Genomic DNA, 137,680 nt, shown 5'->3' on the forward strand with positions numbered 1-137,680 from the left:
CGACGATACTTGTACCTGAATTAGAGGCTTTAAATAACATTTTTATTTGTACCGTCGTCAAGCATCGTCAAGTCCCTTTATCAACATTCATACTGTATTTGTATCAAAGCATTTGTTCTCTCTTTGTTTGCATGGGAGACACGTTTGATCCGCTTCTTGTTCAGACCACAGGAAACATCAACACACTGTTGACTAAACGTTACCAGGCAGGTCAGGTGTAGTAGTAACAGCCCATCAATAGTCGGCTTGTCTGTGCACCGAAACTAAGCTGCCTGACAAGAGACAAACAATGCAAACTCTCTCTCTATATAAGTGTGTTTTAAATAAATATATTTAAAGTAATGTTGTTTAAAAAAAAACTGATAAAAGACTGAATATATAAAGTTTCTCAGCTAATATTCATCAGCATTTGAAGGAAACAAAACAATTTTGATTACAAATCCCCACAGAAAATGTACAAAGTAAAGCAGTAGCATTGCTTCGCTCAACCAGCTGAACGTACCAGTTGATTGTGGATGAGAATAACTGGTACAGTATTTCCCTGAGAAAGTACTTCACCAACCATCGAAACCTGGAGCTCAATGTCCAGGGTGACGTAGCTTTATGGCCTGTGGGACCTACTTTTCTCCCTATTAATTATCAAGATCTCACAACCTTTGCTGTCGTAATTTCGGTCATGGACTGAAGCTACGTTCATGTGTTAACTCATGAGTGTTTACGGTTTGAGCTACGCAAGACAAGCTTTGACAAAGTTTCCTGATAAAACATCAGAAACCGAAGAGAAAGTCCAAACTCAGTCTCGGTCAATAAAACTGATAACGTCTCACCGTTTGTCTTAAAGGGACACCACACTGAAAAACCCAAGTGTGTGATTTGATATATAGGTTCTTTCCCCGTGTCATCCCAGATAGACGATTCCCAAATAGATGATTCCCAGATAGACGATTCCCAGACAGACGATTCCCAGTTAGACGACTTAATATAATAAGTGAACTACATGTAACATGTCAGTGACCTAGGATGAATAGTAAAGTATTTTTACACATAAAGACACAGTTTAAAATTGCGGTGGCAGAAGAATAAGAAAAAGAAGGTCGGACTAAAAACAATTAGACGACTTAATATAATAAGTGAATTATTTGTAATATTTTAGTGACTTAGGATACAAATAATACATTTATTATATCAAATCGTGTAAAGATTTTTAATCCTTGGTCACTGAAATGCTACAAGTAATTCACTTATAAGTCATCTCACTGGGAATCGTCTAACTGGGATGAAACCTCTTTCCCAGTGTCTCGAAATGCCTGAATGCAGCCTTTTTAATGTTTGGATAGTATGTCCTCTGAAGTTATCTATATCATGCATAATTACATTTTCTAAAGTTTTGTTGGAGGGATTGCTCTCTATTTAAAACTGCATATAACCTAAATTTATCCAGGATTTTAATTTGAGCCCAAATCAAAGAGAAAAATAACCTTTCATTTCACAAAGTCCAACACAACACCACTATATAAAGTAATAAAGTTTTAGTAAAAAACATCATTACTTGTTTTGCATCCATTACAAGTTTGAAATGGAGCAAATCTATTGGCATTCTTAGTTAAAAAGAAGATTCCACATTGTAATAATGACCGTCATGTATTCATCTCATATGTAAAAAACTATAACATGCAAACATTTGCCTGACAATAAAATAAATAAATAAATGGAGTGTTCCTTTAACTATCTGGTCATTGTTTGTGTCATTTTTATTTGTTTTTTTTTGAACAATAAAAACAATTTTCAACAAACTAGCAAACACAGAATTTGTGTTTCGCACATGAAAACCTGTCAATGAGCAAAGTACAACAGCTGTGATCTTATTTCAGGAACGAACTTGAAGAGGGCTGGGACTGAGAGGGAGGGAAGTACAGTGTGTGTGTGTGTGTGTGTGTGTGTGTGTGTGTGTGTGTGTGTGTGTGTGTGTGTGTGTGTGTGTGTGTGTGTGTGTGTGTGTGTGTGTGTGTGTGTGTGTGCGTGCGTGCGTGTGTGTTTTAGGAGAGAAGAATGTGATTCAACAGGCCTACTGGCAGTGAATCCCATTCAACACGTCATTGATGAGTCATCCTGTATGAGCAGTAGTCATGGCAACGGGAGAGCTAGACATTAGATAGATAGATAGATAGATAGATTTTTAATTGAAAAGTATGAACTCATTTTAACTAAAGTTTTTCAAACTATTTCACGAAAGAGGGACAATCATTCAGAATCATTTTACATAATTGGTCAAGAGGACTGAGGAATCACAACCCTCCTGATTTTAAAGAATAAATAAATGTACAGTGAAATTAATAAATGATACAAATACAATAATAATCTGGTTTCAGTAGGGTCCTCCTGCACTTTCAGTGGTCGGACCCTAAAAATACAGAATCAGAGAGGACAAAGGTGAAATTAACACAAAAGGATACAAAATAAATATAAAATGGAGAAACAACCACAAATCCTTTTTTCATGGTGTGTCCTTGGTAGGATGACTTGTGGCGTGACACAGAGTCTGTATATTCTTTTAAATTATATGTGTGAGGAGAAAGAATAATTTTGAATGATTTTTCTTCATAACCACATTTAAAATCATTGCTATAATTTCAAACTATGAAGGTTATCAGACAAAACCAGTGATCGGTGGCCGGCTGCAGATTCGTGGTACATCAGACCGTCTTCATCTGCCAATTTTACGAAACTTAACTGCCCGTCTGTGTGGGTGCAGAAAAAAAAAGACTGGCACTGATCTATATCAATGTCCTTAAAAATTCCACATGTCCAGTACTCACTTCTATATCAACAGTTTCAAGGTAAATCAGCCCGAAATGCAGTGTCAGCGTCTCACATGCAAACCCAGTCTGCATCAGAATGTCAGTAAATGCAAATAAAATGCATTTGTAACAAACTGCACTGAGTAGTCTTTTTACATTTACAAGTATCACATCCAGACTATCGTCTGCATTTCCTTTGTCTCCTTTGTTTCTTCAGTTGCAAAGAAGGCACAGTTATCACATGCAGCTTCCAGGGATGAGTGACTACAGAATATTTCTTACAGCCCTCTCAGGTTCTTGTTGCAGACCTGCAACCAGGTCTTTGTGCTGTATTATTGTATCTGACAATAAACAGAAATTCAACCTTAATCATTTGGTTTTGTGAAGGGGGTGTTAAAGAGTGTAATGCAAGAAACAGTGTCAGCAACATGTAAAATGATTCATGTGTTTTTTAGGAATCAAACTGGTTTAAGGTGCTTTGAGTGTGTAATGAAGTAAAATTATGAAGATCATACAGATTGCTTCATATATTCAATACACATTTTTGTTATGAGTTGGGATCCAATAAGCACATTTGCATTCACATGAAAAAGTAGTTCTGGTTGAAAAAATGCCCTGTAAAAGTTTGTTTTGCTCCAAATGAGCCCAAAGGAAGTAACCTCACTTAATATATTCATATTGTCAAACTTTAATAATGTATAAATATGACATAAGCATAACCAAAGAACTTTCAATGATATCTAATATAATGTATTGCAATAATCTTTTATATGGAAAAAAAATAGTTGTATATGTATGAAGTTAGTTTACTGTGCTACTTTTAAGTCTTAAAATGGGAAAATCCCTAAGTGAGCCGAGAACCTTATTCACAAGTTAGAAGCCTAAGAAACAGTATTTGTACAAGCCAGTCGGTTAAACAAGACGTATCGTCTTCAAACCGTGTGGGATTCATGCCAGCTAGTGAAAACTAAATACCTTGAAACTTAAAACTTTTATGGGAGAGGGAAAAAACGAGGGATTTAAAATAAAAATAAAAAAAAAGGAAAAGGGGAACACAGATTATTTCAAGAGGGACAATAATTGCTGCGGCACCGCACCGGTAGGCGTCACGTGAACATCCGGGTCACTCCTGGAAAGTCTGATGCAAGTTCCAATTGTGTCGTGTCAATCGGGTTCCGCCCTCAGAACAAATAGTTCCAGTCCAAATAAAACTAACACAACTTTCAACCTATTTTTCAGAATACATTCTAATCATATTCATTCGTCTGTGTTAATAAACAAAAAAAACGAATTTTTTACGCCAGTCCCATCCTGCCCAAATAGTTTAAAAATATTTCCTCTTAAGTTTTCTGTTGTGATACTTTATTCACCGCTCCAACACTCATACCCTACATTTAATTCTGAAACGTACTGGAAATTTTTGCTTTAATCAATTTCAATTGAATACATTTTTTATTCGCTTTTTAACTTATTTATATATTATATTTATATGGTCAACTCGCAGATCAATGCTGTGTTAAACTGTGCTCTTGTGCCATCTAGTGGCAAGAAAGTGCAACAGGCCAAAGACAGATTTAAAACATTTATTTACAAAGACAGGACAACAAATTTGTTTTGTAATTCAAGAGCTCAGCAGTGGTTTACATGGTGGTCCAGTGGTTCGTCGTCTGGTCCCACACAGGAATTCACAGTTTCTAAGTTTGGGGTTATTTCAGTGCAGAACTTGCATTTGAATTTCTTTCCTTTCTTTGTTCAAGATCCTGCCTTCAAGGTTAACGCATGACTTTACAAATGGCTGTAGATGTGCACGAGTGCGAGTTTGCACTGTAGTTTAAGGAGCTAAATCCAGGTCAAAAGGTTTGTTCATTTGAAAAGAAGAAAAAAAAAGTGATTGACATTTTTGTTTGTTTGAAACTTATCTTGAATTTCAAAACTAAAAATTGTTTATATACACTTTTCAACTCTGAAATATATTTATTTGTACATTTTAGGTGATATTTTTTTCAGTTGCAGGTTTAATATTTTCAAATTGGGATGTTTTCTTTTTTCATTGCCTTTGTTCACGTTCACATGATTGATACGAAAAAAAACAAAAAAACAGACAATTTTAAAATCAGGTGCAAATGTTTTTAATTTTTTGTTTCCCCAGTGCATAAATCTGCACAAACACATGATACAAATATTTGTGGAATCAAAAACAAATCTGTAACAGAGGAATTTGCACTCTGGAAATACCGTATTTTCCACACTAATAAGGCGCACCTAAATACCTCAAATTTTCTCAAAAGGTGCCGGTGCGCCTTATATATGGAAGAATTGCTCTACTTGAGACTGCTATTTGACAGCTGAACAACCAGAAGCTTTTATTTTGACAACTCTGACTTCACAATCAGATCTTCAGAGCGAACGACACTCCACACAACACATTCATCACTCATGGTTGCAAACCAACATTCTAACAAACCAAAATAAACTAGATGAAATAATTACTCCCTAAACTGGGGAACAAAAACACAGCATAAACACAATCAACACAACACCAAGCCCAACAATAACCCACAATAACCTCCAACAACACAAAACATGAATTTGTCGCTGCAAGGCATGATGGGACATCATGCCTTGCAGCAACAAATTCATCCTGAGCTCCTCAGTGCAGCCGATAGAAACTCCCATAATTCATTGCAGCTGTTTGTGGTGTTTTAAATGCAATTATTGGGGGTTAGATTTGGTTTGTGGTGTTGGTAATAATTGTGTTGTGTTGTGTTTTTGTTGCTTAGTTCATGTAGTTTAGTTTATTACCGGTAGTTGTAAATTATGTCAATCAATGTAGGTGTGCCTTATAATCTGGTGCGCCTTATAGTGCTTGAAAAAAAACGAGTGCTTTCACATGCACCTCGTTTAAGTTTCTTCATGTAAAACAACACATTATGAAAACGAAATTGCACGCAAAACTTAAAATGGTATATAAATTATTGCATCCTTTCATAGACGTCAAGTATTTACAATCACAGCACGCTGTGAGAGAACAAACTGCATGAGTTTTATAATTGCTTCGTATTGAATCTGCCATTACAGGTCGTTTTGTGCCTGAGGCTTCACACCCCTTAACTCGAGAACGTCATTGAATGTAAAGGCATTTGGTAGCTTTGTCTCGGTTTAAAGTGCAGCTATTGGTCCAAGTGGACAGTCTGCAGAAGTGGTCAGGAAACACAGAGCTGTAAAAAAAAACAGCAGCCGGACGCCACTCCTGCTGAGTAAAGTGGTTGCATCTACAAAAGCTGTAAAACTTTAAAAAAAAAAAAAAAAAAAAAAAAAAATCACCTTTTTCAATGACATCTTAAAAAAACAACAACCTAAACATACAAAAATAAACAACTTCGATTCATTTTGGTCTCACCCTTTGGGCCTAACGTGAGGCGAATGCTACAAATCTCACCTGTTAACTTCTGCTTTTTTTTTTTTTTTTTTACACCAGGAAATATGTTTCCTGTTCTTTTCCAGGCTCGTGTGCATTTTAATCGTTGTGATGAAATATAAGACCCAAACATATGAAAGAGGGTAAAGTTTTTGTTGCGTATATACCATCATGTAAACATTTGCTTCCGTACATAAAATTAGATTATAGTGATAAAATTGTTGTTTTGAGGAGCAGACTGTTCATAAAAATGAAGTATAGAGGTGCCTATAGAAAACAGACCTAAAAATATAAACTACATCGATACCTCTTTGCTCAAACTATCATAAAAAGTGACAGTCCTGAGCTTCATGTGAAAACGTTTGGTCTTTAAAGTTGCACGTCTGCTCAGCCTTTCATTACGACGAGAACAACAACAACAACAACAACAACAACAAAAAGTGCTGTTCACGGAGACCAAAGTGTCCCACGTCCTTCGATTTCACAGTAGAAGACAACAATTGATTGTCCAGGTCCCGTGATGTCAAAAGTGCAGTGTCTTCACTCCCGTTGTCTTAAAAACTGCACGTTTAACGTGCAGTTTTTAAGACAACGGGAGTGAAGAACTGCACTTTTGACGTCTTAAAAACTGCACGTTCGTCTGCGACGGCGGGACGTTGATTTCTGAATTCCCAGAAATCAAGCGAAAAGGACACTTCTCTGGTTGTTTCTCATCCACACCTGTTCTGCCGCTGGTTCGTCTTTAAGTGATGATCTGCGAGGCGACGGAGTCGCTCCTCTTGCGGTCTGCGCCGGCGGCCCTCTCCTCCTCCGTCTCCGCCCACGGCTGGACCTCGCCGCTGCCCAGGAGGGTGTAGAAGACGGCCCCGCTGGCGTTGATCCCGGCGGCGACCCAGAACACCTTCTTCCAGCCTGCCAGCGTGTGCTGGCGACACAGGGGGGGGGGGGGGGGGGGGGGGGGGGGGGCACATCAGCGGGGGGGGGAGGATCCATCACGCCGACGGTTTACGATGAGCGGAGGTGACCTCAGTTCTCGTGTGTGCACTTTTGAATTTTACGTAATTTCTACTCCAACTTGCTACTTTTTACAATCACGACACGACGTGTTAATTCATCTTATAGTTTGTCTTAAAAAAAATCTTATACGGGTAAATTCAATCAGCTCGCTGAGGCAGTAAATGCCTTTCAAAGATAAGTCGTATCATGAGTCGTCTGGTACTTTAAGCAGCGTAACCTTCTTTCTCCTCTTCTTCTGTTCAGCTTTCCTCGCCTGCTCTTTGTCCCTGAACGATCTCAAAGCTGGACATCGACTCACTTCCAGACTCGTTTCCTTGCAGTTCGACTTCCTTCACCTGAACGGAATTCAGAGAATTCCTCACGAGGTACTCACGTCTTCGGTGAAGTAGCCGGTGGCGATCGGAGCCACGACGCCGGGGATCGTCCCGAACGTGTTGGTGATTCCCAGCAGGAATCCGGCATATCTGCCCAGGAAGAGAGAAGACAGAATCAAAACTCTACGCTACTTCTACAATCAAAAACACTCTACAGCTTTTTTTGCTACGACTTTTATCAGATCTTTAATGGCGTCTTTTCAAATTAAGAGACCGTGCTGGCGGCGGCACGCACCGAGGGGCGATGTCCATCTGGTTGATGAAGACTCCGGAGGCGCTCACGCCTCCCGTGGTGGTGGAGAGCGTGAGGAACGTGACGGCGAGGATGGGATTGCAGCCCGAGCAACTCACGGCCGCCAGGAAGACGGAAGGCAGCAGCAGCCCTGTGGCAAGGGGCGGGGACAAAAAGGAATTTTGAGTCATATCTATTTCAAATTCAATAGAAGAATCTTAGAAGACGCCGCAAGGAAAAAGCGCTCAAATTCTAGGCATTGCACACGTACATGTCTGGAAATGAACCGTAGAATGTAAAAACGTCATGCTGCCATTTACACACAACTGAGGACGCGAGAGCAAAGAACGCCGCTTCACCTATGAGCGTGAAGAGTTTGCGTACGGCGGTGACGCTGAGGACCTTCTTCTCGATGAGGCTGTCGGCCACGACGCCCGACGCGACGGCGAACACCCAGGCGCCGAGGTACGGCAGCGCAGACAGGAACCCGTTCTGACGGGAAGCACAGAGGCGGGGAGGAGGAGGAGGAGGAGAGAGGATTGTTACATTTTTTTACAACAATAAAGCTGCAGAGTGAAATGGTCAATATGTGTAAAAGGACGCGCCGGCTCCTCACCGACTTCAGGTCAAAGTGCAGGATGTTGTCCATGTACGTGGGCAGCGAGGTGAGCAGGGCGTAGTACGCCCAGTTGGAACACATCTGGGTGATGATGATGGCCCACAGGGGGACGGACAGCAGCATGGACAGCAGGGGCAAGGACCAGCCGTGACCCATACCCTGCAGGAGGAGCAGCAGGTCAGTGAGGAGGGTCTTTACCTCCTCAAGACAAACTCACCGAGCAACACAAGGGGAAATGAAGAAGGAAGCCCCGGAGGCATAGAAACGACCAACGACAAACACAAACATGAGAAAACTGTGAAGAAATGAAAAACAGAAGTGCGATAAAGGAAACGAGGATTTCAAACGGTGGGTGGACTTTTTGAAACCTTGAGAACAAGATGACGTCATTGCATTTTATGATCACGATTAAAGCTCAGAGAAATTATTGAATGTTGATTTTTCTGTCCAGTAAAGCACAATATGAGGGGCTGAGGTTCGGGTTCTTTTTTTTACGCGACAAAGTGATGATTTTGAACAGTTTCTGGCGTTAAATGCTTTTATCTGGGATATTTATTGTGATATAATGTTCAACTGCCAAAGGTTCTTTCCTCATGGTTTGGCACTTAAGCTTTTTTAAAGTTGAATAATTAGCATTTTAATCACATTACCCTCAAATTTTTACATTTTTATCATAACTTCTTCATCCCCGTGATGTCCACGTTGTTTTGTATTTCTGAAATATCTGCGATGTAGAGAGACACACTGAGAAAACACCAAAGTCTTTCAACGTCTTGTTTGCGTCTCAGGCGTACCTGCGGTCCGAGCGACTTTACGATGTAGTCTCTCTCCTCTTTGCTGATCCGACGATGCGTCCGAGGATCATCCGACACCAAAACAAACCAAAACACGGCCCAGAGGCAACCGGCGCCACCTGAAACAGTCACAGTCTCGTTTACTGACACGAATGAGCAAACATGAAAGAAGGAAACAGGAAAGAGAAGATTTAAACGTACACATTTTAATGGGATTTTTATCACAGTGACGAAAACATATCATCCAGTTTTACACCTTTTAAATGGGCTAAAATAAGCCTTCATTGAAAATGTAGATCAAAGTGAGTATGAAATCACAAATTATATGTAAATCTCTCCCCCAGTCACCGTTTCGTCCCACATGGAGGCTCAGACTTTTGCAGCCGCGTGTCTAAATGGACGTTTGCTTAGTTTCTCGCTCACCACAGAGGTAGAAGACGGCGGGCCAGCCCAGCATCTCGCAGATGTACCCGGTGAGCGGCAGGGCCAGGAAGGCGCCGAAGCTGGCCCCGGACGCCGAGAGGGTCATGAGGCGGGACCGCTCCAGAGGGGGGGCCCAGCGGGCCCATATGGCCATCATGGCGGGGAACGTCACACCCTGCGGGGACACAGAGGGTTTTTTTTTTTCTGTGTGATTGGTGTTGCGGGCGTTGCGGGCGTCCCCCCCCCCCCCCCCCCCCACCTACCTCTCCGAAGCCCTCCAGAGCTCGCAGGGCGAACAGCCAGTAGGATCCCCAGGAAGCAGCCAGCGGGGTGAGCAGGGTGAGGCCGGCCGTTCCCAGGATGCCCAGGCCCAGAAAGACTTTCCCGCCGTAGTGGCCGGCCATGTACCCCCCCGGGATCTGGGTGCACAGGTAGCCGAAGAAGAAGGCGCCCAGGAGCCAGCCCTGAGTCTCCGAGTCCCACGGGTACTGGGGGACCTGCGGGAGAGGTGGATCGGCTCGTCACGGCAATATTTACTAGTCAATTATAAATAGTGTGACAGTTTACATACCAGAGCTACACAATCATGGAGAAAAGTTCACTTTTGATGCATCAAAACGACTCAACACATCTCCGACTACAGATTAAGATTCTGTTTATCGTCTTTGAGATGATTTAAAAATCTGTGCATTAAAGGCCTGTAGTGGAAATATTCTTTCATAGTCAGGAAATATTAAAAAAATTATAATAAATAGTATATCTGGGGTGAAGTGCAGTGAAAATATCTCCTGTTTCGCCTTCAGAGATTGCATGTATGCAACTGTGTGTCTATAAAGTTGGCGTTCACCGGCCCAGTGATCGGCGGAGGCTGCGTCCAGCCTTTGTCTTTACAAAATCAGCCGGAATGGCGTCCCGGCTGTCGTCCGCCGCGGACCACCCGGGTGGTCACGGCCCTCAACACCTTCAAAAGTCAAGAGAAGCGTCTCACCCCGTCCGGCTGCTGCATAACGTCGCTGGTGTTCTCCGCCCCCGACGGCGGCGGACAGGCGTGGACGACGGAGCTGTTCTTGGACGGCTCGGCGTCGGTGGCGTTCGCCATGGCAACCATGGCCACGCTGAGGTTGACGCGGAGACCGTAGACCACGGAGAAGCCGAGGAACATGAGGACGGCCAGGTTGAGGCGACTCGAGCAGCACTGAGGGGGAACTGGAACCACAAATCACATTTTTTCATTAGTCGACTGAAAATACACTTTTTTTTTTCTTCTTTTTAAAAAAAAAATCAAAGCTGAAAACCAATTTTTTTTAGGTTGGCTTTTAACTCTGTCTAGGTCAGTGTATTTATTCTGTATGCTTTTTTTTAATGAATTTCTGGAAGGCTTCATCAACCTGCAGCACCGCCGCACCTCCCACAGTCAGCGCCTGTGTTTTATGTATTGTTTTTATGTATTATTCTTGTATTTGTTTCTTAATGTATTGTTTTTATAGCTTTGTTGTAAAAAGCACTTTGGGTACCACTGGGTTACTGTAAAGGGCTATACAAATAAAATTTGATTGATTGATTGATTGATTGAAATGCACGGCCAAGAAAATGAAAACGATCACTGAGGATCTTCCAGGAAAAATCCTATGAGATTGATCCGACCATCTTTAGACTTTGATCCTTCTGCTGTATTTGAACTGTTGCATCTCTCATTGAAAAGCAAACTGGCGTCACCCGTGTTCTTTGGTGAGCTTCTTTGGCGTCTCCGCTGCACTTCCACCCTCTTTGTTTCAGTTTCATGGGACTCCAGTTAACCGGCAGGTGGTCAGGTACCTCTTACATACAGTAAGTCGCTCCCTATTGAAACACGTTTCAAACTTACCTGCGTCGTTCTCGATGAGCGGCTCGCTGTCCTCCATGTCGTCCGAAGCGGCGGCGTTGATGGAGTGGCCATCGGGCAGCGGCATGGCAGACATTTAAAAAAAACCGGGAAGATGTTGAGTCGATGGAGCGACGTCAGTGAGCCATGGAGTCCTGGAGATGTCGTCCGAGCCGCGAGCAACAAGGAATGAATACCAGCGCACGTGAAAGAGGATGTGAGACAAACGTGACAGATAAGACGAGAGGTCAGGTGACGGAGCTCATCAGCAGATTTACATTGAAATAGTTAAAGCCAACTACTTTCTTTGGAGCATGCTGACACGTAAATACTGAGACTTCCTGATTTCCACAGAGGCGTCAACCCATCTGAACACTGCTCAACAAAGAGACTCGGGATGGTGGCAATGACCTCTTGAGGAAACATTACAAACAGGTTGGATCAGTTGCTGAAGGGTAAAATGTTCTCAGCAATATGTAAATATTTAAGTAGAAAGACAATTTATTCTCAAAGGGAAAATATGTGGCTTTTGTTTTGTTGCCAATCAACCTCATATACAGTTTTATAACTTGTGGGAGAGAAGAAAATACAAGAGAAAGACTGAAGCTGAGGCTCCAGAGCCACTCGCTTTTCATTTTTACTATCGGTTGAAAGACTTTTGATGAAAATAACTCAAATCACTTGATTGCGTGTCATGTCACCTTCCTTATAAAAACACAACTTCTCAATATCATGTAGCCATGAAATATCAACTGATGTTTGAAAGAATTGTCCCTCTTTCTCATCAGCCCAGCTTTACTTCTCCACTACGTTTGTTTGTGAAGGAAGTAAAGAAACGAGAAAAGCTAGCTGAGTTAAATATAAACTTGAAGCTTGAATGCACTTAACTCCATTTTTTAATATGTCGACCTTCTGTTTGAACCAGTTATTACTATTTTTAAAGATTTGCGTAATATTTTGACTTGACATCATCGTCAACAATAAGGTAAAAAACATGTCTGCTGAAAGTATTCAAATAAGAATACTATCCTAAAATTACGGTAGCAAAATATAGTATAGAAATGATATACCAAAATTAAAATGCAGTCACTTATATTTGATTTTGAAGGTTATTGGAGCAAAGGCAGAGTGGCAAACTGTATGACATACTAATGTATAATATCAGTTATTGCCTGACCGCCTGTATTTAATCTTTTAACTGCTTTGTGTTCATTACAAAGCACGTTTACTATTTGGCAACACCACGCGACACAGGTCTGCATGTCTGTGCAAGAAAATGAGAGAATCATGAGAGCCCCTGGACTCATTTCGCTTCTCTGGGACAATTACTGCGTTATTGAACTGCCCATTTATGCTCTGAATCAATCTTACTGATAAAAAAGTGGATATTGACATGTAGAGATGAGATAATCTGACAGTGTCTCTTTGTTTGTTCTGTGACAAAGTAGTAACCTGCCCGGGCTGGACAATGTCGCTGTCAGGAGACGGATGGATGGAAACTTATCTTGTTTTCAACGACTTGCATAACGAGCGCCAACAAAAGGAAACAACACACAACAATGTAATGACCAAGACCTTTAAGCACACTTAAAAAAAGAAGAAAGCCCTTTCAACGTTAATAAAAGGATGATAAAGTTGATAAAGCATGTGTATTGTCACAGTTATTTACAATAAACCATAGCCGGTTACTTAACTATTCCTAATGCGTTACTCTTTAAATGAAATTTGTATAGATCATCTGGTCACGGCTTACCTTATTATTGACTGGGAACGGAAGACGCTGAAAGTACAACTACATTCAACCGGTCAAATCTATTGGCACAACACCGGCACAACAACAAAAAACCTGCTTCTGTTTTTTTTTCCCACCACAACCGGAGAAAAACAGTCACATGAGCGTCGCACTTTACATGCAACGATCTAAAAACACCTGGATGGGCCACGCCTCCTTTTGAGCTAGACCAGTAAAGCCCACGCTTATGTTATAGAGCTCCGTTATCCGGTGTCAACCGGAAATCACATGACAAAGTTTCGTTTCTCTTTCGTTGCCAGGTTTAGTAAAAATTACGGAAACTGTCATAGCACATTTCAATATGACCACTGACACGTGCAGCTTATATTTATAAATATAGATATATGTTTATTTGAAATAATAACCACCCATATAATGCATTTACGTCATATTTAAAATTGTAAGCAAATATTGGGCGTAAACGACAATGTTGTTGTCATCCACATTTGGCAACAACGCCACTTCCTCAAGTGAGCCTGGAACTCGCCGGTTGCTGTTGGTTCGTCATTGGATTGCTGAGAAAATGCGCATTTAAAGCTTCCAGCTTTTGAGACGACTCCGCATTAATGATTTTGTTCTTATTAACTTCACTTTGAAAAAAAAAAAAAATCCTCTTCCGTGTTTCTTCAGCCGCTTTCCTGTGTTGTTATGGCAACGGATTTATGTCTCGTGCGGGTCGAACCGTGCCAGCAGCTGTAGATTTGAGTTGATTAGCCAACACCTGACAGCCTTACAGCTGCCATGGCACATTACAGGGTAAGTACTTTTCGCACACTCGTCCCGCAGCCTTTTTGTCATTGTTATATTTTACTCTTCAAACACTTCGTAGTTAGACTTTCGACGCGCGTGCTAACGAACTAGCGTCGTTCCATTGTGGCTCGTTTACTTGGTGCCCGGGCCGTGAACGCACCACAAGCCGTCTCATTGATAACGTTATCCGTTTAAAAGTCACATTTCCAACTATTGGCACATATAGTTTTCAATTTGGCGTGTCTGCGCTGATAATTCACACATTGTCAACTGTGTGTGTGTTGCAGGCAACGGAGTCGAAGCGAGAACAATTCAGACGGTATCTTGAGAAGTCTGGAGTCCTTGCGACTTTAACCAGCGGTGAGTGGAGCCACGTTTTATCACCACGTTGTGCCTGTTAATGTTAATGTTTCCAGGGAAACCAGGGCTGTTTCGTTTCATAACTCGTTTTCTTTTTCTTTCAGTGTTGATGGCGCTCTATGAAGAGAACGACAAACCCAACGATGCCCTGGAGTATCCTCTCTTGATGCAAAAACCTTTTTAACATAGGAGTCACTTTATGCAAAATAAAAAAAATAAAAAAATGGATGAGCTAAAAAGTCACAGGAGAAACTTGACGCCCTGCACGACACAGTCCATCTATTACATCCCTGAGTTGCAGCGGGTGTGAAAATGCAGATTGGGCTCAGCTGGTCCTGATTCATTAAAATTAGAAAGGAATCAAATCTGGCTTTGAATGTCAAATTGGGTTAGTTTTTATGTTTCACAATCCAGAAAAGCTGGGAGCTGTAATTAAATTGTGAGGAGAGAAAACTATAACGTCAGAAAATAAGGCCTGTGGCAGGATAAATGGTTTCTTACCATTGACAGTCCTGTTAGGCATGAATGGTGAGCACAGTTTATTGTAACCTTTCTTTAGCTTTCGCCTCCAAAAATTTACTAAGATTGACTCCTGACCACGACCACAGCTTTATAAAGCTTCACCTGGGAGCTGCTGATATGGAGTCGGCAAACACCGAGGCGCTTCGTGTCGAGGTGGCCGACCTGAGGGAAAAGTGCAATCTGCTGATGGAAGAGAACAAGGAGCTGAGGAACAGGGTGAGACGGAGATCATGGACACACAACGTAGGAGCTGAGATGTATTGAGCAAAGCTTTTTGCATAAAGTGTGGGGAAAAATAGCCGCACGTGAAATGAAGTAATAATTATGCTGAAAAGTACAAACCATCTCTTTATTGTAATGTTTCAGCTGATGCAGTACGAACCGACGCCCGAGGAGGAGGCTGGAGAGTAGACTTTCTTTTCCTGTTTTTTGTTTGAAGTGAAGAAAGACACAGCTTAGTATGTAAATGTTTATTACATAATTATGGATGTACAGTGAGAAATCACTTGACTTTTGTTACAAAACAAGAAATGTTTGCTTGCTCAAATAAATCATTTTTTTTTCCTGATTAATAACGTGCTCCTTTTGGCGTATTATTAATTCTTAGTTCTTCAGTAACATTGGTTTGATATAAACTTCATGCCCGACTGTAAAATTAAAAAAAAAAAATCTATACAACACAGATTCAGAAGCTGCCGTTCACATGCCGAGGAGGCTGCAGTTGCATTTGAGGAAATGTTTATGTTCAGAGTGGGAATTGGATTTATCCAGACAGCATTAGTGATTCAGAAGTGGATGATTACATAACGGCGTGTAGCTGTCTGAAATGGCGTTATGGATCTGCGTTTTCCATTCCGCTTTGATCATTGAGTTGTTGCAGTGTGGAAAATCATTACAGGTTAAAGGATCCACGTGATTTAATCTGGAAATATGAGAAAAACAAAGTTCGGATTCGGCAGCAGGTTGTTTTTCACGTCACATTCTCACAACTCTAGTTCCAAAAGCAATAATCTCAACAGCATTCGATATCAAAGGCCTTTTGTGAGCTTTTGTCTGTTTGGATATATTTCAACAGTGTGATTTAGGAGACGTTCCACACAATTGTGGAAAAGAAATTGTGACAGAAATCTGACCTCCTTGAAGCAGAGCTTCCTTTTTTTGAGTGTTGTATTCTATATATTTTTTTTGCCATTTCATTTAAGACATTGGGCAGATCCGAGTATTGGTGAAAATACAACCGTTACTACTGCATTGTGGCTTCATTCAGTCCAGTTTTGTTGAGGACTAACACAGCAGCTGTGCAGAATGTGTATTTGACATGAGACGACTGACGCAGGATGTTACAGATTTGAAATTCCTGAGTCTTTAATTTTGAAAGACTCGGCATATTTTTTGAAAAAATATTTGGATTTTTCCAAGATTTAGCATCTACTGTACAAGTCGTCAGAAGTGCGAGTCTGAACGGTCAGTTTTTTATATCTGTAAGTCAGTGGGAGCTCGTCTGCTGCTGCCGCTGCTGGCAGCCGACACCCTGCGGTTTGGCGACGGGGTGGTGGGGCTGTTGCTCTCCCGGCTGTGTCGGGACGCGGAGCTCAGCTCGCCCACGGAGTCAGGGCTCTGCGATCTGCTCGACCTCTTGGTGTCCGATTTGGAGAGGACCCGGGCCCTGGGGCCCCCGCAGCCGCGGAGCTTCATGCTGCTGCTGCCGCGGTACGATTCCCCGCTGTCCGAGCCGGTCGACTCCATCACCGTGGAGCAGTTCCACGGCGGACTGATCCTCCGCGACTTCCTGGCGATGGCCGACAGCGTGGAGCACGAGGAGGCGTCCGCCACGGGCAGGGTGGGGTACTCGGAGATCACGCGCTCCAGGTCGTCGGGGTGCGGCGACGACGCCTCCCCGGGGTCGTCCTGCTTGTCCACGGGAGGCGAGCGAGTCTCGCTGCTGGTGTTGTTGGAGTTGCTGTTTTGCTCCGTGGGACTCGGCACGCCCTCCTTGCCGTCCTGGTGGCCGTCCGGCTTTGGGCCAGGACCTCCTTGAATCGGCACGAAGGCCGAGGAGGCGTTCAGGAGGGGGTAGTTGGGTCCGTTGCCCTGCTTCTCCAGCAGTAGCGTGTAGCCGCTCGGCGCCGTTGGAATCGTATTCTTGCGTCCGACTGACGTTCCGATGCAAACCTGATGCACAACCGAGTTCTTTTTTGACTTGTTGACATAATAGTCGTCCGCGTCGTCCTTGAGATGTGGCCAGTAGCCCAGAATGCACTTTTTGATCTTCTTGTAAGCCAGATGCATGATCTCCAGCAGGCTGAGGAAGAGGGAGAGGCAGGCGATCACCTGCATGAACATCATGAACACCGACTTCTCCGTGGGCCTGGACACGAAGCAGTCCACCACGTTGGGACACGGTTCCCTTTCACACTTGTACAGCGTGTTCAGGCGGTGTCCATACAGGACGTACTGTCCCATCATGAAGCTGACCTCCACCACTGAGCGGGTGACGATGTGGGCCACGTACGTGCACAGCAGGGAGCCTCTGAGCGGCGCCTTGTTGAGCTTCCCCTGCTCCAGCTGCCTCATCTCCTTCTCGATCCGCCTCTTCGCCTCCACCAGCTCCACGTCCACCGCCTCCATCTCCCGGCGCAGGGCCACCTTCTTGCAGTGGCGCTCCTTCTCCAGGGCGCGCAGCTGGTAGATGGCGTGGCCCATGTAGACCAGCGAGGGCGACGACACGAAGATGACCTGCAGCACCCAGTAGCGGATGAGGGAGATGGGGAAGGCCTGGTCGTAGCAGACGTTGCGGCAGCCGGGCTGCTCGGTGTTGCAGACGAAGTCCGACTGCTCGTCGTTCCACACGTCCTCCGCGGCGACGCCCAACACCAGCATCCGGAAGATGAACAGGATGGTCAGCCAGATCTTGCCCACCATGGTGGAGTGGATGTGGACCTCCTCCAAGATCCCGCCCAGGAAGTTCCAGTCTCCCATTTCTCACAGGGGGCGTGCTGCAACGGAGATCACGTTTTGTAATTGGCGCAAATTCTGTATTCAAAAAATACCCAATAAAACTTTAAGACATAAGTCAGGATGCAGGAAAACCTTTTCAAAGACATTTTGCTGGAGATTGAAACAATTTTTTTGTCTCATTTATAAAATCTTTTCCTGAAAACGGAAGCGACTGCACTGCAATCTGAGCTACAAAACCTCAGAATGACTGAGACTCTAAATAAGTTGAATATTTATTAGATATTTTAAGAAATGTTTTCTCTGTGCATGCAGGGATGTTTATTTTTTCTTGGCTAATCCGGCTTCGTGCTCCAATCCAAAGCTGCTGTTCGGGTAATTGGTGACTCTAAACTGCACATACATGTCAGTGCATGTGTGTGTTACTGTGTGTCTGTGTTGCCCCGTGCCCGACTGGTGACCCGTCCACCATGTACTTTGCTATTGACCTATTGTCAGCTCGGAATGCCTCCAGCTCCCCACGAGCGGAAAAAAAAATAAAAAAGAGGATGCTGGTGAGGTGGGCCGTCCTGGAACGGCTCCAGTACACTGTAATCAATGGTCTGCTGTCAGGATTCCTGCAGAGCTGGATGATAAAACTTCACCAGATTCAGGTGCAGTTTTATTGTGTTTCCATCAAGCTGGAGCAGAAAGGCTGATAATAAACCAGTCATCATCGCAGTCCAGTGTCCTGAAGCAGCTCAGATCTAAAAACAGGTTGTCCAGGACAATAGAACCACCTCTGGTTTACCGCTGTGAAGGTTTTTTTTTTTTTTTTTTAAATTCACAATGTGACTCAAAACATGTACAACAATCTTATTTCATTACAGTGGGCAGCTTTAAAAAAAAAAAATGCAAATAATGGAGAAATATCTGCTTTCATTCATGGAAAAGCTTTCAAACCAGTGTTAAAGTCTGAATTTATCCAACTTCCAGGTTAATTGGTGCAAATGTAATGAAATATAGGATTAACAGCAGATGAGAAAGTTTGAACTGTTGTTACTTGAGGAAATAGTTTTTAGAATACTGACCTGTTGTAATCATTTAGCAGCGCTGTACTCAAATACCGGGGAAAACACATGAAATCATTCTAATGTACAGTTTTGTTCAAGGAAAGTGCAAACGTTGCATCGCAGACGTATTTTACAACACTTGGCCTCACCTCTCATGGTGGATATGAAACGTAACGGTGGGAGGCCCTGGAGCACCAACGACGCCGCTTCCTGCCGTCCTACAGGCCCATCTTTGATCCACTAAAGATGAAAGGGAAACAACAAAGGAATCTCCACGCGGGCAGACATCTCCTCCTCCGCCGTATATAAAAGACAGGACATCACGAATGAGCCGTCCCTCGTCTGGCTGTCCCGTGGGTTATAGGCTGCGGGACGCCACCAGGGATCGATGTCCTCTGCTGCCACTTGCGTCCAGCAGTGAGTGGACGGCCCGTCCCCCGCCCGTCATTAAGGGTTTTAAATGTGCCGCTGGTTGAACCTACAGGACCCTGAACTCATCTGATCCTGTGACATGACGCTTGCAAAGCAGGACGCGGCTGCGCTGTGGGAGGCGGCGTCACGGACGTGATGGACGTCCTTCATCCTGGACCGGTGACCCGTTCAGGGCGTCTCCTGCTCTGGAGACTAAAGCTCATCAGTCTGTCGTACAGAACGTGGATGATGGTTTAGTTGCACCGTGTTCCTCCACATACTACAGATGTGTGCAAACAGGCATATTTACACCTATTAGTATTTTTATATATATTAGAGTCTATATTGAGACTCATTAATTTTACCGTTTGATGGACTAGTACCGAGCTGGATGAAGGATCTGATCTCACAAACCCTCCAGACGTCTCGGGTCATCTCGATTATTTTTGTGTTCCAGTTTTATGAACTAACTCAAACTCTTTCAGTTTTCATTTCATCATTTAGAAGAAGCTTCAGGACCGCTTTACATTTGAATCGTTTCTAATCGAAGATTTTTTCTTCTTTTGACAAACTCTTTTTTTCCATCTCAAATGTATTTTACTCTTAATATTCTTTTGTAAACAGTTTAGTTCCATTGCCTCTCTTCTAGTTGCTGCTGTGAAGCACTGAGCTCTCACGTTGCAATGCAGCAGACCCGGTTCGTGTCGCCGCCGTCTCGTATCATCTCATCCAGTCAATAAGCTTGAGAACCGAATCTACATATTATAGAAACATCAGAGTGGAACTATGTATTTCTGTTGGTTGGAATTGAGGGTTTGTGGCGTTGCCGCCTCTAGTTTGGGGGACAGATTTCGACGTGGCGATCAATGGGGCACGTCCGATTTCACGCTTGGCCGCTTCTTTGCCGAGTCTAATTTCGAGCCACTGTTCCATTAAAAGGAAATCAATGAATCTGAACTGACAGACTCTGCTGCTGTTCGGACACACAGAGCCACATCTGGAGGAGGTCTCAGTGAAGTTAAGCAACACGAAATCACTTCCACTGTTATCCCTTTATTATTCAAAATAACAGTTTCTTCCTACTAAAGACGGCTTCGACTAAAACATGCAGTGACACGACTCAATCTGAAAAACCATCAACAGTCGAATAAACACCGACGAGAAACGCCTGGTTTCTCCTCAGAACTGACATGAGAAATGGTGAATAAAATGCCTCTTTGAAAGAGTGAACTCTCAAGAATAAGAAAGGAACAAAATAATACACGTCACAAATACCACCCAAAAACAAGAAAAAGCACTTTTGAGGACCACGGCGTCTTTTCTATGTATTTTAGCAACTTGGTACGTGACAAAACTGCCGCCTCGTGTCCACGGCAGCTCCGGTTTTAGAAAATCCAGTTTAGAGTGATTTGAAAGAAAATCACCACGTGGAGTTTTCCATGGTGAGGTGCTGTTTGTAGGATTACTCGCTTCGACTGGATCATCAAGACACGCTTTTAAATAGATTGCAGAGACATTAGGAGACAGAAGCCGTGTGGTAAACCAGCAGCAGTGCAGTCGGACGTACGTGGTTCATTTTAAATGTGCTAAAACACAAAGAAACACCGACGGACCGGTTTCCCTCTGAAATACTGAACACGTGGAATTCGTTTTTGCAAAATATATGCATAGGGTTTGGAAACTCAGTAACTGTATGTATAAAAAAAAACATTCCGTTCAACCAAATATAGAAACCACCGTTTCTACTGGGAATTATTACCAAATCAATTTTACAAAACGGAGCCACAAAATAAAAGCTTTCTACAAGGAGATCAGTGGACGTTACATTCAGGTCAAACAAACGGTTTTTCTCAACAAAAGACCAAAGCTGGTCCATCTGACTTAACGGGGGTTAAAAGGAGAGGCCAGAGGGGCTGCTGCTTAGCGTCCTCCAGACTTGTGTCCGGCCCAGGACCGGGACCGGGACCGGGAGTGCGACCTGGATACGGACCGGGACCTGGAGGGGGACTGCGCCCCCCGGACTTCTTCCTCCACGTAGTGAGACGTCGACGCCGGGTTGATTTCCCCCCGCGGAGACCTGGAGCGGGAGCGGGAGCGGGAGCGCTCCCTGGACTCCCTCCGAGGCCGCTGCTTGTACCTGGAGACACACAGAGAAGGTCAGACGCTCCTCTGACCGCTGCCGCCATTACCACGCCGCACGCCTGTCAAGACGAAGGCTCACCTTTCATCCTCGCGGCTCCTGCTCCTCCCCCGCCCATAGACACGCCCACGGGACCTAAACCAATGAAGAAGAAGCAAAAACAAGGTATTTTATCAGTCAGTTTGAGGAAACAAAACGCCCTAAACGACTTGGTGTGAACAAGCAGGCGAGACACTCACTCGCGAGGACTCTCAGACCGTCTGCGGCGGCGGTCGTACGACGGGCTGCGCGACCGGTATCGTTCGTAGCTGCGGCTGCGCGACCGCCTGCGTCGGTGGTCGCGATCGTGGTCGTCATACCGAGAAGACCTGCCTGGGGAGTGCCTCTCCTTCGCTTTCATCTGGTTTGGTGCTGTCGCATTAAAGACATTTTTACTCGCCACTTGTGCAGGGTGGATATTTTTATATGTACAAAACCACGGGCATTCCAGGGAGAGTCAGAGAGTTTGGCGTAAATGGCTAAATAAGAGTCGGGCACTCACTTTTCCTGTCCCCCTGGGCAAACTGGATTTCAATCTGCCGTCCAAAAACCCACTTCCTGTCCAGGCTGTGGAGAGCATCCTCTGCATCGCGCACATCTTCAAACATGCTGCGTGGTTAAGGGTTTTGTTTGCTCCTTTCTGACTTGGCCTCACAAAATGTAAATACATTTTCTTTCTCACAAATGACTGAAGTCAACAAGGGAATTTGGTTTGCCCTCACAGAGGAAGAAACAAAAATAGTTGTCAGGTTTCACCAAGTGTGTTTGAGCGAGTCTCATCGAATCAGATGTTCAAACGGTTTTCAAGGCCTGGATTGTAGAGTAAAGCATATAAAAGATACTGCAAACAAGTGAGAAGACAACAGAAACATTAACGCTCAGTAGATTTTTTGTCAGATATAAAATATGAAGTGAACTCTTCAAATACATTCATTGTTTGTTGGATCAGGACAGTAAACAAACCAAACACATGAAGACTTGATTAAATTGTTTTGCTCAAAATCAAAATGTCATTAATGCCACATGGAAAGCTGATTTGGGTGTCGTGTCAAATTTGTGGATTTGTCTTGGGAGGATACAAAATAAATCAGACTTGTTACCTTTGCCCATGCTTGACTTTGAACTTCATCTTGATCTTTACACTCTTTAATCGACTCCCAGAGAGACTCGGGGGTTTTGCTGCTTGCTTTTTCCTCTTAAACCTCTTTTCCCCATTCTTTGCCGCCATTTCCAAGCTTTGTCTCCGTTCCCTTTTCCTCTTCATGCTTTACTTTCTCTTTTCAATCTTTTCCCTCCCTCTGATCCTGAAGGTCTGTGTGTCACTTGTCTTTACAGCTATTCTACACGGGTCTTTGTTACTCTTTGTGGCCGGTTCCACAACTGGATGCTTTTACATTTTCTGAAGCAATAACAGAGAAATATGTGTGTTAGATAGTCAATCAAATTAGGTGCAAAAAAAAACACAAACAAACAAACAAACAAAAAAACTAACAAAAAAGCACATCTCTGTTGAAAGAAAACCATTTGTTAGCAGAATCACAAAACGTTCAGTCTTATTGAGAAAGGATATTGAATGTATGCAAATCCTCTTGATTGACGCGTATAGAAGTCAAGTGGGATGTAGACATCTACTATCGGCCCATAGCGGCCAAACTCACGCCGCAAATCCTCAGGCCTGAACACCGTAAATACAAGTATGACTCAACTGACAGTCATGGGCAACTCTACACCTACATCATCAGCCAAGAACAGCAGCTGCTGAATCACATGAAGGGACAGTTCACCAGGAAACAGAGCGCCGCAGCTCTTACCTGCAGATCCAGCCGCTAACCAAACCAAAGAATCTGTTTGCTGCAGAGTTACAAACTGTTAAGAGGAGCTAGTGTTTGGTCTATCTTTAAAATGTGCAGTGAGAAAAGAGCAGCACGTGAAGTAAAAGCTGATGATCCGATATCCGCTCACATTTAAAGTAAAACTTCGGAGTTCCTTTAGTCACGAGGACAAACTGTTCCGACAATTTCATTTTGCCACTTAAATTAAAAAACTTGCTGATGACTCCTCGCAGTTTGCAACTCTTTAGGTCAACTGTTCCCTTAATGTATACGCAACTTTTTACATGCAATTCAGAGAAGTGCCACTTTAAGGCGGGAAACAGAAACATGACTGTTGCTTCATTCAAGGTTCATCACAACATCAAATGAAAGTGTACACTTTAATATACAATCAACAGGAGGCAGAAACACAAAGATTAAAGATTTAATTCCACTTCAAACCTTTAGGCAGAACTGTACTGTAGGATCAGATTAGATTCAACAACTGTCAACTGATTTTTAAAATTCTACATTATATGAGAGAGGAAGACTTCATGTAATATAAATCTACTAGGTGACGTGTTTCAAATTGAACTGGTAAAAATATAATTATTTGATATTATGACCTGATGCATTTTCTAGTCCGTCTTCCTACTGAAAGAATCAAAGTTTACTATGAAAAGTAAAAACAGCCATTATCAACAGGTTTTTTGGGCCTTATATTAATGCACAAGTAAATCAAAAGGATCAAACGTAGTTATATTTTGGGGTAATAATCCACATCTAGACAGTTTTTATGGCAATTCTTGTTTTCTCTCCACTGCACCTAAATTCACTTAAATTTACAGTTTAAGCGAACTTGTGTGCATTTCTTTTTTTTTTTTTTTAAACAAACTGGTTTGTTCATAACAGACGGATTTATTAAGCAACCCTGTTATTTGTTGGGTTTTTTAAATATTGTATTCGACATTAACGAGCAACATGTTTATCTGCAGCGTTTACTTTCATTGACGGGACTGGAACAGGTTTCAGCAAAGACGTTATAATGCTTAACCGAAAAAAACGTTTTAATCGTAGACCTGAAGTGGAGAATTACACACATTTGTTGCAGCTAATCCTTGAAAACACTGAACTCTCTCCAGTGTTGTTGTGTACGACGGGACGTTGGCTTGAAAACGTGCAAAAGCCTGAACAAAACCTAGTTACAACTCTCAGACGAGTTAAGTTCTGATAGTTCGAGGTGGAAGTACTTTAAATTACTGCCACATTGGTCGCAGCTGCAGCTTTAACACAACTTGAGGCTCCTCGAGGAGGCTAACGCTAGCGGCTAGGCTAACGTGAGGGGAGTGAGTTACTGAGCGATGAGCGGCGCGGTTGAAAGACTCACCGGGACTCATCCGAGATGTTCCTGACAAACAAAGACGCATTTGGGGGCCTCATGTATCTGGACATAGACTTTCACACCCTCCGGAGAAGAAATGTGTTTTAATCGAAACAGTGGAGGGGGGAAAAAAAATAATAATGCCCCGCGCATGCGCACTTGAAAGGCGCCTTTTCCTTCTTCGCACGACGAGCCAAGAAGACAGGGAAGAACCACAAGCGCCCCCTGCAGGTCAGAGTCAGAAAACCCGTTTGCGTTTCAAGGAATTCGGTTTGTTCACGTTTCAACATGGAAAATGATCAGAAACACCACGTGCTTTCACTGGAGGACAGTTGATAAAGCAGGGATGAGTTCAACCCAACAAAACATAAGGAGTCCGTCAGGACCACCCTGCATACAACATTAAAATAAGATTTTATTGTATTGCAGCATGGCTTCGCAGTGACACAGTGGTTAGTGTTCTCACCTCACAGTTTAAAGGCCTGTGGACAAATACCAGCTGGACCTTTCTGTGTAGACTTTGCATGTGCTCCCTCCATGTGCATGTGATTCTTCCAGATACTCCTAATACTAATAAGAGAACACAAATTTACAGCTATGTTTTGAGTGTGTGTGCAGGAGTCTGTTTCTGTGTTTGCATTGTTAGAGTGCATCCTGCCCTCACCCATGGCTCACTGGGATCGGTTCCAGCATCCTGCAACCCGAAAAAGGATAAATAGAATATTTATATAGAGGATTTCTGAATAGAAGATGGATGGATGAATAAATATACGTCAAAAACATTAAACACTTTAGGAAAAAATCTGAAATCTTGGCGTATTATTTTAAACAGTCATGGTAGATTTCTATTTTCTTTTTCTTTAAAAAACATCAGGGATTTCTGATGCAACAACAAAGATCTTTGTTGTTGTTGTTATCTTTAGTCTCAGTAAATCCATTTTGATGTTTGATGGATGTAGGATAAATGTTACAGTCTGCATGCATAAATTCTTAATGCTCTTTACAGCATTTATTCTCTGTTCCATGCCAGCAGTGGATGGAAGTAAAGCTGAGGTCTCCTGACCAGATCTGCAGACTGAAATGCTGTAACATTGTGTATTGATTAACTATATTCCTGCATAAATAACAATACTGGAAGAAACGCCACAGAAACACCAATTATCAGTAAATAAATCAAGCACATTCATTTTTAAAATGCATTTATTTATTTATTTTAAATGTTGTATGATAGTGTTATTTCTTGTATGGTTCCTTGCTTCCGGATGAAGAGGTGTGAGATTGATTATCAGACTCGTTTACTTTTACTGATGAACGTCACAGAGCCACAAGTGATGGTCTGGAAAAAAGACAAAGAGCGAAACATGACTCACAAACAAACAACAGTCACATTCTGTTCAGGTCAGAATTAACTCATTTTGACACTTGAGAGCAGTTAAAATACCCTAATTGTAATGATTTTCATCAATAGAATTTAAAAAAGGTTTTTTTAAGTGACCAAAAATACAAAATACGTTGTTTTGTTCAGGTGCTGCCAATGTTTTGTGCTCCGTTCTGGTTCAAATCTGACAATCTGCTTCGTGTTTAGATTTCCTAAAAACAGATGTTATATGATAACAGATATTATTCTGCAGAAACAAGTGATATGAAACCTAAAAACACACACTGACCTGACTTTCTAAAACATGATGTCAGACTGTTAATCAATCTATGTTGGGTTTCTACTCTGGTGAAATTTCTGTCCTGTATCTGAATTGACACGCGATGAAAACAAGACATATGAACAGTATTTTGATTGTTGTTTTTTTTTTTATCCCCGAGCCATTTAAAGCCACAGACCTCAATCATTTCCTCTCCTTGTATCTCCCGGACACAGGTGAACTTCTCCGTCACTGAAATCAGCTTCCCACCTTCCTCTCTGACGGTGCACTGTGCAAAAAGAAACAACATTTCTCAACCGAGAGATTAAATTATTTCTCCAAGAATTGAATACATTTTTTAAAATAAAGGAAAACAATTGATATCTGCCAGAGAGCCATCTTACACACAAACAAACCCCGTCGTTTATATTGATATCTTTGATATTAAATGCCCATATTGGATCTTTCTGTCTGCAGTCCAGTTACCTTGAACTTCCTGCCACCGGGGATGGTGATTTCGGTCTCCTTTCCCAGGGTGAACGACTGGGTCTGAGAGCAGGCGGCAGACTTCATTATGAAGGTGAAATCATCTCCTTTCTGCTCAATCACCATCACAGGTCTTTCCTCACTTTGACGCATTTTGAGAATCATTTCAGGGGCACCTTAAAGGTGAATTCAAAAAAAAAAAATAGTTACACGCACACATATGCACATCGACGCTCTCTTTTATGACATTCTTACCCATTGCTTTGAGAAAGTCCTCCAGGTTTTCCTGAGAATGAACTTTCCAGGTGCCAGAGAAGTCCATGTCTGCTGGTCGTGGTGGTTTGTTGGATGTGAGCTCACCTCTTGACGCCTCACACTGCTGGTCGTTATGACGGGGACGTTCAAACTCCCTGTTATTCTCTGTTTGTCCTGGAAAGACGCTCAGACAACTCCCAGCAGACACACATGTAAAAGTCTGTGACGTCCAGGCCAAAAAACCCCAAACAAAACACTATTAAAGGCTGTTTTGTGCCTTTAAGTGCGTTATTTCATGATTATGTGATACTTCATTTGGAGTTTTGTTGTTCTTTTTTTCCACCCAATGAATTTCTGCTCATGTAAATCTCATGATGTGTTTCTTAATATACCTTCTTTGCTCAGGGTCAGAGCCCACCAGGCCTGTTAAGTACTCCGTCCATTTATAGTTGTAAAATATTTAAAAAGGTACAACCCGTTTACATGCATTATTTTGGTCATCCCGTCAACAAGCCCTGTCACGAGTTCAAGACAAATGCTTACAACTTTGACACATTCTTTATTTTGCAAAATATAAAAATAGACACGATAAGCCAAACATTTTAAGGCAAACATGTGCAGGCAGTAAAAGATTAGGCAGTCAAGTGCTGTGAAGTGCAGACATAAAGACACTAGAATCTCTCCATTAGTCATCTCGGCATGCTCAGTTAGCACGAATGCATTTGAGATAAAGCTTTTTGTTGTCTTTTTTAAATCTCCATAATACTGACATATAACAACTTGGTTACTTTGAAAAAGTAAAAAAAACAAAACAAACAACTGAAGCGTGAATACATTAGTCCCATTATGAAGCGTCTGTTTCAGTCCCTGAGAACAAAAAAAACCAAATGATAAATCATGCAGGTTTAAACACAGTGACAAGCTTATTCACAGAAGTCGGTCAAACAATGTCTGCCTTGTCTTCTTCTTTCCCAAACAGTTTTAATAACAGATTTTATTATTATTATTTTTCTAAAGAGATTACATTGGCTGATAGCTTTCCTTCACTTAACTAATAATAGGCGACATGCCCCGTCGGGGGTGTTGTAAACATGACAGGAATAATTCTTTACCTTTTCCATTCATATTTAAATAACTTAGTTAGTTCTGTTTTTTAAATATACTGTCAATCTAAAGCCAACATGTTGCTTTGGGTCACTGATACCAATATAATCCTCATTACAAAGGTCTCTCTGAAACAAAGCATCTGGATACCATGAAATTACGAAAGAAAACTTCTCAGCAATACTTTACATTTTGGTAGCGACGGCATCGGGAAGACTGTTTTTACACGACACACCGCCAGGTTTTGGTTTGTGACTTTGCGTTTCACGACGTAATCTCACTAAGTGTTGATCTTGAATGTCAGCGATGTGGGTTCAAGTCCCGTCTTTGTGCTCAGGGGCAGACTCCGCCCATACGTTGATATACAAAACACCTTTTAGGCTGTCAAAGAAGCCAGATATTATGAGTAAACATTCCATTGTGCAGGCTTTGGTAATACTGAATGGCACATGATAATACAAATGTATGAAACTTGTGAAAACTGTTAAAAGAAAAAAAACAAACAACTCGCATTATCACACGTAACAGACACAACATTTTAAATGACAAACATTAAGCTCTGCTCAGGTTTCAAGTACTATAAATGTGCTCGGTCCCGGTGGGACTTCATCCGCTGCGCTCCTCCTCCTCGCTGTTCGGGCCGGGGTCGCTAAGGAAACGCATCATCCTCAGCTGCTCCTCCTCCTCCTGGTCGTCCGGCTCGGCGACCCTCGGCGCCGAGTCGCTCTCTAGTCGCACCGAGTCGCTCTGGTTGGGCCTCGGAGGCGACGGGATCAGCGGGCGGAGGGCAGCGGGGGGGCTGGGAGCTGTGGGACCCCGGGGGCTCTCGCTGTCATCGTAAGTGTAGACCTTGTGCTCTGGAGCCGAGAAGCAACACAGACTCATTCATTTATATATATATATATATATATATATCAACATAATTTTTTCCTCAAAGCTTTTTCATTGCCAACTTCGTCTCCCACCATGTGTTTTTTTTAAGGATATTAATATATGTTGATGTACATAATCAATAAAAAAAAGATGGTTTCCAACCTAATTAGAGGCTTTTCATTTAAAATGTCAGGTGAGTCTTTCTATATAGTCTGAAATTTTTATGACTGTTAAGACTCTGAGTTTTGCACCAAAGCTTTTTAAAGCATGAAAATATGTCTCTCTTACACTCACAATAGGTTCATTTGTAAAGAAGCAATTAATCTCCGCTGAAGTTCTTTCTATATATATTATTTCCTTTTTGTTTTAAAAGGTGGTTTTCCTGCCCCCCCCCCCCCACCCCCCAAACACACACAAAGTTCCTCCACCCGCATAGCGAAGGCCTGTTAAAACCTCCACCAGACAGTCATTCTACACAAGACGGTTTTCTCGTTAAACCAACAGGACGGTCAACACACACCTGTTTGAAACCCCACTTTCCTGACGGGCGGCGTCTCCTGGCGGTTGGCGGGCACTGTGACGTAGTGACTCATCTGTCGGTGAGACACAAGCAGACAAGTTGTCTCGAGCATCAGAGCTTTAAAAACATGTGGCTTCCTGTTTTGGTCGGCCTGCTGCCGAAACCCACCCTCCTCTCCATCTCCACCCGCTGCTTCCTGAAGCGGACCTCGCTCACGTCGTCCTCGAACGGGTCGACCATCAGGTCGTGTCGGCTGTACGAGCGCAGCTGAGGGGAGAAAACCACAGTCAGACCGGACGCCCCCCCCCCCCCCCCCCCGACAGGTTTCGGCAAAGCTGAAAACGCTCGCCGACCACAGACGCCACTCCGCTCACCCTCTGCCGCGTGTTCTGCAGGTTTGCTCGCAGCATCTTCCTGATCTCCTCTTCACGGCCCTTTGAGATGCTCGGTATCACACGGCGTCGCACCGGCTCTTTGGGCTGAATGTTTCTGTTGGGAAAAGCACCGAAATCACTCCACGCGGGAAAAGCAGAATCGTAACTCAAGCACAAGAGGATTAAATCTCGGTTCCACAGTTTGTAGGATTGTGACGCGTCAGGAGGCACAAAGCAATAAGCCATCCATTCATCCCTCCATCTTTTATATGGCTTTAACCGATTCAGGCTCACTGGATTCATATTCATAGGTATTTCAGAGCAAACAGGCAGATTTTTCTACCTTATTCTTCATTTCCAAATCAACTAAAGTGTGAAACTTCAAAACGTAACAACGGAACGCCACAAACTTATAAGGATTGCTGTAACTTTTTTTTTTTTTCAAACAAGAAGAAAGTGGAAGGTTTAACTAAAATGTCAAGTCAAGCTTTCAGAGCGGCGCGGCACTCACTGCATGGAGACGAGCGACTGCAGCTTGGCGGAGCTCCCGCTCTCCACCAGCATCATGGCCTGTTTCATCTCCATCTTGTTGTAGAAGGAGATGAGCTGCGGCTCGGTGGAGCGCTCGCCGGCGATCAGCCACTTCTTCAGGTACGTCTTGTTGAAGCGATTCAGCCTGAATGGTCCAGAATGTTTGAGAGTGGTTTTTAATGACGTTACATGAAAGGATGGAATCCCAGATTACAGTGATCGGAGAAACTCCGACAGCGTTCGTGAAATTAGGTATTTACATTTTTCTGTGCTTTTGACTTTGAAGACCTTTAAGACACTTAAAATACTGAATCGTCAAAAGACAAAAGGAGGAAATGCGTCGTTAAAATCGTACTTGTCCTTCCAGTGATGATGTCCATAATGACCACAGATGTCTTCAATTCCAGTCAGCAGATGATCCAGAAACTAGGAGCAGGTAACGAGTTTCACAGGATAGAAGAACAGAAATGTTTTTTTTTTTAATTATAAGTCTCATACGGACCAGATAATATCTGCACTTCTCACCTGTGTGTGAATCTCCTCATTTATCGATCCTTTGCTCTCCTTCTTCTTCTTCACAGCGAGAAGCTCCACCAGAGGCTTGATGGTCATCCCCTGACAGCACAAACAGGAAAAAACACAAGATACAAAACGAGCCAGGACGAAAAGCAACTTCTTCTCTGTTATAAAACTAACAAAAAAGTTATTCACTTTTTTGTTAGTTTTATGACGTTTCTATTTGAATAGTTTTTATTTCAAACACAGGAAAGAAAACGTCAAAAACAAAAAGAAAGAAGAGAAACCTGCAACAAGTGAACAAAAAACGGACTTCAAACAAAGTCGTCACCTGCACAAACACGGTGAAGAAGATGACGGTGATGATGGCCGTCAGGAACATGGTTCTCATCTGATTGTCTTTCAGCAGGAAGCCCAGCGAGAAGGCGATTGCCCCTCGCAGGCCACCGTAGGCCACGATGAACTGGTCCTTCTTGGTTAATTTCACGATGCGGAACTTATTGATGACGTACGTCAGACCGATGACTCCTGAAACACACAACAAAATGTCTGAAATGTTAGAAATTCTATTAATGCTGCACGAGCACATTCAGTCAAAAATAACCAACAGATTCCCAAATGATGCCTTTTTATACTATTAATGTTTAATGACAATAATATACTCAATTTAAACTTTACATTAATTGAAAAATTAAACTCACTCGTCAATTTAGAGAATTCGCCAATTTCTCTGGTGATTCGTGTTTGTTTCACCACTAAACTAACATTTATATCATTTCATTACTGAACATCTGATAAATAGCTTGACAAACAGTTAACAAGCTAAATGTATGCTATAATTTATATTACATTAAAAGTGTTTGATGATAATAACAATAATAATAATAATAATAATAATAATAATAATAGAAAGATACTACTACAGCTAGCAAAAAAATATACTTAGTTTGAGAAAATTGAGCAATAATCACTGGCTAAAATATATGAATTATAATTTGGGATTGACTCATGAAATTATTAATTATGGCAGTTTTTAATTAAAATAAAAAAACTATATTATAGCACCAAAAAAATATGTCATCTTTAGCTTGCGAGAGTTAAACAACAAAGGTTAACATTAAACTGCAGCAACTACATCTAATTCAGTAGAATACGTGTTGTTTTTAATCATAAAAGTGAAAGATTTGAGTTTTGATGAAGCCAAATTAGAAAGCAAGAGTGAGCTGAAAGCTTTAAGGACTTTAAATGCTTGATGAAACTAAAATATCTAATAGACGACTAATTATAAAATGAGAAATAGAAATAAAATGAAAGTCAATTAAATCCTTCCATCTTGTGAACTGCTTCATCCTGTCGTCGATCCTAACTTCTTTTTAAAAAAAAATTAATTTTTCATGTGAATTGTTTGCGGTACCGACCCAACACTCTGGACACCAGGCAGAGGAACACGGTGAAGATGACGAAGGTCCAGTTCCAGACGTGCGGCCCGGCCACGGTGGAAACTCCCAGGAAGATGAAGATGAGCGTCTCGCTCACGCTGCTCCACATCTTCATGAAGTACTTGACGGTGGTGTACGACTTGTGGGAGATGTTGGCCTCGACGTACGGCCTCATAACCACGCCGCACGCGATCAACCTGGACAGGAAACAGAGTTAAAAACAAAACCACGTGAACCACCAAGAGGTGAGATTTTATCAACGTTACTTTAAAGTTTTGCATTTCGTTCATATAATCTGAACCGTTCAGGCTTAAACCATCAACCACCATTTGATTTAAATTGTGTTTATAAATGATCATTCTAAAGAGACAATGGCAGAATTCATGCTTGACTGTTATAAGTGCTTTTAGTTTTATATGATGATGTGTGATTTAGATTAAATTTGATTTTACTTGTTGCATTGAAAATAAAGATATTTTATTCCACCTGTCTGACAGCAGGGCCGAGAAATCGAGCAAAGCTTGGCAACATAAAATAAATACAATTAAAGATCACTTCTTTCACCAATATAAACATCTATTTAATCTACAAATGTATAATTGACAATGTTTTCCAAGTCCACATTTCTGAGCTGCCAGGAATCAACAGAAGCTTTTTTTTTTATACGACTCACGACATGATCCCGGACAGGTGGAAGACCTCGGCCGACAGGTACGCCATGTAGCTGTAGAGGAAGACGAACAGCGGCTCGATGACGCGGGTGTGCGAGGTGAAGCGGGAGGTGAAGGCTCCCAGGACGCCGTAGATGACGCCCACCAGGATGCCGCCCAACGAGACCACGAAGAAGCAGACCACGCCGAGGAGGGCGTCCGCCACCGTCACCGTGCCCTCGTGGGAAAACTCCTCGAACAGATGATACAGGACCTGAGGAGGGAAGCGGGAGTTCGCGCTTTAGACGTGTTGTCTGGTATATTAACTCCAATACAAAAAAAATAAAAAATTGTGCTCACAACTATCAGCCTGTTTGTCATAAAGAAATACCCCACAAGTAAGGAAATAAAGCTTAGCAGCCATTCGTGTTGCACAATACATCTCAAATTCATCATGATGACGATGCCAGTATACTTAAAAAACTGTAAAAGAATAGTTTTCACAACAGAATTTCAAAAATAATAGAAAAGTGTGAGGAAAGTCAAAATTATGCGATTGACTAATCAAATTATTTTAATCGACTGAAAGCTGTAATTATTTCATACCTGGTGGCCACAGGGCAAAAGGCAGAAAAACACACCACACATATAAAAAATAAATAAATAAAACTGCAGATGCAAAAACACAAACAAACGTCGTTTTGCAGAAGAACAAATCTCGGAGCTCAAGTTGAATTTATCTGAGGAAAAACAGACAAAAGCGCCACTCATGGTATATTTCATGACACGTGTATGGAAGTATATCTGTGCCATTAGAGTTTGAATTAGAATTTCCAACTCTGATTTTTTTTTTTAACCATCAAAATCAGACTTTCAAATTTCAAGCAAATATTTAAAAAAAAAGTTTTGTATTTATTTTTCTCAATTTTGAAATAAATTCTGTGTAAACATATTGAAAGTCTCCACTCCCGCCGGGCCCTGGTGAGTAAAAGAGCGCGCTGCAGTAGTCACTGTCTGTATTGCACTTGAATTTTTAGAAATCACATTTTTTTAGATGTTGGTAAAAAAAAAAACCAATTAAAAGCCCCAAAAAATTCAGTTAGAAATTCGAATTCAGACTCTGATGGCACAGACAAATCTCCCTACAAGTGCACATGTTTGTAAGCCTGCATGTATGTTCGATTAAATGAATGTAGCGGCATTACTTCTCTACATTTAAACCGTTTTAATTCGTGGTTAACCTGAACTCCCCGTCCCCGGGAGTGACGGGTCGCCCAAACCTGCAGCCATTAAAAAAAACGTGGATTCCTCACCACGGTGACGGCGTCGTTCAGCAGCGACTCCCCGAACACCAGGATGTGCAGCAGCTCGTTGATGTGGATCTCCTCGAACACGGCCAGGACGGCCACCGGGTCCACGGCCGAGATGATGGAGCCGAACAGCAGGCAGGACAGCAGGTCCACGCCGCCCAGCTGGGCCGCCTCGATCTGGCACACGCCGTACATCATCCCGCCGATGAAGAAGGCGTTCCACAGCGTGCCCACCACCGCGAACACCAGGATGGTGCCCAGGTTCTCCATGAAGGCGCGGATGGGCAGGAAGTAGCCGGCGTCCAGGATGATGGGGGGCAGCAGGTAGAGGAAGAAGAGCTTGGTGTCGAGGACGGGGGCCGTGGACTCCGACGAGTCGGGCGTCTTCTCGTCCAGGGCCTTGATGACGCCGCCCACCAGCAGGCCGACCACGATGAGCAGGCAGCTCTCTGGGACGATGTGCGACACTCTGGGGATGATGTGGAACCCTGCAGGGACGACGCGGACGAGCGGGGTTAGAGGCAAGGCGGGAACTTCAAACTCACGGTGGAACCAGTCAGTTAAACCAGCGTTTTTCAACCACGGTGCCGCGGCACACTGGTGTTTCCGCGAGATCTCGTCAGGTGTGCCGTGGGAAATTATCCAATTTCAAATTTTTTTCTAAAAAAACATTTGCTCTCATAGTTATTGTCAGCTGTGAGAGCACTGTGTTGCAGAGTAATCATGTATAAATACTCTTCGCCAATAGATGGCAGCACAGAACTTTGCCGGTGAAATCGAAACTGAAAGACGTCAGTCTGGTTAATCGGCTAAAAAGTTTTTGAAAAGGAAGGATTTGAACTCCGAACTGGACAAGTTCGTGTTTGTCTGTCTTCTATTCCTGTCAGGATCTCAGCTCTTCATCCATCAGGTCCAGGTTTCACACTGAGTGAGTCAAAATAAAAAAAGAAATTGGGAAATACTTTTTTTTCTGTATTTACTTGATTCCTGTTGATAAAATTTTGATGAGAAAGACTTTATATTGTTAATATAGGCTACAGAGTTTAAAATTTTCGGATTGGTGGTGTGGCTTGAGATTTTTCCAAAGAAAAAAGTGTGCCTTGGCTCAAAAAAGGTTGAAAAACACTGAGTTAAACAATAAGCAAACACCCGAATGTCTCATAATACGATAAATACCGTCATGTCTTGGACCTGCGCTTTGGAAATATGCTTCACTTTCAGTTATTGAACTTTTTGAAGTATAAAATGTAGAAAACGTACATAGTTTCCGGTTTTAAAATATCAAGACACTTTAAATTCCAAAGTATTTCAGAGCTCTTAGAAAAATGATAAATGTCATATTGGGTTTGATCTCATGAGAACATTTCTTCCTCGAGTCCAGAGTTTAGTTCAATTGTTTTCTCACATTCTCTCCGCCGGAGTACAACAACAACAAAAAAAAAAGAGAATGACTGTCAAACTCATGTACATGAAAACTAATTGCTCCAAAACCCAGTCGCTCACAGAGCCAATCACACGGAAATGAGAACATTTTCATCCAAACTCCCTGCAGGACATTAATATTTCATTAATCAATCTTTTATGTTGCTGCCGTTTGCGTCACAGCAGCAGTTTTTACGACCACGGCTTTAAAAACACTCCACTGTAATGCACTCAGTAAATATCAAACAGGTTGCTGTGGTGTTTGGATCGATCGACAAAAAAAAAAAAAAGAAAAAAAATGCAGGGGTAAAAGAAGAATTTCATGTGAACTCAGTGGAAATGAGACTAAAATGGCCTCATTGATTTGACTTTTAAAACAGGCGCCGCTGCAGAATCTGGCAGTTTCTGTCATCATTCCTGAACTCGACCTTGACATTTGACCTCTGGATCACGTGACCGAAGTCCAGAAGTAGTTTTTTTTTTATTTTCTCTCTCTCTCTGTGGCCTCGCGTGAAGCCGCCCTCGCCTCCTCCTCCCCGACTCTGCACACTGAGATCTTTGTTATCGAGCAGTGCATTAGGACAGGAAGCCGGGCCGGCCCTCCGAGACACCGGCTGGACACACAGATAAGAAGGTCAGAGACGCTCACAGCCAATGGGAAACTACGACAGAGGGACCCCAGCAGCCAACCGGGGGGCTCGGATTGACGCTCTGGCACACGGTGAGTCGTCAAAAACCCTGAACAGACGCTGCGGCCAAGTTCATTGTGACGGAGGCCTGAAGCTTCGCCGAGCCTCAAACACCCTGAATCCAGTTATTGTAAACATGAATCCAACACAACGTGATAAATATTCACAACTACGCCTCAACAAAATGGTAAAAAAAAAATTAATGCATGAAAATAAGAGTAAACACACGAAGCTTATCAAGCAGAGTGTGAATCGATAAATTCTGATTATTACAGTATTTAATTAATTATAGATACCTAAGCCCCTTAACCTACGGTACAATATCATAAATCCCTATTCAATACAACAGTTTTCATTAATGTTTACACTTTTTGACCTTCATTCTTACGTCTAATAACTTTATTGTTTTAACTGCTTTACATTCGTGTGTAAAACAGTGACGCTTTATTCACTTTGTCTGATAGTTGTGCTTTGAATTCTTTCTACAAACAAACCGAGTTGTAGGTTTGACAATGGTATTCAAAAGTAACTAATACTCTTGAGTAGTTTTCCAGAGGAGTACATTGTACTTTAATCCGAGTACGTACCTTTAACCACAATATGTTTATAACCCTGAATGTCGTCGAAGCATGGGAACAAATTTTCAAAGCAAAATAAGCAGGAAAGAAATCTTTGTTTTGTTTTTCAATGTCTTTTGAAATTTGATAATTAATGTAACATGATTATGTTTAAAAATAAAAGCTTCAAATTAAGCTAAATGGCCTTTTTTCCAGTTAAAAAAAAGTGTTTTAATGTTGTGTGTGGTCGTATGATTAATGTTTTTCAGGAATCCAAACAATCAGACCCATAAGAATTAACTAAATATTAATAAGAGCTCAGCTTTCTTACACAGCGTCGCTCCAGAGCTTCACAACCTGCAGGTTTGCAGGAACATTTTATATATATAAGCTGAATTTAAATATTCCTAATATGACAACCGAGTTTATGAGGATCAGTTAATGAAAAAAAAAACCAGTACAAACTATAGTTATTCTCACACAAACAATAATTAATCCAAGTGGTAGAACACAGCATCTGAGAGCAGCTGTATAAAACATGAAAGACACTGCAAGAGATAAATTACAATAAACCCTCAAAGTGTCATCCATGTAGTTAGTCTGAATATGAACTCCAACAGCCCGTCAACATTTGCAGTCAACAGATGCTCCTTCCTCCAGGCCGAAAATAGCCAAGGCCGTCTGTGGAAACTCTATTAGCCGATAAATATTCAGGGAATATTGTCCCTGTGAAGCTCTCAGGTTTCTCCCTGACGACGCGGCAGCTGCATCTTCCAGGAGGAATAATCTCCAGATTAACTGCTCAGGGAAAACACAATAAATACAATTTTACATGAAAGGTCACGGAGGAAAAACTGTCATATGGAAAGTGCATGACGTCATCCCAGTAATTATGGCTGATGAGGGGCAGCAAAACACTCTGAAGAGCCACATTTAAACAATATGAAATATGAAAAAGAAGGATGTCCTGTGGGTTTAGAAGGTATGTTGTATGTCTACACTGTCTGGAGAGGCAACAACTTTGAAAACACAACTTGTTTTTTTTTTTTTTGGGGGGGGGGGGGGTGAAAAAAAAACACATGCAAAGAGTGAGAAAGTTGCAAACAGCACGATAGAGTTTTGTCATAGATTCACTGTGAAGCCAGATTAGAGGACAAGGTACCAAACCAGCACGAGATGCTGCAGGAGGAACACATTAACGTCATTTATGCGTCATCAAAAGAGTTGTCACGTTCACCCGAGCATCAGATTGGGGGGATGAAACCATGAACCTGATGACTGGAGGACAGCCCACGCGACCCACGCCTCACATCCATGCGGTTAAGTTTGACATCCCAGTGTAACTTTTAAAAAACAATCTCCACAGAGCCGTGGAGTGAGAGGACCGGAGGACCGGGGGACCGGGGGGGGGGGGGGGGGGTCCGGGGGCTCTTCTTGTCATCTTGTTGACACTCACCAAGTTTCATGAGCAGCGCCAGGAGGATCCACATCGAGATCTCAAAGGGCTTCCTGACGTGGTCGAAGTTGAAGGAGAGCACCGGGAAAGCCTTCTTGTGCCCCGCGGACTCGTTGCCGTGGAGACGCGGCTCCTCCTGCGCACCGGACCGAGCTGGGTTTTCCCACGACCCGTCGATCCCCGCAGCAGCGTCGTCACGACCCGCGGCGGGAGACACGGACCCGACGAGGACCAGCAGCAGCAGCAGCAGCTGGGCGCAGACGGAGGCGGAGAGCCTCGGCGAGGGACGGAGCGCAGCCATCGGTCGGGAGGCTCTGGGGGCGCCGCGAGGCTCTACGCCCGAGGAAGGTGACGAGGAGGAGAGGAGGGGAAGCGGCGCGCGGCACAGCGCGCACTTTTACGCACGGACTCTCCGGGCGCGAGGCAATTACGCATCGCTGGTCGACAGACGGGGGCTTCCGCTGCAAAGACCAACAAACAAACACACGGTGACGCGTCACGTGGGAGAATCTAGGTTCACGGAGACGTCACGCTGCTGTGACGGCTTGACTTCTGCAGTCTGATTTTAAACGTGACTCCGTGACTCCCGTCTAACACGCACACACACACACACAAAGTCTCTCTGGCGTTAACAGGCCGTCTGCGTTACAGTGACCCCTACTGGAGGGGAGGAGCGAATTACAGCAGGCACTGACAACAGTAAATCTTTTGTTCTATATTTTGTAAATAACTCCATCCATCCCAACTTTTCTTCTATACCGCGTGTCTACGTGCCCTGGAGCAAGGCAGCTGAACCACATATTTAATATATATATATTTGTCCGATTTGGACATATTACACTTGATCAAGTGGTTTACTCTTCCATCTGTTCCGGTTGACGCTTGAGACTGATTTATTAATGTTATATAGGAAAGAACAAAACCCAGAATGCCTCTCAATTTTACACTGAACTTAATAACATAGTTACACACTTCAAAAACCAATCCAGTAAATTCTAGGTGTGTGAAAACTCCCCAAAAGTACAGTAACATAGTATTTGCACACCTATTGATGTGAAAGAATGTGGCACGTCATTCATTCATTCTCTCCCGGTGTCTCATTCATGCAGCAGAGCTTCACAGTAAAAATCTGTCCCCCTGTGGGAGTTTCATTCACATGAATTGCTCCATACAGAGTGTGCAGTGGCCCGACAGCGTGATTTTCCCACACTGATAAAACCTGAGAACCAGAGTCCGCTTTAAAAACATCCCTCTGCACACAGACACTGGAAACGTCATAATATTTATTTCAAGAACATTCTCGACTTGCACATCTTTGTCAAAACAAGGCTAATATTTCAATTGGACATTTTACATTCACAGACATGTCCTGGAGTGACTTTAAACAAGAAGTACATTTTATGAAATAAAGCTTATCTTCTAGATGCTTCTAGATAAAGTGTCACAGAGAGGCTGCTACGTGGGGATTGATGATTTAAAAAAAGAAAATCCTTGTGCATCAAGCCAAACAGCACGAGTCTGAAGTGAAATCAGTGTCATATGGAAAATGTCCCACTAAATGATTGTGTATTGCTGGTGAAACAATCATTATTGAAAAGTGATTATTTTATTGAAATGCATCCCCTGATGACCTGCGCTGCTCTTCTCTCATCATACTACAGGCTCACACATTCTTCCGGTGACGCTGAAACAATGACTCACACTTTTCCTTCTGGAACACTTTGATTTTCCTTCCAGCGACGCCACAAACACGCTAAACCTCCTCTTCCGTCACAAACCTCCTCTGACGCTCACAAGCACACATTCTGTCACACAGTCGCTTTGCCTCGTCTCTCAGGCCTGCGGCTGTTTCAGCTGGACCCTCTCGGCCATCTGCCTGGTGCTGTACACCGACACCCCCAGCCCCACGGCGGCCATCGTGATGGCGAGGGGGTCAATGAGGCTCCCCGGCGGCTGCATCCGGACCTCACCTGACACCTGCCTCTGCAGACGGGACAGAAACACGGGTTTGTAGACGGACCGTCAACATCGATGACCTCTTCATCACACCGGCCTGAGAAAGACACTAATACTGATACAAGTATGAGTCCAGCCACTAAAAAAGTTCTTTTGTTTTCTCACGCATTAATGTAATTTCTATTAATGACCCAGTGGTCACATCCAGGCCTGAAATGTTTAACAACCTACAGACCAAACGACTGCAGGAATCACAAAATATCACTTTTTTTTTTTTTTTTAAGAGTTTACATGTTGTCCCTTTGCATGTGGGGGCTTCCCCAGACCCCCTGCTGCCTTCCCACAGTCCGAAAACATGGCTTGGAGGTGCAAATTCCCTGTTGGTGTGGCTGTGGGTTAAAGGGCCAGAAGCTGAATGATTAAATACACATTTCTCCCTTTTGAAAATAAAAAATAAAAACTCGTGGGCCACTTTATCGATTATGAACACTGAAGCGGTAAAGCAGAACATAAATGGACGGGTGGACGGATGTAAATAACATAATAAACGTGATGAACGTGATAAACAAGCTGCATAGTTTTTCTGTTGTTTTCATTTCTTGTTGTCTGAGGTTTCAAAGCTCACTTGGATTATTTACAAAGATTGAAAACAAGATGATTAACCGGCATTTATAAATGAAGGTTTCAATAGAAAAAAATAAGTTATTTGAATCGATAAGATAATTCTTAAAAGATCCCAAACTTTGGTTCAAACGTTGGGTTTGTCTCCATGAAATACAAAAACTGTGTGATTTATTTTAGTAACTCCCAAAATGACTTGTGTTATTTCTGTATTTTAATTTGATCATTTTCTAGTGATATAAGAATAATTAGATATTGACATCTTTGGGTTGCATATTGTATACAGGAACATGGATAACGAAACAAAAAAAACAAAAATCAGGATAACAATGTGCCTGTGAACATATTCATTGCTAATCCTCCCAACTAAAGTACATCAGGCTTCTCTAACTTTAAAAAGAGTTGAAATAACAACATGATTTGAAATAAATCAGCAAGTATCTGATCTGCTGATGTAATGAGTTCAAGAAATGGCACAAAGATCAACAGCAAACACGTTTCTTCAAAAGAAATGAAGAAAATGTTATTTTAATCTAATATAACCGGTCACATTCCTGCATGTTCCTGTACGTGCAGCACTCAGGTTACATAACATAACCCTCCTGAGACAAGCACCACCTCTCTCTCAATTATTAAACATGCATTTTTAGCATGAAGGATTTAAAAAATAGTGGGTTTTTTTTGTTTTTCTTAAGTCTTCAATGAAACAATGAGTGGATATTTGTTTACTCTGCATCAGTGATAAGGACAGCACATGGCATCTCTATGAACACATCTAGTTGAATAAAAACATGGACATGATGTGATAAAGAGACGGCGGCGGCCCTCAGTCAGAAAGAGACACTGACCTGGAGGAGACGAAAGTATCCCGGCGTCAGTCGGCCCAGTCGGATCATCATTTTCTTACCGCTGGAGCTTTTCACACGACGACAGCGGGTTTCTGAGGGAGAGGAAATCTTCATCCAGGGAACATTGTGAACGTTTATGTCAGTTCTGAACTGAAGAATGTTTTGCTCAAGGGGTTGGAGGCTGACGCCTTCATGCAGTCTCAGCTGTTGTCTTTAAAGGATATGTGTTAAATTCTACGATTGACAAAAGCCCGAAGAACATAAACTGGAAAAAAATAAATAAATAAAGGTGATTTGGTGCAACAATGAGTGACTTCATCAAAATATGTCATTATATAATCAGACTGGACCAGAGTGTTTGGGAACAATCAAAGAGGATTAAGCTAAATGCTAAAACTGATTGCTTTGATCCTCCTTAAATGACATTTTAAACTTACTAGTGAAAAAAAAAAAATAATACACTGAAAAAATTAATTCAACTATTGACATAATTCAGATGAATGTTTCCTCTCATGCATGCAGAGAAGTTAGTATATTCATATAAATAATATATAAACATTGAATTGTTTGCATGCAGAACAATAAAATGTGTTTGAAGTCCAATTCGTTTAGCAACACTGGAACAACGCAAGGAGATCTTCTACACTTAAACACTTGCAAACACGTATTAATAGACTATAACTATATTATAATCAAACACAATCATCCTCACAGTTTGCAGGCTCTCCAGAGAGTCGACGGACACCCAGCGCTGGTCACCCACTCGCCCCCTCATCCACGGCGGCGGCCGTCCGGCAGTCCGGCGCCCTGCGACAGGCTGGGAGTGTGAGCAGCCCCGGCACTGGCTGAACAAACAGACTGAACATGCAGACTGGAGGAGGCTCCTGTGGGTGACGCCGGCTCTTTTGTACGGCGTGAGCGTCCCCGGGGGAGTGACGGGCGGCCTCACTGCAGGAAGAAGCTCTGGCGTGTCAGGGGTGATCTGGCCAGTGAAGAGGGTGTGAGGGAGAGACTGGCTCTGTGCAGCATGATGCACGCTTCAGGGAACATGTGTGTTAATGTGCTGCAGTGACTTATGTAACTGAAAAAGAAAAGAAAATGCTTTTAAAGGACTGGCCTGACTTCAACTCAAAACAAGGGGCCGAACAACCTCCTCAGAAATACTTTGTCCCTCCATTGAGTGTTAACTGTTACTGAGATATATTCTTTTGTTTGCAGTTACTTTAAAGTTATGTAAGGCTTTTGTTTCCATGATGCTGCTGCATTGATTGTTCGGGGTCTGATGTCGCTGCTCTGCTTGATTACATAAATATGTGCCAGAGAAAGAATCCAAAGAAACACATCTATAGGTTGCATGTAGCAGTTTAATGAATATAGAACATAGTGGGGAAAGATGTACAAATATTGTTTGTTTATTTTTTCCAACTAGCAGCAGCTTTAAATACAACCGTAAATATTCTTTTACTTCCTGCTAGTTTTAAAGTCACAATACATAAGAAGAGTTTATCATTGGAGAGGAGGGAGAGGAGAGGAGAGGAGAGGAGGTTTTCCATTCCTACAGTCATCCCTTCACTTATGTCCAGGTCTCTTGCCGCGGCTTCTTGTCTTGATTTCTAGTTCATCACCGTCTTGCAGTCTCCCTCCTTTCTAAGCTTCGTCTCCACTGCTTTTGGTTTGTTTTAAAAATCTATCGTCAGCTGAATTCTGGGAGTTTCAGGCTGGTGAACGAAGCGTCGGGTTCTAATCTCCCGTGTTGTTCACCTCCGGAAGTCTTTTAAGTCTGTCATGAATATTTGACACGGTATTGAAAACAATAAAGCAGCATCACGTCTGTGTAAACGTCTTGTTTTGAAGCGTTTTCCTCGGCAGAATCAGTTCTCCACAGATACGGTGCTGAAGTACTCCGGGTCTTGTGCCGCTGGCTCCTCTTGGTTCTGACCTGCCGACCCGACTGGAGCTCCTGCAGGCCCCTGGTCACCTGTTCTCTCCACACGCCCGGAAAAATCCTGGAAAATGCAGCGAAACGCAAAGTGTGGAAGTAGTGACGGCAGCCTGCTGCACCGCGGTATTCCTTAACATGAGACACTTGTCAATGCAGACTTGTTTATTTAAAAAAAAATGTTTTTACATCAGTTCTCTTTCCTGCTGCAACTATAAGTCAAACTGATCCAAACTATTTCTTCTACCAGTTTCTAGGAATAATTAGACAACTGTGCTATTTTCTTTTCCTGAAAAATGTTTGAATTTCTTAGAAAATGTATTTCAACCGTCTTTAATTTTCCATCCCTTCACCCATCTTCTTACCCTGTTGTTAAATTCTTCCAACAGACAGTCACACACAAATATACTCAGACCTACAGGCCAGTTTGAGGTTTCAAACACACGTTTATGAAATGTGTCCAAAATCCAAGCGGGGGATATTCTCACTGTGAAACAACCACAGGTTTAATCTGATGTGTCTGAATCCTTCATTGGAACATCGGCTGTGAACGTTGCCGGCAGACCTCTGTGGGATGAATGACAGCCTCCTTGTGCTCCACTTTACTTCTGGGTGACTCAGTGTACTTTTCCCTCTGTGCTTTTACTTCCTGTTCACACACACACACACAACCCAATATTAACATTTCAATTACTCAACATTAAAACATTTCTACTCTCGAGGGGATCTGTCGTCACACAACCTTCAGGATCTCGTAGTTGGAAGTTCTGGACACGTAGTCGTCCCAGGATTTTGCTTTCAGCTCTCGTTGTTTCCAGTGAGACTTAATCTGTGAATTGAAACGCCACATAAAATGAGTTTAAACAAAAGCATACTCTATTCAGGCAGGTTGAACCGTCAGCACCTCGGTGTACAGGAGCTCGTTCTCGCTGGCGTCCTCCTTCTGCTGCTGCTCCAGAAAGCTGCTCTGCTCCGTGGAGATCCTCGTCGCCGTGTCCTCCGCGATGCTGCAGATGGAGGCCAGAGCCTCCTGGTCCGGGCTGATGGGACGGACGCCGTCCAGACTCAGTTCCCTCCTGATCTCGTCCCACACTTCGCCGACCTGCAGCACCGTCACACAAACCACACCGTGTTTCTACGGCTGAATCCTAAATCTGAAATCCAGCAGTACAAAACAAACCAGACTGGGCACCTTCCAGTGTTCCTCCAGTCGCAGGCGAGACGAGGCACATTTATTTATGAAGTGCATTTTAGCTCAAAGGCTAAAAGTTTGTTTTTTTAATTTTAAATAAAACAAATTTCATAAAAAAAGGGAAAAAATAGAAAAGAAAGAAAGAAAAAAAGGGAGCAAAAAGAGAAAAGAGAAAAAAAGAGAAAAAGAAAGAAAGAAAGAAAGAAAGGAAAAAAGAAAAAAGAAGAAGGAAAAATCTATTATTTCAATTGTCATTTACATTTTAACACAGCTATTTTAGAATCCCATTAGAAATCAAGTGTAGTTCAGCTGGGTGACTTTAATCTGCACAACAGTAATAAAAGGAATTATAACAATAATAATAATGATGATGATGATGATGATGATGATGATGATGATGATGATGATGATGATGATGATGATGATGATGATGATGATGATGATGATGATAATAATAATAATAATAATAATAATAATAAACAAACACCATGATGTCAGTTGTTTTTGATAAAAACAGTTAAAGTGTCAGGGAGGTCTAATTTTGGCCAGTCATGAATAGGATAAAATGCAAAATATCAACAACAAACAATTTCAACATCTGCATTCCACTAAATGTGCTCTATAAATGTTTAATATTTTCAAGTCAAGCAGTCCTGTGTGTGTAAATCTCGAATAGAAATCTCAGGTTTCTCAGTGAAAATGAGTCGTCTAAACTTCAGTGAGACACTGACAAAAGGGGAGATTTCTTCTTCTTCTTTTTCATTGTTGTTGAAATGACTGACCAAGAGCTGAAGATACCAATTCGAACTCGAACTGATGGTTAAAATCTACCTCCTCTGCACTTCGACCAGAATATTTGTTAAAATCTCATAACAGAAGAGCAGCAGTTCATCGCAGTAAGACGTTCATCCACAAACTCTCGCGCAGGAGTCGCCAAAGAAAAACTCCAATGTCATGAGAGCAGCACGGAAAATCAATACTATTCAAGGTTTTCTTTAATTTATATGAAGAAATATTCCTTTTTCTTACCTTAAAGTCCAAATACCTCCTGATGATGCTGACAGTCACATAATCTTTAGGCGACAACCCAGGAAGCTCCTGGAAACCTGGGAACAACACAAGTTTTCACAGAATACAAACTTTATCTAAACTGCATGGCTCCTCGGCGATTTCAGAGGCGATGGTGACCGGAGGGAAATTAAAACACAAAGATATTAACAATACTGGATCAAGCATCTTCAAAAATCAGATGTGAAAACAGATTTCTTTGGTTGACGTTCTACCAAGTTTGCAGAAGATGAAGTAGATCTTTGCCCGCAGGTTTTCCGACACCTCCAGCACAGCGGCGCTTGGCGCGCTCGCCGGAAACGACAGCTGGATGTCGTCGGCGTGGAAGTAACTGAGGACGGGCCTTTTCGGATCTTCAAGACAAAGGTGGGCAAAACATTGAAAAAATACATGAAAATATAGTTAAAAACAAAAAAAAAACAGTTTCTGAGCCAGAGTCAAAAATCTATATTGTGCCATGTTGATAATAGTAGATGTTGGTTGCTGAACATGTGGCTCTTTGGCAGTCAGACCTGTGATTCCTCCATGTGGGTCTCGCTGGATGCCGAGCCGCTCCTCCTCCTCCCTCCACAGCTGCAGCAGGAGCCCCGGAGCCGTCCGGCCGTCGACGCTCCTCCAGTCCAGGATGTGGGGCAACGTGTTGGGGTTGTCAATCAACTCCAGCAGGGTGGCGAGGATGGTACCGTACACATACTTGGGACCCAACTGAGAAAAACAATACATATCACATCTTTCTCTCCGTGACAGGAACCCGAGGGTAAAGTCACTTACGCTGAGTAAGTCCAGCAGAAGAGACGCTCCCCCTTTAGCCAGAAAGTAGTCTTCTGTGGTGTAGCAGCCAACGATACAGGACCTGGAGGGAAGTGAACTAGGACGTCAACTGATAAGGATAATAATAGAGATACATGTGGACTTCAAGCGGTATAAGAAGTATATTACAATTATAAAGCCTCACCACACAAGCATGCTCAGCTGTGTGGAAATATGTGTCTCTACACCTTCTGCACAAACAACAAGTCCATTTCTCGGTACCAGCATATTCTGCAGATATTGAGGAGTCCTTTATTTGTATCACAAGGTGTTCATGTCACACTCACCACACGCAGATGATGGTCGAGAGGATGAGCTTGTTGTGTCCCAGGCCGCTGTGGAACTTGTCGGAACCTTTTTTCAGGAAATGAAGAGTCGACTCGACCCCCTCTGAGCCAAAAAGTTCCTGCAACACAATGTTACGGCGGCGTTCACATTCTGAAAATGAATGACTCCCTCATTTTGTCCGAAAATGGATGATATCTGCATTGGTTTTCTCTTCTTTATTATGATTTTGTGAAAGATGCAAAAAAAAAACCAACCCCCAAAGCTACAGTTTCACATTGATCTTCATAGGAAAGAATACAGCTCAAAGAGTCTCTCGGCCTTACTTTTCTATGCATGTCGGGATCACACAACGCCGAAAGTACGAGCTGAATATCTGCTTTGACCTCCAGAAAGAGCAAATCATCTTCATCCGGGTTTGCTTCCATCTGGGTCAGGATCCCTGCCAAGAAGCACCACACATTTAACTCCACCGGGGTTTATTTACCCGAGCGTTTTTGCTCACGGTGGACGGTGTGCAGTTACCCAGAAGGTGGCCGATGACGCCCTGGTCACACAGGTCCTGGTTCACACACTCTTCGCCCAGCAAGGTGACGGACCTCAACAGCCGGACGCAGTGTCGCATGTGAGCCTTCTTGGTGCCTCGGCCTCCGGTGCTGTGAAAACTGTGACCCTGACCAAAGTAGGCGTCTGACGGGCAGAAGAAAAGACATCTCTGACTCTGGTTTCTGCAAAGGTTTCTCCCTGTTGGGGGGAGTTTTTCCTTTCCACAGTCGCAAACACACCTGCTTGCTCATGTGGATATGTTGGGCTTTTCTATTTTCTCTATAAAAGCAAATTGGAATGACTGTAATGTATTTAAAAATGTCTTTCTCTTTTCTTAATTAAAAAAAAAAAAAGACGTCTCACAGTGAAACGACACCTCATTCACTTCACTTCATTAGCCTTTATTTATTCAGAAGAGACACGCTGAGATTAATAATCTCCTTTGCAAGTGTGTCCTGGTGGAGGAACGTCAAATAAATGTACAGTGTCAGTAATACTGAAATGTTCTTAAAAACACATAAATAGCAAAAAGACGAGTACATGAAATACAATAAAAGTACAGACACAGAGAGCATATGAAACATTAAAAAAAAAACATAAAATATTTTAAAACAAGTTGTTTCCAACTGCTGTAAAAGGGCCCTAAACGCCCCCGCTTGGAATTGTGAGTGAAAATAAGTCTTTAGACCGCAGACTATAGTTATTTCTGAGTTTATAACCGCATAGGTACGGAGGCAAAGCTTCATTATCATGAGAGGAAAAACAAACAAAAAAAGATAAACTAATAAAAATAATGTCTTCACATTTCTGGCAGTGGAAAGGAAACATGGTGTGATTTGACTCTCCTTTATGCTCCTTTGGTTTTTTGTTTTTTTTTCCTGCGTCCTCACCTGGTCCCACACACCAGCCCAGCAGCATCAGCAGACAGGCGTTGCCCTGATACGCCATGTACTCGTCCAGCATGAGCGGCGCGACGGTGTTGAGGGTGGCCAGCGCCTGCAGCTGCAGCTCCTCGCGCTGGGCGACGGACCAGTGGCGTGAACCCGAGCGGCGCTCGGACGAGGCGGCGGGCGGCTTCACCAGGGTCAGGAGGGCCAGCATGACTCGCTCTTCCTTAAAGAGCTGACCAAAAAAATATACAAAAATCCTTATATTTATGAGGATAATAATGTAAGAACTGATTGGAAGAGTGAACATGACGAACCTCCAGGGCAGCGAAGTCACGAGACATTAACACCAAGAGGTTTAACAACATCTTCTTCATTTTCAGGTCTTCATTGTTGAAGGTGAGCTTGAGGTCGTCGACAAAAAGGTCACGACTTTTCACTGAAACAACACTTTCGCTTACTTAAAATACGCAAATGTGTAAAAGCAAAACAAATAACTGAGTTTATATCGACGAAAAAGTGATCTCACCCTCTGGAAGTGTGGCAAAAACCACAAGATGTCTTGCAAATAAACTCTCCTGCAAATCAGAAACATGCCGTTCAGAAGAACATTTCCCACGATTTATAGAGATGAGAGAAAAATCTTTAACTTTGTTTTCCGGTCAATCGCCCCGGGACTCACAATGAGCAGGGCGTTTGGATTTTCAGCGACGAGAGTCGTGATCACAAGGAGATCGTTCCTGAGTTGCCAGTCGACATTTCGAGGGCCAATCAGCTGCTTTAAAAACACCTCCTTCAGAGATCTAAGACAAAAAAAACCAAAAAGAAAATAAGATAACTAGATTAAAAAAAAAAAAACAACAACAACTAACAAAACAAAAGCTTATGTATCATAAGCTTTTGTTTTTATCTGCAATAACTATCAAACTCTGGACATTTGAGGGACGTGACCTTGAAGCACATGCTGTTCAGCCACAATGTGATAACGTCAGAATATTTGGGGGGAAACGTACACGACACACTCCAAGCTGCTGAGCTGAGCAGTGACTTCCTCCTTGTTGCCTCTTTCCAGGAGGTTCCAGAGGATTTCAGTGGACTGGAAGAGGATCTGACCGGACGGGTCAGGGTCATTCATGTGGAGGCATATCGTCTCCGCCCCTCTCGCGTACAGCATTGAAGCGCAGTTCAGGTCTGTGTTTACCAAACATAATGAAGTCGTGGTTAATAAAAACAACCATGTGGCCTGTTGACTTTGGCAGAAGGACACTTAAAATCAATGATTGTTTGTTATTTTTGGTAATAAATAAATAAATAAATAAATGGTGGTTTATGCTCTTGAGAGCTCCTCATAATGAAGGAGCTAATCCCCTGGATGGACACGGTTGACATTCCCATTCGCCGCCTCCATAAATCAGTATAATCAGCGACTGACCCGAGGAGCCGGAGACGAGCTTGAGGGTCTGCAGCAGCAGCAGCTTCAGGTCCGGCTGGTTCTCCACGGTGGCCACGGAGAGGAGCAGCGTCTGGGCCAGGTCGCTGTGCTCCAGCAGCTGCAGCCGGTAGCCGGGGGAGGTCGGCTGGAGCCCTGCAGGAACAAGGTCGCAACGAGAAACACACTCCTGAGCAGGACGCGTTGACTGATTGAAAGACGTGCAAACAACGAGAATGATAACAAAGAAGAAAAAAAAGGAGGGGATTTTAAAAGACACATAAAGAATAGAGGGGATATTGGAAATTTGACACTGGACATACACAATAACGTAACTTTTTTTGAACTACACTACAGTAATTACAACCAAAAAAGGCTATATAATCTATTTTCATATTTTAAAATGCATGTATCAATAAGTTTCTCTGGTTGGAAGGAAGCGATGCTACAGTGCCTCCTTGTAGAGCATGAGTATTCAAACGTGTATTCTGATCGTCATCAATATACAATTAAATAACAGATATAAACACAAGACCTATAAAGGATTACACTGAAAGAAAGGAATTCTATAAAGGAAATAAAAAACAAAAAGAAAAAGAACATGAAATAATGGAGTGAATGTGGGTTTTTGGACCATCTTGCATAAGCAGCTGCACATAAATCGGTGTTTGTTTATCTTTTAGTATTAATGTTCCTCAGAGGATGGAGCCTAATCAGTGAGCTGTTGTGTCACTATATTATGTTTTATGATGTCTGATGAGCTTTTGAACAAATTGAACACACTTAAAAGGTTCATTAGTGATGATTTTAACAGTTCTTTTGGGGCAAAAATTTACTTTATTCACTTCAGAATTATCCTTTTTTGAGACAAACAGCTGCAAAATAAGCTTTGTTGTGCTCATGACACAATGGGAATCTGCATTAAATCTGCAAAGGTTCATTGTAAATCATGACACTTGAAGTGGCAATAAAGCCTATTGGAGCTAAACCTGAGCAACAATTACGTCCTCTTTCCATGTTCACTTCTTATAGCCTTTGAAAAAAAGAACAAGCAAAGCAAAATGGGAGGACAATGAGACACGAGCATGCCACCACAGGAGCCATTAGAGAGCCTCACTTAGTGAAAGTCTAGAAAATCGGTTGTTAGAGGGTAAAGTCCGAGGCTTTGGATTGGTGGGACGGTCCGTACCGTCGAGCTGCTGTCTGGGAGCCACGCAGCCGTAGAACGACTTCACTGATTCAACTATGTGCTGCCGAACGTCGGCGTCTGACACTCTCATCAGACAACCTGTCAACAGAAACACAGTCGCTCCTCATCAACGCTGTGGAATCACAATAATACCAGACTGACTTAACCCACCTGGAGGATTAAAGAGCATCTATCCTGCCTGGAATGTTTATATGTTTATACGTTAGATTGCATTGACGTTCCAGACTTATCAATAAAGTAACGGGATTTCATTGAATTCGGGTTTGGGTAACGAAATAAAACAAACCAGTTGCAGCCACACAAAATCCATCAGTAGACTTTTAAATGCAATCTGTGCGTAAATGTGTTTGCCGTGCTGCGTACCCATGCAACAGAGGAAATGAACCACATCCTGAGCGTAGTGCTGCTCGTCTGACGCTTTCTCCTTCAGAAAGGGAAGCCTGAGATGGAAACAGACATAATGATGATGAGGGGATTTAATGATGGGGGGGGTGAAAGCTGTTTACGTGTTGGTTGGGACTGTATGAGTTTCTTACCTGCAGAGTTTAAGTGCTTCACACAAAATGAATGAATATTCAGGATTCTCTGTCACTTTCTCGGCACAGATGTCCAGTATTTTGGCAATGCTCGTCAGGTCCTTCAAAATCTATAGATAGCTTAAGAAAATTCACCATTTTGGGAATTTTTTTCTGGTTCATGCAAATCTGACCAAAAATAGAATTTGAGGGAATAAAGAGTCATCTGGATAGGTGAGTTTATATGAGATGGAGGAAATGCTGACAGACACAGTGAAGCAGTGTAAATTAGAGCCCTGGGAGCAGCGTTTGTCCTCATGTTCAGGTGGCATGAGATCAGCTCTATTTCCATCACCGACAGTGACATTCTAATGAGGGAAAACTTGACTATCTGCTGCAGTCTGTGACGCCTCGGCCTGCAAGTGACAAGGATTTGCTGCGGCAGATAATGAGCAGGTCAAAGGATACGAAGCCAACTTGGCTCCTTTTCAGTAGTTTCTTCAGCACAAAAAAGTGCCTCTCTTTCAGGTGAGCCTTCAACAACAAAAAAATCAAAAGGATAATTTATGATATAGAATAACTGAACAGGAAAAATTACGAACAAAGTGCAGGAGTGACTTACAGTCAGTGGGTCTTCGAGAAGACGAATCACTTTACTGAGTTCAAGACTTTTAGGGTTGACCTGCCATATATATATAAAAACAAAACACCTTGCATCATGTGACAATTGTAATATCTTAGAACATATTGTAGGTTCACAACAAGGCTTAAAGTAACACATTACAAAACTACCAAAAGTTGCTATGGGTGCTTTTATATGTACTTTGTTGTGGTACATGTGTCTCAAATGTTTTTCATACTTCTGCACAGTTTACACATTTTGAAGTGATTTGCCAGATTTGGGAACACGATGCAGTGATAGAGAGAGTGAATGGATGGATGAACCATTTCACCACTTCACCAGCCAGTGTGCCCTGTCCACTGTTCATATGCGTGTGAATGAGCTTTGATTGAACTTCATACAGGTAAAAATCAAATGTCTGTAAGTGAGAAATTAACACAGTAAAAAGTTAAATTTGAGTGATTTTGTATAATTTAGGCACTTTAAACGTTGTGGTAAATTGTGGGAATACAAATGCAAACGTTTATCAATGCTTTCTTTTTTGTTAAATTACATAATGCAATGCAAGAAACTTTGGGAAGTCCCATTATTTTTGGATTCATCTGAAAAATGGCCCAAGAGAGACAAATATCTGTTTGTTATTTCGTTGGTGGCAAGAAAAAAAGGCCATTACGAAACTATTTGGATAGAACATATGGATGGACATAACAATGGACATTTGCAGGATGGAGAGAATAACAGTGGATGTGATCTGTTAGAAGAAGTGGGTGGACAATAAGATACCACACAGACAGGACTTTGACTGCTAACAGATACTACTACTACTACTACTACTACTACTACTATTACTACTAATAATAATGTTTTTATTATCTTACCTCCTGGTACTGGCTCTTCTGTGAAGCTTTCAGATCAATCACAGGAAAGTCCAGTTTTCTTCTGTGAAAAACTTTGCTCGAATCCATTTGTGAAGTTCAAGGTGTCATCTGAATTTAGTGTGTCGTTTTAGAGATAAACAAATGTGCTCACGATTTCAACGTTTCCGAATAAATCGCAAAAAAAACTAATGAAGGAGATAAAAGATGAAAAGCTTACTCAAGTACTTCTAGTTTTTTCTAGTTCCGAGTTAAAATCTCCGCTGAAAAGCATCTGAAATGAACCTGTCGCCCTCATCATTTGTTTTTATCGCAAATCCGCGGCAGCGTCTGGTCGTTGCTGTGGTTACAGTGTAGTACGGCGAGCGGCAGAGTACAAACCAAGTCGCAAAGTCGAAACGCCCATTTCCTCCCCGCAACGGGAAGTGGTGTACTGGGAGCAGCGACGCATTGATTTCCTTCCCCCACAACAATAAAAGGGAGACGAAATCCACAATCCTTCAGACATCGCGTCAGAAACTTCAAAACGTGAATAAATCCCGGGTTTTAAGGCCGCTCGGGGGTCAGCGATGCTGTCGGACGCAGGTTCGTGCTCATATCGACGCGACGCAGCTCCAGAAGCGACGTGCTAAAATGACAGGCTGACTTTGTTTTGTTGATTTAAAGAGCCGTCTGGCGGCTACACGTGCCACCACCTCCACGGTGGACACATACTTCACCTCGTGTTTCTTCGGCTGTAGTCAGTTTGTAGTTTGAAACGTGATTTGTCTCAATTTAGATGGGGTTTTTTTTGGTCCAGCATGAAGAGCTTTGTCGGTGTTTCGGATGAACTGGTTTCCCTGGTAACTAGTGTCCGACTTCCTTTAGCGTCCGTCGTTGCTGCGAGTAACAGCGAAGGCTAAAATAAGACCCTCAAAATGTGTGACACCTTGAAACTTTATCGTGAATGCGGTTCAATGCAGTTTGCCAGGCCAGTTGCGGATTTCTGTCGGACTTTTAACATCCGCTGTTACGAGCAGCAACAACGGACACCAAAGGAAGTCGGTCACCAGTTAACAGGGAAACTACTTAATCCAGAACATCGGTCCCCATAATGGCCTAATTGGGAATTAGCTCCACTATGCTGCCCATGAATTCATGTATATTTGTTGTTATTCATTATTAGACTACTCCGGCAATGCCTCTGGAGCTCGGAGAGCCAAGAAGAGGAGCTCTGGGGAGTCACCAGGGGACGGACAGACCCTGCGCTCCTCCGGGAGGCAGATCAACGTCCGAGTGAAGCGAACCAACAACCCTCCACCTGGGCAGGTGAAGCAACAGCCTCTCCCTGTGCTGCTCCTGCACATCATGGCTTTAAATGCTATATATATGCTTCATCTGAATGTGTTGATTTTACAAAGAAAATACGTGATCTTTGGTCATGTTTACTTTATATATGTATATCTGTGATGTTATTCTCATCTTCAGAGTAAACGAAAAGCCACAGACACTGAAGAAGAAGATGATCAGTCTGAGAAGAAGTACAGGAAATGTGAGAAGGCAGGATGTTCGGCCATGTACCCCGTTTGTTTTGCAAGTGCCTCTGACAGGTAATACATCAGAAATCACACCTTCTCTGGTTTTTGCTGACAATGTCCAATGAGGTCACGCCCTCCGTCTCTTCCCTGCAGGTGCGCTAAAAATGGTTACACGTCTCGCTGGTATCATCTGTCGTGTGGGGAGCATTTTTGCAATGAGTGTTTTGATCACTACTACAGAAGGTAAAACAATTGTTGGCTGAAGGACTGATCCTGCTGCCTCAGTGTCCAAGTCAATTTAACATCTATGTCAGTGTTGGTTTCAAAATCATTACACATAGTTCTGCTGAATCAAAATCAAATGTTTGATTGTTCAAAGTTGTCCAGCATTTTGACCAAAAAGGTTTTTACTCCTCTTACATCAGTCACAAAGACGGCTATGAGACTTTTGCATCGTGGAAGAAAACCTGGACGAGTAACGGGAAAAGTGAACCCAGTCTTAAAGCTTTCATGGCAGATCAACAGCTGCCTTTCTGGGTACGTGCACAAACACTCCTCAGTGGGATTGTTTGACAGTTCTCTGGGACTTTTTTTTGTTAATTTATCAATTCTCGAATTCATCAATGGTCGCATAAATATGTCCGTTTTTCAGGTTCAATGCACCAAACCGGATTGCAGGAAGTGGCGGCAGCTGACCAAGGAAATCCAGCTCACTGCCTCTCTTGCAGCAACGTACCGCTGTGGAATGAAGATCAACAACATCAAGGTCAACAGAAACCACAACAATCAGCCATTTACCAAATTCTCTCCGTATGTACTGTGTTCAAAATGTCGTGTGTTTGCCTGCAGACCGAGGGACCTGACCAGTGCTCCCAACCTGAGGACTTGGTAAGCTGGTTTTGATTTCTGCTAAATATAATGAATGATTTTCTTTCCAAATAGTTACTTATTCTACATACGTCCTGCACGTGTGACATTCAGAGCTGATTGGATGATTTGTTTAACGTGCAACGTCGTGCCGTTTCGTCCTTAAAGAGAGTTGCCGAGGTGACTGACAGCTGGTGGCATTCCATGCTGATTCTGCCGCCGTTGTTTAAAGAAAGTCCAGCCAGCCCGTTCCTCTCTGCTTACTACCCGGACTGTGTGGGGATGAGTCCTTCGGGCTCTCCGAGCACCATGTCCCTGAGCGAGCTGCGAGCGGATCACTGCAGAGCTGTGCAGCCACAAAGTAAGTCTGTCTGCGCCATTCAGCAGCCACTATGAAATGTATTCCTTCCTCTGTGTGTAGAGGCAAGGCAAGGCAAAGCAGTATTATTTGTATGGCGCGTTTTACAGACACAAGGCAGATGGGTTGATGAAGTACCAGCTAAATGCTACTGGATGAGCGCAGCTCTCGATTTCTCAGCAACCAAAGAAATTTTGAAATCGACGTGGAGAGTAAATGAAGGGAAGATATGGTTAACACAAGGCATAAAACATAAAATGCATTTGTCCATCTTCAGCTGGATGTCATGCAGGTGAAAGTGACTGAGGCCTTTGTTTGCTCTTCAACAGACTGATAAACTGCCAAACTCACCCAACACAAGTATCAGTGTATTAACCCACCCATCCCTACTAATTATTTACTTAATATTTAATTATTTAGTTATATATTCAATGTCTATGTGTAACTGCCACTCCGGGCTTCTGCATTTCATGTAGTGTCTGACAACAAAGATAGTTCTTGAGTATGAATATCTTGAATATCCCATTGATATTCACGTGGTAATTATGGTTCTGTTCCTCAGTTCCAGGCCTGTGTCCATATTTCCAGCCATTCTATCAGCCCAACGAATGTGGGAAGGCTCTGTGTGTGCGGCCGGATATGATGGAGCTGGATGAGCTTTATGAGTTTCCAGAATTTTCGAGGGATCCCACCATGTATCTGGCTCTGCGTAACCTCATCCTGGCCTCCTGGCACAAAAACTGTGAGGTACACTGCGGATGACGGGTGTCGTGTTTTAAAATTGACGACGGCCGCGTACGATCACGACAGCGAGAATGCTTCGTTTTGTCTCTCTGAAGGAGGTGCTGACTCCTCAGAGATGTGCCGTCCACGTCATCGTCCGAGGTTTGGTGCGTGTGCGCTGCGTCCAGGAGCTGGACCGGGTTCTCCACTTCATGACCAGGAAGGGCCTCATCAACACCGGCGTGCTGGCGGTGAAACGGCCTCTGCTCCCGGAAAGATACCGCTCTGTGGGTCGTCCCTTCTTGTACCTCGCCGTCACAACATCCGATCGTTAAAACCATTGGGTAAAGGATTTTCCAATATCTCCTGCAGAAGAACGTCCTGATCATCGGTGCCGGGGCTTCGGGGCTGGCCGCAGCTCGCCAGCTGCAGAACTTTGGCACAAAGGTAGACAAATAGTCCCAACAGCGTTTATAACCTCGCATTTGATCTCGTGATGTTTTCTGCTCATTGAGCTTGACCCGTGCTCTTCGTTTCCTGTACAGGTGGTGGTGCTCGAGGCGAGGGACAGAATTGGCGGCCGGGTTTGGGATGACGACTCTCTGGGGGTCATTGTGGGTCGAGGAGCTCAAATCGTCAACGGATGTGTGAACAACCCCATTTCCCTCATGTGCGAACAGGTAAGAAAGAATGTTTTCAAACACTTTGAGAAGTCCAAATTTAAATCCCCCCCCCCCCCTCTCGATCGATTGAACAGCTGGATGGATTCGAAGAGAAATGAATCATGTGGCCTCTTATTGTGACCACAGACGAAATTGCCCTTGAAAACATTTGATCCTTTTATTCCAATTTTTTTTTTTTTCTTCTCTCTCTTATGTCATTACGCTTTTATCACAGAATTGGTTTTGCCTCTGTTGCAGATGGGAATCAAGATGCACAAGCTTGGAGAGCGCTGTGAGCTCATCCAGGAAGGAGGGCAGACGACGGACTCGGCCATCGACAAGCGCATGGACTTTCACTTCAACGCCATCCTGGACGTGGTGTCGGAGTGGAGGAAAGACAAGTCACAGAACCAGGACGCACCACTGGGAGGTGCTGAACCGTTGCTGTTGGGAATGTTTAGGAAGGGCAACAAACCCAGATTTTGAATCTTAGAAAATAGTTATTAAAGTGTTATACGGTATAATGGTTAAGTAGAATTATGGATATTTTTATAATGCTTTTTTCTCTTGTCGTGTTGCTCTTTCTCTTTTAGCCAGTAACTATTCACTGCACTGTAGATTAACATGAGCTACATATCCTATAGTAGCATTGTACATTTAGGTGTTTGGAATCGTGTAAAATAAACTACCAGAGTTCCTCCAGCAAACTTAAACACCCTTAAATAACATGTATGAATTCTGTTGTTTCAGAAAAAGTTCAGGAATTAAAGAAGAACTTTGTTCAGGAGTCTGGGATCCAGTTCAGCGAGCTGGAGGAGAAAGTGCTTCAGTTTCACCTCAGTAACCTGGAGTACGCTTGTGGAAGCACATTGGACCAGGTGGGAACTGCCCTCATCTAAATAGTGCTTTTAGATTTTATTTTATTTTTAAATTTCCATAATGTCTTGATGTGGTGTGATTAATTCTAGCTGAAGATTTAATTTAACGAGGAAGCCTTTTATCTATTTATATATATATATATATATATATACATTCTTTGTCATATAGATTATATTTAGATTTTTACGGCATTGCATTGATGCTAGAAGACGATGCTGCCACATTAAGAGTCACATGACTTTAAAGCCCGTTCTCTCTTTTGAGTGAACGCCTCTGTTTGTTGTTAGGTGTCGGCGAGATCCTGGGACCACAACGAATTCTTTGCCCAGTTCTCAGGAGATCACACTTTGCTGACGGAGGGCTACTCCGTTCTCCTCCACAAACTGGCCGACGGCCTCGACATCCGCACAAAGACTCCGGTTTGTAATTCAGTGCTTTTAAATCGAGAGTCGGTCGATTATGAATTACACAGATGCGGGAAAAAAAACTAAACTGAAGCATCCTTTCTTCTGCCATAGGTTCAGGCCATTGACTACTCAGGTGATGTTGTCAAAGTTACTTGCTCCAATGGTTCCCAGTGGACGGCACAGAAGGTAAAAACATATGACATGTACCCAGAGATTCTCTAAGACATTAACATTCCTAAATACAACAAAAATTTTGTAAATTCAGCTTTTTTTGTTTTTTTGTTTTCAGGTCCTTGTCACAGTCCCTTTGACTTTGCTTCAGAAGAACATGATTCAGTTCAAACCTCCACTTCCGGAGAGGAAGCTGAAAGCGATCCACAGTCTCGGAGCTGGTATCATAGAAAAGGTTCTACATCTTTACATTTGGTCTGAAAGCATTTTTTACATATAATTGGTATATTGTTTTTCCCCCAGCATTTTATAAGAAGATACTACCAGCGGTTGGTCTATCGGACAGAAATTTATCAGGAAACTATAACCCTGAAAGTGCTTAATGTTGAATTAGACCCTCTTTTTTATTATTTATTTAAGTAGATCTTTTATTTGTAAGTAAAGGAATATTCATAGCTTCATTACTGCCTGGTTGTCTAATTTAAAGTATTCACAGACTGTTGACTTTTCCATTTATTTTTTCAAATCTGTGTGTTATCTAAAATTATTGTTTCATTGATTGATTTTTTTTTTTCCCCTGCAGATGGCTCTTCAGTTCCCGTACAGATTCTGGGACAAAAAAATCCAGGGAGCAGACTACTTTGGTCACATCCCACCCAGTCCTGAAAAGAGAGGCATGTTCAGTGTCTTCTATGACCTGGATCCTCAGGTTTGTTTTTTTAACCCCCTTATTGTTTCCCATCACTCATATTAACTCAGGAAAACGAGTCGTCGTTTCAGTAACGCTGTACAATTCGGTCCTTGTGCAGAGGAAACAGGCCGTGCTGATGTCCGTTATCTCCGGTGATGCTGTACCTGCTGTGCGGGACATGGAGGACAAGGACGTGGTCAATGAGTGCATGAAGGTCCTGCGTGAGCTTTTCAAAGAGCAGGTAACACTTGTCTGTCTGTTAGAATGATCTCATACTCTTATTTTATCTGGAGGACAAATAAAGATTTAGCAGGATGACTTCCAAGTAAAGGCGTCATTGTTGTGGCTATTCTTTATGTGTTTTTCCTTTTCACCTTGTTTAATAAGATGCCGAGATTAGATACTAATAGACAAGTAGAGTCAAACGGTACCTCAGTAACTTGTTAACACTTAATACTCGTCTTGCACGGGATATCTCATTTAATCGTCCGTCTTGTTGGTTTTGTTAATAGGAAGTCCCGGAGCCGACGTACTTCTTCCTCACACATTGGAACAAAGACACCTGGTCCCAGATGTCCTACAGTTTTGTGAAGACGGGGGGTAGCGGAGAGGCCTACGACATCCTCGCTGAAGACGTGCAGGGAAAAGTGTTTTTCGCTGGCGAGGTAATAAGTGTGATTCATTCTGTTGTGCTCTATAACCGTGTCAGTTATCGACAGACCAACAGGATTTTGATTCGATTTCATTCTTTATCTTCTTTCTTTCCAGGCCACCAACCGACACTTTCCTCAGACTGTGACAGGCGCCTACCTCAGCGGGGTCAGAGAGGCCAGCAAAATGGCTGCTGTATAACCAGTCAGTTCCTCAAGACTCACAAACACACCAGCACGGTCTCACGGACTGCAACCGAGCAACAGACCTTTTGGTAAACTCGGGACGGTGACACCTGAATTGCTCCACTTGAAAAGATGTTTAGCTGTACCAGGGTTAAGTAGAGGCTCTCCGGGGCCTGGTTCTACATATTTAACACCACAAAGAGTTTTTAAGTGCTTTTTATTTATATCAAAATCCATCAGGTAAGAGGTTATCTTTTGGTGAAGAGATGCAACTAAAACCTACTTTCAAGTCATAAATGATTGAAAATAATTCTGTAGCTTTGCCTGAGCTTCACTGTGCAAGAAATCAGGATGATGTTGACTTCAAACATGTTTGAACATCTGTGATGACAAAAAAAAAAAAGATAATAGTCTGAATGAAGCATTGGTAATCATGGTCATTTCATCACAGATGCAACTGTATATTGTGCTTTCGTATTTATAGTTAACGTTTTGAGATTTTGTGACATTTACCAGATTTTCTTTGAGAGTTACCAATGTTTTATACGGCTGTAACATTTTTGAATCGTACATGTAGGAAAGGTGTTCCCCAAAAAAATTAGAAACCTGAATGGATGTACACTAGGAGTATTTCTGTGGTAGCACTATTGAAAATAGATACATGCATGACGAGTTGGATTTCTTTTAGGGTCGAGCTTGATTGGAACGGATATTGTCCCTCTTGTTTTCTCAGGGATGTGATCTGAACAACACCAGCAATTTAAATCGCAATGTGATAATTTTCAAGAATACGAATAAACAACAGTGACCAGTGTTTCTATTTTGTATCCCAAACGGCAAATTTCTTGAGTTTTGAAGTTGGGGAGCAACACAACAATGTTCACACTGTCTTTGATTGATGTTGCCCAACAACGGTTTCTGTGTAGAGTCTAATCTTTTTCTGGATCTTTCCATATGTATGATCACATCCTCTTTGTCTTACATTGCAATGTCTGTGTATTTATCTTGTATGTGTCTAATAAAAAGGCTGTTGACTGCCATAAATCTGTTTTCGTCAAACGTTTCCCTTCCAAGCATTTAAAACTAGAAGGAGTGTTGCATTTATGAACAAACATTTCAACACAGCCTCATCGTAGCACTGGTGGCCCAGACCGGCAATTCCCAACTGTTGTTTTTCCGGAGTTATCTGTGACCTTGACTGTACTGTATATGCTTTTGTTCTATTTTCTGATAAGAAACAGTTGGTTAGACATTACTTATGCATCTTGAACAAAGACACTCTATTCTAGCATTGAGGCTTCATATAGCATAGCAGCATATTTATTAGTATAAGATTGCAGTAATTGGTACTAGCAGTGTAATATTCTTCAAGTACACCCTGAAGGAGCATCTTTAGTGCACAATCGGAGATTCTTCCTTCCTGTGGCCCCAAGACTCTATAACTCCCACTTTTAAATAGTTTACTATGTTGTTTTTGTTTTGTTTTTTGTTAATTTCACCATTATTCTTATACAAGTCAATGCTTTGCTCTATATAAATATTCTATTACTTATTTAATGTTTATTCTTTTTTTTTAATTGACATAACTTCTATTTACTGTTGGTTTTTCTGGTGAGCAATGCTACAGTTTCCCTCTTGAATTAATGCAGTAATTCTATTATCTTGTTTATGTAATAATTATTATTCACTGGATACAATTTGTTGACCTTGTTGCCAATGTGTTATTTTAAAGAAAGCTTTGGGGGGGCGGGGCAGGACCAACGAGGAAGACGCGAGCCCGCCAGTGTCGATGACGTAATGCGTTGGCCCGCCAGTGGACCAATCAGGAAACGCGTCGGCCCGCCAGAGGCAGTGACGTAGTGCGTTGGCCCGCCTGTGGACCAATTGCGCGGCGGGCTTCACTCGCGCTCGGCCTCAGCGCCTTCCTCCAAAAAACCGAGGCGGAAGATTGACGCGAAACTGGATCGTCTCCCACCGAAGCAGAACCGGGTCTTTTAACTGCCCCGGAGACCCTCCGCACGGCGGGGACCAGACCTGCGGGTCATCCGAGCGGAAAATCTCCCGGCTGACGAACCGTGAACTCGGCCGACAGTCGGTCCAAGCTGATGCTAACTGAAGTTTGCATGAGGAGCATTGAAACGGCGTCGTAGTGTCTCACAAAATGGACAGTCCCGATAACGACTCGGATACTGTGCGTGATTCTCAAGGTATTTAAAACGCCGTCACTCCCATATTCGTCAGAAGGAGCAGCTGTGAAAGTCCCCTTTGCTTCAACGAAGCCTCCGGTTCAAATAACGTCTCGGTAGCTAAACCGTTATCAAACATAAGGCCGGTGGACCGACAGCGGCCCGCGGCAGACTCCAACCCGGCCCGCTAAACCACCAAGTAAACATTTCTAAGAAAACATCGATTTTTTTCCTTCTTTTTTTTTAAGCAATCAAACGTCTCAAGAGTAGCGGACGCAACACCAACCGTTGAGGCCCGAGCTGAGATGTCCGCGATGCCGCGGAGGAAGCTCGTTAGCACGATGCTATCCAGCTAGCCTCAGAGCCATGCTGTCCTACAAACAAACACAATGCACCGGACGCAACACGCGTTCTCTGCACGTCTCGCGCTCTCGTTTTTGGTCGTTATTGCGTGGTTTTGCACAACAGTATTCGTTTTCGTCAGGTCTGCCCTGCACTGCAACCAATAAAACCTTGAAAGTTTGAATTTTAAAGGGATGGCACTAGTTTACAGGCCCAACCCACTTGAAGTGAAATCGGACTGTGTGCGGGCCCCTTAAAATTAAAACGTCTTAAAACGTTTGTTAACCCGAGTTGGTATGGGTTGCAATATTTTTTTCCTACTAAATATGTTAATTTTGTGTGAAATGTGTGTATTTGTCATCCATCTGTATGAGCGTCAGTAAGGCAGTTGTAATACAGAGGGTACAAGGTATTAATAATCTTTGTATTCCCGTTTCAAAAGTAAAGTTTACAACAATCAGACAAATATATAATAGTGGAAATAACACTAAATGGCTGCAAAGACAAATGTAGCAGGATCAATGAAACGGGAATAATACTTTGACCCGAAGGGTGGACTAAACATTGTAAAATAAAATTAAATATACCACTAGATAGGTGTGTGACAAGAAATTGTAAGCTCTTTGAAAAGCTTTTGGATCAGTACAACATGATGCAGCGTGGAAAAAGCAACACAATGACACCAATATTATTAAAATCGGTTGAGAAACAAAACAGTCATGGTCATTTTACTATCAAGTGGTTACCATGGTGATTATTTTCCATTGTGTTTCTATGAAAACTGTGATTGCAGATCAAATGATGGAAAGGAAATGATTCGTTTATCCAACCAATTTTTTCATGATCTTCATCTTACCATGTCTCTGATCAGGAAGGGAAAGCAGCAGCTCTGAAGAGTTCATTCCTGCGTCAAAGTATCTGTCAGGTGAAAAAGGTTTCATGACAACAGCATCAACTCGGGCTCTGGTGGTAAAACAAGGCAATGGAGACGATATGAACACAACTGAAGACACGATTTACCAATTGTTCTGTTTCGGTTTATAAATTGAAATATATAATGCTTATGTTTGTATGTTTTGTAGCCTTGGGTGATATCTCAGGTGACAAGCCGCAGACAAATCTGAACGCAGCTTCTGTACCATTTAAGAAGAGGAAGACTGAAAGCAAACCATCCCAATCCAATCGTTCAAATAAACCATCAGGTTAGCACATGAGCAGACGTGGAATAAATGAGGCTGGCCAGTGGTAATGAGATGAATTAAGGCTCCATTGCATTATTAGTGGCCGATAGATGTTGATTATCTTCTTGAATAGTTAATTATTGTTTGACCCGCAGGGAAGAACGTAAGAAAAAACTCAACTTCATTGAGTTTTTGCTTTTTCTTTGGTCTTTAAAATGACAGAATAGCGTCGTCTGAAGTGCAGCCTACAATTGAAACAATTGACCAACCGCTGCTGCAAAGTCAACTTGTGTGTGTTTCCCATTTTCCTTTCAGGACCTCGTGATAAAGACCTCAGCTCAGATGAGGAACCGCAGAGTAAAACCACCAGAAAAGGACAGTCGCGACAAAAGAAAAAGTCGTCTGTGAAGACCTCTGGAAAACAAACTCCAGTTGTGAAATCCAGGAGGTCTGCAGCCGTGAATAAAGGTAGAAGTGGACCGGTCGTCTTCGACTCACCTGAAGTCAATTTTCACCCACCACTTCGAGCCTAAACACTTTTTTTTAACTTCCCGTCGGTAGTTAACTACGTTGAGAGCTTCAGCGACAGCTCGGACGACGAATCGCTGGCGTCCAGAAAAAAAAAGTCTGTTTCTAAAGAGAAAAAAGCTTCAGGGAGCAAGAAGACCACAAAAGGTACGTACAAATCACTGAGATTGTTCATTAAAGTGAATTGATTTATCATCATTCAAATAAGCAGAAGGAGTTTATGCACCTCATGCTTTTTACTGTCGATTATTCTGTTGACCCTTGATACAAAAATGGTTTTTTTTAAATGGTAGAACATAGTGAGAATTATTGTTAAATGATTAAAACAAAAACACATCAACAAATCATACCTATAAATCACTGATGCATGGAAATACATGTGAGAAATTGTTTATCCAAGGAAACCATTTCCCCGCAGGATTAGATCAAAACTATTAGGTTTGCTGCAGCTGCCATTTCTCATATATTATTACTGATAATACTGGAAACTTTGGCTTGACTCCTCTTCTTCTCCCAGAGTCTTCGAATGAAGACGTCGGCTCAGATGACGAACCGCTGGCAGCAAAGAAGAACACAAGTGTCACTCCACAGAAGAACCGAACAGACAAGTCAGCGAAAGGTGAGTGGCTTTTATTGTTGCTGCAGCCAACAGTTATTCTCATTATTGGTTATTGTGACAGTTTCTATCTGGCTGAGGGAATTCGTCGTCTTCTAAAATGTTAGAAAAGTCTCCAAAGCTGTTTACCAAAGCTACAAATCAGAATACGGTATCTTGGGTTAATCAGGTCAACAATATAAGGTAAAAAATTTCCTTTGGTAATCTTTACTTTGTGGTTTATCAAGCATTCAAAGAATTGTGAAAACACAAACTGATCAGTGAGATAGATACCCTCTTTTTTCACCAGTCAAAACTGCACAAGTGACACAAACTGGCTGCATCTAATCGTTACTTTCCTCCAAGAGTCTTCAGTCGAAGACTTGAGCTCCGATGATGAACGGCCGGCTGCCAAAAAGAAGAAGGGAAGTGCTACAAAAAAGAAAAATGCCCCACGAGGCAAGAGAGCGGCAAAAGGCAAAGCGACAAAACGTACGTAGAAACGACTGAAGCTTTCCATTATTTGACTGTTTACAAGTAAACGGTGTAACTGGGTCTGTGACAATGTTCTTGAGTGATGGCTTTTGTTTCACAATGAACCACATTATTATTGTTATTATTATTAGTAATAATTTATGAATGGATATATTCACAACAGAAGAGGAGTATGGTCTGCTTTATATCAGAACTCTGTCGTCTAAAGAAACCTGCTGCATTGAGCTCAACTGTTTGTCCCACAGAGTCTTCAGATGAAGAGAAAAGTGCAGACGATGAACCGCCGGCCGCTAAAAAGAACAGTACAGATGCTGATAAACAGCAACAACGTGAGTTGTCATTAAAACGCGAAAGGAAAATGTGTACCAAGAAAATTCGGCTTTTTGTAGGTTTTTTGTTTTTTGCTTGTTTGTTTTAAACCGACAAATGAAACCTGCTGCATCAAACTCGTACCTCCAGCTTCTTTTTTCTCCCGCAGACTCCTCGGATGAAGGCAGGAGCTCTGACGACGAGGGAAACAATAAAAATGTGGCCAAAGAGCAAAACGCTTCCAAAAACACGAGAAGAACAAATAAACGCGCAGACAAATCCCCCAACAGTGAGTGGCTTCTGTATTAGAGCACTGCTGTGTACGAAGCTAAAATGTCTTTGGGGGGGGGGGGGGGGGGGGGGTCAGAAGGTACTAGAAAGGTGCAGAAAGCAGTAAAACAACACATATTTCAATTAGTGAAAGCTAGGATTGTGATTTAATGACCCTAGTAGTTTGTGAAGGACTGTAACTAGCCTTGGATTCATCTGACCACAGTTTTCTTAATGATTTGATTCACAAGCTCAAATCACTGGTGGAAACGCAGTTTTGCTTGACTTGGCTTTTTCTCCCAGAGTCTTCGGACGCAGACGAAAGCTCTGAGGGTGAAAAGAAGACAGACGAACCCGAAGAGCAAAAGAAACGTACGTAGGAATTATTGGAAAAACTGTCAAAAGAAGACGGTGAAAAATATTGATCGTTTGTGTAAAAAAAAAAAACTTGAGCTCGACTTGGTTCTTTTTTTTGCTGCAGAATCTTCAGATGAAGATGAGAAGTCAGACGATGAACCGCGGTCAAGAAGGACAAAACTTCCTCAAAAGCGAAAATCTACAACAAACAAAGGTACGTGCAAATTACAGAAGGTGGCTGTGTTTCATCAGCGTGGTTAGAAGGAATCTCATGTTTATTTAGGACAATGCCTCATTTTCATTTGTATTCAATTACTAATTTTTTTACCCGATGAAATGATGACTTGTTTGGTTTATTGAGCATTCAGAGAAACTAATTGTCCCGTTTAAACCGATCAAAACTGCACAACTGGCTCCATCTAATCGTAACTTTCCTCCAAGAATCTTCAGTCGAAGACTTCAGCTCCGATGATGAACGGCCGGCTGCAAAAAAGAAGAAGGGAAGTGCTACAAAAAAGAAAAATGCCCCACGGGGCAGGAGAACTGCAAAAGGCAAAACAAAACGTACGTAGAAACGACTAAAGCTTTCCGTTATTTGTTGTTATTATTGTTGTTTTCTGCTTTTCGTGATGTTGAAGAGTGCACGCCGGAGGAATACACACAAAACCCTTGTCCGAAAAAGAAAAGTAAAAAGTGAAATGTGGGCGTGGCGCCGGACACACAAGCAGGTGCGATACAGGGTCGTAGGAGCCGCTACCGACACCGGGCGAAACCAAAAACCCAAACTAAAGCCAGATAACGTGAAAAACAGGACGGCCATTGAAATGAGAAAATACTTCAAACCAACTCGACTCCAGAAAGAAAAGGCTCAAACCGCTTAATATATAACAACTGTATTAAGGAAAATCACGGGGATGAAACACGCTGGACATGTCAGAGGGCTTTTATTTCCTCGGGAAGTGATAATCTAAAGAAACCTGTATCGATCACTACGTTTGATTCTGTCTTCTTCCACAGGATCTTCAGACGAAGACTTCAGCTCAGATGAAGAACCGCCGGCCGCGAAAAAGAAGGCAACTCCTGTGAAAAAGAAAAATGCGTCACGAGCCAAGAGAAGCACAAAAAGCAAAGCAACAAAACGTGTGTATATTAAATGACTGACTGCATTTATTAAAGGATGAACCATGTTTTTTTAATAGATTAATGAATTACACTTAAGTACAATGTGCTTTATATCAAAAGTCCATAATCTAAAGAAACCTGTATTGTGTTTGGCTCTTTTTCTTCCACAGAGTCTTCAGAGGAAGAGAAAAGCTCCGACGATGAACTGGCTGCAAAAAAGAAGAATACAAATGTTTCTAAAATACAAAAGAAGGAAACGAGTGTAAACAGACGTGGCGGCGGATCACAGAAAGGTGAGCAGCTTCTCTGGCTCCATTTCATCGTGTTCATGCGTGGATTCACTTCCTATAAAAATGTGTTTCACCAAAGTTGTAAACGAGGCTTAAATGTCTTGCGTTAACGGCAAATCATTTGTCTTTTCGTCCCGTTTCTAGTAAACTATGCTGAGAGTTTCAGCGACGCCTCAGATGATGAATCTCCGGCTTCGACAAAAAAGAAGAGGGCAAATAAAAGTACGTACGAATCACTGAAAGGTGTGTGGCTGCTCTACACAGAACGAGTGAGTGTAACTCCTCCTCCTCCTCCTCCTCCTCCTCCTCCTCCTCCTCCTCCTCCTCCTCTCCCACAGAGGCGTCAGATGACAGTTCGGATGATGCACCGCCGGCAACAACAAAGGGCAAGAAGTCAAGCGTTGGTAGAAGACGAGCGGCTTCAAGAAAGAAGAAAACGACAAAAAAGCGCCCAGTCAGAGGTGGGAGGCTCTCGGTGGAGGGAACCAGGTTCAATTATCTGCTCCATCAATTCATCGGTTATTTGACCCTCAAATTGTTGACGACTAAAGAAAACATGCTGCTGCCTCAGTCGCTGGCTGTGCTTACATGGAGCACAGTAATTTGATTAAAAGTACATCTGAAGATTTTCATCTGATTGGATTGCACCGATCCGATTTAATTTAGGATCAAATATGCAGATGTGAAAAATGACCTGCCCATGTTGGTATATGCCGTGAAGTGATTGGACGGGGCTCACAAAATGAAATGTGATGTCGTGGAAAAGGACAACGGGAGGTGGACGTTACAGTAAATACAGCCGGATTTGTATTAAAGAAAGAAACTTGCACTGTGGGAGCTGCTCGGTCAGAAAGTCCAAGCAGAATCTACAACATGAGTAGAAGCTAATGACTGAGCCGGGTTGAAAATGCATAAACAATGCAAATGTTGTTAGGCTTTGTAAATCAAATTGTGCATGTTGTAAATCCTTCCTCTGTTTAGTTTCTCCCGGGATTGATCCGCTGACATTCATCTCTTATTAATGAGCCGATCGGTTCTTTAATTGGAGAGAATTCAGTCACATTGACATCCCTGTAAACGCCGACCGACAAAACGAACATAACCCGAGCTGCAATAAATTCACTCTTCACAGAGTCTCTGGACCGAGACAGCAGCTCCGACGACGAGCCGGCGAGTGGAAGAGACAAGAGGTTCCCGTCCCGGCCGAAGAGGAAGTCTGCCCTGGCGTCTGAGAGCACAGATCCACGGTTCAAACCCAGAAGGATGGTGGCGATGTTCAGAGGTGAGAGCGGAACGGTGGGGAGTCTCCCGCTGCACTTTGTAGTCTGAACACTCGTTTGTGCTCGTCTGCAGTTCGGTACGCCGAGTCCTCCAACTCGGACGACGACGCAACGAAGAAGCGAAAGAAGAACGCGGCGAGAAAAGCGAGCAAGGGTGAGTTTTGGTTTCTTCGCCGTGTTCGGCAGGAGAAGGCGACGACGGCACAACGTGACGCGTGAAACAAGCGTTTTCCAGACGCGACGGTCCAACTTGTCTGGAAGCTCTTCGGCGTGACGACGCGATTCATCCGTTGTTTGAATTGCCGTTTCAGATAGCAGACGCTCCGACGAGGAACTTTTGCGCAAACACTCAGAAGTGACCAAGAGCGTGAGGGTCGTCGTGGAGAGGTGCAGCATGGAGGAGGCTCTGGCCGCTTCGCGACGGAACAAAGCCAGAACAGGTGCCGCCGCCGCAGCGACGCTTCGTTTATTGGCGACGCGGGAAAGTCCCCGGCGGGAATAACTCTGCTTATTTCCTCTCTCCGCAGAAGAGCCGAGCGGTGAGAAGCCTGTGGCGGGAGGCGGGGCGGAGGACTGCCAAGAAGAAGAGTAGGCAGGTTCAACACCGCTGCAGCACATCAGTTCATGGTCCTGTAAAATGTATTTGTGTGCTTTATTGCATTCATTTTTATTAAGATTGTAGGATTTTTACTTCATTTTTTTTAGATCGGGGAGGACGTTTTGCATCTTCCTCGCTGATTTTATGGACTGTTCCTACTAGTTACTGGTGTCAGCGTCAGAGGTTCCTCTTGTTCTCTAGTCGAGGAAATATAAATGTCTTTTAGGAGTCACGGTGTTGGTGTCAGACGGTCGCGCTCACTGCACACTCTGCATGCAGGTCTTCAAGTTAAACAGCTTTCCAGTGACGGGTTCACAGCAGAGGAGGCAGTTTCGTGATGAGTTGTTTTAATACAGATTATTTTTTTAATCTGTGAAACGCCACCCAATGTTGGTCCCTTGTTACTGTGGCCCCATCGGGGGTTTCACCTATTGCATTTACATTTTCTACACATTAAAGAAAAAGTCCCCCCAAAAAAAAGATATTGTTGGTAAATTCTTGTTTTCACCTTCATCTTACAGCAGTTCTTTTCAAAGATAACACTTTATTTTATTGGATACGCAAATATTCCCAAATTTGCTTTTCCCCAGGAGTTGTGTTTAAGACGACTGGAAGTGTTTGTCGATGTCAGAAGGTTCTTTGCTCAATCAAAACCTTGCTTTTCTTAACACCTTGAAGAAGATAGAAAAACTAAATCCTACTATGAATTACTTCCTTGGATTTTGTGAGACGAGACCGCTGATCCTGGTACTGAGGGGGAACCCAACTTCAAGGCTTTTATTTCCGTTTCTCACATATCCTACGATATCCAGAAGTTGAAATAAAATTTGGGATTCATGCCAACAAAACACCATAACGACATATAGTAATTTAGCATTTTATAACAACTATTTGTCACAGGTTATGGAACGCAGTTCCTGCCCTGAGCACTAGAGGGAGCCTTTTGGTATTGAAACGTTGGTTTGCCTCCAGTATTATACCTTCTACAACAACATCCTTTATTCCAACAGACGTTCTACAGTTCTGACATCAAATAAGTGGGTTAATAAGACTCGTTTCAGCTCATTTCTTCAGTGGTTTTAATTTAAAAAACGATTCTAAGGATTCCAATTTTTTTGAATTCATCTGATGGACCTGCTCCAGCCTCCTGTAACTCCACGTAGGTTGTAAAACTATTTTAAGATACGTTACCGAGGATATGAATTTGTTTTTGTTTGAAATTTGCAGGTCCTGTGTCTCTGTGGCTTTTCTTTGGGCGCTTCAGGTTCCTCCATGTTCAGGAACGTGCAGAACACATGACTGGTGCTCAGAGGTCAATGATTAGACTCCAGCACTCCGAATACAAACTGACTAGTGTCAGGAAGTAATGGAAATAATGATAAAGCTTCAGCAATTGGCAAAATCTGCACATTAATTTATTGTGAAAGCCAAATTTACTTTGAAACACATGGTAGTTGAAGGAAAAGTCAATAACGGACATTAAAAATGATGTTATTTTAGCAGGAATATATTATAGACTCCCCCCCCCCCCCCCAAAAAAAAAAAAAGCCAAAATTATGTCACAATGTTCACATCAGTGTCATTTCACACATATTCAACTTTAACTTAGAACTTTATATTCTTTATATTTATCATCCGATCTCCTTTTCTCAAGAAAGCGTTGAATTGCCCGGCTGCAGAGGCTCTTCTGAATTCACCTCACCACCGTCACATTTTGTGATCTAATGAGGAATCTGGACAGTTTTCACTCATTAACTTCATTTTAAAGACAAACTTCGTGTGGTGTTCATTCAGAGAGCTTCAATTCACACAGAAACAAAGCTTAAAAACAAGTTGACGCGTGACGTGGATGATTTTCATCGATATGACGGGTTACATTGTGAGCAAAGACGAGGCCGCGAAAAGGCCTAAAGCCCCCCGAAGCCCCACAGAGCGGACAGGATGGCTGCACCGAGGGCGGCGGTCAGGGAGACCTGGATGGACGTGGCGCCGTTGCAGAGGTTTGTGTTACAACAGGTGAAGCTGCTGGTGTAGCCGGCGCCCAGGATGGTGCCCGTTATGGTTCTTTCACACAGGTCCGAGTCGATGCAGCCCCGGGTCATCAGGGACAAAGTCCCAGTGGCATTAAACTCTGCGAAGAAAATACAATGTTAACTCTCCATCCAGTTCAAACACAATCTATGATAAAGGAGGTATGGACTCTTAAGAGTAAGAGAGGGTCTTAGTTACATCAGTTGCAGGGCTGAGAAGGTAGTGGTGAAAATGTTTTAGTTTGTGTACTGTGAGTTGTGTACCTGTAGAATTCTTTTCGCTCCACAAATACACCCTACAAGTCACAACTTAGTATTTACAGGTGCACAAATCCTGTTTTACAAGTCGCAGTTTGAAAAAAAACTAAACTGTCATGCTGATATTTTTCCTCCAATTGTTGCAGTAAATGTGGTGAAAAACATATTTGTGCTCCTGCATCGACGTGAAGTTCTTCCACACAAGTCACATTTTGTTTTCTTCAACTATAAAACCCACATCGCGGTTCTCAGCTGAGAAATCTGGAGAAAAACACCTGCGTTCACTGAATAGAGGAAAGAGGAGGTGCTTATCTGAGATTGACGGATTTCACAGCCAATCAGGAAAGAGGATTTTGTCGCGCAGCCAATCAGAAGAGAGGAACTTTTCTCTGTTTTGACGTGGGAGCGGAGGAAAGAAGTGACGGTACGTGAAAAAGTTTCAGCTTCGCATGAGTCGGAGTTAATTTATTAACGTGGCTAAAAAGACAACACGCGCCTGTTTCTGTGAATGAATGAAACGGGAAGAACTTTTATCGTGCCTCGATACGGGCCAAATACCTCCTCCTGATTGTCTGCGCGTCAAAATTATGTCTCCTGATTGGCTTTGAAATCCGTCAATCTCAGATAAGCACCGCCTCTTTCCAATATCCAGTGAACGCAGGAGTTTTTCTCCAGATTTCTCAGCTGAGAGCCCCAATGTGTGATTTGTAGTCGAAGAAAACAATGTGTGGAAGAAGCTCACGTCGATACAGGAGCACAAATATGTTTTTCACCAGATTTGACACCAGTTTTTGTTGTTGTGTTGTGGTTTTGGCAGTTATGATACGTGGTTGGTTCTTCTGGGCCACCGTAGTTGCCACCGTAAAGCAAAAGAAAAAAAAGGGAGGGGGCAAATAGTTGTGTTTGTGTCATTAAGGATCTGACATGTAGCAACTTGTTTGAATGTTAATTAGCTTTCATGAGCTTCGCCTTCATAGCTTGACATCAACCTAGAAACGTCAGTAACTAAATGTGCAGAAATAAAATAGATTTTTTTTTTAATTTAATAACTCATCTGCTTGTTTCCCTCATGTCTTCGACTTGCTCCCTAATTGTGATTTTTCTGAAGATGACATCATCGTGACTTATTTGATGTTTCTTGCAGTTTTGTCAAATGGCCTACACTGGTTTTCACTGTTGTGCCTGGTGTGGATGTGTTTCCCTCTTCTAGGTTGAGCCCCATCTTTATCTAGAAAGTGCTGCGCAGATGTCTTACGTGCTTGTCCTGTGAAGCAGCTGGACGTTGCATTGTCACAACTGACTTCGGATCCAAAGAGGCATCCCCCGAACAGCCCGATGGGGCAGGTGTTACAGGTCAGACTGTGTGCTGTTCAACAGGAGGAGAAGAAATAAATAAATGAGTGAGGTTATAGGGTTCTTCCCCCACAAAGGTCTGGCCTTCGCTGGCAGGAGAACAGCAGAACACCCACAAACATCACAGGTTCAATAAATCCCACAGTGAAAGTCACATAAAAGTACCGGACTGGTAGCATAGTTTGAAATTATTCCGTTATATCGACGTGGTTTGTAGTTATATCTGCTTCAGATGCGTTCAAATTAGTTTTTATTTATTCATTCGTTGCACATTAATGAACAAATTCACACCAGCAATACAATGTCTAAAGGAATACAAAACACAATTTAATTTAATTCCATCCACTGTGTGTCAGAGAAATTCACTGAATAAGAGTATCAACACTGATTTCTACTAGTTTCTACTAATGTTCTACTAATTACAATCTCAACCACTTCTGTGATCCTTTCTTGACCAAATATAACCAACCATGAACAACAACATCACAACCAGGTTAGTTTTTGTTTTGTTCCACATTTTCAGTATTTACTTAACAGCAAAAGCTTTTTAAGTATGTTTCCTCTTCGTTTGAGGCCCCGAGCCGTTCTTACGACATCAGCTTTGTCATTTCCACCTAATCAGTTTGACATTGTTCCTAAAGCTCACCAGTGAATATCGTGGCAGCGAGGACGATCACGGCTTTCCAGATGTTATTCATCATTGGTTGAGCAGGATGCCGATATCTCAGGAGAGAGGGATTTCTTTTAGATGAAGCGATCCGTGTCAGCCAACGAAGCCTCCTTCAGAAAGAATGACTGCTTACTTAAGTCACACTCTCTCGTCATGCAGCCTGAAAGAATGAGGCTCGTCTGGTTTTATTTCTCCCTTTTTGCTTTACAAGGAAGTTTCTTGCTCCATACAGGAAAGTCCACCTTCACATGTCCCTGTGAACTTGTCCTTCCTGAGCACCGGCAGCTTCTTCTACAACTTTTATGCAGTTAAAAGCTATTTGAGTGGTTCTCTAATGTACAGTAAGTCAGTGTAGCACATACATTTACACTTTTATCTCATTAGCCCTATATATTTCAGAGAGTAGGTTCATTCCAGCAAAAGCAAAGTAGTAAGTGATAAATATCAGGTCCAAACAAAACTCAAGATTTTCTGCATTATCCAACATTCGCTCAACTTTAGTATCTATTCTTAATTTAAAAAATCCAAATCGTATTACTTTTAAGCGAGACGGGTACAAACTAAGCACACCAGAGGGAGTCTGGACAATAATCAAGGTTAGATTTTTATTTATTTATGAGAGTAAAACATCATATTGACTTGGCCGTACCATTAAAATAAATATCACAGCCTTAAATAACATTTTCAAAACAAATCCGAGGCACAAAAATGTGACCAAAAAAAATGTCTCCATTTCATTCAATGTCTTTTCACAAACCCCTGGAATGCAACTATATCATTCTGTCATTTTGACTGATTCTGGTGCAAAATAACCTGAAATGCAAGACTTTTTATTTGTCGCAACCCGAAACAACAAATCGGCCAAAAGACGTGAAAATCTCTATGATTCTCTCTTGAAGTTAATTTCGTTGAAAGTTTGTCAGGGTTCACGACTTCCGCCTTCAATCCTTTTGGTTTCACTAATTTAGTGGCGATTTACTAGTTCTACTACAAAAACTACTCGTTGTCCTGTGAAAACTACATTTCTGTCAGTGTTTCTGCCGTTTCTGTGTAAACGGACACTGTTTTCAAAACGTTGCTGAGATAAATGCAAAGACGTTTCTACAACCATGAGGTCAAACCAGGAAATGGAATCATAATGAACAGTAAATGAACTTTGCACTTTCTTTTTCCCCGTTGTGCTTGTTGCTGCGTCGATCGATTTAAACTGAAGAAAAATGATGAACTTGTTTTTTTCTGCTGCCAGTTTCCTCCTCCTCTCTTCCTGGAACGTGATCAAATATGTATTGTTAAAATTATGTATTGTTCATCGTCTCAAACGGCAAACGTTTAGACATGATCGACGACTCTGAATAACCACTAAATCAGAAATATTTACTTAAAAGTTGTTGTTTTTTAAGCAGAATTATAAAGAAATTAATTTGACCCATAGAAAAGCTGCTCTTTAGGGATTCATCCTTTACTTTCTCAAAATGTCTTGTTCTCCATTATTGCTATTTCCGATGTAAGAATGTAAAAACCTTGACACGAAGCTTTTAAAGATTATTTTCAGCTCCTGTTCACAGCCGTGGATTTCCTCCCCTGATGGCTGCTTGTGTTTCCCTGCTGTTAGACCAGAAACGGTTAATTAGGCTTAAGCGGTACTTTAAATCAGTGACATCAGTGTGATTCACTTGGAGGCTTGGCTCGTCTCTGTCAGCTGACCGACGAAGTGTCACTGTCAGCTGAGGAGGCTTTCAGACATAAACTGTGCTGTCGGTTTTTTAATTGCACTTAAAATTATTTAAAAGGAGCCGAAAGCAGCAACTTCAGCTCTGAGGATGACTCATATGATACATGATAGGAAGCATCAGCTCGTAAGGAGATCTTCATAGGTACCATGTTATCACCCACAGTGTGCCTTGTTACCTTGTTTCCATGGTAACGGGAGACTATCGTATGTATCTCAAAGTTCTGACTGTTATATTTCCTACAAATGTGTCGACAGTTAAGATGATTTCATGTATTTGACAAGTTATATCAGTGGGTTACACCATATTCTGGAGTTCCGGCTCCATGTTTGTTATTGACGTTTTCAAAATTAAATCTTAAAGGAAGCTGAGGCGTCGTCATGTGACTCAGTAGTATTTCTGAATCAGACCTGACAGGAGTTAAACTCCCCCGGGCTGGAACAGGACCGTGCACATTAATCTGTGCTACCCTATCTAGTCATCAGCCTCTGACACAATCCGGTCCTCCCTCAATCCAGCGTCTTTGTAAAAAAGCTTCATTTAAGGCCGTGATGCAACCGGTGATGTAGAGGACTTGAAGAGGAATGTCTTCCTTCCAACCGTTCACACTGAACCGGTTTGTGCAGGTTTTAGTTCTCAGATTTGGGCAAGAGACTGGAAGTGTAAAAAAAAAAAAAAAAATTGACATTTTTGCTTCCAGGGCCGAATTCTTTTCTATTTTATGTAACAAAAGATGGATGTGGGTGTTGTACCCTGTATTCTTGGAAAATCTTTTACAGGACACGCTCACAGCTACGAGCCATTTCGAGCTTATCTTCAATATATGTTTTTTTGTTGTTGTTCTTAAAAAGGCTATTGCGCAACCTTCCATTGGAGACGGTTTTCAAAATGAAATGTTGATGGAAGGAGAGGTGGAGCAACGTTAACCACATTTTAATTAAATAACAATTCCACTTCTGATATTGCAAATATATATATATATATATATTTTATATACCAGATTTAACCGTGTCCAGGTCACCTGTCTGTCACACGGTCACACCTCAGACGCTGCTTTAGGTTCGTCGTGTGCGGAACCGATACGCCACCACGATTTTATTCCTTCAACTATATTTACAGATCAGTAACAAGGTGGTGACAGAAATGTTTGGTACTAATTTGACCCCAATGGTTTATTTCTGGCTCTGGACAATCATCAAAATGTCCTGTCAAGATGAAAAAAAACAAAAAACATTAGTGGATCAAATAAATGAATATGTTTATCAACAAGTAATGAATTTTTAAAATCTAAAAAGCCCATTTACTACCATTTATACTTCATATTTAATAGGATCGGATCATTTGCTCGTGTAAGACAGGATTTAGTATCAATCAGATCTTTTGCAGGTTTTTCCGCCATCGGTTAATAAAACTGTCTAAATTAATATTCAACATTTGGATCGAGTGTTTTGGAAGCGATGCACCGAAAAACAAGACAAAACAATGTGAGGTTGTGATTCCTGACTGACAGGTTCGATGGTACAACTGATAGTTTTCAGTGAAAATCTTTATCAGAGGCTGAGGCTCATTCCTGCCATGCCTCCTCTCGGAGTGACCCCCTGCTGTCTGGGACTCACAGACCGGTGGAATTACCCCCCCTTCTGTCTCCTCCCTTCACCCGCCTCACCTCAGAGGTCCTTTATGAAGCACTTGACAGGATGTGACTTCTCAGAGACGGGAGCTGCAGGCTGTGTTGAAGGATTGGATTTGTCTGTTTGTCCGTCTGTTTGACTCAAGGCGACGCGTCGAGATGGGAAAAATCCTGTTTGGAGCCATTTTATCTGTAGCAACGTTCATGCTGGGTGAGTCGAATCGAGCGTTTGCTATCGAGAAGTGAGTTTCAGCTGCTGGTTGCGAGCTCGTTTCCCCCTGAATCGTCCATCTAGACCAGGGGTGTCATTTTAGTTGAGGGGCCACATCCGACCTGACCTGACCTCTGGAGGGCCGAACAAGTCAAACAGAACATATTGAACGGCAGATACGGACAAATGCAAAGTCTTTCCTTCTTTTGATCCTTTTGTAACTGGAAGAATTTGCCAGTCTATTCTGAAATATACATATTAAAGTTAATCAGATACTATTATATTTGCAAAAAAAAACACACACAAAAGAAAAACCCTCAGTCACCTGTATCTGGATATCATATTTTTATTCAGGATTAAAACAATTTGTCATCATCTGGAAATTGTTTTGAGTTTACATGTCTAAAGTATCACTTCACATAAATAGGATTCATTGTTTTATTGGGAAAGGTGTTGAGTCATGTGACGTCCACAGATGCATTAATGTCGGGGGTCAAATTCTGACCAAGGGTGGTTTTGAATGTAATTTTTGCCAATCGAGTGTTTTTAGATCAGCCTCTGTCAGTTTTCATATTTATACTTGGGAAAAAAAAATCCCATGGCGGCCGGATTAGATCCTCTGGCGGGTCGCTTCTGGCCTCCGGGTCGAGATATGTGGAGATCGTTTATTTATTCCTATTCATGGTTTAAATACCCATTCATCCAGCTGCTAGACCACTGAGTACCTGGGGTTGCTTAGGGGTTGGGTTACAGAGAGAACATGCAGCCTCCACACAAGGAAAGGGCCTCAAGCCCACCGGGAATCGAACCACAGACCTTCTCACTGTGGAATAACAACACGGCGATGCAGGCCTCGTTTAGGTGTTGACCCACAACCCTGATTATTGTAATTGATGTGAAGTTATTTGCTCAAAATTACAAGTCATTTAAAATAAAACTATATATTAAAATGAGTTCTGTAATCACTTATCATTCCATAGTACAAAAACCTCATTATTTTGCATTAAAGTCAAAGTTCACACTAAAATTAAAAATGTTGGCAACGCGACACTTCGAAGTCCACGCTGGGTTCATGTATCTAGTCTCTGCTACTTCTGGGAGGGAAAGGGTGATAAATAGTTTTTCCTTTTAACATGGAAACATTCTTCCACACGGTGATAAAATCTGGTGCCGTGGGACGTAACGCCTCACGTGCCACGCTTTAATTCCACTTTAAGGTGGAGCAGTCGGCCTGAAATCTTCAACAATCTGCATTGTGAGTCAACCTGTTTCACCACGGACCGGACCGAACGCATGGAATGGATTTCTGCTCAAGTCAAAGTGAAGCGGAGCTCTCATGTGGTTACAATCGAATGTTCTGCACCACAAATACATATGTCGTGTTAAAAGTTCAACAAAAATCCACATATTTGACATTTCTATGTGCTCCATTCTCCTCACTCAGTGGACCAGACAAGCTAATTGACGCTTGAAACTAACTGTGTTTTCTCTTCATGTTCATCTTCTGTCTGGACAAAATACAGACAATGAGCAGGATTATAAAGCCTGACGTCATTTTAAAGGAGTGTTATTTTTTCTGTGCACCAGTAGGTGGTGGGATTTTCCTCCCAGGCTCATGTAGGATGGTCCGTGCCTTCTGCGTGTTCAGAATAGTGGGAGATAATCCAGCTGCTCATCGGGCCAAGTTGAATTAATCTTTTTATTGAGACGATAAGTGCATGGACACCTTGTTTTTATTGGTCGTAAATAAGCAAGTGCAGGTTCCCCCTTTTCACTCGATAGTGTTTTGTTTTTGTTTGTCGGTCTTGGCGAAATCGCTGATAATTGTCCTTAAAGGATGTGATTCTTTTCCTTTTCCACTGTGAAACATTTCCCTTCCATACAAGACACTTCAGGAAGCAGGTCATAGACACGACTTTGTCAGAAGAGCATCACTGCAGTATGATTCCTCCGTGTCTCACAGTCAAACCGTTGTAGTTGATTTCCTCCCTTTGTGTGTTTCAGTTGAGTCTCTGACCTGCAACAGATGCTCCTTCAATCTGCTCGGCATTTGTCTGAATTCTGCGACGGAGACCTGCTCCACCAACACCAGCGTCTGCTTCACCGGGAAAGCAAGTGGGTCACGGCACATCAGCCCAGGAGCTCGATCACCTCCATCACTTCCAAGAAAAGACCCGAGTCACTAAAAACAGCGTGACATACAGTGTGACATCATGAAGAACTCCTTAAAGGCCCAGTTTACACGACAACGTTTCACACGACAACACCGAAAGTGTGTTTCCGCTGCAGCAGCTGACACACAGACAACGATGTAGCTTGTATGCCGGGCCACTCGGGGGCACTGTGGCTTGATTTTATAATGAAACCACACAGACATATGTACAGAGAAGAATACGCTATACTCGTGAATAAAATGTTGAGACGCATCGGATGCTATCAGAGATGAGTCTCAACCATAAAACTACTGATATGGACGACAAAACTAGAATACAGACGATGAGTCATACCACTACTGGCCGCCATGTTTGTTTACAACAATTAGCAGGAGGTAGAGATGCGCATGGGTAGTAACAGGCTATTATAGCCTCCGGCAGGCTCAGCAGGAGGGATTAGTGACATGAAAGGGATAAAAGCTTTGTGGACACAGTGGATCTGCCCACTGGTGGCGTGTGAATGATGCACTCGTATTCGTTGTCGTGTAAACGGCTGTACATTCATGCTTTATCCTCAGACCTTGACAAAGGTGCATTGATTTAATCTCATTTGAGTTCAACCAGATGTGATGGTCCGTCTGACGCCACCTTTTCTCCTCAGCCTTCCCGTCAGTCGACGCCTTCCCTGGTTTCACCGTCCAGGGCTGCAGCGAGCCGCAGGGCTGCAACATGACCACCAACGGCACCCTGCTGAGTGTCACCTTCCAGGTCACACTCAAGTGCTGCTCAGAAGACAGATGCAACCCCGTGGAGATCAGCGGCGCCACGGCCAACAGGATGACCCTCGCGACGGCGCTCGGTGCCGCCGCCCTGGCCTCCTGGTGGGGAAACATGCTGCCTTGAACCATGAGGCTGATCCAGAAATCCTGTTTAAAAGTTGAGGCTTTTACAGAGGCAAAACTAAACTGATCTTTTTGAATTACGGAAACAAATAAGTGCTATTGAGTACACCATATGATTCTGCCGTACTCCTCTAACGTATTGTAAACAAACAATAAGGAAGTAAATAAAGAAAAAAGAAATGCTAAAGACATCTTTCAGCTCGTCTTTATTTTTATTAACAAGAAACACACATTCAAATTTCTGTATTGAATAACAATAAGAGAATAGAAGTAGTCATTTAAAGTGAGTTTAAACAGCCACAATCTACTCAATTTCAGCCCAGTGCCTTTACATGTTCTTCCCAGAGGATGCTGACTTAATGCTGATTGGATGCTGAGTTGATGCTGAGTTGATGCTGATTGGATGTTGGCTTAATGCTGATTGGATGTTGACTTAATGCTGATTGGATGCTGATTGGATGCTGATTGGATGTTGGGTTAATGCTGATTGGATGTTGAGTTAATGCTGATTGGATGCTGAGTTGATGCTGATTGGATGTTGGGTTAATGCTGATTGGATGTTGAGTTAATGCTGATTGGATGCTGGGTTGATGCTGATTGGACTTTGACTTAATGCTGATTGGATGCTGAGTTGATGCTGATTGGATGCTGAGTTAATGCTGATTGGATGCTGAGTTGATGCTGATTGGATGCTGACTTAATGCTGATTGGATGCTGAGTTAATGCTGATTGGATGCTGAGTTGATGCTGATTGGATGCTGACTTAATGCAGATTGGATGCTGAGTTGATGCTGATTGGATGCTGAGTTGATGCTGATTGGATGTTGGGTTAATGCTGATTGGATCTTGAGTCAATGCTGATTGGATGCTGAGTTGATGCTGATTGGACTTTGACTTAATGCTGATTGGATGCTGAGTTAATGCTGATTGGATGTTGACTTAATGCTGATTGGATGTTGAATTGATGCGGATGCAGCTTCACAAAATGTTTTTCCAAGATTTTCTTTATTTCCACATTATTGTTGTGTCCAGATACAAAGTGAAAAAAGGATAAATTAATTAATAAAAAAAAGAAAAGATTTATAAAAACAACAACATGGAAGATTTACAAGCTCAAAGTTTCTCAGAAACGTCTCATTGATCAACTTCCACACTGCGAACCCCTGAGTTTGACCTTTTATTTGTTTTGTTTCGTTTGAAAGCTGAAGCCAGACAGAACAACGTCGGAGTTTTGATTAATACAGTTTCACAGCACGAGCATATGAACACAGAAGCTTAACTGGCTCATCCAATCTAAAGAGTATAGTTTTGAGTTTCGATCCTGTTTTTTTTTTTTTTTTTTGGAATCCGGATCCAGAACATGCATTCCCATTCCCAGGCGGCGTCTTCACAGCACGCTTCCCAACACTGAGGCGAGCAGGGCGGCGCCGACGGCCGCGGTCAGGCTCATGGTGGCGGACGGCGCCCCGCTGATCGTGATCGGGTTGCACCGGGTAGACGAGCAGCACTGGATCTGGGTCGACAGGGTGATCCCGAGGACGATCGTGCTGTTGGTGGTCGCGTTGCAGCCTGCGGGCTCCCGGCAACCTTGACTGCTGAACCCGCTGAAGGAGGACACTCCGGGGATCTCTGTGGGGTGATGGTGGGGGGCAGATCAGTAAAAGGAGGAGAACACGGGTAATTTCTCAATTGGTCAATGCAGAATGAAGGACTCACCTGTTCTGGCGGTGAAGCAAACGCTGGTGTTGGTGGGACACGTCAGATTGGCTTGGTTCAAGCAGACGCCGAACACGCTGGCGCTGCACTGGTTGCAGACGAGGGACTCCGCTGGAGGAAAAACGAGCAAAACAGGCCAAATGAATGACTCGCCGCCGTCGGGGGACATTGGAGACGTGGACGGGAACGCTCGTCCCCGGTTGCCTAATCGCTGGCGACGCCGGGCGTGTCCCTCAAAAAAGGTGGGGGCCTTTTGTCTCGGAGGGTTGGGCTCCGTCAGGTCATTGGGGGTGAGTCAAGGAATGTGAGATCCACCCCTCCCGGCATCGCAGTGCAAACAAAAGCTATTCAAACCGATCACTTTGAAGAAACAAGAAAGTTTCGTTGAACCAGTTTGGAAGTGGTTTTAAGGGGGGGTCACCCGTGACAGAGGGTCGCCCTCCAGAATCTGAGCTTCTAATTAACCAAGAAGACCCACGTCACCGTGATTCGCCTGCTAATTTGGACAAATTGACATTAAGTCCTCTGAGCGGCACACTGTTTCCCACCAGAATGAACCAAATCAAAAGCATCCACAGTAAAACTTGTTTGACTCCACCCAGGAAAACCAGACGTGTCTGATTCAATCACTTCCACCTTGAAAGAGCATCTTCCCCATCTGAAGAGAAGTTTTCAACCAGCCGCGGCTTCAGAGCTTCTTTCACTGAGAATTGTTTCATTTTTCAAAGATTTAAACTCAGCTTTCAGAAACCACAGCTTCACAGAAATGGTCCTAATCAACTTTTTAAAGCAATTATATTAAAATGTGAAATTTAACTTTAGTTTTTCTTTTGCCTCGTTTATAATGGATTTAAGTAATATGCGGCTATATCGTCAGTGAGATTTGAATCGGATTAAAAAAAATATATATATATATATAATCTTACCCAGCACGACAGCTGCAACAGCCACAAGGACTCCAAGGAAGATTTTTCCCATCTTTATGTGTTGATCGGAATGAAAAGACAAAGAACAAAAAGGACAATCCTCTCCTCAGCGATGGGATGTTGGTTGAAGGTGGACTGATGCTCCTGGTGGGAGACGACTGACTTTTATAGAGGCTGGTGAAGCAGGGAGGAGACTGGAGGCCGTCCTGCCAAACCTCGTCTTCATCCCAAAGTATGGCGACAAAGGTTCAGGTGAGGAATGTGAGAAATGAATCATTTGGAGGGATGGAAACTCTTGTGTGCGTCAGTCAAAACGAAAAAAGTCTTATTACGAGCTGTGGAATTATTGATAATGATAATGCGTCAAACTTGTATTGTGCCGTTCTGTGCCACTTTACATAACAGAAATAAAAATAAATTAAGAGTTTATTCAAATGGTGAATCCAGTCTGAACATATTTATATAACAATTTACACTAAATGAAAAATCCAGTTTGGCTTTTAGAGAGTCTTATTTCTTGCTTTTAAACTGATAGATTCCATATTCCAGTGTTCATTTTGTTCTGAAAAAGACAAACTAAATATATATTATACTAATTCGCCAATTCTTTGTCACAGACTTGTGAAAAACCCAGCAGTTAAAAAGGAATAAAGGGATTTAAATGTCATTTTAGGCCTTAAAAACACAATTTACTGATTTATTTTCATGAATTGCTGCAGTTAAACAGAAAAATACAGAATTTAATCTTTAAAAATAAAGTACCTGTTTAAATTGTTCTGGGAAACAAACTTTTCCTCACACTCCAATTTCGTAGAAGATTTTTCTGTCTGTGGGACTTAAAAATGGGAAATTGTCAAGTGTTTCACACTTCGCGGTTGCACAACGCAGAGCAGGTGAAACCAGTTCGACCTGCCAGGTGATACATTCTCTATTTAGGGAAAAAAAAAACAGATTCACCATTGAGACGCCCAACACAAAAAAAATAGGCCTTCATTCTCCCAGTTTACTTTTTATTTATTCATCCTTCAAATACATCACCAGTTTTAATGAAATATTCTGAAAGACGGTTTCAATTGCGGAATTAATGCCAAACGTGCCACTTTGAGTGATTAATCTTTGAGTTGCACAATAAAAGAGCCAGTTTTCAGAGCGACTCTCGCCTCAGTGACATTTCCTCAGCAAACAAGCTTCTTTAAAATCACAACTCACCCAGAAATGTGTGACGTATAAAACACAAGCTACGAGGACAAACGGGTGACTATGGGTCTATTTTAAAATCAATATAACATCTGACTCAGCATCTCGAGTTGAACATTTGTTTTAACAGCCAGATAACATTTTACATTCAAACGGGCGTATCTTACAACATAAAATGAAAACGGAGCAGAAATCTTCACAAAAGCATTGAAACCTATGATTTACATTTTCGACACCAACGATTATGAATCGAAATCACGACATTCCAATGAGCTCAAATTGTTCCAATGGTATTTAATTTGAATAAGTTTATTGCCGCTGACGGTGAAATACAGAACTTCTGCTTGTGGAAAACAAAAACAACAATTACCACGATCAGAAATGAAGGCTGCGACTGAAATAACCCCCCACAAAATATATATTTATATAAAATACACCAGGAAATGGAAGACCCGTTAACTTAATTCTTGAAGCTGGTGTGTGTGTGTGTGTGTGTGTGTGTGTCTCAGGCCACCAGGTTGGCCACCAGCAGGGCGGACACGGAGGCCAGGACCAGGCCGAGGCCGGGCCCCCCGGGGAGGCCGGGCGCGGCGTTGCACAGGTCGGTGTTGCAGCAGGTCTTGGTCATGCTGTAGACGGTGGAGTTGGAGATGGAGGGGATGTTCTCCTCCGTGGTCTTGTTGCACTTCGCCGTCTTCAGGCAGCCCTGCAACTTGATCGGGACGAAACCGGCTGCAAAGCAACGACGGGAGTCGGTCAGTGATGTGACATCTGGAGCTGAAACACCCAAACTGAACTTCGATCGTCACGCGTGCTTTGGAAACGAGCAGGAACACGGCGGAGGAGAAAGTGGCGCGATTTCATCTCGAGATTAGAAACTTCAAACTCTTGAGACAAACACAGAATCACGTCTGTGATCTGTCTGATAAAAACAACAACTACAAACCTTTGTGTGGATCTGGAATTCTTTGGGGTTTTTTTTGGCCATTTACTTCTCACAGGGTTGTTAAGTGGGTTTGATTTAACCTCAGATTGTGTGGAAATGAACTTTAAATGCTTTATTGTTGTGCAGAAAACAGGAAATGACTGAATATATGCATTGTGTAACTACTTAATACTTTTTACACTTGACATCCAATTCTTCCCTTATTCATTCTGTTATTGCTGCTTATCTTTTTTTTATCGCTTTTCTTCATGTCTCAGTTGTATTTATAGCTTTTGTTTATTTCAGCCTCATTTTCATTTATGACCTTTAGTCGACCGTGTCTACATTTTAAAAAAGTTTCATTCACGGGTTTTAAGTGACTATATTAGACTCTTTAGACTAGAAGTTTGACTATGCAACTTTTGGCTCACTATTTCAACAGCTTATTGACTTTTAGTCAAAAAGTTTAAGAAAATAAACAATTCAAATATTCAGCTCAAGAATAGGTAGTTTTCAAAAGTTATTAAAAACAGCAGGTACTTTTTTTTATTATTATTATGAACCTTTGACCCACAACTTTAACTGATTTTTCAAAGTACTTCTTTAGGACTTTTATCTCCTTATTTCAACTGTTTGAGCGACTTTCAAAACGGTTCTCGTGCTTCATTTCCAGCCCTTCCCTCCATTAAAATACCTGCCGTGGACACTTTAACTCTTTACAATTTGTTTCACTTCATCACGCGGATCATAAATCGCAGTCACAGTTCCTCAGGTGGAGATGAAGTCACCGGTTACTAATTTGACTCGAGAGCTGCCGGGGATGTTTTTACAGAATCGACTCTCTGGTCTTTGTCCTCGTGCAGCGGAGCGTCTCCAGAATGCAGCTCGTGCGGTTCGTTTAGATTTTGGCGACGAGAAGTTCTGGTCAGGTGACATTGTTTCTTACCTGCAGTCCCTTCACCAAGGAAGCAGTGTTCTCCGCTGTCGCATTCCGTTTTAGAGGTAAAGCACACGTCCCCGATGCCGAACGAGCACTTGTAGCATTGAAGCGCTTGAACTGCAGGAAAGATGGAGAGAGAGAGAGAGATGGAGATAAGAAGAGGGGAGGGGGACAATGAATCAGGAATTAAAGCTCCTCTCATGTCAGGTGACGGTGTCGCCCCACATGGAAAGAACCCATATAAACATATATGTTAGAATATAGGTTTTTGATATATGTGACATTTCTAAAATTGGCCGTTTTCCTATATTATATGTACATAAATGCACATATATGTGCATACAGGCACCTATACAGGTACATATATGCACGTATATATGTGTGCATATATGCACGTATATATGTGTGCATATATGCACCTATATGTTCTTCTTGTATAATTGTTTTTTTAGTTAGTTCTTAGTTATTGCCTTGATAATGTATGACAGCTGCCAAAGTGAGATATGGGCTATATATGTGGAAATAAAGAAGCAATACAGGAGACCTATATGGCCTGTATATTCACATATATGCACCTCAATTTTGCCTATATGTGGCATATATACACATATATGCAGAATATATGTGCATATAAACTGCTTGTAGGTTTCATATATGCGCATATATCCTCGTATAGGTTATTTCCATGTGTGCGGTGTTTGTCCTCCACTCAGCCTGTAAACAACCACCATGGTCAACAAACTGGAGGTAAACAACACAAAGGGGGCGGAGCTTAGAGTCGTGGGACAGAGGAGGCCTTCTTCACTTTTACCTGAAATGACACGTTTTGTTCGCTTCCACTAAACTAACGGACCAATCGGGACCATCGCCGGGTGTCTAAATCATTGAGAATTTTCGCTGCACTTATGTCAACAGTAAAGTGTATTATTCCGTTATTTCCGAGTTGTTGCCTCGTGTTCTTCAACATTCCAGCTACAGTGACTGGCGGTTGGAGGTTTTCCAACACTGTAGATAAACTATTTTATATTCTCGAGAAAAAGAAAATGCTATTTTTGGTTCAACCAAACAGCTTAAAGCAATTTAAAAACAAAACAGCGATATTCTTATTTGAACGAAACGCCATGAGGTGACGGCATTGTTTTAGTGTGAATAATTCAGTGTGATATTTTATCCTTATGCACTTGGTTCTGGAAAGTCAAGTGCTTTTGCTGTCTGTTAAGACGACTCATCCAATCTGAGTCATTAAAACGCACCGTGTGCATGAAAACCCTCCCGGACCAATAATAATAATAAATAAAAGCTGAGACTGCAGGTTGGTCTCCAGACAGACCAACACCACTTTGAACCCGTTATCGAGTTCAAACACAAAGACAATGAACCGCGTGAATCAAGCCTGTTGAAGCCTCGAGGAAACGCATCAAACCAAGAAGGAAATAATAAATAATCGCTGGAATAATTACAACTCGATAAAATTGGCTCTCCTTCAGAATATATAATAATTACCAGGAGGAAGAAGGAAGCATGAGAAGGGAAATGCAACTCATTGTGCTTAACAGTTTTTCACTGAGCGGATAATGATTTTATAATGATGCATGAATATTTCTGCCCATTTTGCTGAAATTGTTATCTAAAAACTCATTTAAAAGAGGTTTATTTCGTGCTCCTCTTGTCTCCAGCAGCAGAGACCCATCAGGCGACATCCTGGTTTACAGGAAGTGGATCCGACCGCAAAATTAAAAAGTACAAGTCTTCAGATCTGCAACGACATCTGGAAGAGGGAGCAGCTGAATACAGACATTATCAACGTCGCATCGTGAGCTGATGCTCGATGAAATCTGAAGGGATTAAAGCAAACTTTGTGTTCCTATTTCTGAGTTTGACCAGAGGCTAACTGGTTCTTTTACCTCGAGAGGAAGTGACACGACGCAACACGTCATTTTCAACAAACGTGTCTTATAAACGCCACTCATTCCTTTTTAAAACCAGATTTCTGGTCAAAAATGACCAGGAAAAAACGACACACTGGAGAAAATAAAGGCTCGAGCCTCATTCACGTTTAAAATGTTTGTTTGAAGAGATATTTTAGTCTGAATGAGGGCGAGATGCCTTCAGGGCGTTTAAAGGAAGGGTGGAAACCTTCACAATAAAACCAGACGGACAAATCACATGTCCCGGGTGTGAACAAAATTAATTTCTTTTGTTTAAGACTGGGTTGTTCCTGAAGACGCTGTGTTTTGTCGCCGCCTGTTCCAGGATCAGACAAAGCTGGACTCAAACTGGAGTCAAACTGGATCAGTGAAAACCAGTGACTCCAGTTTTAATGTCGTCGTCTCACGTGACTGGAGTTGTTTTGCCACTTCGTTTACGGACAGTCCTGGAATTAAAGATTTCCTTAATGAAAAATAAACGTGGTTCCTGAAGTTTAAGATCTGGAAATCTGGAGGTTTGAGGACATTGTGACAAATTTCTTGCGTCATTGAGGGAGAATCCTTGTGCGCCAGTTCAGCGTGACGTCACCAGTAATGACCTGAACGATGTGTCACTACTGATCCTCATCGACACACACTTCATTAAATTAGCCAATTTTTCAGAAACTCCTGAAATAAATGAGAACGACTTGGTCAGTTATAGATTCTGTAGCAGCAAAAATAAAAAAAAAACGTCTCGTTTCAGAGACATAAAAATAATAAAACAAGCTTCAGAGTAGTTAGAATGTTTTTTTATTACCTGATAATGATATAATTCCTTCCCTGATATATAGAATGTGTGGTCCTCATCTACGTTTAGTCTTGAGATCCATTTATTGTTCTTAAACAATGAGTGTTCAAGACTATAAGATTATATACTCAATTATTTATTTATATATATATATATATATACATACACACACCATTTCTCGATTATACTCATCTATGGACCATTCAATTCCTCATAACTAATATTTTTCAGGTTTCTCATTCAGTTTAAATCCATTTTTAGCCTCTCTTGTGTCTTTTCTTTATTTCTTTCTCAATCATTCTGACTATTTCTATAAGTTTAATTCAGTTTAATCTTCCGAGAGACATTTCCATTCCAGGTTTCATCATTTCGCTCCGCATCAACCCAGACGGCTTGATCGCAATGGAATCTCTCAACTTTAACAACATGCGATGGTTTGATGGTATTCGAGTAATCAGAGTAGTTTTACGGAGACGTTTCCAGAGCGGACTCACACCGACACGTCTGCTTTTACATTTTCACGTTGTGAAGGAATGAAGGTATGAAAATATGTTATGAGAGCCTGGTTTAACAAATACACGATCCTACGTCACCATTAACGCACGCACAGGTTTCGGTCAAACGCACACTAAAGTCAAGTGACTTGTTCTCAAGTCATCCGGTTTCTCGTCTCCGGATACGATTTCAAACAAACTATTTTAAGTGGTTTTGGTTCTCAGGGCGGGAAAAAAAAAACCCCAAAACCACTAAACTTCAATCCAGTGAAACCAACAGACCGTCAGTAAAATTCACCCACATCTTTTTACACGCAAACTCAACTAAAGTAGAAAAGCAGTAGAATGACAGTATCTTAAATTATTTTCTTTTTTAAAGTTGTGTCACATGACGGAGGCGACGCCACACCTGGAAACACCTCATCACACTGCAATGCTGACTGACGTGTCCCCCCCCCCCACCCCTCCCGTGTGAGATCCAGTCCGACCTGACCAACACACACACACCTGTGTTTACGTGTGAGAAAAGTCACAAGATAAAAGGGCCAAAACAAACAACATGTAGGCCGTCCATCTCAAAACTGATCCATATATTGATTTTTATTTTATTTTTTACTTATTTGGACTTCCTTATTTATAAGAAACTTTTATATTTACATTATTTCAGAGAGGTCAACATTAACAAATCAAGGCGGGAAGTTTTTCTGAGTGTAAAACCTGCTCGTAAAGGTGAATGACGAACATTTTACTACGTTGTCTTTGCTTTTACGAGCAAATTCCATGAACACGAACCAATAACGTGTGGTTAATGGATCGTATGGTGAGGTGCGCTGTTGGTACCAGACTGACCACACACGCGCGCGCACACGCTCATCCCACAAATGAACGAGTCTTACGATTGTGGTTCCAGTTAAAAGTAAATAAATCTGCTTTCTGACCTCCGTCCACACGACGCTGGGTTAAGGAGAGTCACACCACTTCGTCACGTCACGCGCCCAATAATTAAATTAAATATACGTTTTAGGCGCGTGAGAGGAACCTGGAGAACCGACAGGCACGAAGCAGAACATGTAAACCCTCAGTGCGTCATCAAAAACACCTCCAGCAGGTTTCAAATGTACCAAAAAATAAATAAATCTACTTTTAATATTTGTTCTTGTACTTTTGATTATAATTATGCGTCTTATACATTAAGGTCAACGACAGGGCATTTCTAGTGTCTCTGATTTGTCAAACAGATAATTTATTGGAGCCCAATAATAATCAGCTTGATTTATGAGTCTTAATGTCTTCTGAAGTAAAACAACAAAAACAGGATCAATGTTTGTTTTAGAATTATTTCCCCATATTTCCACGCCATAACTTACAAACATGAAGAATGAGGAAGTTATATAATAAGTTGAGTGAATTTAGATCCAATGCTGCCAATATTTGTTTTCCTAATTTTGACTTCGGGATATTTACAACTGAGCTTTTCATGAAAAGTAATTCCTAAAGACTTATTTACATTGGTTCAAGTTGTTTAGAGAATGGTAAACAAAGAGAAACAAAGCCATATGATACTACACTAAATATATATGGAAATATACTAGATGTATAATTTTTTTTAGAAAATATAAATGAGAAATAATAAGAGTACATTGTACAGGATTTATATTCTCAAAAAGGAAATTCTGAAATCGTCATATCGTCCACATGTGACCTCCTGGTTGTTCCAGAGAATTCAAGCTTCGCTTCAAGACTTCAAAGCCTTTTTCTTTCTGAACACTCATTAAATGATCATTAGAATCTCTAAAGCAGCCGCAGGCAGGAGAACTTGGTTCTTTCATAACCTCTTATGGAGGAAGTTACCTGAACTCAGAGACCTCAGACTGCAGGTGAGACACCCTTTACCTGCTTTGGTTTGACTTTACCCTGCTGCTTCAACATAATTATGAATACATTGCCTGACTGAATATCAGAATATAGAACACAGAGTATAAATGATACACATGGCTCACGCTGAAGAGAAGAAAAATCAAAATGTGACTCAAAATAAAATAGAAAACATGTTTCTTCAAGTATATTGTGAAGTATTTATTCTTAAAACAAGTTTAAAAACTGCTATCCAATAGAGTGCCAACACTGTGTCTTAAAAAACAAACAGCCTGTAAAATGTTAACATTGCACTCTGTCTAAGCAGAATATATCTAACTGATGCAAAAACCAAAAAAAAAAGATTTTTAGAAGAAGAAAAAAAAGGTGACTCAAGGCAGGCCTCACCTGTTCACCCACTGAAATGGTTTTATTGTGTGTATCTGCTTTGTGTGGTTTAATATGGACACATGTTGACGTTTGGCTCAAAAGGATCTAACGTCCTAAAGTAAATAGAAGTGCGTTGCTTCGTTGACAAAAAGCTTCTGAGCAATGAGAAGAACAACAAGACGAGAGCTTTGCTCTTCAAATCCAAACACAAGCGACCCATTCAGGTGGAACACAAGCGTTCTTTGAGCTCGTGTTTGTCCTGCGTGTCGTCACACAGCAGCTCACCTGGTCGGCGCGCCAGGTGTGGCTCAGACGTGTGTTCAACCAGCCCTGCACCGCCCCCCGCTGGTCAAACGCCGCAACTGCAGCCTCACGTTGGCGCGAGTGTTCACGGAAAGTGAACGTTTCTTCTTAAAACACGAGAAAATATGGGCCGGAAACTTCATTTTCCCCCTCACAGTGTAGCTCTGAGACTAACGTTACTTCAGTATCAATAGAGTAAAGGGAAATTCTGGCTTTATTGAGAACTCTCAATTAAAAAAAAAGTCATATTCTAGTAATTTATTGAATAAATTTAGCAAAAATACTAAGTATAACTTTAAGATAAACGCTTAGTTGGCTGTTTCGACAGCCACAGAGCTTTTTAAAAGGACATTAATTTACGTTATATAAACTGTATAGTTTCCAAACTTTGTTTTGTTGTAATGATTATGACCTCCATCTAAGAGGAAAATGAGAAAAACCATAATCTTCTGAGACACTGTACTTTTGCCTAATTCTGAAACAAACAAAAAAACAAAACATAGTTGATATAGTTCTATTTATGTGTAATAACTCTAAAATATAGGTTCAATGCGAGAAGAGGAAACGTGCATTTTTTATTCCATGATGAGATTAAACTGGACGAGTTAAACAGACATTTCCACATCCTTAAGTTTAACTTTTGACATAGGTCAAATTACGATCTAGAATTGAGAGAGCAATTAAAAGTGCTCTAAAAAAAGTTAAGTAAGTTTTTCTTTGAAAGCAGAGGATTTAACTCCACAGTGAGATCAGAAGGGTTTTGCTGTACTTGTAGTTACATGTTTGTTGCAACTACAAATACAGGAGGAGTTTCCACTGCAGTGATACATGTGGGGGATTTAAGCGACACAAAACATCACCTTTGGAATTGAAAGTGCACAAATGGCAACGATTTTAAAGCGTCGTTTCTGCTCTCTGAGCTGCAAAACGCTCCCAAACATGATTGAACCATGTGAATCAACACCATTAGTATCTCGTAGAATAATACATAGTGTAAAATAATAAGTACTAGTTGAATGTTTTTAGTGACACAGTGAAAGGACCGACATCCATCCACACCGCGATCAGATAAAACGTTCGTCAATATTGGTTAAATTCCAAGACGCCCTGATAGAAGAGACGTTTATTCAGGTGTGAGGCGGAGAAAGAGCCTCGGGCTGAGAGGGACGGATGGTTTCTGTTTACTGTGGGACGTGGCTGGGAAAAGAAAGAAAAAAAACGGCCACATGGATAAAATGTCCCTTTGAGCCTGAAACTGACGGGAGGCCGAGGAGCGACACTGGTTTCGTCTGCAAACGGCGTTTAAAACCCCTGAATGGATCTGAAGACGTCCGTTTTAAACACTCAGTTTGCTGGATGAGGAGAAATAAACTGGTGGAAATGAACATTCTACCCAACAGTCAGTTTCAACTTTAACATTCAGCTCAGACTGTTCAGTCTTTAATACATAAACGGTGCTTTTACTTCCCTTATTGTCATTTTGCCATCTCCAGTAATCAGACAGAAACTCAGGTTTGTTTTGATTGGATATGAGGTTATTGTTTAATTATTTCAGATTTAAACTCTGCATTCATATATAAAGAGGAAAGTCCATCCGCAGTGCTAAAATATAGTTCTATGATAAACAACTTACTCTGAATGTTCAATAAATGTGATGAGTATTTTTTTTAAATAATATGTTCAACTTCATACTTAATTATAATAAACTGACATTAATAACCAGTCGTACTGCGCTGTAGTGAAAAGATTTCTATTTACTGCAGAGAGTGAAATGCAACTTAAGTGCTTCACAAATGACAGTTTAACAAAATTATTCAGTAAAAAGACTCATTAGTAAAGTATTTCTAAAACAAACAGACATTAATTGGGTAAAACGAGCCCTAAAGACCAGGAATAGACTCAAAGTTTTGATTAAACCGAGACGCATTTAGAAAGTTATAGGAAGTAGAACTTAAATTCAAACCCAAATGGAAGAAAGCAGGATAAAGTAATAAACAGAGATTCTAAATTGCATCTTAAATCATTAAACATGGATCAATACGAAGCTGTTCTCCACATTTCATCCTCATGCAGGTGAAGTCGCCCGCAGGCCCAGAGCCTCGACCCTGAAGTGTCAGCACCCCCCCAGGAGAGGGCGTGGTGAGAAACAGGAGAACACTGGAGAAAACTAGACAATGGTGGTAGAACACAATGAGGCCCAGGCTGCAGGAGGAACCCGAGACCCGGGAAAAACCTGCAACCTGCTGCCAGACGCTGGCAGGTCGAGGCATGATTCAGTCTTTTAATATCATCTGGAGGAGGAAAAAAAAAAAATGGAAAGATTCTCCCACGACTCAGCGTTTTACGCCCATGTGTGAATAATCTGCTTTTTATTTAACATTATTTACACTTTATTTGCCAGCTGCACCAAAAAACCCCACAAACTCTTAAAGTATCAAAATTCTATTAAAAATACAAAAAGTGGTAAACGAGTTGACTGTAACTGTAATCTGACTACATCAAATAGTTAAATATTAAACTTTTATCCAACCTTTTCAGCAGACAAGACCAAAGATTCTTAGATTAAGTAGTCGTAAATAACTTTGGACGGAAAAAGTTGACAAATAATAATCAAGCTTGACAATTTTAGCGATTTATCCTTTTCTTCCCGTTATTCCAAGCGTTCAGCCACACCTTTCATGATCCGCCTGTTGATTTGTAACCCGGAGGAGATTATCTCTACTCAGAACCGACTGTCATCCATGTTGACTTAACTTAATCAGCAGTAACCTTTAAATCATGAGTTTCAGCTGTTTGCTCGTGTTTCCACCACGTTGGTGACTCACCCGATCACTGACGGTGGTTATAATCCAGAGCTTACAGCTCCAGGCTGAATTTTAACTGAACAAACAAACTTTTACACTAAATTCCTGATTATTTAAATATTGACTCTGTAAGCAAGCGGCGTCAGCGGCTTCTGGCGATGAGCTAAACTTTCAACTTCATTTGAATTTTACTAGGATTTCTGTTTGATCACCTTATTGAAATGTTTGTTTATCATTTAAGCCACTTTCTGTAAAGTAGGGGGACCGGGGGGGCCCTAGTTGAAGTGCACCCTGGTCCTGAGAGCTGGTGGAAGCAGCCCTGCTGTGAGGAGCGACACAAACCCAGCCAGAGCTGCCCTTCAAAAATAAAACTCAGTATTTCCATAATCCTGGACAAAGTCAAACAAGAGTTTTACTCCCAAGAAAACGTGTTTGACGTGGTTTTACAAGAATTCCAAGTAAAAAAAAAAAAAAAAAAAAAAAAAATCCAGTAAAAAGTTTGAAACTTGTGGGAAAAGTGGAGGGAAAAAAAAAAAAGAAGCACATGTACAAAATAAAATAGCCAAACTTTTGTTTCTGTTTGCATAAACCGAGTAAAGATCATTACTTGGACGATTTTCTTTACATAAAAAGTTAAACAAGTGTTTTACATGTCAGGTTAAAACAACAATAAAAAGTTTTTCTTACCCACGGCGAAGCAGAATCCGACCGCCAAGAGCTGCAGGACGATTCTGTTCATCTTTGGGGGAAAAAAAGGAGTCAAAGAGGCAGAAAGTGAGACTTTGAGCTGCAGAGAGAGACTGAAGGTTTGTGAGCTCCGTTAGAAACAGCAGCTGCTCCACCCTCATCACTTATAACGCTGCTCCGCCCATCACACGTCACTGAGCCACACCCTGGAACCCACCACACACACACACACACACACACACACACACACACACACACACACACACACACACACACACACACACACACACACACACACACACACACACACCAGTTAACTCTTCACCTTCTCCAAATGTGTTTCTTTCTCTAAATGCGTTTTTCACCTCAGAAAAGTTTTTGTGAAACTGAAAATGATGTCGTTTTCATGCCGGGCCACTAGCAGCCGCTGTTGTTTGTTTTTGCAATGAAAACCACACAACGCACGCAGCAGATAACAACAAGTTTTAAACATTAATAACGGACATTCTGGAGGACAGACCACCAAGTTGGAGCGTTATCACGGTGACGGTCAAAATAAAAGCAACAAGTCCAGGAGAACATGGATTGAGAGTTGTGACACGATGGAGGATTGTCTCTACTGAGCATGTGCAGAAGAAATATTTACCACAGTTGTGGTGCGCATGACCAGTAGCAGCAGCTTCCATCGTGGACAAGGAGAGAGGCTCTTTCACTTTGGGAGCCGTTTTCATAAATACATGACTTGTGAAATAAACATTGAAGTTGTGGCCACAGGGGACTATTTTGTGGACATAAATTACAATTTTGCGGCTCTGAATTAATATTTTGTGGCAACAAACGACTATTTTATGGTCCAAACGTACTATTTCAAACTCATAAATGACTATCCCATGGCCACAAATGACTAATTTGGCAATAAATTACAACATTGTGACCTCAAGTTACTTTTATTTGGCCATAAATAAATAGGATGTGGCCACAAATGACTAATTGGAGGTCATAAGTTACTATTTAATGGCCATAAATTGCTATTTTGTGGCCACAAATGACTATTTTGTTGATAGAATTAAACTTCCATGGCCACAAATTACTCATTTGTGGCAGATAATTATTTGGTGGTGACAAAATTCCTTTTTTCGTGGCCAGAAATGTCAACTTTGTGGCAATAAATTACTATTATGTGGCCTCAAATGACTATTCGGAGGCCATATGTTACTATTTAATGGCCACAAGCCATAATTGACTATTTTGTTACCACATCACAGTATTTCGTGGCCTCAATTGAATATTTCTGGCTACAAAATACAAATTTCAGGCCACGATTTAAAGTTTTCTTTCAGAATTCATGTCCATACAGAACTGCAACCTCCTGCTGGAACTTTAAAAACCTGCCTCAGTAAAGAAAGTGATGGAGGAGTGTTTCACCTCAGGGACTCATGGAGGCTCCGGTTGTTCTCCACCCAGTTTACAGGTTTCTGGAAACACACAGGAAGGGTTTTCAAAAATCACATGTTATTCATTGTTTTCTCCTCGACGTGAAGAATTTCCTACTGGATTTCTGTGAAACAAGTGAAGGTGAACTGATTTTTTTTTGTTCTTATTGATCCTGATCTGATCGTTTGTCTGGAGGTCTGAGACGATGAGTCATGATAAAACGAGGTGTGACTTGTTTTCTGTGCACTCGGTACCAAAGCCACGTTAAAAAAGAAAAAGAAAAGAAAAAGAAAAAAGCCATAATGCACAAAAACACAGTAGAATCGGGCCCCTGGGTGTCGTGGAGAGGAAAGTGAGGAAGGGAGGTTTCTGTGAGTTCTTCCTGCCGTCCGGAGTCACAAGTGATGAAACACCTTTAGTTGGAAGCAACAGGACGAGTCCAGACCTGCAGCCAGTGTGAGCCCAGACATTTTTCTGTTTGCCTGCAAGTGTGAGTGTGCACACACACGCACACGCACACACACACAGAGGTAGCAGGGCAGAGTTATGAAACTGCGTCTCCAGTCATGGTTTTGAAATGCCTTGCCGAGAGGGAGGCAGTTTGTTTGTTGCCCCGTTGAAATGCCTGCATTGTTTTGCCCACAGATCGCCGGCGTTTCTCAACTCATGTGAGAGGGCGTGGGGGCAGAAGTCTGCCAAAGCAGCCCTTCTTGTCCCATGGGGCCCGGGGACGACGGGGCCAAGAAGGAAGCATCCGGGCCGTGGGAGACGACACAAAGGAGAGCCGGTGGCCTCGTGTAAAGGTCCAACCACGCCGCTGCAGGAGGAGCAGCTCCGTGGTCAATGTGGAGGTTGTGACCAGGCTTGAGTGAGTCAGTATGGGAGTATACCTGAGTCTGAATTCCAGATTCCAACTGATTTTTTTTTTAACAATTGAAAAAGATTCAGCTGCAAAAAAAAGCCATCACGAAAATGTGATCTTTTAACATTTTTGATCAGAGTTAGAAATTCTGACCCTGAGGGCAGAGATATACGTCCATAGAGTCAGTCGTGCCAAAGAATTGCAAAGAAACGCCACAAAAGGTGGATTTAATGCACAAAAGTGTCCCTTGATGAAAGACTGAAGAACTGTGACACAACTTCAATCAACAAAGATATGAAAGGAAAGAAATGAGGCGGTGCAAACAAATATTGGCTTCTTTTTTTTTACAGTTTAGTCACTGAGGAGAAGTGAAAAGGTGGCAAGGACTAAAATAAAGTGATTTAGATTAAAAAAAAAAAAAATTCCTTCAGTTGACGTAACTTCTTGGCCAACTTTGGTGGTCGAAGGTAAAAATGTGAACAAACCTGGAGTGTCGACCTCAAAGGGTGCAGCAATTTCTTAAAGCGGGAATCAACTTCATATCAATATTTGATGTTTTAAAGTAACTGAGAGACGCCGAGTTGAAGCAATCATTGTTCTGATATTTGATTATAACTCAGTTTATTTGACTTAATGAAGATGGCCACCATTAACTGTCTCTTCCTGGATAGAAGGATATAGATTCATAGTAAATGTGACATTTAATCAAGAAGGGTCAAAATAAACTCCGACTTCCTCCTTTGAATTACAGACCTGAACATGTGACACTAATGAGGAGGGAAGTTGGACCTAAAAAGAAAAAAGGAGGCTTTGTGTTCCGTGTTCCGTGTTCCATGCTGAGGGTTCTTAGACTTTCTCATTTCATGATCTTCAGCCTCCTGAAGTTCCTCGACCTCCTGTTGTCACATGTTTTCACTTCCTGAAGGCCTTCGACGCTCCACCAAGGTGAAGGTTCGAGTTTCTTCACTCGTCCTGTGAGGTTGCTTCTTTTTTCTTTTTTCAAGTTAAATTTTTTTAATGGGAACAGATAATACAAATATACCATGATATTACAGCTTACATTCCCAGGTTTTTAAACATGCATACAACATAAACTTCAAAACAACACATGTGTATATAGTTGTACAAAGACAAAGTAAATAAACAAACAGAAAATAAACATCGTTCCATATCTTCATACAGATATTTATTCACATTTCCTATCTTCTGAACCGTTTCTTCCATAAATATAAAGTCAGAAAGTCATGTGGTGTCGCCACACCAGTAACTTTCTCAAGGCTTTTACTGAAAGGAATAATTTTTTGGACAGTCCCAGAAAATGTGATATTGTCCAGCTCACTATCACTCTGGGGTGTTTTTTCAAATAAAAAATAAAAACATGTAAATGACCTGAGCGTTTCACGGCCTCGGCAGCCTCCAGACGCTTCTCCACGGTTCGTCACATTCACACGTTCACCGTGTGAAGAAGGGATGTGAACACCAAGACACTGAAAATAGACGTCGCTCAGCAAACTCTGCTTTGACTGTCTCATTTAAATACAACTAAAAAAAAATCTGTCTGCAGCTTGTGGCTTCTGCTTATTTTGAATTACTCATGAGAATTGAAGTGTGTCGTGTGTCTTCCTCATTCTCCTCCTCCTCCTCCTCCTCACCCTCATCCTCCTCGTCCTCCTCCTCCTCCTCAGCAGCAGGACTTTTTTAGATTATTTGTCCGACAGTCAATGTTGATGGAATAAATTCAAACGGCACGGCAGAGTTCGTGTGACGACATCTTCAATCCAACATGGCCGCCCTCGCATGGCGGCCATGTTGGATAGAAGATGTCATTACTTGTTGTCCGAACTCCGAAGCGGGAAAAGTCTCCCGAGTTTCCAGCTCAATGAACGTAAAGATCACGTGTGAAGTCAGGAACACAAGACTCGTCATCATAGATATCACAGCCCCGTTTTGGGGAGATTCCAACAAACGCTTGTGTCCGAAAACGAGTCAGAAAATGTCAAAATAATCAATTAAACCAGCCGCTCACATGGTTCAGGACTCACAACATCTGGGAGTCGGTTTATAAGAAAGCTGAGGAGAAGCGTTCAGGGTCTGAGGAGGACAAAGGTTCTGCTTTCTCACCAAGTATTAATACTTCAGTTGATGGTGTTACATGTTAAATACCAGCACTTCCTGTTTGCAATGGAAAAAAATAGTAATTATTTAATTTCTAACTTTTATTTGTTTGTAAAAGTGAGTTTTTGCTGGTGTGTGTGTGTTTGTGTGTGTGTGTGTGTGTGAGTGTGTGTGCGTATAATAGCAGACATGAATGTTCACACGTTAAAAATACTTCACCAGAGTGTTTCGGTAAAGAAAGCGAGTTCTTTCACTTCCCCAGTGACTCTGCTTCGTCGTCCTTCGCTCTGTGGACGAACTTCACATGGAGAGAAAAAAACCCAAAACAAAACAAAACAAAACACAGGAAAATCTGCCAAACGGAACATTTTTGTTCGTCTGACATGAACGATGAGACGGAGGATGATTCAGTGTGTCTGCAGGGAAGGAACGCGAGGGAAACTTAATAAATAAAAATAACTGGAAAGATAGACAAACACGAGGCCGTGTGCTCTTAAACCAATCAGCCAGAACATTAGGACCACCTTTTCTCCTCACATGGAGCAAATTGCACGGAAAACCAATGAAAACTCACCGATCCATCAACTCTGAGGACAAAATGTTGGAATGCACCTCGACCAGCAGGCGTAATCAGGACATTATCAGTGTTATTTGTCTCTATCAGAGGTTAGAGAACGGTTCAGGCTTCTAATGTTACCTGAGGTTTTTGTTAAAAGACAGAAGGATATCGGCCTGAAAGCGAGCAGCTTGACCCAGTGGAACACAAACCTTCTTGTGAATCTGAGCACACACTCATATCACACTTGTGTCTGTTGCACGGCGACGTCAGGAAAACTGCTGCAACCCTTTGGGTGTGGAGAAGTGAAGGATGGGCACATCTCACACAAGTCTGGAAGCTTCTTTATCAAACCTGAAACGTGTTTGTTTGTTGTTTTTCTCACTGGGGGGGGGGGGGGGGGGGGGGGGGGACGACGACTCCAATGCAGGACCGGGGCTTCGTTTAAGAAAACTAAAAAGTTACAGAGGAGAGGACGTCGGTGGAAGCAGCAGGGCAGGCCCCGAGTTGTGGTTTGAGGTCATCCTGAGTCATGAGGAAACCTCGTCCTCTTCTCCCTGTGGAAAAACTGACAGGCGGCAGCCACATGAAGACGTCGGCCCGGCCTGCCGCTGCACAGGGGGAAAAAAACAACAAAAAAAACCCCAGCTCACATGAGTCATTTGTAAAGAAGTGGAGCCGCGGCGTCTCTCCAGGTGTTTGTGTATAGAAAACACACGTAGAGCAGCAGCCTGCCTCACTTCTACTGCATCTGAAAAAGCACAGACGTCCAAAAATGTAATTTTAAGAATTGCATAAGCGTGACTGAGATCTTATGATAAGTGTGTGTTTGTCCCCAGTTACTCAGAGTCATGTGAAATACCAGAGTAACCACACCCCAGCAGCTACACAACCGCCACGCCCTCCCGGCACCACAGAAATCCTCCCGCCGCCTCAGAAAAAAAAAAAAAAACACTCACATGCCGGGAATGCAGGTTAGTTGTGTTTTTTAAAAAATTTTCCCTCCCCTTGTTTATATCCTGATCGAAAACTGTCCTGGGAACGTAACGGCCAGCCGTGTGGCGCCTCGGGCGTGAAATAAGAATAAAGGGACAGAAGAATATGAAAAGAAAATAGAAGTTTATTGAGAATTCTGAATCCTGCTCACCCTCCCACATGGGCAGAGAGACGACGACGGAAACAAAGTTAAAATCTGCACACATAAATACAAGTTTGTCGTTTCATGAAATCTGAACAACTGAGCTGCAGAGCAGCCGCACTGGGGGGGGGGGGGGGGTGGAGGAGGAGGTGGGGGGGGGCAGCTGGTGGTCTGTCACACTGAGAGAAAAGTGGCTGGTGGTCTGTCTGCAGGGCTGAGCTGAATAACTGGCACGACGCCAGGAGGATCAGAGCAGCGGTGGACTGAGCCGAAGGATTCAGATTGTCTAGAGTCGAACAGGAGGAGGCCGACGTTAAGAAATCATAATAAATCATATCTAATGTTACATTTAGAGCGACAGACGGTACAGACTCGGCTCAAAACCTTCCCACTTTGATCCGTTAGGGGTTTTGTATTTATTTTAGACGGGAAGAATTTTTAAATAACAAACGAACAACGAGTGCAGAACAGGAACACGTGTTGTTCCATCGCCTCTCACTGCAGGGGGTCTTCATGCACTGCCTCTAGAAAGGCTGAACTGTGGGCTTCATTCTCTCAACTTCGGTTTGAATCTCAGATTTTAACTGAATCGCAATATAAGTGAAGTCCATTCGCCATTTTTTCTGAAAATGAAATGTGGCGTATCTGCACACCCACAGAAAACTGAAGTAATATATAAATAAACAGAATTTATTTATTTTTTTATTCTAAAGTGATGCAGTGGTAAGAACGATGAAGAATTTCATAATTTTCTGCATCGATTGGTCCTAAAATGAGATCCGACGTACGTCCAAGTCAAAACGAACCCGGAGCCTGTCGTCACCCCAGACCAACACCTCGTGTCTCCTGAACACAAAGATCCACAGTGGAGGACGAGGCTGACGCACCGGAACCGCCACTCAACACACATGCTTTAGAATAAGAAGGTGTTCATCCCAGACGTCCACAGAGTTCGACGAGATTGTCACAGATTGAGCTGCATCACTGCAGTCGGCCAGAAATCTATTTATTTATTCATTCGCCTTTAATTAACCGCTATAAAGCTGAAAACGGGCTAATAGTCTTTTGTTTTGCTTTCAGGCCTTACATGCATTCAAATAAAAACAACCGAAAACAAGCCTGAGCCTCATTCAGACCAGAAACTGCTCTCCATTAATGGGGTTGCCTAGCAACCACTAATGGCCCGGTGTTACGGCGAGTTCCGCAGGACTGCAGAGAACAGCGTCGCTCCGCCTCGTTCAACGAGGAGATGCTCACCTATAGAAACAACCTTCAACTAAAACCGGCCTGTATCAAGTGTGTCTGTCGTCGGTATAAATCCGGGTGGAGCTTCATTGAGCAGGCGACGGGTCGCAAAAGATTCACAACCCCTGGTTTATTCACACAACAAGTAAACTTAATCTGATAAACAATGTGTGCAGTTACTTAAATAAGAGGGTGTGTTACTTGGCCGATGTGAGAGCCGGGAATCCCCCCAAAAAAAAACTTCCAATACTTACTGCACTTCCCATTTTATCCAACAGACACGTTAAATCAGTGTTTTGTGCAGCCATGCAGAACTCTTCATAACACCAGAACAGGCGAAAGAGCAGCATCGTTCCTTTACAGATTAAAATAAAATAATTAAGGGGAAAAAGCTCAAACTTGAACACTTTTTGTCGAATTTGATTTTAAAACAAATATAAATATCTTTCTTCCATCAATCCAATTAGTCAACCCAGCGGGGGGGGGGGAAGATACTAACCGGCTCATAACTGCTTTCAATTTTTGCACAATATCGGGACCTACATTTCTAAGATAAAACAAAGAAATAAAAGTGACTTTAGGGTTGATTGGACAGATTCCAGTATAAGTTAAAAGGTGACGAGGAGGAGCGTCAGAGACGTTAATCTGAAGGAATAATAAAGGAATCAAACAATTTCCCCAAACGTCAGACTTGCTTCTGTAGCAGAGGTGAAGCTATGAAGGAGGATGTGTGACAGGACCAAGCTGCTGGGGGGGAGGAGGGGGGGGGTTAGAAAAACAAACAACAACAGCAGAGGTGATGTCAGCACACAGTAGTTTGACGCCGGCACAGACAGCTGGAGAAACACACGGGCCTCTTTTTAAATTGTCTGACGATCCAAAAGGGTCGTCAGAAACAAACCTATTTCTACTCCCTTTCCTAAAAAAAAAAAAAAAAAAAAAGTTTTCTGCAAAGTAAAACAATCTGCTTCTCTGCACCTTAAGGCAAATTTAACAGACTGGCTTTGTGCACCAACTTCAGACAAACTCAATTTTCACAAAAACAGAGAAAAACAGCCGGCGTCCAAACTGTGGTGGCAGCCAGGGTGTGCATGAAGAAGAAGGGGGGCGGGGGGGGGGCTTTACCACCACTCTTTACCAAACTGTGCCAAACAGAGCCGGGGGGTGACGACGGGCTCCGGCCAGGTTTCTTTACTGGATATAAAACTCCTGCTGCAAACCTCTGGCCTCATCGTGGTGTGACCACCTGCTGCAGCTCCTCCTGTTTGGCACAGGTTGGTCTGGCCTGACACGTGCATGGAAACCCAACTGTGTGTGTGTGTGTGTGTGTGTGTGTGTGTGTGTGTGTTAAGATCATGGCTGTGCGTTTATACGTCTCGCTCACACGCAAACACCTTTTCTTTTTTGCCCTAATCTAAACCAAAAATAATACAGTCTTCAGGGTGGGAGAGGGGGCGTCTGCAGAGGCTCTGTAAAATGCAGACGACCCCTCTCCTTCTGATCATATTTCTTTCCTCCACTTCTCTCTCATCGTAGGAGTCGCCCTCGTCCTCTTCCTCGTCCTCTTCCTCACCCTAGCGGATGGCCTTGACGGGGCTCTTGAAGCTTGAGGCGGCTTGCAGCTGCAGCTGGTAGGCCATCGGGTGGATTTTGAACCCGTAGAGCCTGGGAAAGAAGGAAAGAAGGAAGAAGAAGAAAACAAATGCACACAAACGTCAGAGATTATTTGAAGAATTAATTATTCCATTGACACGCCGGACAAACACACACTGGCTTTGATGAGGCTGTTTGCCCGATGGCTAGTTGTGTATTTGCTTTTAGGGAGAGCAGGGACGTGTGATCTTAAACTCTCGCTACTTTCCGTCACTCCACCCTCGTCTGACATAAACCAGCAACTAGATAAAATGAGTCAGGGAGTCGTGTGACGTTAGAATAGAAAATAAACATACTCTCTGTCACTTACACGGAAACCTTCAGGTTCCAAACACTTTTTTTTTACACACTTTTCACTGTGGCTGTCTCAACACATGGTGCGACCCCGAGCAAGGTGCATTAATATTCTGCAAGTCAGTGTAGCGCCACAACCGGAGTTGCATTGGCACCGACATCCGAAGGTTGAATAGAACCGAGCGGCTGAGATCAAAGTGTTGAGACGGAGAAAAGACAGACGCAAACAGAGAAAAGGTGGGAGAACAGAAACGGCCTGGTTAGTTTATGATTTACACTTATGATGATCGGAACTCTCACAAGTCGTTTCCTTGTTTGTGACTATTAATTATGTTGGGCGAATATTTCAGGTCATATCTAATAGATCTAAGCAGGAAACCTGGAAAAGTTTCAGGAACCTTGCATTACAGCTGCCGCCTGCTGTGTGTGTGTGTGTCTGTGTGAGAATTAGTAAACTGTTCTGCTCAGGCATCAATAACTGTCCGGAGAGGAGCTCGACGTTCATTCATCACAGACCCCGTGAGAACAATTCCTCTGGAACATGTAAAAACGCCCACAAAGCAGACAAACAGATCTTAGTGTCCATATGGAGTCGAGGATTTCAGCACTGAACCAGAGCAGACTCACATTTGTAACATAAAGCTTCTCCGCAGTGTCGAAAACAGCATTAAAACTAAACAAAAATGTGCTTGCTGGTCACAATAGGGTTTTAAAAAGCAGATCCAATAATGTAATTGAGACGGCGACACCAGGAAAGTGAGAGTGGGCCGAGGAGGGGAAGGGATTCAGCTGCAGGCAGCGACTCCACACTGACCTGGGGACAAACTGATTGGCGGGCCTCTTGGGCCGGTACTCCGGGTGAACCATGAAGAGCATGTGAGGGAAACCAGTGCCAAAGTAGGCTCCATCTGTGTGGTGGTGCCTGGAGGACTTGGGTGTGTACACGTCCATACATTTAGGGCAGTACAGCTTCACCATGGCCTCTCCGGGGATGTCTGACAGGCCTGAGGAGGAGGAGGAGGAGGAAGATGTGACGTCCACAGTGTTACAGTAGGAGACAGTACAAGCGCTGTCGGCATGGTAATCTTTACACGTGTACTGATGTTATCACGCCCATGTAAATGATTTCAACAGAACCAGGATGTCTGCAGTGGAGAGGGCTGATGTTTATCACAGCCTTCTGTTCTCAATATAAAGCCCCAGTGTTTCTCTTTGAAAATAATATTTTACATAGTTGCAAAGTCACGCAACAACAACAACAACAATAATAAAGTGTGAAATGAACATTGGTCTGCACTGAAACCCGGGATAGAGGCTTTACATAGGCAGTGTCACAGCAGTGACTCACAGCGACAGCCTCCAGACATCTTGTGCCGTTTATCAGTCCGACGGTGAAGCGAAAACACCACAAGCACAGACCCACTGTTTTTTGTTAACGTACATTTTGACCACACTGTCCAACTCACCGATAGGAAGCATGGGCTGATTCTCACAATAGACTCGTGGACAATAGCCGAAATCCCCCTGCTGATACTTCTCCAACTGAAAAGACGTGAAAGGAAGATTGAGAATAATACAAACATAAACCTGTGAGAGGAACAGACTGACTAGTTTACTAGGAAACATCCGAGCCGTCCGGAGTAACGCAGGCCGAAGAAGGTGAACTCTCACTGAACTATGAAAGCAGATTCACACAGGAGACGGCGCTTCCCGTTAAAACCATGAAACTGACCATCTGTGCGATGCCTCGGTTAGTGAGGATGTAGCGTGCGTGGATGAGGCCGTACAGCATCTCGGCTGCCTGCTCGATCAGGTCACTCTGGTTGGGATTATCCTCCAGCTCCTCATCTAAACGACGACATGACAAATAAGGACGTTTCTACAACTTTCTGCTTTTTTCCCCCCTGACGGTTAAAAGAAATTCTACGACTAAAGGAGATCAGAGGCTCAGGCAGTAGTGCGGCTTCCACAGAGGCTTGTGGTTTGTTTTCAAAAGAAGAAGAAGAAAAAGAGAATTTCTGAAGACGTGACATCAAAGAAAGTCAAACGGAAGGAAACTTTCCTGAGGAACTTTGTAATCATGTGAGGAATTCTTTTTGCTTTTCACGTCTGTGGAACTCTAACATGACGACAAGACAAAAACTGCACTGCTGCGTGACGTTTTGAAATCTTTAGTAGAAAAAAAACAAACTACAAAACAACAGCAGGCACAGTTTTCATTTATTAAAGAGATGATTTAATCTGACATGTTGGCAGCAGAGCATTCAGGGTTACAAAGTTGTTATTCAGCAGAGCTTGAATCCAACCTGGCAGGTGGACACGTGAATACAGACCTGGCTCCAGGTCCAGGATCATGTCCAGGGCCTGGCGGTAGTGGGGAACCTGCTCGTTGAGCCCCGTCAGGTTGAACTTGTCCTGGATGTAGTCTTCATCCACCTGGAATCAGAGAAGCAACGACCGTTAATTCACTTGGAGACAAGCAGGCAGTCGCAAACAGAAAAAAGGAACCGATCGTCTTCCAGGAAAGCTTTAAAAACACAGAAATGTCGGTACGGCTTCCGGGTCAACTTCAGCAAATACCTGCACTTCAAAGTGCAATGAAAATTACACAAAAAAAAAACTGTTTGAAAATCTTGAGCTTCTTTAAGGCAGTTGTGAGAAATATTTCAGTGTGTTTTCATAAATACATTTCATTCGTCATATTGCGATGTGTCATGAGAACTTTTGTTGCGAGTTGACAATATTACACTATATATAACTTACTTATCACATTCTTGACCTTCTGCTCAAAAACTAAACAATATTCACAGCTTCACTCCCACCTTGTCGCTCCGTCCTCTCTCTCACATGAAATCAAGCCAAACAGGTGATCTCATTATCTCACCAATATGTATTAAAGGAAACAGGTGTCGAGGGGCTTTACAAGACTAAATTAAGGTCGTCACAGTGACGCTTAAACCAGGAATAATCAATGAGAAGGATTTGACATCAAAACAAACTCTTGACACTCTATGCTCAATTTTCCATGATCATTTAAGACGCGACCTGCCGAGTGAACGTGATCGGACCGAATGTTTTCGGAATCCAGAGTGCAGACGAGGACAGGAAGTCACGCCATGCCGGTCAGCATGAGAAGCCAGATGTGACTCACCCAAACAATGTAAAACCGACACACCTGGATAAAAACCAGCCCAAATCTCAGCCCGTCTGAAAATCATGTTAAAATCGTAAAATCACTATATGTGCACCACAGCTTAAACACAAAACGCACTAAATAAACTAAGTTAAAAGGTGAGAGAGTTTGGATAGAAGCCATATTCTGGCAATGCTGGTCAGTCCGCGCAGATTTATTTTCAAGCGGTTGTTAAACACAAGCCGACAAACATGACGAGGGAAGGAAGAAGGAGAATAAGGTGAGCAGCGCTTTTAATATTTTGGTGGCGCTGCTTTCCCCGGCGCTTATCAGTGACGTCAGTCACATGACAATGACGAAGCAGTCACACGTAGAAAGATATCCGAATCGGTTACGACATAAGAACAAGGCCTGGGTCTGGTGTGGGGAAAAAAACAGATGGATATGGGTCATTTGTGAGTTTAAAAAAAATGAACGAGGCCTACATGATTAAAAATGCTGGGTGTTTTCAACACAGGTGCTTGAAGCGTATTAATTTTTGAATTTACTGGACGCAGGATTATGGCGTAGGTATTTTTCCTGAATATATTTAAATGTTATTGTGACCACGAAGACGTCTTTTTCAGTGGGACTCACCTCACAGAAAAACTCGTTTCCCCTCAGTCCACAGAACCAGGAGATCCATGACACTTCTTCTGAACTGCTCATCTCTGAAGACCTGAGAAAGGACCAGGACAACAAATCAATGTGAAAAGTGAAGTAAGAAATACAGAGGAAGTTTGGTCCAACAAGTGGGAAACACACCATTCAACCACCAACTCGTGAATTTGGAGGGAATGCTTGTGGAAGAATATGGTTGGCTTCTTTATTAAGCAAAAAATGAGAAGCAACCAAGTACATGTAAAACAAGTATACTAACAAAACTATGGACATTTTGATGTGGATCATTCTCATGTTTTGGGGAAATGTCGGGACAACATTCAGACATGAACCACATTGGATTTTAAACAATAAGCGACCTAAGGCTGTAATAACATGTTAATTAATAAGGGGCTTTCCAAGTGACACCGGTTCCTATGATTGTCTTTTTATTTGCATATGACAATTACAAGTCAAGGGGATAATACTACAATCTATTCAGAACATTTTACAGGAGCTCCGTCTCTCTACATGAACTTGATACCACTTTTATCAGACGTGATGTGTGTTTTTATCCCTTTCTGGCTCCGGGAGCTGTTTTCTCATGCAGACGCACCTGAACGCACAACGGAATGAACTGCAATCATTCACATTTCGTTGCTTCCTCTGACGTTCTAAGAAATTTGTATTTTCTTCTAAATATTGCCATTCTGAAGATTAAATATTCATACGAATAAGTTAGCTGTGTATAGTATAACAGTCGCCGCCAATGGCTAAAAGGAAGCGAAGCTAACTTAGCCTGTGTCATCTTCCGGATGTTTAAACACAAATACTCGTTTCTGAGAAACATTTTTTCAGGTGTGACCAAGTCAAAAACACACATTATTGATGATAAATCACTGAGAATAAGTCCCGCCTTGAGGCTGCGGAGCACGTTTAGTAAACACCGGGTGATGTAGCCGCTTTTAGCTAACAGCGGTAACTCGATATGGCGCATCGTCAGAAAACAGGCCCCGTGACCAAGACGAGCCCTCCGCTCGGCTCTCGGCTCCACAAACCGCCGCGGACATTCCCGTGATCAGCTGCACCGACTTACTGTGATTTCAGCTTTCACGTTCCTGGAAATCTCCCGCAGATCAGAAGAATAATTGATCAGTTTATAAATAAGATGGACACCAGCTCCCAGTTCACCCCGTCGGTAACCTCCGTCTTCTTCTTCTTCTTCCTCCTCCGGCTTCTGTGCAACCTGCGCGCTACCGCGCCCTCTGGTGGCGCTCGGTACAGCACGCGTAGATCTTCCTCTGGGCACTGTCAGCATGATTGTCAGTACTGCACTGTACCGCTTCCTGCTGGTCACGCGTGGTACTGCATCCTGTTTTAACCCTTAAGATGTGACACTTCACATTCAAACTGAGCTTTTTAACTCTTTCGGTAACGAATTCCAATCTCTTCTTTTTGCCTTTTATTATTAAAATATAAACTAAAGTTAACAGAAACAAGTGCAAGTTTGTATTTGAGCTAAAACATAAATTAAAAAGATTTTTTTTCTATTAAATGTTTGTGTTTGATGCCTCATGTTACACTCATGTCACAGAGACAGCTTCCTGTGTGGGGTGTGCATGTTTTCCCTTTGTGAATGTCAATATATTATGGTCTGTCTCTGGTTTTCCTGTGATGGACTACTGGGTATTTATTTAACAGAGTAGTTTTACTGGAGAGTATTTTTCATTGTTCTGCTTCTTGCTGGTAACTTGAAATATTATCGGTTGGAAAACTCACTATGAATAGGAAAAAAAAAATCCCCCTCTCTGAGTAGGAAGTTCCTAGTTTGGGAGTATTTCTGACTTGGTTTGCTGTAGCATTTATTTGATAAAGTGTCTTGTACCTCATTATTTGCTTGAAGTAGTTTGTTCCTCCTCTCAAAATAAATAAAAATAAGGCAGTTACGAGATGCATTTCACAAAGACTCAAATAGACAACGTGCAACACATTTGTTCAATTAAATCAAAAGTAGTTTATTTAACTTTGCCTTCTCTGTATAACTTTATTATAATAAGACACTTCTCTGCTTGTACATTGCTCCCTTGAACTAAAAATGGCAACATTTGTTTGTGGGAATGTAAGTTGGGGTAGACAAAACTTAGATACATACCAATATACATACATGTGTGTATATTACGGTTAATAAAACCATAAATGCTAAAAACAGTTTGAACCACTCCTGGTACCTCTGTAATGCTGGAAACATAATACAATCTTTGAGTACTTCTTTTTTTTGTTGTTTTTTTAAACTGGAATACACTACTTTTGTTTTCTTTTCAACATGGGTACATACAATAATGCGCACATCAACGTTAAGAGTTAAGGAGGGATGAGGGACTCTTTGAGCCAGTGTTAAGTGTACGGCTATCAATTTATAAACCAGTAACAGGCAAAGCAAGCTGCACCCATGGGCGTGATCATGCTCAGAGAAGTCATCGTGAAAAATAAAGTATGTCCCAACTTCACTTGCCTGCTGAAGAATGTACGCATAAATTATACAAAACAAGTGGTGGAGCTCTCCACTGCGGGTTCTTCATTTGGATGATGAACATATACACACAGCTGAATGTATATATGCGGATGTATTTAAGAAACAGTAGAATTGTCTTAATAATATTGGTTAAATAACATGTGGGCAAACAAGGCAGACATAGCTTGCCATCCATGTTAACCCTCTGGTCCCCACCCATTCCCCGATATTACAGACACCAGAAAAACACACACACACACACACACACACACACAAACGTACACGCACACACACACACGCATACACATCTTCAAATGCCCTACTCAACATCCCAGAGACGATCTTCAAACTGTTGTCAGTAAACAAACAAACCCCAACTTACAGCAGTGACAGAGTAAATGCAGATGACAGAATTGGATGTTGTTTCCAGTCGTTTGAATGTCTCTTTATGTGTAACACAAACTATGCTCGCACGAGTAAATCCTACATCAATCCAGTATTTCCTCACTCCAGGTCGGCATTTATTTGTCGCAAGTAAAATCTTGGGGGGGGGGACAAAAAACAAAACAAAACCATGTGGTTGAACTGCAGCAAAGTCCTGGATTTTGATTTGTTTCTGGGCTTAAACAGTCGTCCCGATTACACACACTCTGAAAAATAAAATACTTCCTCAGACAAGGAGTCCTTCGTGGTGTGAGGAGTCTCCACAGGAGCACAGAGAGGTGGTGGTGGTGGGGGTGGTGGTGGTGGTGGGGGTTCGGTGGTACTCTGGGCCCAGACAGAGTACCTGTCCTGTTGCATCACATGTAACTCACACCCCAACAACAACAACAACAAAAAATCAACACAAGGAAGAGGAAAAAGAAAAGAAAAGGAAAAAAAAACAGCAAGTGTGGATGTGTGTTCTACTACAGGGAGTGCTTATTAAAACAATTACTCATTAAGGTATTTCATGAAACTTCTTTAGTCTACCGTGAACTACATTTTCATGAAGCTCATTATTCCCCTGCCAACGTCGACTGGAGGAAAAAGGGGAAAAACAAAGTGTCTCCATAAAAAGTGGAAGCCACTGAGAAAAAAAATGGGTGGTTTAAAAAAAAAAAAAAATCAATCAATCCACAAAGCTACCGAGACAGTATTTATCGGGTAAACAAAACTTAGAGCGCAAAACTACTGATGCTTCCATCTCTGCCGGGTGCAGAAGTTCTGCCGGCAGGGAGGGAGGGAGGGAGGGAGGGAGGGAAGGAGGGAGGATGCTACAGAGGCCAGGAGAAAAGGAGCAGTGAATGTCTAATGGGGAGAGCAGGTCAACAAGCCGGGGGCCAAATTCCACACGGTGTATGAGAGCGAGCAGCAGAAACATGGATATTAAAGACTAATGGATGTGACCGAGTGCTGAGCAGAAGTACTTCACTGGGTTTAATCACAGTATTCGGACAAACTGCCAGAGACCAAAAAGCCAGCGAGAAAAGGGAATTGGGAATTTGAGTAAAAAGATACTTTTAATGACCTGCTTGGTAGGAGAATACACACACACACACACACACACGCACGCACACGCACACCCCTAATATTTCTCAGAGGCTGAAACACAACTGACACAAGGCCAAACGAAACAGAAAAACCCCCCCCCCAACAAGACAAACAAAATAATTGATGGTACATTGTTCTTGTTAAAAGATGACGCTGCACGTTTTCCCAGTGTGAGGGAAGTAATGCAGGACTGCACTGCTGAATACCACCCAAGGCCAACGGTGTGGTAGAAATATACACAGGTACATATACATATAAAAGTTAGCCCGGTCCAAACATTTCTGCCAATTTAAACCCACATTTTTTTTTTTTTTTAATTTGTTTGCACACACTTTCGCACGCGTTTCTGAGCGCGTCATATTTGTGCTTGTATATGCAAGTACGTGTAGAAAGCTCTGTGTGAATGTCTTCTGACGTGACGACGTGCACCTCCACTGCATAACCACATGCTTTTCATATCCAACACAGGGGAGTTTCGGGGATTAATCGAAAGAAAGGATGGCTGGGGGAGGAGTGGAGAAAAGGCGGGGGGTAAAAAATAAACGGGAGAGCCAGACGGACCAAGTGGAGAAATACACAATAACGGACGGTAGATATGAGGATGAGAGAGGAGGGTAGAAGAGGGCGGTGAAGGTGAAAACCATCTCTGTTAACTGTACAAAGCACTAATGGGCTTCAGGGTGGAGCTGAGCAGCCATGACTGAACGACTGAGTGGGACTGGGATGTGATGTGGGTGGGGTTCATCTCAAATGTTTTCTATCCCATCACTTCCTATTTTTAGGCGACGGCCAGTTGCCTCTCTTCTCCCCACGGTTGCCGCCTCCATTGCCGGGACCACCGGAGCCCCCGCCGCCTGGCGGGCCACGGGGGCCTCTGCCTCCCCCTCCGCCCCCGCCGGTGCCGACCCTCCGGTTCTGTCGCTCCATCCCAGGACGCTGACTGGAGAAGCTTCTTTTGTTAGCAGAGGGCTCCTTGCCAATCATCTCACGATCCGCCATGCCTCCACCACCGCCTCCTCCTCCCCTTCCCGCGTGGTGGTGGTGATGGTGGTGGTGTTGAGAAGGGTATGACTTCCCTCCTCCTCCTCCTCCTCCGCCGCTGCCTCCTCCTCCTCCTCCCCCCCCTCCTCCTCCTCCACCGCTGCCGCCTCCTCCTCCTCCTACTCCTCCTCCGCCGCTGCTTCCTCCACCTCCCTCCCGATCTCTGAACTCTGTGAAGTCGCTGCTCTCGGAGGCGGTCTCCCACTCCTCATTGGCCTGGTCAGAGTTCTGGTTGGTGAAGTCCGGGGACTTTGCCCCGTGGCTGTGGGGGTGCGGAGGGTGGGCTGGACCACTGTTTCCCTGGTTGTAGTGATGATGGTGGTGGTTTGAGTTGCTGACATGCCCACCACTGCTGTTATTGTTGGTTGTTAGTGTGGCGTTGTGGTTATTATTCTGGGCATTTGCTGTCATGGGAGCGGAGGGGGGGGCTCCGTTACTGTCCTGGACTGAATTCATGGCAGGAGACGAGGATCTTCCTCCTCCAATGACGCCTCCTCCGCCGTTGATCCGAGCTGCGTTCTCTCGCTCCTTCAGTCTCCGGAAGCGGGGCGGTTTGTCCTGCTGATGCTGGGAGCGGCCATGACGGCGACGCCGCGGGGGTCGCTCAAACCCGGCAGGAGGGAACCCACGGTTGTTGGGGAGAGGGAGCGCATTCTGGCCTCCAGAGTTTGGCGCAGGATTGGTTGAAGCTTGTTGAGGTACTACTCCTCCATTTTCAGTGGAAGTCAGAGTCACGGGAGTCGTAGCAGGTATAGACGGCTGCGGGGGGTTCGTCCCCTGATTCTGAGTTGGATTTCCATCTGCTACCTTGTCCTTCTTTTCTCCTGCGTTTCCTCCCCTTCCAAAGTCTTTTGGTCCAGAGGTTGGTGGCGGACCTTGCTGCTTACGGTTGGAAGCTGACGATCTGGAAGAACCCCCATGTGAGGCTGAGTTAGGTCCAACTCTGTGTCCCCCAGCAGTTCCTCCCATATTGCCACTCCCCCTGTAAATATTCCCACCACCACCTCCACCACCACCACCACCACCACCACCACCTCTGCCCCTTCTTGAGGGCACTCCTCTGGGCGTGAAGACACGGGCCTGGGAACCTCTGGGTGGCACAGACGAGTTGTTTCCGCTGCCTGCGGTGTTGGCATTGTTGGGGCCATTTTTAATGTTGGGCTTCTGGCCTTCCTCTTTGTCCGAGTGGCCGGGGTCACTCGCAGCACTCTCGCTGCCCGTTTCTGATCCCCTCTCCCGTCTCCTTTTGGGAATTTCTTCATACTCGGAACCCTCGCTGCGAGTTTCACTGCGATTTCTGGCCCTGGCAGGGTTATGCTGAGACCGATCCTGACCATGCCTGCCACCTGCTCCCTCACCTTTACATTCCTGGACATGGCCACTACCAACTGATGAGCGGTAGTCTCTTCCACTCCTGCCCCCCATTCTGCCCCGACTGCCTCCAGCGGGTCCTGTACTTGCTGTGTAGGTACCTCGAAAACCACGACCACGCCCATAAAACTCTCCCCCGCGTCCTCGACTGGCTCTGCTGCCTTTGGGGGGCACCCCGTGGTGATGCAGGGTGCTGCCTCCTCTTTCAAAGGACCGATCTCTGTCCCTCCTCGAGGAGGATCCCGTGAATCCTGATCCTGTAGTATCCACATCTTTGGGTCCTCTACCTCCACCTGAAGATCGGTCTTTCCCTCCATTCCTGGGTTTGCCTGTTTGGGCCTGTTCATCTTTAGATGGGGCTGATGCATTCTGGGAAACAGATGAGGCCTCTTGCTTCATGGAAGTGGGTTGGCTACCATCTTGATCTTTATCTTTTCCAAAGCCGGGGTTTGCCTTGTCTCCTCCATCAACAACTCCCTCTTTCTTCAATTCCTTCAAGACTGGTTTCTTAATTGGACCAGCTCTCTTGTTGGCGTTCCCTCCTCCAGTCTGGTTCGAGGGCTTGTGATCCGAGAGAGTGTTCGAGGAGTCCTCTCCTCCACGCGAGTTGTTGCCTCCTCCTGTGTTGTTGGCCCTCCTGCCATGAGAGGATCCTCCGCCCATGTTGCTGCCAGGCCGCGGGCCCCACTGGGTCTCCGTCTTGTGTTCTCGCCCTCCTCTTTGGTTTGATCTGGGATGGGGATGCTGCTGTTGCGGTGGCTGATTATGACTGCCGTGTTGAGATGAAGGTGGGCTAGCAGTCACGGAGGAATGGGGAGCATAGGCCGGGCCGGTCTTCTCCTGTTTCCCATGGCTGCTGCTGCCTGAATTGCCGCCGTTTCCTCTTTCACTGTGACCATGAGCCTCGCCATCTCTCTGCGGTGGGTGATGATGCTGGGCCACCTTGACGCTCCCATCCTCCCGAGCAGAAGAAGATGAAGAGGAAGAAGAGCAGGATGAGGAGAGGGAAGGAAGAGGGGGAGTAGAGTCAGTTTTCTTGGTGGGGGCCTCACCAACCCTGTCCCGGTTGCTCTCAGCCTTGTGTGGGTGATGAGAGAAGTGAGGCTGCTGAGGGTGGTGGTGGTGATGAGAGTTGCTCTCAACAGGAGGGAGGTCTGCACGACCATTACGGTCGTAATGTGGATGTGGGGCTCCCCATATCTGACCTTGCTGAGACCCTCGCGGCGGCCCTTCGTCTTGGTGGGTGAAGCCATGAGGCTGGTTTCCCCTGTCACCCCCCCTCTGCTGGTGTTGGTGTGGAGGCATCCTTCCACCCTGGTCGGGGAAGTTGCTGTAGTTGCCACGTCCACTTATGTAGTGATGAGGGTGGTGGCTGCCACCTTGGTTGCCAACTTGACTTCCGACAGGAGGAGGGGTTTGATTGGATGTCCCAGATGTGGAGCTGGGCTGCTGGATGGGTCCTAATCCAGCTTCTCGCATGCGATGTGGAGGAGTGTCACTCCTAGCAAAGAAAATTTTAAGTTAATCAGTTACTCAGTGAAAGAGCCAAGATAGCTCTAAATTATAATACAGCAAATTAATTTCATAGGGATGGAGCGAGGTAGAGTGTATTAATAGATAATGTAGCTCACAGAAAAGAAAGAGGAAAAGTGAAGAAGGCGGAACGTAGAGCGAAACCGTTGGAAAGCATTTTGTGACTGAAGTGTATCTACCTGGGCCCTTTGGCCACGTCGTCATCCTCCATCGCCTGCTTCTGTCTCAGAGGGGATGTGAGCCCACGGTTCTCCCCACTGCCAGTAAACCCCTCCGGCCCCCAGGCCACCTTGGGATCCATAGGGGGGGTCCCACGATGAGGATGCCCTGGATGCTGCTGTTGCCTGTCAAAGGGGTCTGAACCAGAACCCCCTGAGTCAGATCGCTCACGTCCCATCATCCCTGTGACAGTGAAAGTCTGGCTATGAACAAGTCTAATCAGATGATAACAGACTATAGATACTGTTGACTGGAATCCAACACTTCAATTAGCATGAACTACAACAGCAGGTGATGAATAATAGTCTAATGCTTTAATTAGTCCCACGGACTCACCTGATGGATGCATGCCAGCTGAATAGTAGTCCATTGGAGGAGGGCGACCCTGCATCATGCGGGGGTCCATGTAGGGCATCATCATCCAGCGAGGGTCAAAATTCATGGGCAGGGGTGGAGGTCTCACCATGTTGCCAGGCTGATACAGTGGTCCGCCCTGCTTAGGTCCTGGCCCTGGCTGTGGCGTCGAACCTGGTGAAGGACCCTGAGGTCCCTGGGGCTGGGGGGACAGCTGGCTTTGTGAAGCCTGGCTGTGCTGCTGCTGCTGCTGCCACTGCTGCTGCTGCTTCAGGAGTTGCTCCTTCGGAGAGAGAACAGTGTCAGAAAACACCCAGTGTGCTGAAATATCAGGAGCAGCATACAAAGAGCAAGACTATTGCAGGAAACATTGATTCAAGTGAAAGTGATATACGATTGCACAAACATGGACAAGTCCTAACCTGTTGCTGCCGCTGAAATCGAGGGGGCAGTGACTTCTGGTACTTTGAGTATCCCTGACCAGGAGGACCTCCAGCTGGACGACCTGCTCCCCCTCCGACATTCTCGATCTTTACCGGGTCGACCCCTCTGTCACCTCCACTACCACCTCGGATGTGGGCAGTGGCCATGGTCTCTTCTTTGCTCTCTCCTTGTAAAGGTACTTCGTGTGCGGCCGGCTGTGGCTGCGGCTGTGAAACAACAGGCTGCGGGCACTGCTGGGCCTCTGCACCCAAACCAAATAAAACCTTTCAGTGTTGAATCGGCACATTTAATGAAAAAGACAAATCTTTGATTTGATGCTGGTTAAATGTTTGTGACCTTATTATGGAGCACAACTAACCTGCACTGGAGTCATAGCTGCTGTTGCTGCTGGCTCGCTGTCGTTCACCCGCTGCAGGACCAGACACCGGCGGAACAGCCAACACTGGCGGCTCCTCTGGGTCAACACAGGGGGAGGAGGGCTGGCTGACATTTGGGGACGAAGCCGACACAGATGGACTGGGGCTGCCTGCTGTAGCAACTGTCGAGTTCCCATCGAGGCTGGGAGGTTTACTGCTGCTACCCCCGACTGTGTTGCTGCCTTGCTGCTGCTGCTGCTGCTTCTCATCAAGCCTCTTCAGCTTCTCAGCGCAGGCTGCTCGCCTCTCCTCTTCCATTCGACGTTCTTCCTCTTCACGGCGGCGGCGGGCTCGCTCCACAGCGGCAGAGATCTCAGTAGAAGACTGTTTCCTGCGCTGACGCCATGTTTCATCCTCATCGTCTCCCTGGGCCCCGTGGACCAGTAGTCCTGGCTGGGTGGGAGGTGTGGGGCCTCCTGCTGCTGCCGCCGGATGCTGGACAGGGGCAGATTTCCCTGGGCCAAGGGGGGCTCCTTGGTTGTGGGGTCGGTCCTTAACAGTTAGAACATAAACGTTGATTAATTGCACGCCTTTAAACGGCTAAGGGACACGATTATGGAGAATAAGGCTTGAAGAATGAAAGAAACACCTGCAGTTAAACGCAAGAGGAAAAAGGCAAACACAAAACTAAAGATGGCTGCGCAGTAGGACCTGATGGTGGCGGATGGAGTAATGGCAGCAATGATTTTTCTATGAGGCCCTATCTGGATGTCTACCTGTCGGTAACAGGAGTAGGGACCTTGTCCGAGGAGCGGCCCAGGTGGGGGGGAGGGCTGCTCCCGGTGGCCACCCAATCCAGGCCTGCGCCCCTGTATACAGGCAGACACAGTTAGCCATGGTCCACCACAATAATCTACACTGACAGACACACTCTTGGCATAACAGTGTGCAAATCTTACCCTCTATTGTAAATTTGGACTTTTTTTTTTTTTTTTTTTTTTAAAGCTTTAGTACACGTTCACAAGACAACGATCAAGTAAAAACACCATCATTTCTTTGTTTCAGAAAAGTTTAGTGTTCAGATGGTAACATTTTGAAAACGACGACTGCACAAACTAAGACATCAGAAACAGCGAAAATACTGTAGTATGCATGTCCCACCACGAATGGGTGCTTCTGTTTTTTGTATAACCACAAACTACCATGCACACATATATACGTATAATACGAACATTCAAATGCTTAACAGTTTTTCTTGCAGGGAGGCCGTCCGCTCATTAAAATGTGTAACAGTTACAAGCTCTCTGCTCAGTCCGCAAGGTGTCTGCTTTTAATGGACCCCCTCACCTAAGATTCTACTGTACATATATTTTAGATGGCTTTGAATAAACCGCCCACTTTTTCCAAGCATCTTTTTTGAAAATTGACCGTCCAGATGAGTGGATGTCTCACTGCCTAAAACTGTGCACTGAACTGGCCTCCTGCACATAAAATGACTTTAGCAGCTAAAACGCTGCCTTGTGTTCAGTCTCTTCCACCCCATTATCAGCGCACTGGCTCACAAGTACCCGACCCAGTACAGGACACTGACGTGGCACTCCGCCACTCCAAAATGAATGCAGAGGTTGTATATGTAGGAAACGTGTCACCACATATGACCCAGATGATGTCTAAGTTAGAAAAAAGCCCAGGTGACAATACCTGTGCAGAGCTATTTACTACAACTGTAGTGTACCTATTTAGTACCACTACCCAGTGCTTCAGGACAGTTCAGGCTCCCCTGATGACACGGAAAGAGAGAGAGAAAAGCCTCTCGAAACTCTGGAGTCTTCAGTCAGCGACTTTGAATACTGTAAATGACGAGCCAAGATCATAAGAAAAGTTTCACGTTTTCGCTTGAAAACGTCGTCATGCAAACAGGACCTTAAGTACAAACGTCTGAGGGAATCTCGGCTGGTGAGCAGCACTCTACCTGGAAGTTGGGAGGTGGTCCCTGCCCAGCCCAGCCACTGCCTCCCTCCTCAGACCACCCAGGCTTGCCGGAGGGGGGTTGGGGGCTGTTGTCAGCACTGGCGGGAGGGGTCCGGCGGGTGTCTCCGCCGCCGTCCGAGGCTCGAGAGACAGAGGTTGATGGAGGTGCATCCTGGGACCTCTGTTGCTCACTGGAATCGCAATCACACAAAACAGCCAGTGAGGTTTTCAGCCAAAAATAGCAATATATTTTAGGTCAGTACACAATGAATGAGCTCTTTCACACACTGGGAGTCATCCATGGTCTCGGTTCCCTCTTCTTCCCCCTCTTCATCCCCTTCATCGTCGCTGAACTTCAACTTGGCAGAATAATCAGTCTCCTCATGAGCTCCTGTTTAGGAATAATTACATTGCAGAACACTTTATAACTATGTATTTACAGGACATCCATTCAGCACTCTATAACATTGAATAGACAAATGCAAATGTATTTTTTTCTCTATAGGCCACAACATAAATAAATGATTGGTCATCGACTGCTGTTGAATCTCTGTAAACAAGAGGTCAATTCAAACGTAATTTTCTTTATCTTATATTTGGATGTAACTTACTTCAATATTAATGAAGTCAGCATAAGAAATCCACAATGCTGAATGTATTCAACTCAAGGCTAAGTGGAAAAACTGAGAGGAATAGAATGTTTTTCAAATTGTCTCATGTTACGCTAAATAAAACTGCCCTTGTCACACTCTTGACACAGGCTGCTCCGATTCGAGTGAAAAACAAAACAAACATGACGTTTGAGTAAAGATGCAGGGTTTACCAGAAAATAAAATAACAAAAAACAGTTTTGGTGGCAAAAATTACTTGCACAATTAGTTACTTTTCATTACGACTTCATGTGAACTCAAATAAATGTTATTTTTGAGTTACCTGCCCAGCCCTCGTCTCCATCGTGATCCAGCTCATCGAGCTCCTTCAGGTCATCCTGCTTCAGGATGGAAGGTCGCTTCACCACTTCTCCACCGACATCACGTGGGCCGCCCTGTGACCTGTCAGGACCTCGAGCGAATCTGGGAAAATGGACACAGTTATTTAAAAACCATACAAAAAACAAATTATAAAAAACAAAACCATGACCATAATAAGAGGAGCATAATAGTCAAACTGCTGTTTAATAATATCATGCTTGAATCTACATGGTGTACCTTGGAACTGGCCCTTCTCCAGGTGACGGGTACCTGAAGGGCCCCTGAGGGCCATAAGGGCCTGGGAAGGGCAGGTAGGGAGGATACATCTAGGGTGGAAGATTTTACAGTTTAGACAATTCCTTTTACAGTTGAGGAAAGAAAAAAAAGAGTGAAAAACAAAGGAAAACTTACGAATGGAGGCATGATTCCTCGATATTGGGGAAACCCAGGCCCCACAGGAGGCTGGGGAAGAGGCAAGACAGACCCTGCAGGAGGGTTCCTAAGTGGCCCATGAGCCTGGGAGTTTGGAGGGACCCCCGCCGCCCCATCCATTACCAGAGCTCCACCAGCGCCACCCTCTGCTGCCCCCTCCCCGCCCAGGGTGGGTGCCATACCTCGGCCCCCACCATCCCGCCAATTTGTGACGTCTGAGTAAAGTAAATACGTCAGAAGAACAAATGGTTAGTACACCTCCAATGACGGATTTGCTGTTGAGGGTTTGGAGGGCGTCACTCACTCTGGGGGCGGAGGCTTGGTCCGGGCCCATACCACTGATCTGCAGTGCCCTGTTCTCTGCCAGCTTTGTCCTGGTCGCCAGCCGCCTGCAGGGTGGGAAATTCCTCGCGAGAGAATGGCGACGGTAGGTTTGATCCCTTTCCACCTGCGTAAATAGGGAAACCAGGGGAGTGGCTCAATAATGGTTGTAATTACATTCAAGGACGGGTATAAAAATATGAAAAGGCTTTACCATCCCCTTGTATTCCATGTGTAACACTGGCCTGCGCCCAGGACCTTGCCCCTACGGCCTGGGTTGAAGCTGGGGCCAGAGTCTGAAAAGACAACACGAACAAACAATAACGTGTGTCAACAACACACTGTGAAGCCTTTATTAACTTAATTCAACTTTATTAATACCTCTGAAGCTGGCGGGGTTCTCGGGCGGGTCGGTGCAGGTATCTGTGAATCCGCAGGCTGCTGCGATTCCGGCTGCGGTGCCGACGAGGCATCGGTACTGCGGAGAGCAAAGAAATCCACCAACATGTCGGACCGGGCCAAACCCCACAGTAACAATTCACGTGCATGTTTGGATTTAGGCTTCGAACCTCTTTGGGTCTGCTTGTTCCTGTTTGCTTGCCCATCCTGTGCCGTCTTTGGGAATGAGCGAGACGTTGGGATCGTTGCCTTTGTTCTCTGCCTTCAGACTGGGCAGGTTGGCAGGGGGTGGCATACGCCGTGCGGAGGCAACTTTACCAAGAGACTGCAGGCCATGGCGGGGGGGAACTGATATGGGGAAGAGAAAGGAGGTCATTAGCACAGACGTACCACCGACACCTGACACCAGTAAAATCTACTGGGTGTAAAACAGCCCGGTGAAAAGACAGTTTGTGCTGCGTTGCGTACTCCACTGGATGAGCAATTGGGATGCAGCGAGGCTACAAAATTAATAGTTTTGTCTGGTGAATATGAATATAAAAATACTTCTTGTCATCATCAAAAGCCTTGTGTGAGCCAACACACAGTTCATAGGGAAATATCAAGATATTGATATTTACAAAACATAAACCACAAGCTTGTTTCCTTGAAGCAAAGGGAAACCACGGCAGTGCATAGCTTGACTATGCAGGAGGGGGAAGTCTGGAGTTTGGCAATGGGGACAGCTGCTTAGATGTAGTGGGGAGCTTCTGAATAAAACATAGACTGGGGACTCGGCACAGAAGTCAAACCGCATCCACAAGTAAGCCTCTGTCTCAGGTCGGGCTCAGCTGACACGTCAAGCACCAGGAGCCATTCAGCCCCTCTTTTCATCAACTCATACTTGCGAAGCTGCCTAACTGGAAAGTCTTTTATTTTCCAAGCGGCAGGTGTAAAGACCTGTCAATAATAATGTGAGCATACCTGAGAAATATTGACATCATCATCTGAACAAGTTACACGAGCGTTCTGAAAACCTGCGTTACACAGAACATGCGTCATGACGGCGTACAGGAAACAATGATACTCACCAACAGGCTTTTGTGTTTCAAGGCTCTTTCCTTTGTATGTATCAAACAGGTTGAGAGACGCATACTTGGTTTTGCCTTCCTTCCCCTTTGCAGTTTGCCCAGAGCGCTCTGACATTGCGCTGTCCGCTCATTGAGTATGGTGAGCCCTGAGACTGGGGGAGAGAGAGAAAGGGAGACATTTGACACCAGGTTTACTCAGAGAGTGAGAGTGAAACTGTCTATTGTCAGAGGAAAACACAACAGGCCCACTGACTGCAGCATTGATTCAGCTGCACTGCATCTGGTATCATTAAGCAATTGTCCAGTAATCTGCACCTTAAGAACATCATTTACCCAAAGGATGAATATACAACAAAACAAAGACATTCAACTCAATATAACTAATATGTCAAATCATACATTACATAAGTCAACACCGGTGAGGGGTGGGGGGGGGTGAGGGGTGGGACCCGGGGAGCAGAATTTATTGATTAAAGTTGAGAAGACGCCGTTTTATCTGTGTTTTGTTTTTTCTTGTTCACAAACTCGTGCGTCAGCGAAAGAGAAGAAATACTGAGCACAATTTTATGAGACGCAAGGTCTTTGTTCTTTTTCCTCGCAAAATTGATATTTGTTTATTTGAACCAATAGCAAACACACTTCATTATCTTTAAATTGTTCCTTTACATTTTTACACCAGAAATAAAAGACATATTGCACATCAAGTGTTGCTATTACGCTGGTTAGTAAATATATTGTACTCATCATAGGACAGAACTCGACTTCCAGCTCAATTATATAATAAAATCATTTTGCAGTTGCCCGGTCAGTGAACAATATGGACTGAGCAGAGAAGAAGAGGTTAGACCTCATATTTATAATTTATTGCATGCACAGCATATAGCAGAGTCCATTTTCTATCATACACAAAAGTGAAAATGTTTGTTCTGCAACAATAGTGCAGAATAAATGCAACCAAACAGAAATTTGCATATATAAAAAGATATTCCCGGTAAATGAGACCTATCCTGGGAATCTTACGCTCATTGTTATTCCCACATTGTTTAAAAGGTTTCCACTGCTGCTCTGCCCAAATCACACAGTCCCCTAAAATGTGCAATCGAAGCCCATTGTAGTGTTTTGGACCATCACAGCCGTTGATTGAGCTCCAGTGTTACTCCATCTTTTAAGTAGCCCTCAACTTTCTTGAAATATCATTGCTATTTTAACCCTGCAAATATTTTAGACTCAGAGTCAACCACGTAGTAATGTATGGCTTTCATGATGTATGAAAGCGATTCAAGGCGAGTGCAGTGCTCATCTCAGGAAACGCTGTACAAAGGAAAAAGCCCAACTGTGGTTTCTATGGTAACACGGTATAAATGATATTCATCCTTGCCTTGAGACAAAGTTCGGCTCCATAGCAACCGTCGGCCCTTTAGCTTGAACTCGTTATACGGCACATCAGTAAAACACATGGTACTGACATCTGTCCAATTCAGCATGATTTGGCTGCATCAGTCAGTTTAAACTGCCCCCATCAACACCCCATTAAACACAATTACCACCATCAGATGATTCTTTTGATAGTTTAACTACATGTAAGATTAGCCAGTGAATTCGCTTGCCTCAAATTAAGATCATAAGATCTACAATAGGGCGAGCCAATCTAAATGGACCATGATCTGAGCAATTTCAGAGGCAAAGAAATACTTTGAGTTCTTTGTCTCATTGTTCTGTAGCATAATGCCTCCAACACAGGTTCAGCAGCTTAAATGTAGGCTTTTGAGATGCAATTTAAGTCTTATGCCGCGTTCATTTTTTCACAAGTCCTATATTCATCACACACAACAATTATACATGGTAAAATGTGCAGTGAACTTCTAAGTACACGTTCTGTACCGAAACAACAGTTTCTAGACGATAGAAGAATAAAAATAAAAGTCAAATTTATATGAAGGGAGCTCCAACTACAATAAAGACTTGAACCACAGATTTAGTCGTTTGTGTTTTTTGTTGATTCTTTTTTTTTTTTTTTTTGCGTAATGTTGCTTTGTGTTTAATACAAACACGAAGGCAAGATGTGGTGTTATTTCATAGAATTAATCTCACTCCAAAGTCAAGTCAGTGTTTAGCATATCAAATTAACACAACGTAGTTAACTTCAGGTTATATATTCAGTATAAACCCACAGAAACCCTCTTAACTTTTTGATCCATTAACGGCTGTATTGATGGAATAAACAACAGCTGTGTTTACTACTGGTGGTTCAATCTAACAAATTCAAGCAGGGGTCAAAATGAGGACAGAAATATAACTGACGGATTATTTAATGGACGTAGAAAGAAGCAACTCACAGCCTGTAGATATCAAATGTAACCCAGAGAGGAAGGTGTGATTCAACAGAATGAGAAAGAACCACCGACCACTGAAACATGCAAAACAATTGTACCACAAGGATAATACATCACGAAAACTACACCGAGAATTGCTCAAGCACAAAAAGAAATCTACTCTTGACAGCAAAAGAGAACTCCATGGTGTCATCCATCTACAAGACGAGAGAACAATGTGTTAACAGAGAAACAAGCACACATGGGCATCAGCACATCCACCCTGACACACCAAGCAACAACCCCGTGACAGATCTGTGCGGTTCGCACCCAGACAATCGTCTCCTTAAAAAATCTTTTCATGGAAAAACATTAAAAAAAAAAAAAAAAGGTAAATGTGCAGCCAACACTGTGCTATTAAAGCCCTGAAAGGTTCACAACGTGTGGACTCATTCACTCCTCTGAACGATTAGTTACAACGGCACAAGCCCTGAAGAGCAGCGGCACTCGCACCGAGCCTCGGTGCCCAGATGAGATTAGGAAATTAGGTCGTGGGATGGCCGGTCAGCTACATGTTGTCCGGGGATTAACTGGAGCCCGCAGCTCCACAACTGCAGCAACGCTCGCCACAAAGGGCCCTGCCGGGCTAAATGCTAACCATGTGTACGGGTCGAAGTGATCCGAGAGGGAAACGCAGTGACGGTTACGACATTCACAACCGCAGTCGGGTGTCTGGATCGTCCAGATCGCGGTTAAGTGAGGCGGAGGCGTTAAAAAGATTCACTATGCTGCTAAGAGGCGTTAGCATGCTAACAGGGCCTCGGCGTTCTCGTTGGGAGGGGGACTGCGTTCATGTTTCATAATGCCGTTCCAACAACCGGCTCCACCGCCACCCTGTCGCTGTTCTACTCTGCCGGGGTTCGACTCACCGCCGCACCGCAGCCTGGACAAGCCGGGCGGTTTATGTCCAGCTTGTCAGGGGGAGCAGTCGAGGCAGAAAAAGTGGCTTTTATGGGGAGAACAAAACAAAATGGCGGTGGATACGGGCCTTGTACTTATTATATTCACACAAACCCACCGAGCAGCGCAGTGAAAAACGCACTCGTCGGTCATTGGCAGCGACTTCTGAAAGAAACGGGCGACGTGAAAAGTAAATATAAGTGTTGTGAAACGCAACGACTGCACGAAGCGGCGATTTTAAGCAACTACTACGTTGACGCTGAAGTTAGCTTCCAGTTGGAGGCTCGGGAAGTTAAGAGGAAAGTGGATGTGCAGCCATGGCCTCAGATCACCGGGGTTCACCCCTCTAACCACGCCATAATCCGCCTCTTCTACTGTGTGAGACCCACATTCAGCATGGGATCAACAGTAAACATGCTAAATAGGAACATGGGACCAGAAAAACTATCATCGTACATCTTTTAATCTGGCTGAATGCACTAGAGAGGGTCCAGAAACAATACAGGTACAACTCATGATTAGAAATGTTAAAGATGTTCATATGGGTCAAACTAACTCAGCACCATATCATGTTTGCATCAAATCATCCGAGACATGTCAAAAAGAAAAAAGAAAAATCAATTTATAGCAATTTGAATGAATCTACGTTTCAACTCAAAATTACACGCACACATTCACACACATGCACATCAATGGAGGCTGCTGCCATGCAAGGCGTTCAATCCATCCACTGGAAGCAATTTGGGTTCAGGGTCTTGATCGGGACCCTCCAACGTGTGTGTGCCGGTGAGGAATCAAACCTGCAACCATTGAGAGACAACCACCCTACCAACCAAGCCACAGCGTCCCCCATAAATACTTACAGAAACAAATATCTATATGTAAACCCATTGTAATTAATCCGTCTCAATATATTTAATGGAAATACACAAACACAGAAATATACTAGGACTGGTACTCGGTGGAGCGCAGACCTTCAGCAACACCACATTTGTTTGCAAAACTGAATTATCACCAGTAATATGACAACTGTCAGCTCATATCAATGTTAACTAGGTAAAATCAAGTCACTAGGTCAGTGTGAAGTGACTGGTCACTATGGTAACGGCTCAGCGACCAGGTTAAGGAGATGCTGCAAGGCTTTCTACCAGACATATTAGTGCTGGTATTATTAGAAAATGTTAAAGGAAGTTGATGGTGATGAGATGAAAAGGATGATGGCAAATTATCACTGGAAATTCCATGCGATTTAGGTGAGTAGCTTTTGTAAAAAGTTGGTAAAATACACACAAACCAATAAATCCATGCAGACAAACATAACCTTCTCAAGTCAACTTTCATTGGTGAATGTAATCATGTATTTTTAAGCACACACACCGACATACTTACACACAAACACGTGTCTAATTAAACTTGTCTGAAAAGGGGGCAGCAAGAAGTAAAACTTATCTTATCTCTCCCTTTCTCTGAAGAGTCCTACATAATTTAACCCAACAAATCGAGACAAGCTGAAGGATTCATTGGGAAAAGATTTCAAAACACGGGTTAAAATCATTTTAAGTATTTTGAACTACTGGTTTATTGATGATTCTTTAACCTTTCAGAATAACCCAGCCCAACCCTGGTAGCTCTAACCAAAATAACAGAATAGTAACATGATTGTATATAATCCCAGTGAATTGAATCAGAGACTGGTTGTAAATGAGATTGAACCTATCTGGGAAAAAAAACACCCAGGAAGTCTACGTGGGCTACGTGCCAAAACACCACTCAGGTGTCTCTATAACCATCTTTCCAATGGATTTCCAGCCCTTGAAAAGGGGGTTTAGATTGGATAAAGTATTTTACAAGCAACTTATTCCAATGAATAGATGCTGTAAGAAAACAACCTGTGATGTAAAAGCGACATCCTCGTTAAATTTGTTCTCATCCGCGGAAGCTGCTAATGTGAGGCTGACTTCAGTTGCACCTAGCAATCCCGACAACCGTTGTGGCTAAAGCTAACCGTTTAGCCTCACGGCGTTATCACTCAAGTTACGTTCAATATCCAACATTTCAGCGATTAACAAGCACAGTGTCTATATACTGCATCGCGGAGAAGCAAACACGGCCAATCGCCTAAATGTGACCAACACGAGCTGAACACAGAGCCACGCTAAGCTAAGAAGCTAGGCAACCCGCGACCGTTAGCTAGCAACAACAATCAAGACGCCTTTCCTCCCAGAAAACAACGACTTCTCCACCGCAAAAAAACACCCAAAACCCCTTTGGAACGAGCCGTGTTCCGTGTCGGGACGGAACCGTGACCGTTTCGGCTCGGAATAGCGCGACTGGCCTGCGTTTTAGGTAGAATCCAGGTCTATTTTCCAAGCACTGACCTGGTCTTGTCCCGACTTGTCTCGAGGTTGAATCGCAGAATGGGGTTGGCTGAGCTGCCGCCGAGCTTTCTGCGCGAGCCAGCGGGGCTAAACGCGGGGCTCCGCGGCGTTATCCCGCATAGTCTCTCTCTCTCACACACACACACACACACACACAGGACAGATTAACAAGGGATTCGACTTACTTGCACTCCCGTTTCTTTGTTGTTGGTTTTTTTTTGTTATTTTTTTAATTTCCAAAAATAAAGGAAAAAAAAAAAAAGGAGGGGAGGGGGGGAGAAATAAAATAGTTGATACCGGGACTCGATCCGTCTCCTAAAGAGCCGTCAGCGGCTGCCGGGAAATGTCGTGAGATGGGAGCCGTTTGGGACTTTACTGTGGCTCAAAACACGCGACTAATGGATGAGGGGTGGAAAAAAAGAAAGAAAAAAACGCCTTTGAAGGCTTTTATTCATAACAAATACACACGCTTGTTGTGTTTCTCTAAATAAATGGATGATCGACATCATCACAATTAAGGATGAAGGAGTTACTAAATGCAGAAGGACGGATGAAAACAGACAGCGGCCCGGGGCCACGGACAGGTGAGGGCCCCCAGACTGAGACAGGTGAAGACCCCCCCCCCACTACCAATCCTCCACAAGTTAAATGCAAAAAACACAAAAATTACTCTACCAATAAATACAATATACACGCCATAAAAGGTATCACTTCTGCACATAGAATAAACCAGCGACAAGTGAAAATATCAACATTTGACCAAAGCCATGAGAACAGTCCTGAATGTTGCGGAAATGACAGCCGATTGTTTTTCCAGTGCCATTTATGTGCGATTATATGAGTGTAATGAAGCTTTTTCTTCAGACAGGTAGAGATGTACATCAACCACTAAAATTGGCTCCATTTGCGCGATGGCATCGTTTTGTTTCACAAAAGTTTTCGCGTTTTTACACAACCGTTATGAAAATGAAGTCGGTTAACATAGAAATGGCAGAAATGCTGGAAGTGATGTAGCTTTCATGTTGGGCCACTAGAGGGCGCTGGTGGTTGCGCTTGTAATGGGAATGTGGTTAAAACTGTTTTTTTCAATAATAATCTTTTCTTATTGATATTTTAACTTCTATTTTATTTATTCTGTATTCATTTCTGTGGAGTAACACTATAAAGAATTCCCCTCGATGATGAATAATTTCGATTCTATAAAAGTAACTAATATTTGGAGTAGTCTTGACAAGTTGAACGTTGTACTACAAAGTCAAAATACATCGTACTCTTCTGAAAAACTACTTTTTAACTCTACTGCCAAAAGCAGCCACTGGATTCAGTCTACCGGTACAGTCAAAGCACAATTTGAAAGAAAAGAAATATTTACTGGAAGTTTCCCAGTGAAAGAATGCAGAAGAGAAGAAGCATCCAGATCTGGTGGGATTTTAACCAAGGTCTCACGTTTCGGCTCGTTTCCTTCTCCAGGGTGATACTTTCAGTATCCACGCTTGGATTCATCCACCCGTCCATCGTCTGCATCACTTTACCAAACAAACTAATGCAGTTTTCTCTTAGAATTTGACAGAAAGAGACTCTCCAGTCAAACACACTATTGCTCAGTTTATTTTGATGATTTGGTTGATTTGTTTGATAGATGATTTAAGATTCAGTTTCACGTCTGCAATGATCCCTTTATTGCTATGACTGCGTCATGACAGCAGATGTTATGTAGAGTGTTGGTTTCGGAGCATAAAGCTCATACTTCACTTGTGGTGAATACAGTTGTGACAGATAATCAATCTAAACATTGGGCAATTCAAGGTAAAAAAAAAGAAAAAATTCCCTCTTACAACAGAAATGTCATTTCTAAAGATTAAAAAAAGGCTGAGTGGCATTTAAATGGCATCTGTGCATAGATTGTGTGTTTTAATTCTAAGGCTTCCCTTCAGCTAATTCACAATCACGTGGGACAATTAACAATCTCACAGCCTCTGGATGACTTTATTATAAATCCAGTCGCTACACAGGAGGGTGACACAGCTGGTGATGTACTATGCAGGCATAAAAAAAAATAAAAAAAATCATTGACAGAGATGGTGAAGATCCTGAATCCAACATGTAAAAATTGGAGCCGATTAAAAAAAACCTAAATAAAAAAAACAAACAAAACAAGGCCACCTCATGGCATCTCCTTTCTCGCTCACATTCAAAAACACACATGCATCCAAATAAAAGCGGTTGTTTTTCGAGAACCACGTTGGGCCGCAGCATCATAACAGTATTATTTTCACACATTCTGTTTTTTTTCCGTCGGCATAAATCAGCATGAATTTGTAGCACACCTGCGTCTTCACACAAGGCAGAAAAAAACCCAATCACAATGAAAGAAATTAAAAAAACAACCAAAACCCCCCCCCCCACAAAACTCAGTGATAATTACAAAGCACAGGCTTGTGCATGATTTTAAAGTAGGCCACTTCACAATATAATGAGATTATCGCAGTAAACAGTGCATCTGTCAGCTCATTACTAAAAGATGATTTATTCCAGAGGTGCTTAAAATCTGTCATTTAGTCTGTCATCATGATAAAACCTAAAAAAAAAAAAAAAAAAATTCCCATATCAGTACAACAGTTGGAAACGTGTGTATTTTTTTTTTCAGTAAAAAGGTATTTTCTGTTCATCTTTCCCAACTTCTCCTGTTTTCTGACAAGGAACCTGACATAATGAGCAGTTATTTGTTGAGTGTTTTGCTGAAAAAAAATAAATTTAAGTGTTCAGTTTATCTCAGCGTGCTGCACATTCATGACTCAACCGTAGAATCCTTGAAAATCACAACATTAGTTCGAACAGCCTTTTTTTTTTCCTGAGAAATTCGCTGGCGTCAACGGCCTGGTGTAATTTTCCCTTCATGGTTTGAATCTGAGAGACAAGGATTAAATAAATAAAAAACAAAAACCGTAAATACAGTGACACGTTAAGTGCATCAATTCGTCCTGGTTTTGCTGCTCACCTCCCGCTCACTCCTTCCCGCCGTACAGGTGGATCTTGGCGAAGGAGATGGTCTCGAAGTACTCCTTGTGGCCCTTCTCGTAGATGACGAAGATGTACCTCCGGTCGTTCGCCGAGCCGCTGTTCAGCGACGTGATGCAGGAGTAGGCGCTCGGTCCCGCCCAGATCTGCAGCGCCTTGTTCTCCCAGGTCTTGCCGTCCGTGAGCGACCAGCGCAGCGTCAGGTTCATCCCTGTGGGGGGGGGGGGGGGGGGGGGGGGGTGTGAAGACAGTCAGGTTTCCACAAACTGCAGGGACGTTTTCCAGGTCATTCCAACCGGCTGCGTTCCACCGTAATGCGACTGTTGTGCCTCTGAGGGGTCGTCCTGACCCTCCCAGGCCCGGTTCAGATTTTGTATTAAACAAAAAGAAGATCTCAGCCCATCGCTGGAGTCAAGCCGTCTTCTCGGGTTACACCACATTAATTACAGCTTTGCCTTATATGTCACTCTATTCTCATATATATATATTTTTTTAAATAAAATGTTTTGTATTTTATATATATATATATACACACATATACATATAATAAAAAAATATATGTATATATATTTTTTTTAAATTTATTTATTTTATTTTCCACTGTGTAAGAATAGAATAAAAAAATAACAGAGTATTTATTTAAAAAAAAAATTTTATTTCATTATTTTTAATAAAAAAATTGGTATTTATATATATATATATATATATATATATATATATATATACACAATAATAAAAAAATATATATTTATTTTTATATTTATTTTTTTTAATAAAATTTTTTTATTTTCCACTGTGTAAGAATAAAAGAAAAAAAAAAGCGTAGACCCAGGGACAGGACAAAAACGAGGTAAAAAAAAAAAAAAAAAAAACAGACAAAAAAAAAAGAAATCAACAGAAAAAGAACATTAAAAAATGTAAATAAGCTATGTATACATATACGCATAGACATATACACACACACATAAATATTTACATTCACATACATGTATACACACACACAAACATACATACATATATGCAGAATGATATATTTCCAATATATACCAACACATATACATATATGAACCAAAAGTGTACTTGTAGCTTATATCGCTAGCAGCATCTCTGGACTCAAGCCGTCTTCTCGGGTTACACCAAATTAACGACAGCTTTGCCTCATACGTCGCTCTATTCTCAAAGTCGGTCCCCCGCATGCATAAACGACTCAGACAAACACGCTCATCCCGCCGCTACAGTGAAGTCACACGCCGACATCTGACCCGGTGACTAATCTGTACTTCAAGTTCACTGCATTCTTCAAAAACGTTTCCACCAACGTAAATCCTGGGTGAATCCGGGGCTCAACGTTAAACAGAAATCAGTTAATGTACCTTCTGGCAGCAAAACAGTGTGAATGCAGACGGTTTCCCAAACCTCCTCTGTGAGTGCTTTGTTTTTCTTTCTCCTCCCGTTCTAACTTTCATGCCAGCAGTTTTCGAAATCTTTAACCTTCAGATAATCTAATCCAAACTCTCCCCCTCCTGTTTTGCATTTGTCTATTTTCCTCGGTGCAGAAATGCCACAAGAGGATCTCAGCTCTTGGGAAGCTTCTATCTATCGGTTGATAAATGCCGGTGGCGTGTCTGGTTTTTTTTTGTTGTTTTTTTTTTGCGTTCGTCTGGCGCTGCAGGTCCTGGTCAGGCTGGAAACGAGAAGCAGCGAGCGACTTACCTCAGAGACCCACCACTTCCTGTTCTCTGCAACCTCGCTGGCGTCATCTCCACTTTGTCTTTGGCTTCATTTTTAAAACTCGTCTTAAAACCCATTTTTATTCTTTGGCTTTTACCTCAGCGTGAGACTCTGCTCTGGTTTTAGTGCCTTCGTTTTTTTTTGTTTTTTTTTACTTTTTATGTTTTTTTTGTTGTTTTACCATCTGATTGTTTTTATTGCTTTAACTTTTTTCATTTTTTATTGTTTTAATGTTTTTATTTTGCGTCTTATATTTTTATTTCAATGTACAGCACTTTGTCTCAGCTACGGCTGCTTAAAGCGCTTTATAAATAAAGTTGAGTTGAGTTGAGAGTTGAGTTCTAAACAATCGGAGTTGACGGTGTTGCCTCGTCTTTAGCGTTTGGAAAATTCATCCATATTCTTTAACTGCTTTATCCAACTGGAGTTGGACTTTAGGGTAAACACACACACACACACACACACACACACACACACACACACACACACACACATATTCACAAACATGTTTTCGGAGCACCAAAATAAAGAGATTTTTCGCAATCTCCCCCCCATTGAGCCATTCACACACACAGTCACATCACCAGACCACTCAAAGGTTTCTGCTGTGTCAGCGGTTTTCTCACGGTGGTTCTCGCTGGACGGGTTGGTGAAGAAGAGCACGCCCTCTTTCTGCAGCGCCCCGGCCGCCACCACGGGGTCCACCAGCGCGTAGTCGAAGTACAGGGTGTCCAGCGGCAGCGTCAGGCCCCCGTCGAAGCTGCGCACCACGATGCGGCAGCGGCAGTGGTACGTGTTCTGGTTCCGCACGTTGATGACGATGCTGCCGTCCAACATCTCCAGCGGCTGCGGAGGCGGCAAGACACAAGAGGCGGCGGTCCACCTGACTGAGTTTTCACTGCTTTGAGGACGGAAAGCTTTTAAGTTTCCACGCTTGGTTCAAACTGCCGGTTGATATAAACGACTAACATTTCAAGACGCCTTCTACTTTTATCAGTAATTTCAGTTTTCAACCATAATTTCTATTGCTTTGGCTTTAATAGTGAGTCTTCACCATTCACGTGCATGAATGCGCAAATTATCTTTTGATATTTATTTATTTTCTATGTAAAAACACGTTGGGCTTCCAGGTGTGTTATACACATTAAGCTCTTCTTATTCTTTACGATCAACGTTGTGTGATATCTAACGTGAGTAACAATCACATATAGGAATGCTTGATTAAAGTTTAATCCGCCTTTGCTATTTTAATGTCAGATAATTTGTGCACAGAGAAAATTGCACGATTGAAAGTACCTCTTGGTTTTCAAAATTAGATTTGCACAATATATAAAATTACCTTTTTTTTTTTTAAAGAAAGGCTAGGAACTGCTGGTCTTGAAAAAAAATAAGAAAAATATGAACTCTTTTGACCAAATTGTCCCTGATAAGAAAGCTTTTCAATGAAAATTTTGCATTTATTTGCAGCTTTGTTTCGAATGTCTTATCCTCTTGACTATAAACTATTAAAATATTTAAAGTTTATGATTTTGAGCTTCTACTGAGTCACTTTGTTTTATAAAGGTTATTTTAATGAAGCGACCACTCAGACAGACTCTCTGAAGCTTGATCCAGTGAAGCTCCATTATATAAATGGCGGCCATTGCTTGGCGCAGCGTAAAGCAGCAGCGAACCCACCTGACACTCATCGGGGTTGAAGTCCAGCGCCTTCTTCTTCTGGTTGTAGGGGATGCTCTTCAGCGCCGCGCCGTTGTACCAGTTGCGTCCGTGGTCGTCGCTCAAGATGCAGAAAACGCCGTCGCCCTCGATCGTCCCGTGGCCACAAACTATCAGCCGCCCCTTTCCGGGTTCGAGTCGCTTCTGCAGTGCGGGAGAGACGAGACGCACGTGTAATCCAGCTACGTTTACAAAAACACAGCTATGATATTTTAAACAGGCAGATTGTGAGGAAAGCGAATTATCTCACTTGCTACGACACCTCTGTAGCATCATAACTCTAATAATAATAATAATAATACAGTTTATTTGTAATGCACTTTACAAATCCCAAAGTGCTACAGTAAAAAAACCTTTTTTAAAAATAGATTAGAAACAGATAAAAAATACAATTAAATCCTAGAAACCACAAATTAGCCATAAGACTGTTGGAATAAAAATGTTTTTAGATGTTTTTTTTTTTTAAAGAGTCCACTGTCTGAGGTCGGAACTGTATTCTCCATTAATCCACACTTCTCAGTAACTCTTCTCTCTCTCTCTCTCTCTCTCTCTCTCCAACACCTTGTGTAACACCAAAATACTACCAACCGGAAACCCCACCTCTCTACAAAATAAAGTTCCCCTCCACCCCCACAGTGACTGACCACCACGCCGTGTGTGAAGCCCCCGTTGGAGAGATGAGAGAAAGAGAGAGAGAGAAAAGAAAAGCGTTTCTGAGAAGTGTGTTGGAATGGAGAGGAAAGTTTGGAGCTGCTTGCCTCCGACTCCCGTTCATCGGCTCTAAACCGCCACGGTTTTATTTTGAACCCAATTTATCAAAGTACTTATGTTGGACTTATTTATTGAAGCATATCTAGCTCCTATTGTATTTTATTTATTTCTTGTTTTTGAAAAGATTGAGTGCAGCACTGCAATTTATTTTTTACGACTACATTACAAGATATTTTTATATATTTAACAGGAGTCTTTAACAAAAAAAAAAAACATGTTCAATAAATGCTGTTCCAAATTCAAAGATATGATCGTGTAAATAATCGTGATTTCAATATAGCCCAAAATAATCCTGATTATGATTTTTCCCCCCAGAATTGAGAAGCCCTATTTTAACAGTAATCGATTGCTGTCCCAGTAAAGCTCTACGCCTCTCTCTCGTCTCACCTGGATGCCGAATCCCGGCCCGGGACAGAAGTTCTTGACTCCGAGCTGCACAGAGAGGTTTCTGGGGGCGCCCCAGGTGAAGCCGTCGTCGACGCTCTCCACCATCATGGTGCTGGCCGGGCTGCACTGGTACTCGTGGAAGCAGATGGTGTAGATGAGGATGATGGAGCCCACCTCCTCATCCACCACCACGGAGCCCAGGTTCAGGCCGTCCCGCTGGGTCCCGTCGTCCACGATGAAGCTGGTCGGGGACCAGGTGGCTCCTGGAGCAGAGGAGGAGGAGGAGGAGGAGGAGGAGGAGGAGGAGGAGAGGCTTGTGAAATCTCAATAAAACACAAAGTCACATCAGTTTATGCATTTTTGGAGGCGAATAAAGTGAGAGAGCTGACAGCAATCACAGAAATGTGACATTTTTGGAAAATCTTTACTAATACGCTCTCCTGTTTGGACTAAAACAAGAACTTAACACACGTTCAAGATCAAATTGTTCTCTATAAGGAGCGTAAAACCATGTGTTGATATAAACTGTTAAGCAGCCCTATGTGTTTATGTAACATTACTGGTTAAGTAAAGAACATTACTGAGCAAACAACAGCTACTTATATTCCATTATCTTCACTCTAAAAACAATCAATCTTCAAAACAACAAGATTTAGTCTTGAAAATTAAATGTGAGCCTTTTAAAAAGAGGGAAGTTGTCCTAGAATCAAAGTCATCTTACATTTCCAACAATTCGGTTTATATGAATAATGTGGGAGTTGTTTTGTGATTTTAATAAAGACACACAAGTATCTCAATAAATGCCCCATAGTGGGCAAACAGTGTTGTATTTCCTGCACGGCTCATCTGATCTGGATGTAAAAACCCTGAAATTAGCGCCGAAAG

The 137,680-nt window shown here is 42.9% G+C and overlaps 16 protein-coding genes across 19 annotated transcripts in view; 4 read left to right on the forward strand and 12 right to left on the reverse strand.

Moving 5' to 3' along the window:
- Positions 1 to 4,911: 4,911 nt before the first annotated feature.
- LOC308144918 (sialin) lies at positions 4,912 to 13,399 on the reverse strand. The gene is made up of 11 exons (XM_080516204.1): positions 13,290 to 13,399; positions 11,540 to 11,691; positions 10,664 to 10,881; positions 9,939 to 10,172; positions 9,676 to 9,850; positions 9,253 to 9,371; positions 8,456 to 8,617; positions 8,199 to 8,331; positions 7,843 to 7,990; positions 7,607 to 7,697; positions 4,912 to 7,141 (listed from the first exon to the last, which is right to left on the reverse strand). Exons 2-11 carry the CDS (start codon positions 11,631 to 11,633, stop codon positions 6,959 to 6,961), a joined length of 1,557 nt encoding a protein of 518 aa, XP_080372330.1. The 5' UTR covers positions 11,634 to 11,691; positions 13,290 to 13,399; the 3' UTR covers positions 4,912 to 6,958.
- A 413-nt stretch (positions 13,400 to 13,812) lies between these two features.
- On the forward strand, positions 13,813 to 15,529 carry mycbp (MYC binding protein). Its single transcript, XM_080516420.1, has 5 exons — positions 13,813 to 14,084; positions 14,366 to 14,438; positions 14,543 to 14,591; positions 15,047 to 15,176; positions 15,327 to 15,529. Exons 1-5 carry the CDS (start codon positions 14,070 to 14,072, stop codon positions 15,369 to 15,371), a joined length of 312 nt encoding a protein of 103 aa, XP_080372546.1. The 5' UTR covers positions 13,813 to 14,069; the 3' UTR covers positions 15,372 to 15,529.
- Positions 15,530 to 16,433: 904 nt separating this feature from the next.
- On the reverse strand, positions 16,434 to 17,939 carry gja9b (gap junction protein alpha 9b; the record flags this gene model as incomplete). Its single annotated transcript, XM_080516211.1, has 1 exon — positions 16,434 to 17,939. One exon carries the CDS (start codon positions 17,937 to 17,939, stop codon positions 16,434 to 16,436), a length of 1,506 nt encoding a protein of 501 aa, XP_080372337.1.
- Positions 17,940 to 20,433: 2,494 nt separating this feature from the next.
- srsf10b (serine and arginine rich splicing factor 10b) lies at positions 20,434 to 24,871 on the reverse strand. The gene is made up of 6 exons (XM_080516409.1): positions 24,756 to 24,871; positions 22,658 to 22,956; positions 22,060 to 22,166; positions 21,758 to 21,929; positions 21,600 to 21,653; positions 20,434 to 21,515 (listed from the first exon to the last, which is right to left on the reverse strand). The coding sequence occupies exons 2-6, from the start codon at positions 22,819 to 22,821 to the stop codon at positions 21,299 to 21,301; spliced, it is 714 nt and encodes a 237-aa protein (XP_080372535.1). The 5' UTR covers positions 22,822 to 22,956; positions 24,756 to 24,871; the 3' UTR covers positions 20,434 to 21,298.
- A 1,103-nt stretch (positions 24,872 to 25,974) lies between these two features.
- fabp10b (fatty acid binding protein 10b, liver basic) lies at positions 25,975 to 27,205 on the reverse strand. Its single transcript, XM_080515715.1, has 4 exons — positions 27,128 to 27,205; positions 26,873 to 27,048; positions 26,586 to 26,675; positions 25,975 to 26,085 (listed from the first exon to the last, which is right to left on the reverse strand). Exons 1-4 carry the CDS (start codon positions 27,192 to 27,194, stop codon positions 26,035 to 26,037), a joined length of 384 nt encoding a protein of 127 aa, XP_080371841.1. The 5' UTR covers positions 27,195 to 27,205; the 3' UTR covers positions 25,975 to 26,034.
- Positions 27,206 to 27,714: 509 nt separating this feature from the next.
- slc9a1b (solute carrier family 9 member A1b) lies at positions 27,715 to 39,636 on the reverse strand. Its single transcript, XM_080515477.1, has 12 exons — positions 38,569 to 39,636; positions 34,448 to 34,932; positions 33,158 to 33,408; positions 32,464 to 32,681; positions 31,377 to 31,573; positions 31,055 to 31,144; positions 30,885 to 30,955; positions 30,510 to 30,674; positions 29,999 to 30,113; positions 29,793 to 29,891; positions 29,625 to 29,697; positions 27,715 to 29,088 (listed from the first exon to the last, which is right to left on the reverse strand). The coding sequence occupies exons 1-12, from the start codon at positions 38,867 to 38,869 to the stop codon at positions 28,838 to 28,840; spliced, it is 2,316 nt and encodes a 771-aa protein (XP_080371603.1). The 5' UTR covers positions 38,870 to 39,636; the 3' UTR covers positions 27,715 to 28,837.
- A 765-nt stretch (positions 39,637 to 40,401) lies between these two features.
- Positions 40,402 to 53,461, reverse strand: cfap69 (cilia and flagella associated protein 69; the record flags this gene model as incomplete). The annotated part of the gene is made up of 24 exons (XM_080515862.1): positions 40,402 to 40,551; positions 42,706 to 42,975; positions 44,498 to 44,581; positions 44,675 to 44,761; positions 44,837 to 45,034; positions 46,154 to 46,230; positions 46,408 to 46,545; positions 46,705 to 46,897; positions 46,964 to 47,045; positions 47,290 to 47,408; positions 47,614 to 47,729; positions 47,813 to 47,977; positions 48,724 to 48,955; positions 49,038 to 49,159; positions 49,250 to 49,298; positions 49,403 to 49,523; positions 49,734 to 49,911; positions 50,153 to 50,305; positions 51,339 to 51,437; positions 51,723 to 51,799; positions 51,896 to 52,005; positions 52,343 to 52,408; positions 52,497 to 52,556; positions 53,375 to 53,461. 24 exons carry the CDS (start codon positions 53,459 to 53,461, stop codon positions 40,402 to 40,404), a joined length of 3,033 nt encoding a protein of 1,010 aa, XP_080371988.1.
- Positions 53,462 to 53,820: 359 nt separating this feature from the next.
- Positions 53,821 to 61,509, forward strand: kdm1b (lysine demethylase 1B). The gene is made up of 21 exons (XM_080515721.1): positions 53,821 to 53,956; positions 54,537 to 54,679; positions 54,839 to 54,960; positions 55,042 to 55,131; positions 55,314 to 55,425; positions 55,541 to 55,654; positions 55,738 to 55,776; positions 55,924 to 56,116; positions 56,676 to 56,860; positions 56,953 to 57,123; positions 57,209 to 57,283; positions 57,382 to 57,516; positions 57,757 to 57,928; positions 58,249 to 58,376; positions 58,665 to 58,796; positions 58,896 to 58,970; positions 59,074 to 59,190; positions 59,539 to 59,664; positions 59,765 to 59,887; positions 60,159 to 60,311; positions 60,415 to 61,509. The coding sequence occupies exons 1-21, from the start codon at positions 53,941 to 53,943 to the stop codon at positions 60,496 to 60,498; spliced, it is 2,505 nt and encodes an 834-aa protein (XP_080371847.1). The 5' UTR covers positions 53,821 to 53,940; the 3' UTR covers positions 60,499 to 61,509.
- Positions 61,510 to 62,405: 896 nt separating this feature from the next.
- On the forward strand, positions 62,406 to 70,515 carry LOC308144734 (uncharacterized protein). Of its 3 annotated transcripts, none has more exons than XM_080515918.1 (20): positions 62,406 to 62,689; positions 63,882 to 63,989; positions 64,093 to 64,212; positions 64,507 to 64,659; positions 64,753 to 64,866; positions 65,237 to 65,338; positions 65,681 to 65,806; positions 66,055 to 66,138; positions 66,288 to 66,407; positions 66,692 to 66,760; positions 66,870 to 66,959; positions 67,187 to 67,309; positions 67,763 to 67,885; positions 68,038 to 68,160; positions 68,302 to 68,379; positions 68,496 to 68,618; positions 69,290 to 69,439; positions 69,511 to 69,591; positions 69,749 to 69,877; positions 69,965 to 70,515. In XM_080515918.1, the coding sequence occupies exons 1-20, from the start codon at positions 62,644 to 62,646 to the stop codon at positions 70,027 to 70,029; spliced, it is 2,127 nt and encodes a 708-aa protein (XP_080372044.1). In that variant the 5' UTR covers positions 62,406 to 62,643; the 3' UTR covers positions 70,030 to 70,515. The 3 variants fall into 3 exon arrangements, with proteins under 3 accessions (XP_080372044.1, XP_080372045.1, XP_080372046.1); XM_080515919.1 differs by having other exon boundaries at positions 63,882 to 63,935; XM_080515920.1 differs by lacking the exons at positions 63,882 to 63,989; positions 64,093 to 64,212.
- A 1,065-nt stretch (positions 70,516 to 71,580) lies between these two features.
- On the reverse strand, positions 71,581 to 74,451 carry LOC308145174 (sperm acrosome membrane-associated protein 4-like). The gene is made up of 3 exons (XM_080516536.1): positions 74,323 to 74,451; positions 73,579 to 73,689; positions 71,581 to 72,166 (listed from the first exon to the last, which is right to left on the reverse strand). Exons 1-3 carry the CDS (start codon positions 74,375 to 74,377, stop codon positions 71,943 to 71,945), a joined length of 390 nt encoding a protein of 129 aa, XP_080372662.1. The 5' UTR covers positions 74,378 to 74,451; the 3' UTR covers positions 71,581 to 71,942.
- A 3,414-nt stretch (positions 74,452 to 77,865) lies between these two features.
- Positions 77,866 to 81,049, forward strand: LOC308144683 (uncharacterized protein; the record flags this gene model as incomplete). The annotated part of the gene is made up of 3 exons (XM_080515863.1): positions 77,866 to 77,917; positions 79,922 to 80,032; positions 80,732 to 81,049. The coding sequence occupies 3 exons, from the start codon at positions 77,866 to 77,868 to the stop codon at positions 80,971 to 80,973; spliced, it is 405 nt and encodes a 134-aa protein (XP_080371989.1). The 3' UTR covers positions 80,974 to 81,049.
- A 909-nt stretch (positions 81,050 to 81,958) lies between these two features.
- On the reverse strand, positions 81,959 to 83,745 carry LOC308144736 (uncharacterized protein). Its single transcript, XM_080515922.1, has 3 exons — positions 83,615 to 83,745; positions 82,689 to 82,799; positions 81,959 to 82,601 (listed from the first exon to the last, which is right to left on the reverse strand). The coding sequence occupies exons 1-3, from the start codon at positions 83,664 to 83,666 to the stop codon at positions 82,360 to 82,362; spliced, it is 405 nt and encodes a 134-aa protein (XP_080372048.1). The 5' UTR covers positions 83,667 to 83,745; the 3' UTR covers positions 81,959 to 82,359.
- Positions 83,746 to 84,607: 862 nt separating this feature from the next.
- Positions 84,608 to 96,051, reverse strand: LOC308145165 (sperm acrosome membrane-associated protein 4-like). Its single transcript, XM_080516525.1, has 3 exons — positions 95,927 to 96,051; positions 86,683 to 86,793; positions 84,608 to 85,543 (listed from the first exon to the last, which is right to left on the reverse strand). The coding sequence occupies exons 1-3, from the start codon at positions 95,976 to 95,978 to the stop codon at positions 85,317 to 85,319; spliced, it is 390 nt and encodes a 129-aa protein (XP_080372651.1). The 5' UTR covers positions 95,979 to 96,051; the 3' UTR covers positions 84,608 to 85,316.
- A 5,946-nt stretch (positions 96,052 to 101,997) lies between these two features.
- csnk2b (casein kinase 2, beta polypeptide) lies at positions 101,998 to 110,230 on the reverse strand. The gene is made up of 7 exons (XM_080515655.1): positions 110,092 to 110,230; positions 108,993 to 109,074; positions 107,557 to 107,659; positions 106,956 to 107,071; positions 106,690 to 106,765; positions 106,038 to 106,227; positions 101,998 to 104,941 (listed from the first exon to the last, which is right to left on the reverse strand). The coding sequence occupies exons 2-7, from the start codon at positions 109,062 to 109,064 to the stop codon at positions 104,851 to 104,853; spliced, it is 648 nt and encodes a 215-aa protein (XP_080371781.1). The 5' UTR covers positions 109,065 to 109,074; positions 110,092 to 110,230; the 3' UTR covers positions 101,998 to 104,850.
- A 765-nt stretch (positions 110,231 to 110,995) lies between these two features.
- Positions 110,996 to 129,202, reverse strand: prrc2a (proline-rich coiled-coil 2A). 2 transcript variants are annotated; one of them, XM_080515539.1, is made up of 16 exons: positions 129,173 to 129,202; positions 123,523 to 123,674; positions 122,623 to 122,800; positions 122,435 to 122,531; positions 122,268 to 122,349; positions 122,037 to 122,180; positions 121,712 to 121,947; positions 121,538 to 121,626; positions 121,263 to 121,402; positions 120,618 to 120,720; positions 120,331 to 120,520; positions 118,361 to 118,910; positions 117,981 to 118,243; positions 117,541 to 117,841; positions 117,165 to 117,342; positions 110,996 to 116,953 (listed from the first exon to the last, which is right to left on the reverse strand). In XM_080515539.1, the coding sequence occupies exons 2-16, from the start codon at positions 123,635 to 123,637 to the stop codon at positions 113,806 to 113,808; spliced, it is 5,814 nt and encodes a 1,937-aa protein (XP_080371665.1). In that variant the 5' UTR covers positions 123,638 to 123,674; positions 129,173 to 129,202; the 3' UTR covers positions 110,996 to 113,805. The 2 variants fall into 2 exon arrangements, with proteins under 2 accessions (XP_080371665.1, XP_080371664.1); XM_080515538.1 differs by having other exon boundaries at positions 117,165 to 117,387.
- Positions 129,203 to 130,816: 1,614 nt separating this feature from the next.
- The window catches only part of neu1 (neuraminidase 1), a 7,684-nt gene continuing 820 nt past the window's right edge, over positions 130,817 to 137,680 (reverse strand). Inside the window, exons 3-7 of the mRNA XM_080516091.1 lie at positions 136,796 to 137,058; positions 135,599 to 135,781; positions 134,548 to 134,767; positions 132,171 to 132,401; positions 130,817 to 132,079 (exon numbers count right to left, since the gene is read on the reverse strand). Of these exons, the coding sequence (XP_080372217.1) occupies positions 132,178 to 132,401; positions 134,548 to 134,767; positions 135,599 to 135,781; positions 136,796 to 137,058 (890 nt within the window). The 3' untranslated portion in view covers positions 130,817 to 132,079; positions 132,171 to 132,177. The remainder of the gene's footprint in view (positions 132,080 to 132,170; positions 132,402 to 134,547; positions 134,768 to 135,598; positions 135,782 to 136,795; positions 137,059 to 137,680) is intronic.

The sequence above is a fragment of the Blennius ocellaris genome (assembly GCF_963422515.1).
Source record: "Blennius ocellaris genome assembly, chromosome: 20".
NCBI lineage: Eukaryota > Metazoa > Chordata > Actinopteri > Blenniiformes > Blenniidae > Blennius > Blennius ocellaris.

Bases quoted from the DNA above. Each gene is read 5' to 3' on its own strand.
- LOC308144918 (XM_080516204.1), bottom strand. From the start codon at position 11,633: ATGTCTGCCATGCCGCTGCCCGATGGCCACTCCATCAACGCCGCCGCT. The intron at 7,991-8,198 runs GTGAAGCGGCGT...CCCTTGCCACAG, and splicing joins CAAACTCTTCACGCTCATAG to GGCTGCTGCTGCCTTCCGTC. The intron at 7,698-7,842 runs GTGCGTGCCGCC...CTTCCTGGGCAG, and splicing joins CAGATGGACATCGCCCCTCG to ATATGCCGGATTCCTGCTGG.
- mycbp (XM_080516420.1), top strand. The intron at 14,439-14,542 runs GTGAGTGGAGCC...TTTTTCTTTCAG, and splicing joins CCTTGCGACTTTAACCAGCG to TGTTGATGGCGCTCTATGAA. The intron at 15,177-15,326 runs GTGAGACGGAGA...GTAATGTTTCAG, and splicing joins ACAAGGAGCTGAGGAACAGG to CTGATGCAGTACGAACCGAC.
- srsf10b (XM_080516409.1), bottom strand. From the start codon at position 22,821: ATGAAGAGGAAAAGGGAACGGAGACAAAGCTTGGAAATGGCGGCAAAG. The intron at 22,167-22,657 runs GTAACAAGTCTG...TTAACCACGCAG, and splicing joins AAAGTCAAGCATGGGCAAAG to CATGTTTGAAGATGTGCGCG. The intron at 21,930-22,059 runs GTGAGTGCCCGA...TTAATGCGACAG, and splicing joins TGCCCAGGGGGACAGGAAAA to CACCAAACCAGATGAAAGCG.
- fabp10b (XM_080515715.1), bottom strand. From the start codon at position 27,194: ATGGACTTCTCTGGCACCTGGAAAGTTCATTCTCAGGAAAACCTGGAG. The intron at 27,049-27,127 runs GTAAGAATGTCA...TTCACCTTTAAG, and splicing joins GGACTTTCTCAAAGCAATGG to GTGCCCCTGAAATGATTCTC. The intron at 26,086-26,585 runs GTCTGTGGCTTT...TCTTTTTTCCAG, and splicing joins AAGGAGAGGAAATGATTGAG to ACCATCACTTGTGGCTCTGT.
- slc9a1b (XM_080515477.1), bottom strand. From the start codon at position 38,869: ATGGCTGCGCTCCGTCCCTCGCCGAGGCTCTCCGCCTCCGTCTGCGCC. The intron at 33,409-34,447 runs GTGAGGAATCCA...TTCCCTCCTCAG, and splicing joins TGAACGACGCCGTCACCGTG to GTCCTGTATCATCTGTTCGA. The intron at 31,145-31,376 runs GTGACGACTTTG...TTGTGCTGTCAG, and splicing joins TCTTCACCGTGTTTGTGCAG to GGGATGACCATCAAGCCTCT.
- kdm1b (XM_080515721.1), top strand. The intron at 57,517-57,756 runs GTAAGAAAGAAT...CCTCTGTTGCAG, and splicing joins TTTCCCTCATGTGCGAACAG to ATGGGAATCAAGATGCACAA. The intron at 57,929-58,248 runs GTGCTGAACCGT...CTGTTGTTTCAG, and splicing joins CCAGGACGCACCACTGGGAG to AAAAAGTTCAGGAATTAAAG.
- LOC308144734 (XM_080515918.1), top strand. From the start codon at position 62,644: ATGGACAGTCCCGATAACGACTCGGATACTGTGCGTGATTCTCAAG. The intron at 62,690-63,881 runs GTATTTAAAACG...GTCTCTGATCAG, and splicing joins TACTGTGCGTGATTCTCAAG to GAAGGGAAAGCAGCAGCTCT. The intron at 67,886-68,037 runs GTGTGTATATTA...TTTCTTCCACAG, and splicing joins AAAAAGCAAAGCAACAAAAC to AGTCTTCAGAGGAAGAGAAA.
- LOC308145174 (XM_080516536.1), bottom strand. From the start codon at position 74,377: ATGATGAATAACATCTGGAAAGCCGTGATCGTCCTCGCTGCCACGATA. The intron at 73,690-74,322 runs GTGAGCTTTAGG...CCTGTTGAACAG, and splicing joins CGCTGCCACGATATTCACTG to CACACAGTCTGACCTGTAAC. The intron at 72,167-73,578 runs GTAAGACATCTG...TTTTCTTCGCAG, and splicing joins CTGCTTCACAGGACAAGCAC to AGTTTAATGCCACTGGGACT.
- LOC308144736 (XM_080515922.1), bottom strand. From the start codon at position 83,666: ATGGGAAAAATCTTCCTTGGAGTCCTTGTGGCTGTTGCAGCTGTCGTG. The intron at 82,800-83,614 runs GTAAGATTATAT...TTTTTCCTCCAG, and splicing joins TGTTGCAGCTGTCGTGCTGG to CGGAGTCCCTCGTCTGCAAC. The intron at 82,602-82,688 runs GTGAGTCCTTCA...ATCACCCCACAG, and splicing joins TTGCTTCACCGCCAGAACAG to AGATCCCCGGAGTGTCCTCC.
- LOC308145165 (XM_080516525.1), bottom strand. From the start codon at position 95,978: ATGAACAGAATCGTCCTGCAGCTCTTGGCGGTCGGATTCTGCTTCGCC. The intron at 86,794-95,926 runs GTAAGAAAAACT...TCTTTCCTGCAG, and splicing joins CGGATTCTGCTTCGCCGTGG to TTCAAGCGCTTCAATGCTAC. The intron at 85,544-86,682 runs GTAAGAAACAAT...GTTGCTTTGCAG, and splicing joins CCTTGGTGAAGGGACTGCAG to CCGGTTTCGTCCCGATCAAG.
- csnk2b (XM_080515655.1), bottom strand. From the start codon at position 109,064: ATGAGCAGTTCAGAAGAAGTGTCATGGATCTCCTGGTTCTGTGGACTG. The intron at 107,660-108,992 runs GTGAGTCCCACT...CTCTGATTCCAG, and splicing joins GAAACGAGTTTTTCTGTGAG to GTGGATGAAGACTACATCCA. The intron at 104,942-106,037 runs GTCAGTGTGGAG...CTTCTTTCCCAG, and splicing joins GCCAATCAGTTTGTCCCCAG to GCTCTACGGGTTCAAAATCC.
- prrc2a (XM_080515538.1), bottom strand. From the start codon at position 123,637: ATGTCAGAGCGCTCTGGGCAAACTGCAAAGGGGAAGGAAGGCAAAACC. The intron at 120,521-120,617 runs GTGTGTGAAAGA...TTGCGATTCCAG, and splicing joins GAGACCATGGATGACTCCCA to TGAGCAACAGAGGTCCCAGG. The intron at 118,244-118,360 runs GTTAGTTGTGCT...GTTTGGGTGCAG, and splicing joins CAGCTATGACTCCAGTGCAG to AGGCCCAGCAGTGCCCGCAG.